Raw genomic sequence first — 125,962 nt, 5'->3', positions numbered from 1 at the left:
GGGGGGGGGGGGGGGGGGGGGGGGGGGGGGGGGGGGGGGGGGGGGGGGGCAAAGCACACACTGCCCTTGCAGGTGACCTGAGTTCTTCTACATGAAGCAACTCTCAATCACTCTAGACCCAGGGGAACGGAGACCTCGGGCCTCTGAAGGCCCTGCCATCATGTGCACATCACATACCCATGAGCAGACACACTCACACACTCACACACATAAAATTAAAAAATAAAATAAATCTTAAAAGGAAGCATGAAGGTGCCTGGAGGGATGGCTCAGACATGAAGAGCACTGGCTGCTCTTGCACAGGACCTGGGTTCAATTCCTAGCACCCACGTGGTGGCTAAAACTCTATAACTCCGGTCCCAGAGGATCCAACACCCTCTTCTGGCCTCTATGGGTACCAGGCACACAAATGATACACAGACATATATGCAGGTAGAATACCCATACACGGAAACTTAACACAGAGAGATGAATCCACGTGTGGTTTTTGCTGAGAAAAAGAGACAAAGTAATGGGAAGCTGAGACCTAGACGGCATATAATACTATACCCTCTTTTTTTTTAATTTCTTTATTATGTATATAGTGTTCTGGGCACCAGATCTAATTATAGATGGGTGTGAGCCATCATGTGGTTGCTGGGAATTGAACTCAGGACCTTCAGAACAGCAGTTAGTTCTTTTAACCTCTGAGCCATCCCTCCAGCCCAATACTATACCCTCTTGACTATACAGAAAAGAGAGGGAGAGTAGTGCGCTCAGGGCTTATAAAAACGGCTCTCTGCTAAGTCAGCAAACCTGCCATCCTAGGCCGATGCCAGGCTTTGCAGGCTTTTCACCCAGACTGCTTCAATGTCACTTCTTTGAGTGTCCAGTGAGAACTCGTGACCCAGACAGGACAGGGTAAGACTGTATGAGATTTCAACCTGCTATTCAGAATATTGTACAATTTCAAACCTATACGATTTTTGTTTCTGGAATATTCCACTTAATATTTTCAGTCTATAGTAGAATACAAGCGACCGAAACGAATTCTGTATTCATTTCTTCAATTTTTATTTATTTGTTTTTATTTTAGTTGTATGGAGTGTTTTGCTTGCATGTAAGTGCACCGCATGCATACGACGCCCAGGAGGCCAGAAGAACAAGCTGGATCTCCTGGAACTGTAGCTACAGATGGTTGGGAGCCACCACATGAGGCCCGGGAACTGAACTCTGGTCCTCTGGAAGCAGAGCCAGTGCTCTTAACTGCTGAGCCGTCTCTCTCCAGCCCCTATAGTCTTTGGTTCTGTCTGCGGTTCAGTTTTCCCCTAGAAAACCTTCAAAGAAATAACAAAATACTCGGCCTCTTATCCATCTGTTCCAAGAGAGCTCAGAGTGCCAACAGCAGCTATGCCTCAGCTCTTTCTTTCAGAGAGAATTTACAGATTTGGTCTTAGCACGTTCACGGTTCTTTTTCTTGACCTAATCCTAAGTACTTCAGTCACTTGGGGACCTTCAGTCTCCTTTCCATGAGCCGTTTTGGTTCTTGGAAGGATTAACCAGGTGCCTCCCTAATCCGCCAGAGAAAGCCTGCAGAGACTTAGCCATGGGTGTGCTTGCTGCCTGCCTCTGGTTTGATCTTGATTTAGGGCTAGGATACAACAGGCTGCTGTCACTCAACACATTTGGGCCTGGGAATGAGACACGGCTTTCTCTTCCAAGTTTATGCCACTGACGTTATGTACTGACGCCCTCCTGGTTTCAGCACCCAACCAGCCCATTCTCGCCCGAGGGCCCTCGCTCTTTCTCGTTCTCCTTCCCCCGCTCCTGCTCTCCATATATCATGCAAGCCATCCTTTTAAAGTGTACCGCTCCATGGTTTTTGTACAATCACAAGGTTGTGCAATGATACCACTATCTAATTTCAAAACACTTCCATTGCCCAAAAAGAAACCCTATACCTTTGTTTTTTGGAATGGGTCTTGCTGAGCTGCCCTGGCCGGCTTCACCTGAGCCTCCTACTTCAGCCACCAGAGGCTATAAATGGGGCCGCTGTGCCCAACACCTGCATACCTTTGAACAGTAATTCTCTACCCCCCAAAACCAGAGATCTATGTCCTGTCCTCACAGCTCAGCTCTGCCCTCTCTGAACATTCCATATTAATGGTATCATATACACACAGCTGTTTATGTTTGGTTTCTGTTTGGTTGGTTGGTTGGTTGGGTGGGTGGGTGGTTAGTTTTTTGAAGCAGGGTCTCACGTAACCCAGGCCGGCCTCAAACTCATTATATAGCCAAGAATAACCCTGGACTCTTTATCTTCCTGCCTCCACCTCCAAGTGCTGGGATCACAGGCATGTTCCACCAAGCTTAGCACTCCTGTGTGTGTGTGCATGTGCATGTGTGTGTGCATATGTGCATGCGCGTGCATGTGCATGCATGTGTGTGTGCATGTGCGTGCATGCATGTGTGCGTGCATGTGCATGTGTGTGTCCACGTGCGTTTGTGCATGTGCATGTGTGTGTGCATGTGTGTGTGTGCATGTGTGTATGTGCTGCTGGAGGACGGAACCCAGGGCTTTGCATAGTCTAGGTAAATGCTCTAACATCAAGCTCCATCCCAGCCCTCCTTTTTTACGAGTTATTTTCTTATTAGTTGCCATGGGATTTACAGTTAGCACCTTAAATGACAATTCACTTCAGATTATTATTTGAGTGCACTTAAACCACATACAGAATTTCCCTCATACGCAGCTGATGTTTCCACCTCTTTGGTGTTATTATTGTCACGAATCCTACGCACATTGTATTGCCATCAGCATAGCTTTATAATTACTGTTTATGCAATTGTCTTTGAAACGAAATAGGCAGTAGACACCTTGACCCCAGCTAGGCAGAACATCATGTTTATGCAAAGATATGATTCTGAAGATAAAGAGTCAGAGCTTCCAGGCATGGTGGCTTATTCCTGTAAGCCCAGCACTCAGGAGATAGGGGCATGACAAGCAGGAAGAAGTTCAAGATCATCTTGGCCTACATACCAGTTTTTGCATCCAGCCTAGGATGCATGGGAGTTCATTTTAGAACACCAAGCATTTACCACAAGTCTGAGGACCTGAGTTCAATCACCAGAACCCACACAAAAGCAGAAGTGAGGACCCAGCTCCACAAAGCTGAACTCTGACCTCACACACCTGGAATGGTTCGTGTGTACCTCCCCACAATAATAACTAACTTTCTTTGTTTGGTTCGGTTTTTTTGTTTGTTTTGTTTTGGGGTTTTGGAGAAAGGGTTTTTCTGTGTAGCCTTGGAGCTTGTCCTGGAACTCACTCTGTAGACCAGGCTGGCCTCGAACTCACAGAGATCCGCCTGCCTCTGCCTCCCGAGTGCTGGGATGAAAGGCGTGCACTGCTGACACTGCTGCCTTTGCCAGCGCAGCCAGCCACGGCCACCACTACCTCTACTGCCGCCCAGCTATAATAAGCATTTTTAAATAGCAAAAGCAAACAAAAAAGATGAACTATTTTATTTATTTCTTTGCTTGCTTGTTTTTTTTTTTGTTTTTTTTTTTTTTTTTTTTTTTTTTTTTTTTTTTTTTTTTTTTTTTTTTTTTTGCTTTGTTTCTAAGATAGGGTCTCACCACGTCACTCAGGCTGACCTGACCTGGATGAAACTCACTCTGTCCACCAGGCTGGCCTGGAACTCACAAAGCTCTGCTTACCTCTGCCTCCCCCAGTACTGGGATTAAAGATGTGTGCCACACGTCCAACCTGTTTTCTTAAATCAAGTAGGGAAACGGGGGTTATAATAAAAAAGAAAAGTCTCACACGTTTTCAGTGTCTTTTTTAAGATTTATTTTTCATTTGTGTGGGTGGGTGGGTGCACACTCATGCACATCTGTGAACGCCATACGTGCGTAGGTGCCTTCAGGGGCCAGAAGAGTGAAAAGCAGATGTTGGATTTCTTGGAGCTGGAGTTATAGGTGGTTGTGGGACACCAGGCATGGATGCTGGGAACCAAACCCAGGTCCTCCAATAGAGCAGCAAGTACTCTTAGCCATTGGTCTCTGGCCCTACCAGAGATATTTACTTAAATATTTTACCGGGAAGTATGTAAGTCAACATAAAAGACAACTATCTATTGCTTCAAGAGGATTTGAATTATTTCCTAATATCCTTCCACTTCAGCCTGAGAGATTCCTTTCAGCATTTCTTACAGCTCAGACACAAACCCTGCAGAGCTGTTCTAGTCAGGGTAGCATTGCTGTGAAGAAGCACAACACAGCCTCGCTGGGGAGGGAAGGGTCTGTTTGGCTTACACGTCCATGCCATAGTCCCTCATCAAAGGAAGACAGGGCAGAAACTCAAATAGGGCTGGAACCTGGAGACAGGAGCTGATGCAGAGACCGTGGGAGAGAGCTGCGTACTGGCTTGTTCCCCCTGACTTGCTCAGCCTGCTTTCCCATAGAAACCAGGACCGCTGGCCCAGGGATGGCATCACCCACAATGGGCTGGGCCCTCCCCCATCAGTCACTAATTAAGAAAATGCCCTACAGGCTTGTCTACAGCCCAATCGTACAAAGCAGTGGTTCTCAACCTGTGGGTCCAAACCCCTTTCAGGGTCAAATGACCCTTTCACAAGGCTCACAGAAGACCATCAAAAAAACAAAAAACAAAAAAACAACCCACTGATATTTGCATTATGATTCAGAACAGTAGCAGAATTACTACTGTTTTGAGAAGCACTGGAAATAATTTTACGGTTGAGGGTCACCACAGCATGGGGAACTCTAATAAAGGTCACAGCGTTAGGAAGGCTGAGAACCGCTGATATAGGGGTATTTTTCTCACCTGATGCTCCCTCCTCTCAGATGACCCAGCTTTGTCAAATTGACATAAAACTAGCCAGCATGTATATCGTCAAGCAACTCTTCATTTTCGTTGTCTAAGAATCACTGAAATTTTTCTTTGGTTTTTGAAAGATAGTTTTTGCTGGGGACAGAATTCTTGGCTACCTTTTGTTGTTGTTGTTGTTTATTTTTCCTTCCCATATTTTGAGAATGTTACCTCATGCTGCCTCTCTGGCCAGTCTGGTGTCTGATGGGAAACCAGCTGCTCACCTCACGGATGCGCCCCCGCATTGGAATTGCTTCCAGCTGGCTGCCTTCAAGACCGAGAATCTCGTCTTCATCCACGTGATTAAGATGTATTGCTGGTGATTATCTTGGTTGCAATGGTCTTTGAATGTATCCCATTTGGAGTCGATGTTCTCAGATGTGTGGATTAACACCATCTATCTGATGTGAGGCTTTTCTGTTTGTTGCTTTGTCCGGTGCCCTTCCCATCACTGTCCTCCTGTGGCCCCCACTGTGAACACGGTGTGTGTATAGGTGTAGCACAGGTCTGGGAGGCTCCGTTCACTCACATTGTTTTGTTCTTCTTCATACAGAGTATTTCAGTATTTTTCCTGCCAATTCCACACTACAAGTTTTCCTAAAGGGTGGAGCAGGGGATCCCCATAACTGAGGGCCCCCAATCAACCTAAAATGGGACTCAAAGGGAACGTCATTAAACGACCATTAGATGATGGGCCCAAGCATTTAGCAGAGGCGCTCCCACAGCTCAGGAGCTACCTTTGTAATGAGAACATAAGGAAATGATCTCCTACCAGGTATGCTCGCAGCAAGGGATGGGGCAGGCGATGGCATTTATATGAAGGTTTAAGAACCCAACTCGGGACAGGGCTGATTCTTTCATGGTCCTGGGCCATGGCTTGGATAATTTTGTTAGTGCCTAGGAATGTTCAAGGCCCAGGCTTGGCCCCAAATCTAAAAAAAAAAAAAAAAAAAGCCTGCAGCTGCCCTTTCCTGGAAGGCTCAAGACACTGTGATTTTCAGTCAGGACACAAAGAGGTGGAAGGTGGGGACAGGGACAAGGGAAAGGGTTTATTCCGCCTACATTTCCACAACACAGTTCATCACGAGAGGAAATCAGGGCAGGAATTTAAGTAGGCTGGGAATCTGGAGGCAGGAGCTGATACAGAGGCCACGGAGGAGTGTTGTTTAGGCTTACCCCTCATGCTCAGCCTGATCCTAATAACACCCAGGACCATCAGCCAATTGGTGGCACCACCTCCAAAGGGCTGGGCCCTCCCACATCAATCATCAATCAAGAAAATGCCCTGCAGGCTTACCTACAAGTCAGTTCTATGGAGGCATTTTTCTCATTCAAGAGTCCTTCTACTCATATGATCCTAGCGTATGTCAAGCTGACATAAAAACTGGTCAGAACACTAAGTAATTACACAGTAAGACCATGTCCCAAAATGTGCATGTTTGCGGTGTGTATGTGTGTTCCCATGTATGTGGGTACATGTGCACGTGTGGAGGCCAGACACTGACAGCGGGTATCTTCCTCACTGTCTACCTTATATACCCGATACACTTACATCTGTCCCCAGAACTCACAGATATGGCTAGTCAATCTAGACGGCTTCTTCTGGGCATGCCCATGTCTATCTCCCAGGCAACTAGGATTACAGGTGAGTGGATACACCTTCCTGGTGTTTAGACAGGTGCCGGGAGTTCAAATGCAAGGCACAATGCTCATGCAGCAAGTGCTTTGCCATCTTTTGGGCCATCTCCCCAGGCCCCGAACTCGATATTTAACATAATAGGGTGCAGTGGTTTTAACCATGAGACTTCGCTGACCGAAGGCTTCTCACGGCTGGCACTTGCTGTAGTTGAGCACAGCTCTCCTTGCAAGTGCCTAGCAAATCAACACAGACTCTCTTTGTGCCCTCCTTCCTGGGCCATAAGGTCATGCGATATCCGGCCTGCTTCCTTGCTATCTTACCAATAGTTTTGCATAACATGGATCCCCTCCCTCTAACCGCTGAAGACAGGCGCCTGACAATGAGCCCTGGTGTCAAAGTCATCGGCGGTGCTGGTTGTTGAAGAGCCACATGTGTGGCTCCGAGCTCTACCATACTGGCACAGGCTTGGCTGCGCCACACTTGCCAACAATCCCAGTACTGTCGTTTCCTTTCTGTTGCGGTTATAAAATACTCTGACAAAAAGCATCTTAGGAGAGGGCAGCTTTATTTTTAGTTCATGGTTCCAGGTCACAGTCCATTACCCTGGGCAAGTCAAGGTGGCAGGAGCTGGAAGCAGGTAGCCCCTTATATTCACAGCCGAAAGCAGAGAGAAACGAACACGTGTGTGCTTGTTAGTGCTCATACCACTCTACTTTGTATAGTAGATCCCCTGCCTAAGGAATAGTGCCACTCACAGTGGGCTGTGCCTTCCCACACCAAGTATGAATCTAGACAATTGTGCATAGACAATTCACAGGCCAAACAGATAGAGACAACTCCTCATTGAGCCTTTCTTCCCCAGTGAGTCCATATTGTGTCAAGTTGACAGACCTAACCATCACGCTAGCATCCCGGAGACTGAAGAGTTACCTGCAGGGGTTGGCTGAGGCTCAGTTCTGCCATCTTTACCCCAGGACCTAGCCAACCATCTAGAACATCATGGTTCTTCCTGGCTGAATGTGGGGTGGGGGAACTTAAACCATGACATATTCTGGCACTAAATGCCACTTCCTTTGTACCTCACTGGCTAATACTGGTTACACAGCCTAGTGGACCACAAGACAACAAGGCAATGGTCCCTCTGCCATGGGCCTGGGAATGCAGGGGCATTGGTGAGCAGTCCCCTCACCTCATGCCAGGTCAACGGTCAATTATCGGTCTGGTGAAGTGTGCTTAAGTAGGAAGTTTAAGACGTGGTGTGGACAATGGTTCTGCTTACATGACACGGTACCATGTTGTTGAATTCTACCATATTTCTGCCAAGTGAAAAGTACTCTCTCTACACCACAAGTCTGGTTGTTTGGGTGGCCTTTTGAATTCCGAATATCAGGCCCCAGCCAGAGTCCCTTCAAGAGAGTTCTCCTCACTGGAATGTCAGTAAAACGTGTGCATCTCTCCGTACACGTCTTAGCAGAATTTCCATAGCGACATTTTATTTCTATATTTCCACAGATCAATAAAATAATTTTAATAAGACCATGTGGGAAAAGCCCTCCGTTTCCTTCCAAAAACAATGAGTGCATTGTCAGAATAGCACAGGGCAGCTTTGCATAGCCAGAGGGCAAGCGAGGAGCGCTTGGTGAGCAGGGCAGAGGCTGAGGCTAGGTGCTCAGAGGCAGCACAGGTAATTCTACGATTCACATTCAAGCGTTTTCCTGGGCCAAGCCACATGAATTCCCTCATCTGAAATATTCTCAGCAGATGACAGCAGAGTGCAGCGGTTCTCAGCATGTGGGACAACCCTTTCACAGGGGTCGCCTAAGACCATCAGAAAACACAGGGATTTACATTACAATTCATAACAGTAACAAAATTACAGTCATGAAGTAGCAACAAAACAATTTTAGGGTTGGGGGGTCACCACAAGATATGAAAGGGTTGTGGCGTTAGGGAAGGTTGAGAGCCACTAGCCTAGGGAAATGTCTGGTCCTCAAGAGGCAGGGTCTGACGCTGGAATTCAGGCGTGAGAAGAGCGTTGAACAGCAAGGCACCAGCCCTGCTTTGAGTGTGGTCTACACTACAGGCTGCCATCTCTCGCCGCCTATGTTCTCCCACTTCCTGTTCAGTCTCACTACGACATGTGAATCTGGCCTGCAGGTTCATGGGCTGAGACTTGGAGGCACCCACGGATGCTGCCAGGATTTGGTTTTCACCCATCTTCTCTCACCATCTGGTCCCTGCCCCCACCATGTCCAAAGAGACTGGAACCAAAACAAAATAAATAATCCTTTCTTTTATATGTTTTGTAACCATATCTACGCTTTCAAAGTAACCAGGATCTACATTTTCAAAAAAATCTCCACTGTGGGAGAGAAGGCTCAGTGATTAAGGGCACTGACTGCTCCCCCAAAGGACCTGGGCTTGATCCTCAGCATCCAGACAGAGGCTCACTCACTGTAACTGTTACAGGACTCAACAACCCTCCTCTGGCCACCACAGGCGTCAGAGGCACATGGATGCACAGACGTACATTCAGGAAAAACACACACACAAAATAAAAATAAATCTAAAAAATCATTTTAAAAGAGGTGTCTTTGTGGCAGTGGGGCACTATGGCGCACGCCTTTAATTCTAGCACTAGGGAGGCAGAGGCAGGTGAGTTCAAGGCCAGTCTTGTCTCCATAGTGAGATCCTGTCTTAAAAAAGAAAAATCTTCAATTTGAAGTACTCATATTCAGTGAGTTTCCTAAATCTTTCGTGCTCTTGGCCGCAGTTTTGGAGATCGTGAATCTATATCTGAGGCGGGTAAGTTTCTGTTTGCTGTCCCCAGACAGCGATGTCTCTTCAGAGGCCCTGGTCAGCTGTGTGCTCAAGTGTCAAGGGCACGGGTTGTTTGAGATGATGTCAGGCTGCCCAGGCCTTTGGTCTGGTAGGGGCTGAGGTGGCTGCTCTCAGATCCCACACAATACCCTCTTTCTTCTCCTGCAACAGGAATAAGCGCCGATTTTGTTAGAACAAGGCCCTTTGCTGCCATCTGCTGGAAGAATCTCAAAACAGCCTATTGCTGCTTTGTTAAAAGACACACATGAACTTAATGAACTAAGTGAACCGACAGCGCCTCTTAGAAGTGGCTCTGCAGCCCAGCGCTCCTTGCTGGAGTGAAATTTGAAGGGCCCTAACATAGTTCCTGATTGGCCCATGCAGTCCAATCCTCAAAAAGGGCCAGGCAAGCCGGGCGGTGGTGGCGCACGCCTTTAATCCCAGCACTCGGGAGGCAGAGGCAGGCGGATCTCTGTGAGTTCAAGACCAGCCTGGTCTACAAGAGCTAATTCCAGGACAGGCTCCAAAGCCACAGAGAAACCCTGTCTCAAAAAACAAAAACAAAAACAAACAAACAAACAAAAATGGCCAGGCAGTGCCTCAGCTGGGGGAAAATGAGGGTAAAGCCAGGGGCACAGACTGCAGCCCTGGTCATCCACTGTCCCTTACTGTCCTACAGCCCAGCATCTTCTGCCCAAGTCTGGAAGAGCAGCCCAGAGAGGGAAAGAAGGGCCTAGGGTCTTTAATGACTCCCGTCCGTCATCATTCTTTGACTATATCTGGCTCATAGCCCTTTAAACGGGGGCCCCATTACCATCCCTACAGCAAATACCTACTCTTGATGGTGTTCCACCCTCCTGGACATCCTACTGACTTTTGTCATGGTGGGACAGGGTTCAGACTTTCCCTGACAGCCTTTGGAATGTGTGAGAATCAGGGCTGGTGAATTCAGCAGGCAGGGTTCCTACAGCAGCAGAGATCATCCATTGTGTCTGAAATATATGGCTGATATTCCCAATCTGTCCCCTTCTCCCGGAGAGAAATATCCCCGTTAGAGCATTTGGCTCCCTAGAGGCCCAGTTCGTGAAGGGAAAATGGAGTATGAACCAGGCACGAGGGCACCTGCCTATAATCCCAGCACCGCAGAAGGATCAAGTTCAAGATCAGCCTGGGCTACACAGTGAGTCCAAGTCCAGCTTGTACGCACTAAAAACCTTCTCAGAGAGAAAGAAGAAAATAAAAGGAGGATAAATGATTCGTTCTCTTCCTGTCTGTCAGCTTGTAGATTCAGGTTGACTTCCAGGAGCGCCTGAAGATGAGCGCCTGTCTTTGTACCTCAGAGATTTAAGCAGTCGGCTTGAGGAATGTTCAAGTCCCATCTTGCAGATGCCTTCCACGCTGTAAAGCTTCCATTCTGAGAGACGACAGGAACAACCAACCCCATCCTCCTGAGGAGAGGGCCATGAAAACTAGGCCTTTAATTCCAGAACTCCAGATGCAGAGGCAAGCAGATCTCTATAAGTTCAAAGTCAGCCTGGTCTACATAGTGAGCTCTAGGACACAGTCAGGGCTATAAGGGGAGAGAGACCCTGCCTCAAAAAAAAAAAAAAAAAAGGAGAAACTAGCTGTTAATTGACACTCCAATGAGGCCCTAGACATAGAATTGGGGAGCTCCCTGAGTCACACTGGGTCCTTTTCCCTCCAGGAGATGGGGGACGACACGTGGGCTGTCCATGAGGAGCCTGAGGAGGGACTGTAAGCTTGCTTGACTGCATGCAGGCCAATCCTCCAAGGGCGGGTGCTGAGCAGGCATCAGAAGCTGCCTTCTACCCATGGGAGACACGGAGGGTAATAGGCCTCAGAGCAGGACAGGAGGCTCAGTCGCACACCAGCAGACTGTCCCTGAACCATGGACACTTGCCTAGCCCGGAGCACAGTACATCTCTCTGCAGCCCTAAACATCACCTCCTTCACAGCCCAGAACACGCAGAAGCCCTGGAGCCACAGACTGAGGAAGACAGGCCTCCTGAACTTCAGGCACCACGCTCCCAAGTTGGGGCTAGTCGTTTGGGCGATCAAGTTTGAAATATTAAGTTGTCACCCGAGGCCTTTATATAACCAGGAAAATAAAGAGCAGATAAAACACCCTTGGAAAGAGAGAAAAGAGAAAGGTGCCCCACCCTGGCACGGATGGGCATTTCCCACTCCGTCTGCCTGATGTAACAATTGCAAGTGCTGGCAGGTCTGGGACGCCACCCGCCCCAGCGCTTGCCTTCCCTGCCCACGGCTTTATAATGCCGCCTTTGTTTGGGCTTCGCGAGCAGCTTCCTGGCCCGACAGGCACATTGTCCTTTCGCTGTCTTCAAGGTTACTTTCATATTTCTCGCAGGAACATTTGACAAAGTCCAGAGTCGACCAGAAACTTTCTGTCCCTGAAAAATAAATGCACAAACCTTCGTGTGCTCACCCCAGATCCCGGCTTCTGATCAGAGGTTCCGCTCTGGCGCTGTCTCTCATCAGAATGGCTGCCTAGCCCTGTGGGAACAGCTCTCCTGCTGGAAGCCACCGGGCTGCACAGGCTCCAGGAGCCGTTCCAGCTTTACTCCACGTACCAGGAATGTGGCAAGTGCGGGCACATCTCACGTACGTCTGTAAGGCTTCTCGAGAGGAGATACGACTGTGCCAAACCCAGCTCCCATGGGCTGTTTTAAAATACGGGTTTGTTGTGGGTTTTCCTCAGTAAGTTTTGTTTCAACAAAACTTCCAACAAATGAATATCAAATGGTATAAGCCATACTTAGTAAAGATCAAATACACATTTTCTCGGTATTAGCCACAGGAATAATGACATTTACAGAAGCGTTTCCATCCTGCCCACCTTCCACCTTAAAAAAAAAGTCAACCTTTTAGTCGCTACAATTTTTAGCACTAGATTCTCAAAGTATGTATGTAATCTAATGCAATCTAAATCTAAATGTGTAAATATGTATAAAATTCTTTGTCCCATTAAAATAAGGTGTATTTAATGTATAAATTAATATGCAATGATCATGTCACATATTTTCCTTTCTCTTTTAAAAAATTTAAAAGAATTTATTTTTATTCTGCACACAGCCTTCTGCCTGCATGGATGCCTGCAGGCCTGAAGAGGGCGCCAGATCTCATTACAGATGGCTGTGAGCCACCAGGTAGTTGCTGGGCATTGAACTCAGGACCTCTGGGAGAGGACCAGTGCTTTTAACCTCTGAACCATTTCTCCAGTCCCCTTTTTAATTTTTTAAAATTTATCTTTATTTTGGTTGCTGCTGTTGCTATTGTTTTCAAAGTTGCGTGTGTCTTAGGCTGGTCTCAAACTCCCTGTGTAGCTGAGGATGACCTTGAACGTCCTTTTCTATTTCTGCTTCCACCTTCAAGTGTTAGGACTACAGGAGTCTTCCACCACGCTTGCTTTGTGCTTTGCTAGGGATCAGACCCTACATGTTAGGCAAGTCCTCTACCAACTGAGCTACACCTCCAGAATGGTGAATTTACTTTTTCTTTTTTCTGGGGTCGGGTGGTGGGGGTTCAAGACAGGGTCTCAGTATGTACCTTTGACTGTCCTGGAACTCACTATGTAAACCAAGCTGGCTTCAAACTCAAAGAGCTCTGCCAGCTTTGGCTTCCCAGGTGGTGACATTAAAGGCATGTGCCACCATGCCCTGCCCCCAAGAGCTTTCCTAAAAGACAACAAAACTCTAATATCTTGACGATGTTGCAGAAGAGACTCATGTAAAGATATGGGTGACCAAATTTGGCCAATTTACATCTACTTGTTTCGCGACAGTAATGTTTGAGCAACGAAGACAATTCGAATCCATTTGTTTTACTAAAATTAACCTCCAGGGGATGCCTAAAGAGCTTCGCAAATATTCTCTCCTGCACTAGAGAGTAAGCCCAGGGCTTTGCACAGGTTAGGTAATCTCTCAACCACTGAGCCACATCCCTGACCTTTCTTTCATTTTTAGGGGACAGAAGGATATTGGTCTTAAACTTGAGATCTTTTTGCCTCGGCCTCTCAAGTAACTGAGATTATAGGCCTGTGCCACCAGTGCTCAATTGAATATTCTTTTCCTTCATATTTATTTATGGATGTACATATGCATGAGTGCACACAGGCCACACCTGCAAACAGATCCATATCTCTCGCCCTGCGTAAAACTCAAGCCCAAGTGGATCAAAAACCTCAACCTAAATCCAGTTACACTGAATCTGATAGAAGAGAAAGTGGGAAATAGCCTTGAAGGCACTGGCACAGAAAACAACCTCCTGAATAAAACACCAGTATTACAGACACTGAGATGGAAAATTACCAAATGAGACCTCATGAAACTGAAAAGCTTCTGTAAGGCAAAGGGCACTGTAAATAAGACAAAATGGCACCCTAAAGAATGGGAAAAGTTTTTCACCAACCCCACATCTGACAGAGGGCTGATCTCCAAAATATAAAAAGAACTCAAGAAACTAGACATCAAAATACCAAATAATCCAATTTAAAAATGGGGGCATATATCTATACAGAGAATTCTCAACAAAAGAATCTGCAGTAACCAAGATATTCAACATCCTTAGCCATCCGGGAAATGCAAATCAAAACAACTCTGAGATTCTGTCTTATACCAATCAGACTGGCTAAAATAAAAAACACTAACGACAGTTCATGCTGGCAAGGATGTGGAGCAAGGGGAACGCTCCTCCACTGCTGGTGGAGTGCAAACTTTTACAGCCACTTTGGAAATCAGTATGGCGGTTTCTCAGACAATTGGGAATCAATCTACCTCAAGACCCAGCTATACCACTCTTGGGCGTATACCCAAAGGATGTTCAATCCTACCACAAGGACATTTGCTCAACTATGTTCATAGCAGCTTTATTTGTAATAGCCAGAACCTGGAAACAGCTTAGATGCCTCTCAACCAAAGAATGAATAAAGAAAATGTGGTATATTTACACAATGGAGTATCACTCAGCTTTTAAAAACAATGACATCAGTAAGTTTGGAAGCAAATGAAGCAGATTTAGAGATCCAGAGCCAAGCCCTGGGCAGAGTCCGGGGAATTCTGTTGCGGAGGGGGAGGAAGGATTGTTATGAGCCAGGGCAGTCAGGATCATCACCAGGGAACCCACAGAAGCAACTGGCCTGCTCACAGGAGCTCACAGACTGTGGACCCATGACTAGCCTGCATGGGACAGGCCTATGCCCTCTGCATATGTGTGACAGTTGTGTAGCTTGGTCTACTTGTGGGACTCCTAGCACTGGGAATGGGGCCTGTCCCTAACACTTTGGTTGGTCTTTTGGAACCTGTTCTAAATGTTGGGTTGTTTGTCCAGCCTTAATATAAGAAGAGGAGCTTAGGCCTACCTCAACTTGGTAAGCCATGCTTTGTTGGCACCCAAGGGAGGCCTGCCACTTTCTGAACAGAGGTGGAGAGGGGGTGGATTGAGGAGGGCAACAGAGGGAAGGTGGGGGGAGGAAATGGGAGGGGGAGGAGAGGAAGCTGTGGTCGGAATGTAAAGTAAATGAAAATTTAATTAATAAAAAAATTAAATTTAAAGATTTATTTTAAATAGCGTTTTTGTCATATCTTATAAAGACTATCTGCTTTTATTTGTTTATTTGTTTTTTCGAGACAGGGTTTCTCTGTAGCTTTGGTGCCTGTCCTGGAACTAGCTCTTGTAGATCAGGCTGGCCTCGAACTCACAGAGATCTGCCTGCCTCTGCCTCCCGAGTGCTGAGATTAAAGGCATGCGCCACCACCGCCCGGCTTAAAGGCTATTTGCAGACACACTAAATGTTTACAGAATCATCATCAAAATCACAAAGTGGATTTGAGGCTTCCATTTTTGTGTTTTCTCACCTACCTAGTAGGTCATCAGGTACGGAGCTAAAAGAGCGCAAGGACAGCGTGCAGCATCTGGGGGAACAAACTGTGCAAAGAACGTGAGGTCTCTAAAACACAGGGTGGTCTTTTGTTTGGTTGGTTTCATTCTGTTTTGTTGTTAGCTGTTGTTTTGGATCTAAAAGTTTCCTTAAATTTCAAAGCCAATTTAAAACTAAGGGGTAAGTAAGTTTTTAAGATTCTGTGAGCAAAGATGGTTAAACTGCAGAGTAGTTTCTTAAACGAGAGGTCATCAAGCTGCCTCAAGTGAAAATCCAGTGACCCAACAGTTTGGGCCTCCAGAAGATCACACAGTAGAAGGCATCGTCCCTCCAAGTCCCAGTTGTGGAGGTCTCACTCTAAAAACCATGAACCTAGAGAGTGGATTGAGGCTGAGTGAACCCCACTCCCAGCGGTGGCATTTGTTGGTAATTTTTAAAATAGTTTTTGAGAAGGAGGCAGTGTCACCCTGTAGCCCAGGCTGGCCCCAGGCCAGTGGGCAGAGATCCTTCTACATTACCTTCCCAAGGGGTGGGGTTACAAGAGTGAGCCACCATTCCCAACCTTATTTATTTTTAAGTCTGCAGAAAACCTATACAAAAAGAAAACCATTCTCATAGTAGAAATGCCACCTGCAAGCAGCCGGCCACAGCCAGGCAGCGTATCACACACCACCCTGCAGGTGTCCCCTGAGCACCCAACCATCTCGAGTCTTCCTTCTTTAGAGGCTCCCCTGTTGTCTCTTTGGGTTCCTTGAAACACGACGGTGACACGTGCTGAATTAACAGTTTTGCTCTCCAGACGCAAAGTCTTCCACAGGTCCTCCTTGGTCTCGTAGCACAGCCTTGAGTCATTCATTCCGGTAGCTACACCACCTGTTCTTGAGAAAGTGCAAAGGCGTGGCTCATTTTCATACTCAAATTTGAAGCCTTGTAAGTTCATTCTCCAAGAGAGCTTTGACAACTTCAACCCACCACCCAGCTTTCCGCTTCTCTGTATCCCCCCAAAAAGGGAAAGATTCTCGGGTGTCATCTCTTGAGTTTGTGTGCTGCCTCCCCTGCCTCACTACACCCAGGCTGCCTGGCACATTCCTGATAGTGCCAAACTCATTTCCAAAGTTACAGTCAAATGTTATCTCCAAACGGATTCCGGGGAGAAGGGACCTTGGGTTCACTGGCTAACTACAGATCTGCTGACTCTTTGTGGCTTTTGGCCACTGCCCATTTCAAGAGCCAGAAGGAAGCATCTTCGTGGCTGCTTCAGGCCACACAAGAGAATGGAGAAGCGGTGGTAGCCACGGTTCCTGGGCCTCTCTAGGGTCCTTAAACATGCCGTGACACACACAGATCAAAAGCTATGCTCGCTGGGCGATGGTGGCGCACGCCTTTAATCCCAGTACTCGGGAGGCAGAGGCAGGTGGATCTCTGTGAGTTCGAGACCAGCCTGGTCTACAGAGCTAGTTCCAGGACAGGCTCCAAAGCCACAGAGAAACCCTGTCTCGGGAAAAAAAAAAAAAAAAAAGCTATGCTCAAAGTTCAAAGTGCCCCTATGTTTCCCTTCAATAACTACCGGCTGGCCCCCAGGGCCTATCATAGACTTGTTCACTTTTTCCATAATCTCAATATAAATGGAACCAAGCAGAACTTATGTTGTCTGTGTGTGTACATGTGTGAGGATGCATGTTTGTGTCCATGTTTTTTGTTTTTTGTGTTTTTTACTTTAGATGGGGTTCTCATATACTGGAGCTTGCTGGATTGGTCTAGATCGGCTGGCCTGGCCAGTGAGCCCTGGGATGTCTGTCTCCATATCCCCACGCTGGGATTAGAAGAGAACACTACCATGCCCTTCTCTGATGCTGGTCCTCATGCCTCCTGAGCAGACACGGTGCCAACAGAGCCATCACTCCAGCCCATTCTGTCGCTGTCTGGCTAGTAGACTGGTTACAGGATGCAGTCTGGGCGGTCCAGGAATGGCTGTCAGTCCAAATGCGTTGTCTCACTGAATGTTGACTTCTGTTGGCTTTAGCTACACATTTTATATTCACCGAAGGACTTAAAAGTACGTTCCCCAATCTGTGGCTTCTTTTTATTTTTCTTGGCATACATTTTGTTTTACTTTTTTAAAAAAAGAAAACAAACTATCTTTTTTTCATTTTTCATACCAATCCCAGTTCCCACTCCCTCCCCTCCTCTCCACCTGCCCCCCACCCCCATCCAGTACTCAGATAGGGTAAGGCACATTGCTTTGGGGAAGCTCCATGACCCCCCCATTATATCTAGGCTGAGCAAGGTATCCATCCAAAGAGAATAGGTTCCCCAAAACCCAGTACAAGCAGTAGGGATAAATCCTGGTGCCACTGCCAGTGGCCCCGTAGTCCACCCCATCCATACAACTGTCACCCACATTCAGAGGGACTAGTTTGGTCCTATGCTAGTTCCTTCCCTGTCTGGCTGGAGTTGGTGAGCTCCCATTAACTCAGGTAAACTGTTTTAGTGTGTGCACCCATCATGGTCTTTGCTCTTATTCTCATTCCTCCCACTCTTCAACTGAACTTTGGGAGCTGGTAAAGAACATTAAGTTTCTAATTTTGATGAAGTTTGATTTAGCAGGATTTTCCCCCATGGACTACTTACTCCCTCAATGTTACGTCTCGAGAATCTTTGCCTAGCTCAAAAGCACGGATCTTCTGTCTTCCTTCACATGCTTTGGTCTTAGGTTATGATTATGATCCAGTCTGAGCTCCTCTGTGTGTTGCACAAAACTCATTTTTTTTTGCATCTACATAGCCAGCCACCACAGCATCATCTGTTGAAACGGCCACCATCACTCCTTTGTAGCTTTATTCAGAAGGAAACAGAAGTGACGCACAGTTTGTCCCCATCTGCCTCATGTGAGAGCCGGCCCGTCTACCCCCATCGCTATAGCTTTATAGGACTCCAGTTCAGGCACAAGGCCTCTAAGTTTATTTTCTTCAAGGTTGCTTTGGGTTTTTTTTTTAATCCATTCGATTTTAAAATCAGCTTTTAAATTTTAAATTTAAAATCTATCCACTCCCCTTCCTTTAAAACAATCAAATGTTCAAGGATTCTGACTGGTTTGCATGGAACTGAAAGCTCAATTTGAACGAAATACCTTTTTTAAGGATATAAAGATGTGATTGTGGTGTGAGCAATTGGTGTGGATATAAAGATGTGATTGTGGTGTGAGCAATTGGTGTGCACACAACCTGACAGTAACTTTTGGGGCCGGTTCTCTCCTCCCACCTCATTTTTGAGACTATGGTCATCCATTCCAGTTGTTTCTTCGTTTATTTTAGTATATTCTGCACATTACTCTCTAAGTACTATGTTAGCCACATCTCTTAACTTTTGATTTATTTTTATTGTAATTCAGTGTGAAATACTCTTCAGTGTCCCTCTTGATTTCTTCTTTGGCTCAAGAGTGACACAGAAACATGATATTTAGCTTCTGAATACGTGAAGATTTTCCAGATATTTTCTAGTCATCTCTAATTTATTTTATTATTTATTTGTTTGTTGTTTTGTTTTGCTCTTTTTTGAGACAGGATCTCACTATGTAGCTCTGGCTGTCCTGGAACTCACAAATAGACCAAACTGGCCAGAAACTTAGAGATCTACCTGCCTCTGCTTCTGGCTTCTAAGTACTGAATTAGAGGCGTGAGTCATCACACCTGGAAATTTACTGGTTTTTGAGGCAGGGTCTCACTGTGTAGCTCTGGTGGTCCTGGAACTCATAGAGATCTGTGCGAGCCTCTGCCTGAGCTGGTATTAAAGGTGTTTGCCACTACACCGGCCACTCATTTCTAATTTACTTGCAGTGTATCAAATAACATTATTTCTTCTTCCATTTTCATGTGTGTATGTGGGGGGGTATGTGTATGTATATAGGTGTGTACATGTGTGGACACACATATGTATGGGGTGCACATGTGTGCACATGTGTGGAGGCTTCGAGTTGACATCTGGAACCGTTCTCCATTGCTCTTCCACCTTACACGCTGAGACAGCATTTCTCTGTCAAAGTTAGAACTCACCAGTATAGCTAGTCTTGCAAGCCAGTTTGCTCTGGGGATCTCCTGTCTCCAGCTTCCAAGGTTAGAATTACGACGGGCCACTACAACAATCTGGTGTTTACATTTGTTCTCGTGATCTAAACTCGGGTTTTCAAGCTTGCAGAGCAAGCTCTTTTAATTCCTCAACAATTCATCTCCCTGGCACCAACAAGACATATTTTTGTGGCCTGCATCTTTTAAAGTTGCTGAGCCTTATTTTATAGCTTGGACTCTGGCCTGGCTTAGGAGGTATTCTGTGAGCTTTCAGGTAGTATATTCTGCAGTCATTATTAAACCCAGAACAAGAATCCACAGCAAGCCGGGCGGTGGTGGTGCACGCCTTTCATCCCAGCACTTGGGAGGCACAGACACGTGGATCTCTGTGAGTTCCAGACCAGCCAGGTCTGTTACACAGAGAAACCCTGCCTCGGGAAAAAGGGAAAAGAAATCCACAGCAAACACTGAAGACTTTGACATCCCTCCTGGGTTTTGGCTTTTAAGATAGGGTTGCACTATTAGGAACTCTCTATGGAGACCAGGCTGCCTTTGACTCCCAAGTGCTGGGATTAAAGAGATATGCGTTTAGCTCTGTGTATCTGTAATTGAAGGGTGTGGAAACCTTCCACTTAGCTGTGTTCTATTTCCTCTTACAGTTATATTGCTTTTGGCTTATGTCTGGCTTCCTGAAGCATTGTTTTAAATGCAAAAAAAAAAAGTTTCATTTGGTTTCCTGGCTGATGATTAAGCTCCAAGCGATCCACCTGCCTCCATTTCTCGATGATAGGCGACACACTTAACCACACCTGTTTATGTGGGCGCCAGAGATTTGAGCCTGGATTCTCTCGCTTTCCTAGGAAGTGCTCTTACCCCTGTGCCGTCTTCCCATCTCCCTAGCATTTTATATTTGGTTGGTTTTTGAGACAGGTGTTCTTTGTGCTTTCGACAGTCACTATAAACCCAGAGGAAGAACCCTGCAGCTCCAGGCTGCCTTACTCTGTGGTGGTTTGGTTCTGAGCTCCTGATCTTCCTGCCGCTACTTCCCAGGTACTGCGATTGCAGATGTGGGCTACAGTAGCCAGTGTGCTTATATTTACTGTAATATCTCCACTGTCTGTGTGACGTCAATCCTACCGTACCAGGAGTCAGCTGACTCATAGGATGAATGCCAGGGGCAGAAGGAGGCATAGAAGAGGAGAGGGCAGAGCAAGGACACTAGGGTTGGTATCTTGGACATTCTGCAACAGGTCAAGGGGACCCATCTGGAGAGAAAGCTCAATTTGCTCAATTCTCCTGGAGCAGTGGAGCCAGGGGCCAGGAAATAAAATCCAGGCTGATAAAAGGCTAGGCAGAATTTTATACACACCCATAGGATATATGTGTGTGTGTGTGTGTGTGAAAACACACACACACACATATATAGTGCATTAGTGTATATGAAGCTCACTCTGCCCACCTTGCTTCAAGGCAGGGTCTCTCCTGTGTCTGCAGCTGTGATGTGTATCACTATCAGCTTCGGGCTGATTCATGTCTCCACCTCTGATCTCCCTGTAGGAGTGCTGTGATTAGATGCACACCGGGGCATTGGGGTTTTTATGGGTGTGGGGGATGGAATTCAGCCTATCAGACTCACACGTGGCCTCTCCCCAGGTCCTACTGCTTCTTAAACCCTTGGTTTTTGCTTCTGCTTTTCCGACTTGTGCTTTCATGTGTGTGATCGTCCTGGGTTGAGGGATCGTACTAGAAAGCCTGGATTTTATCTGAGAAGCCTGTGAAGCCTGAGTTGGGAGCGAGACCTCCAGATCACGTGACACGGATTTACACCGAGTTCTGCACCAAAGCCAGTACAGGACCGTGGGGACTAACCTCTCCGAATGGGGTGTTCCAGACTGTCACAGGGTGGGCCAAGTGACAGGTCATCACCCGGATGAGATGGGCCACTATGCCTTCCGTACACGGCAGCCTAGCTACCACGTGGGTTTTCCTGGCTGTGAGGTCAGGCCTCAGCCTCATGTCTCTACCCTGACCAGGACACATTTGCTGGGTCCAGAGCCTGGGACCACAGCCTCCACCCTCGCACGGATACACAGATGGCCTAGGACCAAAGGACAAGGCGAGACCCAAAGGAAGGTTGGAATTGCTTTTATTGAGGGGCGGACACCGCAGGGCCCCGCCCATGGTCAGGTTAGTGTTCTGCCTGGCATCTCCACCTGCCACCAGCTCAAGGTTAGTGAAACATGCAAAAGCTCACTCAGAGGGTGGAGGCAGGGGCAGGCGCCACCAAGGCCAGGGGCTGGCTGGACAGGAAGAGAAGGCGGCATTGGCCAGGTGCTTACAGCACAGATGGGCCAGCCAGTGTCTCTGGGCCATGGAGGGGCCAGGACTCCCTGGGACAGAGGTGGGCAGCAGCACCCAGAGAGGATTTCCACAGGTTGAGGAGTCACTGGGCCTCTGGGGTAGGAGAACCCTTCAGCCTGCCCAGCCAGAAAGTCCATCTCCTACCCTGTGTCTGGGTCTTTAGGGCCTGGGTACAAGAAGGACACAGAAGGCACTTACAAGGGGAGCTGAGGCCGGGAGGCTGAAGCAGAGGCTCAGGTCTCGGGGTGGGGGATAAGTATGGGTGGGTGAGCTACAAAGCATAGTAGCTCCAATGGCAGCTGCAGGAGCCAGGCGGGAGGCTGGGGCCACGTCCAGGCCTTATCTTCCCATGGGGAAGGGGCTTCTCTGGGCAGGCTGGAAGAGATGGCTGACCTGGGACCTTTCCTTCGCCAGCAAGACCCACTGAATAGGCAGGTAATTCAGACACACACTGGGGAGAGGCAGCTGGCTCGGGACAGAGGCCTCAAGAGGCCCGAGAGCTGTCTGCTCATAGGATCATCCCCGGCTTCCCCAGCAGCTAGGACCAGCAGGTGGACATCCAGTGGGGTGGGCTTAGAGGTCTGGGGGCCTTTCCCAGATAGAATCCTCCCAGGAGAGACAGGAGTGGTAGGCTGAGTGTCCAGCTCTGGATTCTCCAAGGCACCTAGCTGTGGTGAGTGGCAGGTAGAAAGGATTAGAGACCCCAAGAGAGTGAAGTGGTCACTGGGCCTGGGCCAGTCCCATTTCCCGAGACACAGGCTGTCTGGACATCAGATATATATACATATATATTAATGTGTTAGTCTGGTCTTTTTGGTTAAACTTTAGGCACCGCTTGGGAGGAAGACACCTTTACATGTTAAAGACCCCAGCACCTCCACAGGGAGCCTGGCCACATGCAGAGCTGGAGGGCAGGGTGCAGGCAAGGGGTCAGGCCACGGCAGACTCAGGACCCCCTAGAGAGGCTGAAGGCCCTGAGGCATAGCGGCGGCCATAACTGGAGGAAGAGTAAGAGGAAGAAGAGAAGGTCATGGAGAAACCGGAGCCAGTGGCATCAAAGCTGCCGCGGCGGGAACCGGCCCGGGAGCCGGTGCGGGAACCAGTGCGTGAGCCCGTGGTGGAGCCAGAGCCGCTGACGCTGTAGGGGCTATAGTAGCCCTTGCTGGACTGTGCCGCGGCTTCCAACAGCCTCAGCCCTGTGCCCTCCTCCACCATGCTGCGGTCCAGAGCATCCTTGTAGGAGATCTTGAGCTTGGTCTTGGGGCACGTGAGGTACTTGGAGTAGGCACTGACATCACGCAGCTTCTGGGCAGTGCGGGCATCCACCGTGCCACGTTGCAGGGCCTCGTCAAGGGGCACGCGGCCAGGGGTGTCAGGCTCAATCAGACCACCTGTTAGGTACTGCACTTCCAGGAAGCGCTGGCCAGCCTCGTAGTAGAGCCAGCCCTTCTTCAGGGCCTGGGCAGCTGACATCTTGGTCTTGGTGCGTGGGTCCTCAAACCCACAGAAGGCCTTCTGGGCCAGATTGATGCGGTCTACCATGATCTTGTCCACAAGGCCCTTGTTGACAGCCTCGGTGACCGGGAAGCGCTCACCAGTGCTGGGGTCAATGATGCCCCCAGTGCAGGCCTGTGCCTCCAGCAGCCGCTGACCGGTGATGTTGTCGACCAGGTTGCGGTGCATGGCCTCCGTGATGGACACCTTCTCCAGAGTCTCTGTGTCCAGGATGCCGGCCACTGGGCCAGTCTCCTCGGTAGGATCAGACCAGGAGGCTAACTGGGTCCTAGAGACGGCAGGGCTGATGGGATAGGAGGAAGATGAGCCCACGGATGAGGAGCGGGAGCGGAAGCCACCAGCATTGCCGGAGAGCATGTCAGCAAACTCAGTGATGGAAAGTGTACCAGCACGGTACTGGTCCAGTGCTGAGCGGTCAATGAAGTTCTTGGTGATGGCATCGTCGATGTCATACTGTCGGCCCGAGCGGCGGTCAATGATCATAGATTTGACCACGCCGTCTGAGGAGGAAATGGTGATTTCTTCCCATTCGCATTCCTGCTCTGAGAGCTCCAGGTATGTCTGGTGGTCAATGAGGCCCTTGCGGTAGGCCTCGTACACTGACATCTCCTTGCCTGTCTCGGGGTCCACGATCACCACACGGCGCTTGCGCACTGAAGACTTGGAGGACGTCTTCCGCTCGCGCTTCTTCTCCTTCAGCGGCAGGAGACACAGGCCAGTCTGGGGGTCAGTGATGCAGCGCTCCATCAGCTGCAGGTAGGTGAGGTTCTCCTCCGTGTTGGGGTCAAAGAAACCCTTGGTGTCATCTGAGGGATCGGTCAGGATCTCATTCATCTCCTCATCGAAGAGGCCACGCTTATAGGCCACCTCCACAGGTAGCCGGTGGCTCTCCTCAGGGTCGATGATGCCACCGGTGGCAATCTGAGCCTCTAGCAGACGGATGCCGTGGTCCTTCAGGATGAGGCCCTTCTTCATGGCCTGGAAGAGGGAGATGAGTTTTCCAGAGTAGGGATCCTTGTAGCCAGTGACAGCACGCTCAGCTGACAGCAGCTTGTCTTTGAACTCGGGACCCACAATGCCCATACGCACAGCCTCCTCCACAGTCAACTTGAGTCCCTTGATAGGGTCAATGACATAGCCAGTGGCTGCCTGTGCTTCCAGGAGCTCAAAGGCTGTACCTGGGCGAATAATGCCCTTCTTCATGGCCTGGTACACCGAGAGCCGCTCCTTGGTAGCATCAACAAAGACTCCAGCAATGCAGCTGGTACCCTCAAGGAACTTCTGCAGGTTCTTGGTGACCTCCTCAATGGAGGTCAGGCCTTCTTGCAGCTGTAGCGCTGTGGCCTCATCCAGGACCTGGGACCGCACCAGCTCCTCCACGGTGATCTGCTTGCGCAGGCCACGGAAGGTCAGCTTGCGGGCATCAGAGAGTGGCAGGAGCATTTGGCCACTGTTATCATCACGGCGGCACCGCTTGAGCAGCTGTGTGTAACTGAGGCGCTCATCCGTGGAGGGATCCACATAGCTGCGCACCTCACTGGGCTCCGACAGCTGGTCATGCGTGTCTTTATTGAGGTAACCACGTTGGTAAGCCACCTCCAGAGGGAGGTGGAAACCCAGGCGGGGGTCCACTATGCCTCCTGTGGCTAGCTGGGCATCCAGCAGCCTCAAAGCCTCCTCAGCAGGGATCAGCTCCTTCTTCATGGCCTGGAAGAGCGAGATGGTCTGTTCGGTATAGGGGTCACGGTAGCCAGTAACAGCCCGCTCTGCGGAGAGCAGCCGATCATGCAGCTCTGGGCCTACCAGACCCTTCCTCACGGCCTCATCCACAGTCAGCCGCTCACCCTTCACAGGGTCCAGCAGGAAGCCCGTGGCTGCCTGTGCTTCCAGCAACAAGCGGGCCACCTCAGCATTCAGCAGCCCCTTCTTAAGGGCCTGGTAGATGGTTAGGGTCTGCCTGGAGCCAGGCAGGTAGACACCGGCCACAGAGCCTGTGCCATAAAGGTAGCGCCAGGCAGATTCCATCTCCAGAACCTCACGGAGGCTCTTGGTGCCCTCCCGGAAGAGGTTGTAGGTCTCGAGGGAGATGATCCGGGCCTCATACAGGTCTTCGGCAGTGAGGCGGCGGCGCACGTAGTCGTAGGAGGCAAGGTTCTGCTGGCGGATGATCTCAGTCTTCTCGATGATTTCAATGATGATGATGATCATACGCTCCTTGGTCACTCGGCCAGCCTGAAAGTCAGCCATGAGCCGGGTTCGCTGATCCTCCGGGATCATGTCGGACTGCATCACCTCCCACAGGGACATGGAGGAGCCACCGTGGCTGCCACCACCAGGGATGTCAATCTGTGTCTCCTCGAACGCCCTCCTAGTCTCCTCCTCTGTATACACCTGTGTGGTCTCCACCACCTCGGTCTTCTCGGCCCCTCTGAGTGGCAGGAGGCGCAGGCCTGTCTCGGGGTCCTCCACACAGCGCTTCAGCAGCTGCAGGTAGGTGAGGTTCTCACGCGTGTTGGGGTCGAAGAAGCCCTTGGTGTCGTCACTTGGATCTGCCAGCACACGGTTCATCTCCTCATCCAAGTAGCCACGCTGGTAGGCCACGTCCACGGGCAGGCGGTGGCTGTGCACAGGGTCAATGATGCCACCCGTGGCGATCTGAGCCTCCAGCAGGCGGATGGCATGTTCCCTGAGGACCAAGCCCTTCTTCATAGCCTGGAACAGTGAGATGGTGGTGCCTGAGTAAGGATCCTTATAGCCAGTGACCGCCTTCTCAGCCGACAGTAGCTTCTCATGGAGCTCAGGGCCCACGACTCCCGCCTTGACAGCCTCATGGACGTACAGACGTTGGTTCCGCACAGGGTCCACTAGAAAGCCAGTGGCTGCCTGGGCCTCCAGCAGGAGTGTGGCTGTGCCGGCTGTGAGGAGACCACGGCGCATAGCCTCATAGATGGTGACTTTCTCCTTCGAGTCCTCCAGGTAGATGCCAGCCAGGCAGCCGCTGCCTTGCAGCAGGGTCCGCACGGAGTCCACCTCCGACAGATCTTTGACTGTTGTCTTGCCATCCTTAAGCTGGTCAAACTGAGCTCTGTTGAGGATCTTGGCAGCAAGGAGCTCACTGGCTGGCACAGGGGCACGGAGGCCACTGAAGGACAATCGCTCCTGCCGCTTGGTCTCCACCTCCTCCACAATAGTGATAAGAATTTTGATGACCTTCTCAACGGTGACCTTGCCTGTGCGGAACTGCCGGAGCAGCTCCTGCCGCTGCTCCTCAGTGAAGTACTCAGAGCTTATGAGTTCCCACACTGTCATTGTCCTGCCCTTGAAGCTGCCCACGGGAACCTCAACTGTGGCCTTCTCCAGTGTCTCACGGGCCTGGAGCTCAGAGTAGACCTCCTCCTGCCTGGCCCGGACAGCCTTCTCTGAGAGTGGCAGCAAGCTCAACCCGGTTAGCTGGTCAGACCGGCACCGCTGCTGGAGCTGGCTGTAGGTTACTGGCTCCCGGGTACTGGGGTCAAGGTAGACTCTGGCATCGTCCCTGGGTGACAGCAGGGCCTTGTTGGTCTCTTTGTCCAGGTAGCCCCGGGTGTAGGCAACATCCAGGGGCACACGATGGCTCTTGCTGGGGTCTACAATGCCACCAGTGGATAACTGGGCATCTAGCAGGCGCAGTCCCTGTTCCCGGGGGATGAGACCCTTCTTCAGGGCCTGGAACAGTGAGACACTCTGTCCTGAGTAAGGATCCCTATAGCCTGTCACAGCCTTCTCAGCCGACAAGAGCTTCTCGTGCAGCTCAGGACCCACTAGGCCAGCGCGCACCGCCTCATCCACCGTCAGCCGGGCACTAGTGGCAGGGTCGATGATGTGCCCAGTGCCAGCCTGGGCCTCCAGCAAGGCCACAGCCACATCTGGCTGCAGCAAGTCTTTCTTCAAGGCCTCGTAGATGCTCAGCTTCTGCCCTGCTTCTTCCAGCCACACACCGGCAATGACATTGGTACCCCGCAGGGCCCGCCTCACGCTGTCTGCCTCGGCCACCTCCCGCACAGAACGCTCACCCCGTTGCAGCTGCTGGTAGAGTTCTTGGTTGATGACCCCACTGTCCAGCAGCTCCGCAGCAGGCACGAGGGCACGGAGCCCCTCGAAGCAGAGCTGGCTCTTCCGCTCGTGTTCCTCCACCACCGTGATGACAATCTTGATGATCTTCTCCACTGTGATGCGGCCCGTGCGGAACTGTCGCAGCAGGTCGCGCCGCTGCTCCGCGGTAAAGTACTCGGAGTTGATGATCTCCCAGATGGTCACAGTCTTACCCTGGAACTTGCCGAACGGTGCAGACACAGTGGCCTTCTCAAAGACGTCACGGGCCTCTGTATCAGTGTACACCAGCTCGCCACCTTTGGCGGCCTTATCTGTGAGTGGCAGGAGGCGCAGGCCTGTCTCGGGGTCCTCCACACAGCGCTCCAGCAGCTGCAGGTAGGTGAGGTTCTCATGCGTGTTGGGGTCGAAGAAGCCCTTGGTGTCGTCATTCGGGTCAGCCAAGATGCGGTTCATCTCTTCATCGAAGTAGCCACGCTGGTAGGCCACATCCACAGGCACGCGATGGCTGTGTACAGGGTCGATGATGCCACCCGTGGCGATCTGAGCCTCCAGCAGGCGGATGCCATGGTCCCTGACGATGAGGTCCTTCTTCATGGCCTGGAAGAGGGAGATCTGCTCACCCGTGTAGGGGTCCTTGTAGCCTGTGACAGCACGCTCGGCCGACAGGAGCTTGTGGTGCAGTTCAGGACCCACAACCCCCTCCTTCACAGCCTCATTGACAGTCAGCCGCCGGTTCCGCACAGGGTCCAGCAGGAAGCCTGAAGCCGCCTGGGCCTCCAAAAGGATAAGAGCTGTTCCAGGGCTAAGCAGCTGCCTCTGTAGAGCTGTGTAGACACTCAGTTTCTCATTGGTGGGCTTCAGCAGCAGTCCTGCAATGCTGCTGCGGCCCCTCAGGTACTGGCGCACATCTTCCCGCTGCATGAGCTCAGTCACTGTGGTGTGGCCCTGCGCCAACCGCTGCAGTTCCTCCATGCTGAGAATGCCTGCTTCCTGTAGCTGCTGAGCTGGCACCTTCTGACGTAATCCCTCGAAGGTGTGCTCAGGTTCCACCTCCACGGATGGGCCGTCGAGGGCATCGCGGCCATTGGGCAGGGCTTTTGCGGCAGCAGCCTGAGTGGCGGCGATCTCCTCAGAGTGTGCCAGTGCAGCTCGGTGCTCTTCCTCCAGGCGCTGCAGCCGCTCGCGCAGCCTCTGGTTCTCCTCAGCCAGCAGCTTCTCCTGCTGCTGCCGCTGCTGCTCCAAATGTTGCAGCTCCTCTTGCTTACGCCGCACACCCTCCTCTGCCTCGTGCTGCCGCCTCCTGGCTTCCTCCATGCTGGCCATCAACTCCTGCTTCTCCTGCTCCATCTGCTGCTGCTGCCGCTGCTGCTCCAAATGTTGCAGCTCCTCTTGCTTACGCCGCACACCCTCCTCTGCCTCGTGCTGCCGCCTCCTGGCTTCCTCCATGCTGGCCATCAACTCCTGCTTCTCCTGCTCCATCTGCTGCTGCTGCCGCTGCTGCTCCTCACGGAGCTGTTTTGCTTTTGCCACTTCATCCTGGAAAAGCTGTTCCAGCTTGGCCTTCTCCTCCTCGATGAAGCGTTCCCGTTGCAGCAGGCTATCCTTCTCAGAGAGAAAGCTCTTCTGCAAGGCCTGTGTCTCCTGCAGTATCTGTTCCTGCTGCACCGTCTGCATCTGTTGGGGATGGGAAAAGGGTCAGCTCTCGGGGAGGATGGAGACCCAGAAGCACTCACCACCAAGGGTAGGCCCTCCCTGCCACCCAGCCCGCCCTTCCGCCTGTGAGGAAGGAGGGCGATACCTCCTCAGACTTGAGCTGCAGCAACTTGGCCTCTTGCTTGAGCTTTTCCTTCTCACGCTCCAGCTCAGCAATGGCGTCCCTCAGACGCTCGGCATCATGATCACTCTGCTGTCGCTGGATCTCCAGCGTCTGCACCAATGTCACCTTCTCCTGTGTAGCTAGCTCAGTGCGGTGCAGCTTTTCACCGATCTCTTCAGCCTGCTTCCGGAAGCGCTGGGCATCCTCCTCTGCCCGGGCCTGAGCTCGGCTCATCTCAGCCATGCGCAGCTTGAGGCGCTCAGCCTCTGCACTCATTTCCAGCTGCCGCTGCCGCTCTGCCTCCAGAGTCCGCTGGAAACCCTGAGTCTCCTCTACCAACTGCTGCGCCATCTGCTCCTTGTCCTCCTGCAGCCGCCGGGCCTGCTCCTGCGCAAGCTCCTTCTGCTGCTGTAGCAGTTCGGCCTCAGCCTTCAGCCTCGTGGCTTCCTGCACTGCCTGCATCTTTTCCTTGAGCATCTTCTCTGCCAGGGCCCGCTGCTGTGCCAGGTCCTCCTCCGCTAGCTGCCGCAGCCGTGCTGCCTCCTGGGCAGCCACACTCAGCCGAGCGGCCTCCTCCGCCACCTGTTTCATCTTCTCAGCCTCCTCCTCCAGGAAGCGCTGGGTGTTGTCCTTGTCGCGCAGGATGAGTGCCCGGTTTTCAGCTTCAATGCGAGCCTTGAGCTTGCCCAGCTCCTCCATCTGCACGCGGACAGAGAAGAGCTCCTCCTCTACCTGGCTCCGCTGCCGGGCTGCCTCTGTTACCTCGGCCTTTAGCCGCTGCAGCTCCTCATCCAGGATGCTCTTCTGGTGGTCCGTTTCCTCTAGTTGCAGTCTTAGAGTCGTCAGCTCCTGCTCAACCTGGGCCTTCTGCCGCAGGGTCTGCTCCGCAAACTTCTTATGCTTCTCCATCTCTGCGTCAGCTGCTTGCTTCTGTTTCAATGCCGCCTGCTCTGCCTGAGCCCGACGTGCTGCCTCCTGCTCGGCTTCCTTGCGCAGCTTCTCTGCGGCTGCCTGTGCCTGAGCCCGTGCCTGTGCCTGCTCCTCGGCTGACTGTTTCAGCCGCTCTGCCTCTTCTACTTGTTTCCGTGACTGTGCGGCCTCCCGTTCTGCCTGCTCCCGGGCCTCCTCTGCCTCTTCAGCAGCTCGCCGGGCTGCCTCGGCCTCACTGCGCAGCCGTTCCAGCATGTTCTGCTCCTGCTGAAGTGTCTGCTGCAGCTCCTCTTCTCGCTGTTGCACCACAAAGGCATGCGCCTTCTCTTCTGCCTGCAGTCGTTTCTGGGCAGCCTCCTGGGCCAGCTGCAGTTGTCTTGCTGACTCCTGCTCTGCTCTTTCTCGCTGGCGCCTGGCTTCTTCCACCTTGGCCTTGAGCCGCTCGACTTCCTCCAGTGCAACCTTGCGCTGGCGTGCAGCTTCCTCCTCAGCTGCCAGACTCTTCTGCACACGTTCCTCAGCCTCCCGGCGCTTCTGCTCCTCCTCAGCTGCCAACTGCCGCTGCCTAGCTGCCTCCTGCTCCGCCTGCTCCTTGCTGCGCATTGTGTCCTCAGCATTGCTACGAATGCGCCCTAGCTCCAGCTCCAGCTCTGCCTTGCCAGCGGTAGCTTTCTCAAAGCTCACCTTCAGCGCCATGATCTCCTCCTCCACTTGTCGCCGCTGCCGCAGCGTGTCCTCCACCAACCCCTTTTGCCTCTCTAGCTCACTCTCTGATGCCTTGCGCAGCTGGGCCAAGCGCTCCTCTATGTCAGCCTTGTGCTGCGCAGCCTGCTCCTCCAGACGCCGCCGCTGGAAGGCCTCATCTTCAGCCAGGCGCCGCAGGCGCTCATTCTCAGCCTCCTTCTCTTTAAGGGCAATCTCTGCCTCGGTCTTGAGCCTGGTGGCCTCACTGATGGCAGCCAGCTTCTCAGTAAGCACTCGCTCTGCCTCAGCCCGCTGGCGAGTTGCATCCTCCTCGGCCAGCTGCCTCTGCCGCTTGGCCTCCTCAGCCAGGGCACGCAGACGAGCAGCCTCCTCGGCCAGCTCTCGAAACCTGTCCGCCTCGGCCTCTAGCCTCTGCTTAGACTTCTCGTTGGTCGAACGAGACTCTTCCTCGGCTCGTGCCTTGCTGGCCAGCAGCACCTCCATCTCCGCTCGCACCTTGGCCAACTCGGCCTCCAGTTCCTGGCGCTTCTGCGTGGCTGCGGTTGCTTCCCGCTGTAGCCGGGCCAGCTCCTCTTCTAGCAGCTGCCGCTGCTGTTCACCCTGCTCTGTCTCAGCCCGTAGGCGGATCAGCTCCTGCTCTGCAGCCAGGCGCTGCTGCGCAGTGCCCTCTGCCAGCTGTCGCTGCTTCTCCAGCTCCTGTTCCGCCAGCTCTCGCTGCCGCACTGCCTGTTCCTCTGCCTTGCCACGTCGCCGTGCTTCGCGCTCTGCCTCTTCTTTCTGCTTCTCTGCATCAGCCTGTGCCAGGCTCTTCTGCTGGGCCACCTCTTCCGCCTGTAGCCGCAGCCTCAGCGCTTCATTGGCTTTCAGCTGCCAGCGCTCCAGTTCCCGCTCAGCCTCCTCCCGGGCTCGTTCGGCCTCAGCTTGTTGCTGTGCCCGCCGCTCGGCCTCCTCCCGCAGCTGTGTCACGGTCACATGCTCCTCCTGCAGGGTGCGCTCCAGCTGTGCTGTCTTCTCTGCAAAGGATGCACGCTTGCTCTGCAGTTCTGCCTCTGCACTGCGCTGTGCCGTCTCCAGAGCCACCTGCACTTGGCGTGCCCTCTCTGCCTCAGCTTGGCGCAGTCGCCGTTCAGCCTCCTCAGCTTGCAGTCGCAGTTCCTCCAGGGCCTGCAGGGCCCGCTGCTTCTCTCGAGCCGCCTCGGCTTCAGCCTTCACACGCAGGGCCAGCTCTGCCTCTGCTTGCCTTTTGCGCTGGCTCTCATCTTGCACCTGCCTTCGCAAGCGCTCAGCTTCCTCCTGAGCCTGCCGTTTCTGTGCTTCGGCCTCCTCGGCTCGTGCGCGCAGAGCTTGTAGCTCACCCTCTGCCCCCCCACGTTGGCGCTCAGTTGTTTCCAGCTGCAGGCGCACTACACGGATCTCTTCCTCAATGCGCATCCGGCTGCGTTCTGCAGCCTCCACCTGTTGGGCCTTGGCCTGGATCTCTGCCTCTGAGCTCTGCCGAAGATGCTGCAGCTCCTCTTGGATGCTGCGCTTCTGCTGCTGTGCGTCCACCGCTGCCTCCTCACGTCGCGCCACCTCCTCCTTCATGCGCCGCTGCAGTTCTTGTGCTTCCAGCTCCGCCTGAGCCTTAGCCTTGGCATGTGCCTCAGCTAGCTGTCGCTGCTTCTCCAGCGCAGCCTCTACCTCAGCCAGTCGCTCTCGTTCCTCTGCCCGCTGTTGCTCAGCCAGCCTCTGCGGCAGCAGCAGAGAGAGGAAGAGCATGAGTGTAGGGAGGGTGCCAGGCGCTCACATTACATGGAAGGTACCACCACAGTTCACTTGGACAGCACAATTTGGGGGGAAGAGGGAGGACAGAGGTTCCAACCCAGCCAAGGAGACAGCGTGCACCCGCCCAGGGTACTTGGGCAGCGAGCATAGCGGCCCCACCATGCTCACCAGCCTGGGGAAGGAGGCCCAGGCGTCCTCCCCTCTTCCCGCAGACAGGCGACGGAGACAGATGGACAGGGAGAGAGAAAGAGAGCAAAGCAGGAGGCTTGCAGAGCCTGCAAGCCGTACCCACCATACCACAGTCCTGCCTGAATCCTAGCAGACCCTCTCAGGCCTGGTTCCCACAAAAGGACCCTCTCCCTTCACAGGGAGTGGGGCTGTTCCCAAAGCCCAGTGGGGCGGGGGCATGGTGAGGCAGCAAAGTAGGGACAGCCGTGCAGACCAGATCCAGCACAGAAGGGCTTTTAAGCCGGCAAACCAGGAGCAAAGAGTAGGTAGGGCTATAAGCAGGCCCACAAGGCCACCTGGGATGTAGGGAACTAGACAGATGGCACCATGCCTGGCCAAGTTACTCTGAGACGCCCCTCTCCAAACCCCACAACAGCATACACCAACTCTTCCTAGGGCAAGAGCCCCAGTGACATCAACACAGAATCCCCAGGAAGAGCATGTATGTGAGCCAGAAGGATGCATGTAAAACAAAAAGAAAGGGCGCACTAGCCACCAGGCAAGAGCCGAGCCGAGCCAGATTAAGTAGGGGCCATAAGGAAGGGAGACCTGGGGAGCCGTGCTGGGATGGGGTACTGGGCAGCACTGGGCATGGGGCTTGGAGTTAACTCTAACAAGTGGACTCAGACAGTTGTCTAGGGACTGCATTTGTAGTCAGAAAAAGGGACTTCCCCCACCCTGCCCACACGGCCTGAGGCATACATACCTCTTCCTCTTCCATGCGGCGCAGCGTCTCACTGATGAACTTGATGTACTGACTTGTGAGTGTGGTCAGCTCACTGTAGCGTGTACGCAAATCCACATACTGGGAGAGAGGAGAACACCCATCAATAACTGAGAGCCCCCTGAGCCCCTGGTAGCCCCCTGCTCAGCTGAGGCCTGGCCCACCTCCATCCTACCTCTTGGATGACACTCTCCGATCCAGACTGAACCTTGGGCTTCTTGGCTGGGGAGGCCACAGGCTCAAGCTGCGCCTTGTAGGTGACCAGCTGGAGTTCATAGTCCTATAGACACACAAGGCAGTCAGCTGCCAGCTCTACAGTCTGGTTGCCCAGGCTGTCTCACAAGCTTTCTCTGGCGCAGAACAGGCTTACGAGGGCCCCAGGTTTGAGTTTTGGAGCCGGCAGCGGGGAGGCCTCACCTTGATTGCGTTGATGTACTGCTTGGCGAACCTCTGGCACTCCTCCACCTTCTCGCCGTGCCGCTCAATCTCCTCCAGCAGGGCCTGAGGGAGGGAGGGGTTAGCGTCGAGCTACAGGCTGCGCCCTGCCACATGCCACCCTATCGGGGCCTACCTTCTCCTGGCGCAGTTGTTCTCGGGCAGCCTGGCTGTTGGGTATTGGCACGGCCTGGATCTGTTCTTGCCGCTTCTTGGCATCCTGCAGCCAGGAGCTCAGTGGGTCTGCGCTCTCACGGTAGTAGCGAAGTTGGCGACCCAGCTGTTCCAGCTCCCGCTGTCGCACATCAGTCTGGGCTAGTACAGCCTGCCAGCGCTCCAGCAGCTGAGTGACGCGCTCTCTCCAACGTTCCACTTCCACGTCCCGTTCGCCGTGCCGCTGCTGTAGCCGTTCACCCACTTCCTGTGCCCCCCGCAACTCATCTCTTAGGGTGTCGAATACAGGCTGCTGTGCTTCCGCCTGGGCCCGCAGTTTCTATTGGGTAAGGCAGGGCGGGTATCATTTATTTTAACACAGACTCCAATTGGCCCTGTCCCAGGGAAGCACAAGTTCCCAAATGTTACCTTCAGTGAGGCCTTGGTGGCTTCAAGCTCTTGGAGAGTGGCAGGCACAGCCTGGGCCTCCTTGAGCTGCTCCTCATGGGCTTTAAGCACCTCCTCGGCCCCCTGGGTACTGCGAATTACCAAGCTGATGGTCTTAAGTCTAGGTAGGAGAGAACAAGACTCAGTCAGGAAATAGACGAGCTCAAGCAACACACCCTAGACGAAGGAACTGGAGCCGCTAGGTACCTCCTGCTATGCCATACCCTACCTGGCCAGACAGAACAGTGGTCACATAAGCTAGGAGACCTGGAGGGAGGATGCTCCAGCTAGGAGCAGCAGATTCTACAGTCCTGGGGCAGGTGATAGCACCTGCAGCACAGTCCTCAACCTCCAGCTCAAGACTGGCTGAGCACACAGGAAGTAGAACAGAGCCGATCCTAACCTAACACTGTGGATGCAGGGCCTGGCGAGATGCCTCAGTGGTTAAGAGACTGACTGCTCTTCCAGAGGACCGGGGTTCAATTCTCAGCACGCATGTGACAGCTCACACCTCTCTTTAATTCCAGTTCCAGGGGATCTGAAACCCTCATATAGGCACACATGCAGGTAAAATGCCAATGCACATAAAATAAAAATAAATTATCTAAAAATAAAAGTAAAGGCTGGATGCACTATGTAATACAGGAAGCAATGCATGCCAAGGCTTCTGAAAGCCAGGCCCTACGGATGTGCCTACTGTGCCTCTGAATCAAAATATGCTGGAAAAAAAAAAAAAAGCACAGAAACTCTGCAGCTAGGCAGAGGGGCTGGGCTCCAGGAAGGCTCTCGTGCCACCAAGAGCTCAAGCAAGGAACGATCCTGAAAGGATGAGGTCAAGAGGCCTGGGAGCATCTTGCTGCCCTGCCCCTCTGATGTCTCAAGCATTGCTCCAGTCTTAATGATGCTCCTCTTAGGTCTCCTCCATGTTTCTGCACCAAGAAGCTCATCCATCGCTCAAACTCACAGATGCCCTCCATGTAGCAGATTGGTCCTTCCTCGTGAGCCACCAGCCTGGCTACACCTCATGGCATCTCTCCCTTCCTCCTCCCTCCTTCCTTCCCTCCTTCCTCTCTCCTTCCCTCTCCCTTCTACTCACAACGTGGAGCAACCTCTGCTCCAACCCATCCTCTCCCCTCACTCTTCACTGAGCTGGCTCCCACACCTTTATTCCACACCTCACATGCCATCATCAAGAAGATCTGTGGCTATGATCTTCAGACTGCATCAGGCTTTGAGCATTCCTTACCACCTCAAGCTTCTGTGTAGGTCCAAACCCACGCCCACCATCCCCTAGCCAGACTGTCCAACGGCCCTCGCTGCCGCTTCACACCCCCACCCTCATCTTTCCTCTGCTCAGAACGTGTCTGCAGTCACTGCCCTCACGGGAGGAGGCCGTCCGGACCCCAAAACCTGCACAGAGATACTCACTTCTCCAAGTAGATGGCAGATAAGCTTCGGACCTGTTCTAGCTTGCCCAGGGTCAATTCCAACTCCGAGCGCAGGGTGGGAGCAGCAGGTGACGGCTCTGGCAAGGCTAGAACTTTCTCAGCCTCAGCAGAGAGGCGGGCGACTCCCTTGCCCAGCCCCTCCACCTCAGCCTGGGCTTTCTGCAGAGAGACCAGATAGGAACACACTGACCAGCAGAGCCTAACAACCAGCTTCCCTTGAGGGTGAGAGAGGTTGTGGGGGGGGGGGGGAGAGTGAGATATAAATGGGGACTGCGCCTGCCTGTTGCTCAGCGATGCGCTGGGCACACTCCCGTGCAGGCTCTTTGTCCAGTGGTAGCCGCAGACGGTGTACGGTCCGGGTCTCACAGGCCTCCAGTTGCAGCCGAATGTCCTTGAGCTCCGAGATGCATCGCTGACAGCGAGACTCCTCTTGCTCGCCTGGGGAAGCAACCAGATTAGTCAGAAATGACCTGCCTACAGCCCGCCTCCCTGCCTCCCCACAAGGCCTTGCCCATCACATACCCTGCTCCAGGCTTTGTAGTAGCTGCTGGTAGTGGCGGCTGCAAGATCCATACTCGCGTTCTGCCACTAGCCGGTCCTCAGGCCCGAAGCCGCCAGCATCCTGGCTGTCTCGAAGGAAGGCCTGGTAGTGCGACTCCAGGCTGCGCAGAGCTTGGCGCTGCTCCTCCGGCTTCAGTGTACGAAACTAGAGGTGGCACACGTTGTTGGGAATGGTGCCGGGACAAATGGTGCCCACAAAACACTATCATCCATCCTCCCTGGTACCCATGGCCAGTGTGCAGTCCTACCGTGACGAGTGACCAGGACCGGATGAGCTGTATGTCCCGATTGAGGCTCTGCCATGCCAGAAGGCTCTTCATGTTCACGTGCAGCTGGTGCCACAGTGTGACCAGGGCCTGATGCTGGGCCTCCAGTCTAGGAGACAAGGACCATGTTCAGGAGCGTCCAGAACCCTCCTCATGGCAAACAACCTGCCTACAGCCATGAACTTTGAGGTTACCCACCTAGTGACAGCTTCTTGGGCCTCCTGGTTCGGTGGTGGAACAAGAAAGCACACTGAAGGCACAGCAGCCTCACTACTGGAACTGCTGAGTACCTTCCAGTGGGATGGCTGGGCAGGACCCACCAGCTGGCATTGGTCACCCTTGTGTACAGTCACCTAAGATAGTCAGAGTAGTAAAGAATGTAAGCAAAGTAAACTATGCCCTGGCCAACCCATCCCATCTGGCTTGAGCACAGCCTAGCCCAGCTCTCACCTCCACCTGCTTGTAGTCACACACAGCCAGCAGAGGCACGTGGCCCCGCACAGGGTAGGCAGGGTTACGTGGCTTCAACTGCACAATGGCCTTGGCCCGCTTGGCCAAGCCTGAGAGGTGCCCCTTGTACTCATTCAGCTGCTCCTTCTCGTCCTGTAAGGAGGGGAGGCTCAGGGTTAATCCATCTCACTTCAGATGCAGAGATGCCCGGCCCAGGAAGCAGCAGACACCCCCAGTACCCTGTCTGGGGAGACTTTTGATGCTAGGAATGAGAGCACTTAAAGGCAGTTAAGAGGGTACAGGCTTCCACAGGTTGATTCCACTGACCTCCTTCCTTCCAACCAAGACTAGGTACCCCACCCCTACCCTACCCTACCCAAGGCCACTCCTGCATCCTCTAAAGAAGGAAGCCGGTCTACTTACAAACCAGTCCCTGCAATGACCTCAGCCCTGCTCTCTCCCCTTCTAACTGTAAAAGAAGGTCATCCTCCTCCCGCATCTAACCTGAAGAGAGCGGAGGAAGAAGAAACCTCATCAAGTTCTCCCATCCTCTCAGGTAAGTACTGTAAGTAGTCCAGTCTCTGCAGATCATAGAACCAGCTTCCTCCTCTCCCCTCTGCCTCTAGGACTCCCTGTCCTGAGTACTGAGACTACTGGAGATACCCCCAACCATGCCCTAGTGTATATGGGCACCACGCCAGCTGCCCAGCTGCCCCCCACAGCACTGTAGCTATGCCTGCTCGGGTCATCGATGCCTATCCACCACAGGGCTGCTGACAGCTCCACTCAGGTAGAGGGGGGTGATTCATGCCAGCCCACCAGCCTGGCACCCATCTTTCTGTTTGCTGCACAGCCGCAACCCCTGTGTGTCTCCTTGGCCTTGCTGGCCTTCCACCCCATCCACAGGTACCCACAGAGCCCACATTCCATCCAGTCTGTCCCTCTGTTTCTTGTTCACATCCACCTCACCTGGGCATCCTGCAGCAGGTCCTCCAGCCTGGTGACGGTGATGGAGCGGTCACAGGTGTACTTCCTGCGCAATGTGTCCTGTAGTTTCTGCAACTGTTCCTCGGCCTCTCGTACATCTGAGAAGAACTGGGGCAGCAGGAAGGGTCACACAAGGCTGACAAGCCCAAACCCCAGGCAAGCAAAGGCCAAGAAGCCAGGGACGAGGGATGAGGTGCTGGAAACCCCCAAGGTGGACTGGCAGTCAGGGCTACACATATGTCAGGGGCTATGGGGACTCTTCCAGGGCACTGCAGCTGAGCCACAGGAGACAGAGGCGCTCTGGTCCTCACCTGGAAGTAGGCTGTGTTCTCTTTCAAGTGTGCTTCAATGCAGCAACACAGCTGTAGCATCCAGCTCCACTGGGTCTGCAAGGCAGCCTGGAAGGACTGTAGACGACACGGTCCTTAGACCCCACCCCGACGCCATCAGTCCCATCACCCCCACCGAAGCTTATAAGCCCTGCAGCCGTGCCCCCACCTCCACTGTGGGCCGGGCAGGATGGTCCTCCCGCAGCAGCCGGTCCCCGGTATTCTGGATCTCCTTGATTTTCTTTTCCTTCATTTCCAGTTCACGCATCAGGGCCTGACAAAAAAAGGGAAAGGGTCTCAGGGACAATTTCAGGAAGGCTGTAAATGTAAAGTGTTCCACGCCCATCTCCACAGAGCCCTGAAGCTGAACCATGGGAGACAATAGGGATGTGAGTGGGAAGGGAGAGGGTGGACACAGCGGTACTGTGAAGAAAAAGCCGCCTCACCGAGTAACTCTCCTTCTTAGCAGCCATGTTGGTGTTGCGGTCACTCCAGTCAAAGCCCACTTCCTCCTCTTCCTTCTCATTCAGCCACATCAGCTCCTTGGTAGCTGCAGCCACAAACCCGTGCAGGCTCTCCAGGGACCGGAGGCGGGCCTTGGAGGAGTTCTTGAAGTAGGAAGGAATGAGTCAGCTGACTGCTGCTGCCCACCCCTCCCAGCCACCTGCAGTCCCCCCACTCACCAGCAGCTTTGCATACTGCAGGTCCAGGCGACCCAGGCAGTCTCGGTAGGCACCCCGGGTGGCAGGGGAGAGCTGGCTCTGCAAAAGAGAGGAGCGGAAGGTCTGCAGTGGCCCAGGCCTGGCCCACAACCATCGCCTACCCCAAGTGTCCTGCTTACCTCATCATTCCGTGCCCGCTCGATCTTGGCCCGGAATTCCTCAATAGACTGATGCATGCCTCGGTGGCTGCCCAGCTGGGCCTCTACACTAGGCAAGTCCACGCCCCACTCAGCACTGTCTATTCGACGCTGGTTCTCCTCTACCCACGCCAGCAGGTCTTGTAGGTAGCGCAGTGTAGAGTCCTCTAGGTCTGGGCGCCTCTGGGTACTCTGCAGGGTCACTTGGGTCACAGGGGCAGACACTCCTGCCTTCAGCCGGAGGTTGTACTCAGTGCGGATGGCTACCAGGCGCTCGTGCAGACGATACACCCTGAGAAGGCACGGGAGTTGGCAAGAGGGTCAGGTGGGTCTCAGGCCACCTAACCCACCCTTCCTAGGTACGGCACGGCACGTACCTCCGATACATCTGTTCGCCCTGTGGGTGCCGCCCATCTTTAAGGGTCTGCACATCGTTGAAGAGCAGCCGGATCATGCCATCAGCCTTGTCCAGGTCTCGCTCCACCTCTCCCGCCCGCTGAGCCGCCTTGCCTGAGGCCAGCAGCCGAATGTCCTGCAAGATGGTCCTGTGTGACTTGGTCTGGCTGACTCTCCTACTCACTGCCTAAGGTTCTCAACCAAGGCTGCCCCTTCACCCACTTCTCCAGCCGAAGATCAAGGTCCTGTCTGGCTCGCAGCCAGATCCTCATTCTTTCCTCTCCCTCCTGGCAATCCCCTGTATCTTCCTATTATGGTTCTAGACAAATCTCTATCAGCTCTTCTCTGGGGAATCAGGATCCGCCCAAAAGATTCCCCGCTAGACCCAAGGGCAGAGACCGGCACAGCTCTGTCCACGGAGTTCCCCTGCCTCACCTCTATCATCTACTACACAACAGCTCCCACCCAGGCCCACACAGCCTGGGCCCTCTGGGTCCCATGGCACTTATCCAGCAATGAGGCTGGGGTCTCCCCACTTACTATTTCCTGAAAGGGGAGAGGATGAAGGAAAGAGGGCTATACTGGAATGAGTCAAGGAGGCTGAGAGTCCTGCCTAGTGGCCAGAAGCCAGTTCTGCTCTCAAAAGGAGGTCAGAGTTGGCAGCAAACCAGAAGGGCCTGGTTTTCCCGCCCTAGTGCCACACCCTGCGCCTGTAGCCCAGCAGGCCACAGCCCTGGCTGCAGAGTAAGCAACTCAGGGCTCCTCCCACCTCCCTCAGGCCTGGAGGGGTGCCCACTCTACCCTTACCCTGCCTCCCCGCCCCCTCGCCCCACCTCTCCTCTCCTCTTCCCCCCCCCCCTCACCGACTGCAGCAGGGAGTCGGCCTGGTTCAGCTGCTCCTCACACAACCCAGCCTCCATCTGCAGTTTGCTCACGATGCGCTGAAGACACTCCAGCCTATGAACCAGACAACCCCAGAGGCCCACAGTGAGTCACTGGGCCCACCACACTCCGGGGGCCAGAGAGTGGCTCCCCTCTGCTCTGGCCTCACTGCCTGCCTGGGGTGTACTGCCCTACTGGCCCTGAGTAAGGGAGTTTGGTTGGGTTTCCCAGCCTAAGGGGGGGGGATTTCCTCCTCAGGCAGTGACTCACCCTGGGGTGGCTCCCCTGCCACCGCAGGGCCCCACCCGTGCCTGCTGCCTCCCACACTGCCCGCCGCACTCCACATGGCCCACCTCTCAAACTCGCTCCGGAGTTGCTTCTCCCGCTCCAGAATGGCCACATGCAGCTTGCCCCATTCCTTTTCCACGTCTAGCGGGTGGTAGCCTGGAGGAATCTTGAGCTGGCCTGCTTGTACTGCCCCCTGTGAACAGGGACAAACTTAGGCCTGAACGGACATAAGGCTTCCTGGATGCTCATCTCTACCCCCGGCTAGGCTAGCCTACAAGCCAGGAGACACCCCGCTCACTTCCCTCAGGCATGCCTCACTTTACCTCCAAGGACTGATAGATGCCTTTGGACCGGTTCTTGTCTGCCTCCTTGGCAGGAAGCTCCGTCTCCTTGAACTTCAGAAACTGGCACCACAGAATCTGTGGAAACGAGGGGGTGTCAGCAGCTACACCGAGACAACCAAAGGACACCAGCCCAAGTAGGCAGGCCCACCTCGATCTCTTCAAAGCTGGAGGGGAACTTGCGTTCCTCAAAGGCAGCAGTATGGTGTCGGATCCACTGCAGAAGCAGCAACACAAGCTCCCGGTACTCCTGCCAGCGAAGCTGCAGCTCCTGAAGGCAAGGGAGTGGACAAGTGGGCATCAGGGTCTTGGGTTCTGGGCTGAGGACCACCTTTCACCCATTGTGGGCTACACTCACATTGGCCCTCACTCCATCCTGTGCGCCGGGCACGCGGGGCATGGCGTCATACAGGGATGAAACATAGGTGATGATAGACTTCTCATCAGGCTGAGGGACATCCACATCTGCAGGGGAAGGCTGGCTCAGTGGGGCCCAAGCCACAAGGGTGAAGATGGGGAAAGCCAGTGAGTGGTTCATACCTTCTGGGTCCAGGAGCCTTGTAACTCCCAGGTCCCGCTCTGCCACGGAGAAGGCCTGGTCTAGGTTCTCCAGGTTGGTCTGACGATACACTTTATTCATATCAATGAGCATGGGCCTGCGGACAAGTGGGAAGGGGTGGGGACAAGGCTACATAGACACATTCCTTCAGACATCCTAGCAAACAGAGCCCCACTCCATACCCTCTTAAAGCCACACCACCTGCTTCACTAACAGCTCTAATCTACAATGGGGAAGATGATTCTTCTTTGGGGTTGGTGGGTTGTTGGTGCTTTGAGGCAGGTCTCACTGTGTAACCCTGGCTGACTGGTCTGTAACTCCTACATAGAGCAGATTCACAGAACCACCTGTCTCTATGTCTGCCACCAGAGCGCTGGCATTAAAGGCATGCACCACCACACCCAACAACGGGGCCCAAGAAGCCTCTGCTGGGCACCAGTACAGAAACAGTACACTAGCTAGATATCATCAACTTGGGTTCCTACAGTCTCCCTGCCCAGCAAGTTCAGAGAGTCCATGTGGACATGACCAGACCGGAAGAACAGAGGTGTTTGGGAAAGGCCCTGGTGGAGACAGCAGGGCCCTGCTCCAGGCACCTCCCAAAGGAAGTTGCAGGAATTCAATACACCCTGCAGCACCAGCTTCCAACAGTGGAAGATAACTCCTCCGGCTGCCTCTCTGCCCTGACTTGTTTGGAAGTCACCAGCTTGAAGTGCTCCCAAACCTCCAGTTCCCTGGGAGCACATACTTGTGCCGGTGGATGATAGCGTTGAAGAGACGGCCATCACGCCAACTGGTGGTGAAGTTGTCACAACGCAGGCCTTGGTAGCCCTCTACCATCCGCTGTGACCACAGCAGCAGCTTTTCCTTCGCGGTCATGTCCTCCGACTGCCCGCTCACCTGAATGTCTGAGATCTGCCACACACAGCAGACAAGAGGCAGGAGTTCAGTCCTGGCCATCTGGCCCGCCTCACCACCCACACCACCAGATGCTTTGACTGCCCGCATGGAAGCAGAGCAGCTCAGCATGCAACTGCAATACCCCGCGCTCCCAGGCTACCTGGGGCACATTGGGGTTCCTGGGATTAAAGCCTACCACATTTATCTCAAGACCAGGCCACTCCAACAGGCAGCTTCCACAGAAGACAATGGAGTAATGTCTACTGTCAAATGATTTGCGCTTTGGGGCTCCCCTTAGCTGGGGGAGGCTGGAGTATACCCTGAACCCCCAGAGGCTAGCAGGCAACACAGATGAAGGGTAATGGACACAAGAAGGGCAACCCTCAAAGTTGGTCCAGCTGTTGAGGGTGAAGGGGCAGGTCAAGGCACCTCTCTAGTTGCAGGCCCAGGTGGAGGGAGAAGTGTCTGGAAACTAGATATGATGTGTGGGGCTGGCATCCTGACCCTAAGTCCAATGGCGGGTCAGGGTCTAGCGGCCTGCCTGTTGTCAGTATGCATGCCAGCCTGTCCCTAGCTGTCTGTTTGCTGCCCAACCCATGTGACTCAGCTGCCATGCCAGCCTAGCTTTTAGGACCGAGATCTTAGATTTGTGGCTTCCTGTGAGGCCAGCACAGGCAATAGATGAGTCACTCAGGGTATCCCTGCAGCTCCAGAAACTTCTCTAAGCAGCCAGCAGAAAATGCATTCCTCTACAAGGAGGTTCTACCAGCCCTATCTAGCCAGGGCCCGAGGGCACAGAATAGGCAGATCTTGGCGAGAGAGGATTACACCCTGGAGCCACAGAGCTAGCAAGCATATGTTCAGACTGGCAGGAAGGCTCAAAGGCACCACCTCCTGGGCCACACCTTAGCCAGAAATAGGGCCAGCCAACTAGCCATATTCCTAGGGGAAGGTGGATGGTAGGCAGATAGCCACTTACCTGGAAGTGCAGGATGATGGTCCAGATCAGGCCCAGGGTCAGCTTGGGGTTGCCGTCAGCAATGTCATCATTTCTGATGTTCACTAACTTCACCTGAGAACAAATGGTTCAGTCACAACCCACAGCAGAGCAAGGTGGCTGGGTTTGGGGTTTATGATCTAGAGCCTGGGGCCAGGTAGAAAGAAGGCTTACTTACCTGGCGATGTCGGAGATAGTCCAGGGCAATCTGAACATTCTGCAGCTTGTGGAAGCGCATCCTCCCCTTCTCTCGGGGCTGAGAGGAGGCAAGACACAGTTACAGTCCACAGGGCAACAGTCACGTCAAGGCCCCCCACCCTTCAGCCACCCCCAAAGCAGCAGCAGCCCCTCCATCATCCCAGGTTCACCCTCCTCAGCTGGACGACCATCAGTCCAGGGGCAGGCTCGGAAAGCCAGCAACCCCAGCTGTGGGAAGGAAGGAAGGGAGTGGGGAGGAGACAATAGCCAGGAAGCCACAGGCAGAGGGCAGTGGCATTGAAGGGGGGGTCCTCAGTGGTGCCCACTGCAGCTTCTGGTGAGTCTCTGGCCCAGCCCCGGGCAGGCAGCAGGGAGGGCAGCAGGCAGCTTGACACACAGCCATCAGCCCGCCCAGGAGCCAGATGTGGGCCAGGCTGGAGTGGCCGCCATCCCCAGGTGAGTTGGGTGGGCTCCACGGTCTTGGGAAGCCCAGGTGCCGCCATGCCAGCAGGCACAACCACTCACCAGGCGCAAACTCCTGATTACGTCCCGCTCCCTCGGCTGCCCAGCCAGAGCAGGGCAAAGGGTAAAGGGCAGAGGTCAAGATTCAGAGTCCAAGCAGCAGAGAAACCAAAGCAGAGCAGAGCATGAGGTTACTGTGTTAGAGCTCAAAGGCAGAGAACAGCGGGGGGCCATGGCCATTCACTGGCCTGGCCTTTGGTTGTAATGCCAACACCCTGGCCAGGGGAAGCCGTTGGGGCTGGAGAAGGTGAGAGACCAAGCTAGACACTGAGTGGGCAGTAGGAAAAGGCCCCAAGGAAGGCAGGCAGGCAGGGACACACATACCAGGCTGTCCCCTGAGAGGACTTCCAGCAGGGAGATAAGGTTGTGGCCATCGCGGAGGTCTTCATACAGGTCACTGATGTGCCTCTGAGCCTGTGGAAACAGCAGGGACCAAGATGGCCACAGATGAGAATCCCCATAGGCACTCGGGCACTGGGCACTGCACTGGGTGTAAAGAAGCAGGGGCGTGGAGCACACCCCTGCCCCATGCAGGCACCTACCTCTGCCCTCCAGTGCTACAGCAGAGACCATGAGAGACCAGAAAGAAGAGGAAGAAAGAGACAGGAGTGAGTGTGGGAGGAAAGGACAGAAAATAACAGGTTTCAGAGATGAAAGGGGAGCTTAGGAAGTGTGAGAACGTCCTGGGGGGATGTGGGCTGGGGAACCCTCCCAACTCACAAGCAGACACCACTAACCTTGATAAGGTGTTTGTTGACCCACTTGGTGAAGGTTTTCTTCTGCACGCGGTCCCGTTCATCTGGAGGAGACAAAACCCGTTTACCTTGAGCCTGGGAGAAGCCTAGAAAGGCCCCCAGAGGTGAGCATCACGCAGACACAGAGGCCTGCTAGGCCAAATCTTGTCTGACGAGGTTCCACCAGGACAACCCCACACCTTTCCCAAATCAGAAAGGCTCAGGTCCCCCAAGAAACCTCCCCATACAGACACCAGAGATCAAGGCAGCCAGGTCTACCCTGCCCTAGTCCACAAAAGGGACCGGTCCTAGCAGGGTGGTGCTGTTCAAAACTTCCTTTGTTTCTGAAAGAGAGGAGGTCTACAGCCTCTGTGCCCAGAGCCCACAGCATACAAGTCCCAGCCTGCCCCACCCCACATGCCGCCTCCCAGGCTGAGCAAGAGCAAGAGCATGGGACCAGCATGGCTTTTGGAGGGAAAGTCAAGTGTCCCTGACAGGAAAGCAAGCCTTCCCAGAGACATAGAGAGCCCTAGACACCCTGGTCCCTGGCTTAAAGCTCAAGGACCAATCACTGATGGGCATGGATCACTGGCCCCCATCTTGGAGCCTGTGCCCGAAATCCATACCCTTATAACAAGGCCCTACCACCCCCAATCTGTGCCAAGGCTTCCTGATACAGGAAGGACCCTTCCTGTCACCAAGGCCCTGCCCAGAAGGAATGCCAGCTACCTTTCTTGCCCTCGGAGGCCCTGAGTACAGCCAGGTAGAGGTTGTCCTCTGAGCTGGTTCTCTTGCTACCCAGGCCCTCGAGCTCAGGCACACGGAGCCGGTGCTGAGACATGGTGCTGCCCCCGCCCCTTCGTCACCCTGCACTCTGTCTAGGCAGCCTCGTGTGGCACACAGGCTGCTGAAGGTTGCCGCGAGCTGCTCTGGACACTAACTCAATGGAGGCTCAGCTCAGACTGGAGTCCTGGCGGCCACTCCCTTGCCTGCTGTACTCCCAGCAAGGCCGTCCCACCCCAGGAGCCTAACCCCGCCTTGCCCGCCCCCCAGAGGGGAGTGTCCCTGCGGGAAAGGAGGAAGGCAGCCCCTCCCCCATGGCCACACCCTCAGCCCACCAGAAACAGGAAACCCGGGTTTCCTCACCCACCCTACCCACAGCAGTAGAACCTGGGTACAGAGATGGGGGAGGGAGGGCTGGCCCCAGGATCACAAAGGAGCACATACTATCCCCATGGCCATCCAGAAGGATCTTGTATTACACACGGTGAGCAGAGGCTCCCTGCCATTCATGGGTGTTATTGTGTAGATATAACAGGTTATTTCCCTGTAGAATGACTGCAGAAGAAACTCCTAGGGTGGGAACCAGCTGCCTGTCTACTTCTGGAAATTCCCCTAAAGCATACCTCCTCAAGCCTGCACTGGGCATGGACTATGCCCTATCCAAGTAGCCCCCACAACTGCTAGGTTTCCAGACCCTACGGAAGGACTTCCTGGCTTTGGCAGCGTCTCCCACGGGATCCCAGAAGTCCAGCCCAAGCCAGCCCAGCCAGGCAAAGCACACCTCAGGCAAGAACCGCTCATAGCTCAGCGGTGACTCATCCCAGCAGGGCAGACCAGCCCAAGCTGCAGGGACACCTCCCCAGTTAGGGTGGGAGAAAGGGCTTCTGGGGCAGCAGGCAGCACACCAAGGGGGTACAGCCAGTGAGTCAGACCTGGGGAGGGGGCCTGGGTGCTGTGACTCACTAGAAAAGAAGCTGTACCTTGGGGCAGGATGGGGCTCTTTGCAGCAGGGTAGGGCAGGCAGATAACAGCTGTTACGTGCTGTAAAGGTGGAGGACCCGGGCAAAGGGCACAGGGGCACCTGTGACTAGACCTGTCTATTGTAGCCTCTGGCTCCCTTGGGTCAGGAGATGGAGCCACCTACGGCTAGCAACTGGAACTGCCCAACCTACCCGACCCACTCTAGGAAAAAATGTACCACCCAAACCACAAGAATTTTCCAGTCCAGGCATCAGCCTTGATGTGATCCAGCTGTGAGTTGCTAAGGACCAGCCCCCTTCCCAGTGTCGAAGGCCTCACCATTCCAGGAAAAGTTTGCCCTATGCTGCCCTTGCTGCTGCCCTTATGGCCACAAGAGGGCATCAAAACTCTGTAGGGCGGAGTAGGAGCCAGTGCCTGAGTTAGGCCTGCGATTAACCCAGCGCACGAGGCTCTGCCGAGTGTCAAACACTACCCCTCCTATGAGGGTTCTCTTCGGCCTCCAATACAAGACCATCTACCTCTTTCTCCTCTAGCCTGACAACCACCACAACCCACCAGAGATGACTCCTCCCACTCCAGAGTTCTTCTGAACCTCAAATCTGACTCTACACTGGTCAGTGCTCTGGAAGCTTCTCAGAGACCAGGCCAGCAACCTCCCAGTCAGAAAGCTAACCCTTCAGAGAAGTGGAGGTGTGTTGGAGCTGGAGAGATGGCTCCGTGGCTAAGAGTACTGGCTGCGCTTCCAGTCCTGAGTTCAATTCCCAGCTACCACATGGTGGCTCACAGCCATCTCTAACAGGGTCTGGTGCCCTCTTCTCTCTGATGGTCATGTATATATAAAAAACTGGATCGGTGTCTGCGCTGCAGATGTGCTGCAGAAGTGAACCGTCGCTCTGCTGAGAGCTCAGGCTCCTGGAAAGGGGACAGCAGTCGAGTGCAGGAACCCAAGAAACCACTAGGACATGGAGGTGGGATAGGGAGGGGAGGGGGAGACAGGATCTGACATCTAAGATATACACTGACCCTAACCCAACCTCCAGCCAAACTGCTTTTCCAGCGTCTTTGTCTTTGCCACTACGATGTTCCAAGGATGCTGCCTGGAAAGTGGATTCCGCTCCAGGTAGCAGTTTCCACCTCGCCTAGTGACCTCTGAGCACCCTTTCCCTGAACAGCAGTCTATTTCTAGGGGCCTCCTTCCTTAAAGGTCTTTCGGGGCCTCAGAGCTTACGCTTGCCCTCACCTCTCCAGCTCTGCCCTGCCCCTTGCCGGAGATGTCCCCTTCCCTGCTCATCCTACGCAGACTCTCAAACTCACAGGTTCCCAAGCTGCCCAGCTCCCACCTGACCAGAACCCAGCCATGCCCTCAAATGCTACTGCACACCTCATGGGGCTCTCCCCATGAGCTATCCAATCAGCCCCAGGGACACTCCTCACCCCAATACCGTATTGCACATGTGTAAAACGCAGCTGACCCTCAGCAGCAAGTCAGTCTCCCTAGGAAGGGAGGTAAGTATGCTCCTACAAAGAATGTCTTTTCCTGCTTCCAGCGAAGTGGTAACAAAATAGCTAAAGAATCCCTCCCCACCTAAGACGATGCACGTGCACACTGCAAGAGAACCTCGAAGGCCATCGACAGCACAAGTGGGACGGCCCAGAGCCCCACCCTCAACGCCAGCTCCGCTCCGGGGATCTTCCCAACAGCTAAAGCACCGGACCCGGAAAACCCTCTGACCCCGCCCACTTACCGTCCCCCTCCTCCAGAGGAAAACCTATCCCTGAGCGAGACAACCCTGCCTTCCTCCCCAGGTGTTTCCGGACCTTGGAGGCGGGGCTGTACCTGGGCCAAGTACCACCCCCATCACAAACTCAGGACCTGCCCACCAACCTGAGCGGCCGCACCCACCTATGCAACACAGTTGCCCGTAGAGGTACCCCCGGCGGACCTGCTCGCAGCCTCCGTCCAGCCAGCAGGGAGGCTCCAGCAGGACCTCCCTCTGCGAAGTGAAGACGCCCTTCGCCGCCCACGCCCACGTCCCTGCCATGGCCAGGAACCCCGGGTGCCCCGGATTGCTCAAAGAGACACGAGAGCCGTGCTCCCTGCTTGTGTTCAAGGCTGAAGGCCCTGGCTTGGCTTTCCACGTTCGCCCCCGCCCACCGGACGCAATGCCCAGACCCGGAGAACCTGCCCCTGCTGCAAGCGCCCCGCCCCGCCCAGTGTGGGCCAGGAAGCCGCGCCCCAACCCATAGGGAGCAAACTGTCTCGCCGGAACTCGAGGGAACAGGGGTGAAGGTACCCTCTAGGTCAAAAGAGTCTGGGAACTCTCCTCCCCCGCCCATGGTAACTCTCAGACGCCTGGCCACTGTGGGAGTGTCACTCCTAGCAGGGTGTGCAAGTGTCACCCGCTCCAAGAGGCCGGATCAGCTGAGGCGACGGGCAGAGTACAGAACTTCGGGCGACCACGCCCACACCTTGCACTACAAAGCATCAAGTGAACCAAGGGGGGGACACAGGGAACCCCTTCCCTCCAGTGGTGACAAGAAACAAAACTGAGTTAGCTCAGGGAGGAGGGCCCAGCGTCCTCAGAGGGGAAGAAGCTCTTGGACCTGAGCCTGTGCATTCGGTCGGATGCCACTGTTTACAGCTGACTCACCGGCTTCTGGGAACCCTAGAGCCACGTCTGGAAAACCCGTTCTAAGACCCACTCCGGGCAATCTTCCACTGGACGCTAAGACCTAGCAGGCCCGCTAGGGGGCAAGAGACCATAAACGCAATCCCATCAGGCCTGGCCTGAGGTGCATCTCAAGAGGGCAGTCCCTCTCTGGCCTGAAGCCCTGGTGCAGAACTGCCAATCCCCAGGGACTGTCCCAGGCTCCATTCACTTCAGCCCCACCCCGTTCTGCGGTGAGCATGGCCACCTCGGACCATAGCCCAAGAGCTGGTGACTTTGAAGAGAGGGCAGAACAGAGCCTAACTGCTTGCCCCACAACTGGTCCAGGGTCCTATGCCATGTTGGAGGACACTCAGACAAACTGCCTTTGTGTAATTCAGCCTACACTCTGTGGGCAGGAAGGCCACTAAGCAGGCATTGTGTCCTGCCCAGATCAGCCTGTGAACCTGTCACTCTGGTTTCTCACTGCTGTGGCAAAGGAGAGTGGCCTTTCTTTAAAAGGCAGGCATTCCCACAGGCTTGTGCCTTCAACCAGAGCTCACCGCCCCCCCCCCCCGCCTCTTTCCATTCACCTACCCAGGACCTGCTGCAGGTTAGACAGCCTCAAAACTCTCCCCCTCCCCAGCACACCCCAGGAAGTGGAAGGATCTTCAATGTAGAGTGGGCACAGGGTAGGCAACCCGCTTTGACAAACACCGGTATTTCACTCAGGAGCAGGAAGAGGAGGGTTCAGAGAAGGCAAGGGGGCGGGAGGAAGGCGGACCCTCCACCCCCTGCCCCGCCCCAGTCTCCTGGCAGGGGCAGTGGCCCCATGACAGTGGCAGAGGTAAGGGTGCTTACCTTGCTCATCCTGTGCCTGCCGATGCCCTTTGCGCCAGTGCCATACGGCAGCCAAAGTGACAACATGCCCCACGACTACCAGGGAGGGAAACAGGCTGCCCGACGACTCCATGGCTGCCACACTGAATGGGCAGAGCTGTCCTCACCAGGGACCAGCTGCTGCGAAGTCAGACAACACCTCCCTGCATGGAGGGTGGGCGAAGGGGTCCCCCAGGACCAGAGCCCAGCCTGTCTGCTGCTGACCTGCCTTCCGAGGCAGCCCTACTGTACGTACTCTCTGCACTCAGCTGGGGGACAATGTACCAACCGGCGGCACCAACTGCGCTCTTACCCAGCCTCCTCCCAGCCTCCTCCCTCCCGCGGCTCTTGGCCGCTCCCCACTCGCACTCCCCACAGGGCCCAGCTCAGCTGTCTCTACGCAGAGCCCAGAGCCGCTGCCACCGACGCTCAAGGTTAACCGGAGCCTTAACTCTTGCCTACCCGCAGCCACACCCGCCAGGAGGAGGGGCCTGTAGCTCTTCTCCCCGGGCCTCAGCCCCCCAGCCTAGCCTGGGCAGACTCAACACTGATCCTCTCTCCCAAGTCAAGCCTAACCAGCACTCCTCGTCCCCATCAGGAGGAGGACCCAAACTCTTAGTCTACTTCCAAGGGTGCCCTCTGGAAACAGCCACCAAGCATAGAGGGTGAATGGATGTCAGTGCCCAGTCCCTCACTGCCCTTCCCCAGGCCTACAGCTGACCCCCACCACGCTGAAAGACGGGTGGGCTCCTCACAAGCCCCAAGCTCCCATGTGCGATCTTGGACAGGGTCTGAGGGAGAGGCCAGTGAGGCTAGGCAGCCCGGTGTATACAGAGGGAGACAGAGGCCATGGCCTCCAGCCTAGCGGGGTTCCCAAAAGACTCTGAAGGGTTGCCCCACCTACCGGGCACGATCTTCATTGGGGACAGCGACAGGAGCCCACGGGGCGAACAGGGAGCGGGCAAGGGGCGTGGGGAGGGTCACAGGCCCCTCTGAGGCAGAAGCCTGCAGCGGCAGTGCTGAGGCTGGAGGAGGGCACAGCTTTCCAGCCCTGTCAGCAGAAGTTGGGGGAGGGGAGAGGAGCTATGGGCAGGGGGCCCAGGGGGATATAAATATCCAAGGAGGGCAAGCAACGCCCGTCACTTGTCCAGACTTAGTACATGACGTATGGAGCCCAGGCTCACTGGAGTCCCATCTGGCTCGGTGGCCCCACAACACGTAGCTCCCCCACCTCATTGTCCTCCCCTCCCCAGCACCCCCATGGGTGATACTATAATAAGGAGGTCCCTGGCACCAGGATCTACCATGGATAGAGGCAGAAGTGGACTCAGGCTCATGTTCCCTTGGGAGAGGGTGCTGCCCTGTCTAATTTATAGGGTGCTCTTGGGAAATGCCACATGGGCCAAAGAGGCACAGCCCCTTTCCTCCCAGAGAGCTCTGTGCTCCGAGTCACTCAACACAACACCTGGCCCCAGGGCAGACAGGACTGCTCCTCCAAGGTCACACTACAAGCCAGGCAGCCCAAAACTGGGGCCTAAGTCACAGGAACATTCACTCACCTGCCCCCATCAGGCTGCACCTCCCACCCCAGGCCTCTCCTTCTGGTACCCCTCAGAGTCCCAGCATTGGAGGTCTGTGGAGACACAGTGTCCCCACAGGTCAGCAAGCAGGCCCAGAATACATCCGCCATATGCAATACTGACCTGGACCCCAGTGCTTCCTGAGAAACAAGCAGCCTGTGTGCATGCATCTGTTTGGAGGGGAGACCCTGACTGACAGACGGCTGAGGAACCAGTCTGTCCTCCACGCTGTAACCTTCCCGTGTCGAGCACCACTCTATTATAATCTTGAGGACATCCTATAAAGTCTTAGGCAATGAGAACGCTATTCAGATGAGGAAACTGAGGCACGGAAACAGTGATGAGCTTGGCCTGAGGTTCCACAAGGTCAAGTGACTCTCCATCAACACAGCACAGCACAGCCAGCCGTGGACCCTGACTGCTGAGGTGAGGCCCCCTGCTCACACTGGGCCTACCACAGCCTCCTGCTCCTCTGTACCACATGCCAGAAACTCATTTCTGAAGAAACCTACCCTGTGGTGGCCAGCTCTGGGCAGCCAGGGACTGGACTGACTGGGGCGGGGATAGGACCCCTGGAAGTCCCAAGGGCAGGCCTCTAAAGAGACCCCTGCTGGCCAGTCGTGAGCAGGGACAGAGAGAGGCAGGCGGGGTTCTGCAGGAGCTCAGAAGCCTCTGCAGAGCCTGTGTCTCCACAGCCTCAGTGACAGCCCCCAAAGATAGTCCCTGGCTCTGGGCAGCCCCTCTACCACTCAGCCTGCCCTGGGCACCCTGCCCCATATTCCACACACCCTGGGCTAGCCGTGAGGAGCCATGCCATCCCTAAGTCGTACCTGAGGTCATGAGAGAACTACCAGTAGGGGAAACCACCCCACCCTACTCCACCCAGGGACCTGCCCCCTGCCATGGAGAGCCCAACCTCAGCTAGAGACTTTGGTCCTCACTGTCTATCCTCTACCCGAGCCTCCACTACTGCTGTCCCCTACCTTGGCCCAGCTGGATCAGCTCCTCCATGCAGTACCTATCCATAGCTGCTGTTCTCGGAGCCAGCAGAGAGGAAGGGAAGGCAGGAAGGAGGGGAGGGGTGGGAAGCAAAGCGAGGGCTTGCTCATGCCCCGGCCTCCACACCCAGCAATAGGCTCCTCCTCATGGCTGACTAAAGGGTCCCCATAGTCAGTCAGACCAACAGAGTCCAAGCATGGGGACCGGTACCAGTGGGTAGCCTAGGCAGACCAACCAAGGAATACAGACTAAAGACCTGCCTTTGTCCCTAAACTTGGGGGTCCCAGTTCACTGGTCTTCCCTACTGGTTTTGCCAGGCAAAGTTCAATTTACCCCATAGCCTCTAATTCCCTCCATATCCCCTCAGTCCGCCAGTTGAGCCCTGCCGCCCCACCCACCCACATTTCAATCATTCATATGCTAAGAGGCATATTCCGTGCAGATATGAGGGATGCAGAGCCCTGTATACATGCACACACACCATTTTGATGGTATTAGGGGTCACACTCAAGTACCCACCACTCTGCGCAAGCTGAATTTCTCCACTCAACTTTTTTCTTTTAGCTACATACATATAGTGTGTGTGTGTGTGTGTGCGCGCGCGCGCCACAACAAGAATGCAGAGATCAGAGGATAACTATGAGGAGCCAGTTCCCTTCCTCCACCTTGTAGGTCCAGGGATCAAATTCAGGCCATCAGACTTATCAGCAAGCATCTTTATTTGCTGAGCCATCTTTCTGGCCCCTCTCCACTCCTCCTTGACATTCACATTCCCTCAGACCCCCAAATATGGTCCTTTCCCTTGCCCAAATCCCCCACAACTGGCTCAGTCCCCTAGTCTGAGCAGATATGACATCTCATAACTGTCCCCATTTCCTTCCACCTGCTGTCTATAACCAGGGAAATGCAAACCCGGTGTGTCCACAACCTGTAAAAACCTCCCAGAGTTCTTCAGATTCCTTCCTGCATCCTGGTACCAACTAGCACCTGCCAAGAGTCACAGCCCATCTGAGCAGGGGCTACGTAGCTGTGAGGAAGGCAGGGCAGCAGCCCATGCATGCCACACCCAGTGGAGGATGATAGGGAACGGCTGGGTGCATCAGCCACGTGGAGGCATGCAAAGAGAGGAATTGGTTTCGCTCTCCGATTGCTCCTAAAGTCACCCCCCACCTAGTCTCCTCACCTAGTATTGGGGTGGGGGCTGGGGCGCAGGGGCTTCATGTGAAACTACAAGATAGTGACACCCTCCACATGAATGTGCTCATGAGAGATGGGGGGGCACTCCCAGTTCACCCTGCCCTGTCTCTGGCTCCCTGACCAGGCCTATATGGACAGAGGTAGGGCCATCTAACTGAGGACACGCTGGTGACCATAGACTTCTACATAGCCCACTGAAGGGGCCGTGCTTTAGAAAGTGACAGCCTTGTGGCTCACTGCTTGCTCATTTTTAACCCTAAAAAGCCAGTGGTTTTAGATGGCATCAGATCTGCCCCAGCCTGTATGCGGAGCTATAATGCCTCTGCCACCAGCCACACCCAGCACCTAAGGCCCCAAGCTCAGTCCTGAGGGTGTGGGGAGAATCCGCCCGGGGCCCTGACTCAGTCTGAAGCTGGACCTTATTTCCTGTTGGAAACTCTGAATTGCCACAGGCGGTTGTGGCTGGGAAGACTGAGTCACCTCCATCAGAGACGGGGAGGGAGAGTTGCCCTCCTCTTTGCCCACTACAGCCACACCCAAAACCCCCTCCTAGTCCAGCTGCCAGCTGCTGGCCCAGTCCACACAAGGACGAGGAAGCAAGGCAAGAAAAGCAGGGGAAGGCTCCCCTCCCACTCACCACACCCAAAAGGAAAGAGCTGAGACATAGCCATGGTTACAGCAAAGCTGGAGAGGCCACCAACATGCCTAAGGCCATGGAGAGAACCCAGAGGCCATTCTCAGCCTTCAGCTTCCCTAGCCCTTCCAGGTACTCTCATTCCTCCAACAAGCCAAAGAAGTCTAACCCTGAAAGGCCAGAACTGAGGCTTCTGCCCAGGCAGCTGTGCCCAATGTAAGGTCCTCCCCACATCCTAAGCCACAAAGAGGGAGGTGGACGCCAGGCTGTTCTGGTACCTGCCTACATTACATGGATAATGCTGGAGGTTCTGTGATGCCCTCAGTGGGCACAAAGGACAATGTGTCTCAGGAGATCCTGCACAAGCACGTAAGCCCATCCATGTCCTGATGGCAGAAGGGCGTAAGGACAGAAAGAGTGGTTTCTGGTAGCTCCTGGCTAATGGGGTCTTGTCCCATCCTCTAAGATCTGGTTCCCAAATGGAAAGCAAACAAACAAAACCCTCACCTAGACCACAGGCTAAGCTAGCACCCCATGCTCTGGCCTCTGGCCTCCTAGGCAATGCTCCTCTGCCCTTCTTCCCACCTCACCTAGAGCCACTCTACCGCCAGACCATGGCCAACTCCAAGCAGGAGGCCCAGTCATGGGACCCTCTGTACTAGTCATATAATGCAGACTGTGAGCCACTCGACCATAGAAGACAGACTCAAGTGGTTCGCCTGGGTCAGTCCCATGCCAATGGCTCTTCTACACACACCCACTTCTGAAAAGAGGGGCCTCCAAAGGCCACCGGGGCGGAGAGAGGAGGAGGTGGGGGCGAGGGCAAGGGCAGTGCTGGAGAGGGGTACAAGCAGGGCTATGCCAACAGCTGGTCCTGCCAGTCTTAGGGCCTGCAGGCCCCGCCCCCACCAGGATTTGCCCAGAGGCGTACAAGCCACGTGGGTTCAATGGCTAGAATATCCAGTACCCTCAGGCAGAAAGGGCGCCACCTGCTGATATGAACAGAGCCCATACACACAACCTGTGCAGCCCACCACAGCCCACCAAACTTAAGCCCAGGTACCAAAAACACCCACAGTCCCTTCCCACCCCTCTCGGCCTGGAGCCAGAATGCAGCTGACCTGTGGCTGGAGCAGGCTCCGGGCCTGGCCTGGCCAGGGTCCCCACGGTGGTGGCAGACACCATAGGGGTTTCAGGTGCCCCCTCCTCAGGCTCCTTCCTGCGATAGACCTTCCGCTCCTCACGGACAGGGTCCTCAGCTGGCAGAGGACCCCGCTTTGGTGGGCAGCTCAGGGGACCTTGTACGGCCTGCACATGAGGGGAGCGACGACGTGCAGGCATCACCATGGCGACAGGGCGGCGCACACGCTGCAGAGAGGCAGGCACGATCTCTGGTGGCAGGTGTAGGTACTGGCGCAGGTGGTCAATGCCCTCGTTGGTCAGGTACCAGTAGAAGTGACGCCAGGCAAAGGTCTCCCGCACCAGGCCCCGAGCTCGCAGTGAGGCCATGGCACGCATGACCTGTAGATTGGTGACGCCAGGCACATGGGGATGCAGGCTGCGGGGCCGCCGATCCTTCTTGGCCACCATAACCCCCTCACGAAAGAGCACCTCATAGATGGCCCGGAGCTGGTCCAACGGCATGAGCATGCCTGCCACCATGGCTGCTGGATGCCTGCCGGTCAGCACAGTGTGAGGGCAGCAGGTGGGGCACAGCCAGAGAAGGCTGATGAGGCTCCTTTGGCAAAGGATGTGGCAGGGGCCACTGGCAAGTAGGCAAGCAGGCTCCGGTTCTAAGCACAAGGGCGCAGGCTCAGGGGCAGTGTGGCTCCAGCGCCTGGCTCTGTGAATTCCTGCCGGCAAGGCTGCCTGTCTGAGCCTCCCGCCTGCCCGCCCTCCAGGACGCCTAGGCCGGCCCCCTCTGACTCAGCAGCAGGACCGGCCCCTCCCACTACTGACAGGGCCCCTTGAAGAGTGGGGGGCATCAATAAACTGTTCCTCCCTTCCCGGGCCACATATAGCTCCAATGTTAGAAATTACATCAGTTTCTAAAATACTTCTTCAAGGTTTGCAGACTGTGAAGGACAAGGTGGGGTCTAACATGGATCAAGAATCATCCCCAAAAGATGACAGAATGGACAGAAAAAGGAGAGCAGAAAGCAGGAGGGTCCTCATTGTAAGAACACCCCCCCCCCAAATTGTGATCTCGGAGTCATCAGTTCACAACTATCTGAAAGGAGGGGCTGCCTGAACTGGAAAACTGGAAGAGTCCAAAGGAAGAAGATTAGGGCCTGGAGAGGAATTTGGGGTTTGCGGGGAGACACCGGGGCAGAGACCTGAAGAAGAGCCGGGGCAGCAGCCAGAACACACAGACAGCTGGCTCTAGGTGCCACTGCTGCTGTCATCGGAAAAAGAAAGGGACAGTGCCCCTATCTCCAAATGCCCACAGAAGTTAACACTCCCATGCCAGGCCAGGAACAAAGCCACTTTCCAGCCCAGGAGCTCTGCAGAGAGCTCAGGGCGGAGTGATCTGGGCGAGGCCTCCACCCACCCACACCTCCAGCGCAGCTGTTGGAGACCAGGGACTCCCAGCTGCCGCAGGAAATCAAAGTCACCACGTCCCTGACGCCCCAGGCTTGGTGGCCCTGCCATCTAAAAATTCCCTACCCCCCGAGCAGCCTGAGTGTCCACTTGTGGCCAGAGGGGCAGGTGCTGGGGAGAGGACGCGAGGACACCATTAGGGACCGACGTGAAAGGAAGAGGAACTATCACATGCCCGGAGGACTGCCTGGCACAGCTGTCAATACTGCCGGGTCCTCATAACCGAGGGTCCATCATGGTTAGAGTCTGTGCCGGATGCCACCCAATACCCCAACTCTCCATGTTGTGCCCCCACCAAACCCACATGCCACTAAGGCTCTCCCTAAGCGGACACACCCATTCCCACCAAGCACTGCAAACCCAGGAACTGATTATAAATAGGGCGGGGGTGGGGGATCCTGCGGTGGGAGGTGCTGGCCAGCGGCAGGCAGGCAGCCAACAAAGCAGTGCGTGGGGCGGGTTTATGGGCTGTCACCATGGCGCCCCAGCAGACTCCAAACATACAGACACAGGGCTGGTGGCGGGTGGAAACTCTGAAGGCTCAGCCAACAGTTCCCAAAGCCCTCCCTGAGGCCAACTCAGCCAGCTCACTGCGGCAGGGCTCTCCCTGTACCACGCCCCTAGCCTGGCCAAGGCAGGAAGGGGGCCAGGCCCTCAGAGCCCAGCCCTGGGAGGGCGGGGCAGCACTAACTAAGTCAGGTCTGCAAGACCGAGAGAGTATATAGCCGCTACACATGCCATCCCTGCGGGACCTCAGGATTCTCCACACCAGTATTTTAGCTTTGGGAACAGTGCAAACAGTTCAAACAAGTTCCTACTTGCTTGGCCTGTCCCCAGACACCTCTCCTCACTACCCTATACTTAACCCATCACCACTCAACATTCCCCCCATCTTCCTGACATCATTTCCTAAACTAATTCCATCTAATCTCCAACCCCACACCCCCCAAGCCAATACATATCTCACCACCCCACCATCGCCAAAGGATCTCCAGCCACATCTAAAGTCCTCTGAGCCCTTGGACCTGAAGTCTCTTCTGTTCAGACCCACGTGGGTGCTCTTCCAGTGGCTAACTCCCCCCCCACCATCCCCATCCCACCCCTAGGCAGGAGAGGGCAGTAGTTCCCAGTACCAGAGCAATGGGTTAGGGACTCTCTCCTCCCTCCCGCCAGCCTGAGCACCTGCAGGCCTGAGACCGCAGGGAGGAGCCTAGAACAACATGTCCTCCCACATCTGCTCCCACGTGCACAGGCATACACACAACCCTAGTCTGGGTCTGCTTGTCTCCAGGGTCCCTAGGCTTAGGAGAACTCCCTGTGCCCTACCCTATCTTACGGAAACACCGAGAGCTGCTGATTCAGCACTGAAAGAGACCAGCCACACTAACTGGCCGGCCCCTTTAGGTTTCCAGAGCAACCAGACAGCGCCCTTGGGCAGTCCCCTAGCCCCCCAACCCTGGACAAAAGAGCCACAGTGTGGCCTTTCCCAGGGCCAGCCCGTCTGGCGCCTAGTGCCTTGAGCATGAAGGTCCCTACAGGCCTACACTGCCCGCTCAAACCCCAATCTGTGAGGCATCTGGCCAAGGCGGGGAGTGCAGGCTGATTGCTCAGGGGCCAAGCTCGCTCGCACCCTCCCACTGGTACTGCTGCTGCACTCAGCCCTGCCCAATCCAGTACTCACTGCAGGGCTGCGGGGCTGCTGCAGGAGCTCCTCTCACCCAGTCCTAGGAGGAAACCTGGAAGAGCAGAGCCTAGGTTCCTCCACCTGCAGCTCAGCACCTTTCAATGCTACCAGGAAGACAGCTGACCCTGACGCTCACCCGAGGGATGCTGCACCCAGACAGAGGTCACTGAGTGTCTGAGAGCCAGGCTCCTCAAGACTGTACCTTTGAGGGAGCTGATCTCATGCTGGATGGCTCTCGAGGGGTCCATGTCTTCACTTAGGGGCTGAGGACGGTGTGCTGCAGCCACTGTGTGCAGGACTGCACCGCACCGCACTGTCCAAGGCCAGCACTGCAGCTTGGAGGAGGAGCTGGGAGGTGTGGGGCAGGGCTTGCTAGTCAGGGGCGGGGCTTCTGCTGATCAATGCTCAGGACACTTCTGACCAAAGCGCATGCTCCAGGCCATGCACCACACTGCCCCTCCCCTTCTACACAGCCAGCATGAGCTTCCTAACCAATAAAGTCCTGCCGGACTACCCAGACAACAGACAACAGCCAAGTATGTGTGCACAGCCAGCTCCACAGTCCAGGGCCCCTGCCACCTGAGAGTCCTATGAATGGCCTGCAAGTTGCACCTGCCCAGGGCCTGTCCCTCACATTGAAGCCTCAGTAACCTATCCACTTCTTACAGGGGACACACAGTCTGAACCCCCAGCTTTGTCCCATAGATGGAACTGGAGGGCAACCAGCAGCATGCCCCTTCCCTAGGTCCTGTCCCATTCAATCTTTTCAAGTGTAATACTTGATCACTGCACCGTCCTAGGTTCGAGATGCTTCCATGTCCCAGCCCTTCCTCTCCAGTCAGACTGTTTCTGCCATGCCCTGCCTGTCCAGCTGTGGTACCAGCCGCCGGCATCCCACTCACCACCAACCTCTGTTAACTTTGGGGTCACTATCCCTCACAGCCAGCTCCCCAAAGTTTTCTGACTCTGCCCTTCAGTATGTCCCCTTGTTACCACTTTTACGGCCACCCAGAATGACATGGGATTCGTAGCAGGGTCCAGTCCTCTGGTCCTGTACCACTACCAAGAAGCAGGCCACAGCTGATCTGCTCCAACCAGCACAGGGGTCAGCAGTGCACTGTTGGTAACTACCTGCATCCTAGACAGAATGTCCATCCCAGCAGGAGGTCAGTTCTACCTCCTTCTGTGTCCCACAAAAAGTCATCAGAGAACATGTGGACCCCTGGTCCTCTGTGCTGGGTAAACAATGAGGGACAGAGGTGACCTCCACAGGATGTTTCCAGCCTCCCTCAGTCTCCTGGCACACTCAAGCCTATACTCTGGGTCCTCTCCCAAGACCCTCTGTTGGCTTCTCAGATTCAGAGTACCCATCCTTTTGCAGACAGGCCTACTGCATGGGTCAAGTCAGAGCCAGGGAGGCCATGAAAATAACAGGAATAATGCTGGCAACACCCACAGACATAGACTAAGAATCCAGGTATCGGTTTCATTTGGCTCTTGAACCCCTCAACCCCCATTCTTGCCATCTTGGGGACTCAGTCAGTCTACCAGTTTCCAGACTTGGGGAAATCGGTAAAGAATTAAAACATGATTTTTGCCATGCACACACCTTTAATCCTAGCACTCAGGAGGCAGAGACAGGCTGCTCTCTGTGAATTCAAGGCCAGCCTGGTCTACAAAGAGAGTTCCAGGATAGCCAGGGCTACACAGACCACAGAGAGAAACCCTGACTTCAAGAAAAAAAAGAAAGAAAAAAAGATCCCCACAATTTTCTAAATGCTCCCACTTAAATTTCTACTTCTTACTAAGTTGAACCTGGACAAGCTGTGCGTCTGTGTGTACCTGTGTCTGTGTCTGTGCATGCACACGTGCGTGTGGAGGGTATGCAGACTAGAGGCAAATTCAGGTCGCTGTCCACCTTGTTTTGAACCCGGGTCTTCTGCAAGAACAAGTGGGGTTTTTTTTTTTTTTGGAATTGATATTTATCGAGCTCTACATTTTTCTCTGCTCCCTTCCCTGCCTCTCCCCCCCTCCTCCAATCCTCCCCCAAGGTCCCCATGCTCCCAATTTACTCAGGAGATCTTGTCTTTTTCTACTTTCTACTTCCCATGTAAATTAGATCTATGTAAGTCTCTCTTAGTGTCCGCATTGTTGTCTAAGTTCTCTGGAATTGTGGTTTGTAGGCTGGCTTTCTTTGCTTTATGTTTAAAAACCACCTATGAATGAGTTCATGTGATAACTGTCTTTTTGTGTCTGGGTTACCTCACTCAAAATAATGCTTTCTAGCTCCTTCCATTTTCCTGCAAAATTCAAGCTGTTGTTATTTTTTTCTGCTGTGTAGTACTCCATTGTGTATATGTACTACATTTTTCTTATCCATTCTTCAATTGAGGGGCACTTAGGTTTTTTTCAGGTTCTGGCTATGACAAACAAAGCTGCTATGAATATAGTTGAGCACATGTCCTTGTGGCACGATTGAGCATTCTTTGTATATATACCAAAAAATGGTATTACTGGGTTTTGAGGAAGGTTGTTTCCTAATTTTCTGAGAAATTGCCGTACTGACATCCAAAGGGGTTAAGAACAAGTGTTCTTAACTGCTGAGCCATCCCTCCAGCCCCAAGAACTGGCAAATATCAAGGCTGAAAATGGAGAAAGGCCTGGGGGAAAGAGAGACGTCCTTGGGGAGGAAGCAGGGTGGTGGCACAAAATCAGGATGCCCGTTTCTCCATCTTTGTTTGAGAAAGCAACGTCTGGTCCCTCGCCACAGTGCTCAGCTTTTCCCCTGCCTCACTGCCCACATTCCATGAGTCTAGGCCCCTGGCAATCAACTGTGGATTAGAGACACGTTTTACTGACCAAGCAATAGGACATTCACTGCAGCATCTGGGCTCACCAGCATGGGACACAGCAGAAAGCCACAACCTCCAACTTGTCCTGGCTATCTTCAGAGGACAGGCAGTCTGGCCATGCACCACTCCCATGGTGACTAAGGGTCCAATCATGTCATCTGCCCTAGGGACACACATCCTGGACAAAGACACGTACTCTTGAAGCTTTCTGACAATACCAAGAAAGGAAGGAACACCTAAAGAACTCCAGGATCTGGATCAAGCCAGATCCTCTCCTCTACACATTGAGCAACCCTTCCTCACACATGCCCTGTGACCCTAGCAAGCTCTTCCACATACCCAAACCAAAGGCGAAGCCCTGGTCCAATCCTGTGTACACCCGCCCTACACATCAGATGAGTCACCCCTTGGGGCCCTGGGCCTTCACAAGCTGGTTTCAGACTGGTGCTCCCCTCAAGGTACCCCTCTTCAATCCTGTCTGCCCACAATGGCAGCCTTCCTTTTAGGGCTCACTGATTGTGGATTACGTTAGTGGGGAGTGGCCCAGCTGGTCCTGCACAGGGTGACCTGTGACATCTGTAGATCATGTCAGTAGATACCTTTGGCCCCAGAAGACCAGGCCTCTGCAGAAAGGCCTCCCTCTCTGTTTCACGGCACCCCTCCCTTGTTCACCTCTTAATCTGTCACCACAGCAAACATGGACCTAATGAAGAAGGGAAATCTTGGAGTCCAAGAAAGATATATTTCTGAAGAACTCCCCCACTACTGCTTACTTTACTATTGGGCGAGGGCTTGGCTCAGGGGCTAAGAGCACTTACTGCTCTTGCAGAGGACCTGGATTTGGTTCCCAGCACCCACAGGGCAGCTGGCCACCATCAGTAACTCCAGTTCAAGAGATCCATTGCCCTTCCTGGCTTCCACGGGTGCTGTATGCATATGGTGCACATACATACATGTAAAATAAAATTTTAAAAAAATTAAACAAAAGAATGGGGCTGGAGAGATAGCTCATCAATGAAGAGCATTGGCTGCTCTTCCAGAGAACCCAAGCTGGATTCCCAGTGCCATGCAGTTGCTCCTACCATCTGGAAACCCCATTTCCAGAAGACCTGGCACCCTTTTCTGGCCTCTTCAGGCATCAGGCACACAAATAGTGCACAGACACACATGCAGGCAAAACGCCCATACACACACACACACACACACAAAACCACCAGTTTTGTTCTGTTTTGTTTTTCTTTTTCGAGATGGAGTTTCTCTGTGTAGCCCTGGCTGTCCTAGAGCTTGCTCTGTAGGCCAGGCTGGCCTCGAACTCACAGAGATCCGCCTGTCTCTGCCTCTGAGTGCTAGGATTAAAGATATGTGCCACCACGGCATGGCAAAACAAAATTAAAATTTTAAAATTTTTTTAAAAGCTTACATATCTCTAAAGCACTGTCAGCTCATATGTCTCCTGGCTTGCTTCTGTTGAGAGTTGGATGTGCTGGCGACAGAAGTCAGGGCCTCACGCATTCTGGCCAACAGTTCTACCACAAATGGAGAGAGACAAGTGTGGCTGTCACCCTAGCATCAGAACCCAGCAAAATTTCCTGTACCATCTATTGCTCCTCTTTTTTTTTTTTTTTGCTTTTTTTTAATTAACTTATTTATTTATTAAAGATTTCTGCCTCCTCCCTGCCACTGCCTCCCATTTCCCTCCCCCTCCCCCTGATCAAGTCCCCCTCCCCCAATCAAGTCCCCCTCCTCATCAGCCCAAATATTGCTCCTCTTACCACCCAAACAAACTCAATCTACCACTGGCCAAAGCAAGTCAGAGTTCACTGGACTACTGGCTTTAAATACATTTTCAAAATACCCAAGAATCTGGTGCCGTGACTCATGCCTATATATATAATTCTGGCAACCAGGGGGTCAGAGGTTAAGGTTATGCACAGCTACATCATGAGTTTGAGGCAGCCTGGGTTATGTGAGATTCTGTCTCAGAAACAAAAAAGAAAAGGACCCAAGATATCTAACTATGCCTCACTGTGTATCTTTGACTGCCAGGAACTCACAGAGATCCACCTGCCTCAGCCACCACATCCAGCTAAGTCTGAGTCAATAGGCCCCATACAGACTGCAGCTGCCCAACTTCCCAGATACTTTGCTCAGGAAGTTGACTTAGGCACAAACACTAACTGTGGTTCTGGTCAACCCAGCTGCTGGCGCAGGAGAAGACTCGCTAACATGTCCCTCGCCTGCTCACCTATGTAATGGTAAGGATGTATGATGTCTGTGAAACTGTAACACTGGATGTTGGAGAGGTAAAAGTTCACTCTCCCTGGTACTCCTAGGAAGAATCGATTGCAATACCTGCAAACATCTTAGAAATTATTTTAAAATTTGTTTATTTTTGTAACTATGGAACACTTTCTGAATCTGAATTGTCATATGTGTGCAGGGGTCATGTTAATATTCTCTGTATGGTTCCAGCTTCAGTGTATGTGCTGCCTGAACAAGCCGCTAAAACTTGTTTGGACAGAGGGCTGGGAACACGGCTCAATGGCAGAGCATCTGCCCAGGACACACAGACCCTGGCTGGATTCGCTTCTCAGCAATGGAGGTTGGAAGGGGAGGAGGGTGTTTAAAAAACAAAAACAATGTTGAACAATCAGAAGTTCAAGGTCATCCCCAGTTGCCTGGAGAGTTTGAGGCCAGCCTGGGCTAGAGCCACTGTCACAGCACACACACACACACACACACACACACACACACACACACACAAAGGAAAGTGGTGGGGAGGGGTCACATAACCATTAAAAGTAGAGAATTAACACCCTTCCTCCCATCCTGTTCCTTCATGATCCCAAACACAGTGTAAATACAATCACTTCCTGCTTGTTCCTCCAGTTTCCTTATGGAAAATAACCAAGTAAATCCTAATATGGTCTCGACTTTCCTTCTTCTAACATAAAAGCTGACATCCGACGGACAGGCTTCAACCCTGGCTCTTCCATCAACCCCATCATCACCCTTGATCCCTAAATGGGCACACAGTAGGGCTGCTCCTCTTTCCTGCTGGTATGTCTATTATTTCTGATAGACACTTCCCCTCATCCGTTTGCCATTTTCTCATCAACAAGTCTCAGAACTCAAGACTTTTGGATTTTATCAATATGATAATTGCAATTTGGTGTAAATAGAGTCTAAATTTTGAAAATCAGAAGTTTTAACATTTACTTATTGGTTTGTCTGTTTGTCGTGTGTGTGCAGCAGCGCAATGGGAGGCAGAGGACAGCGTAGGGAAGTCAGTTCTCTCCTCCTACCACGTGGGGCATCACCTTTACCATTGGAACCATTCTGCCTATAGCAGTTTATATATATAATTATAATATATATATATTATATATATAATTATAACCTCAAAGTTCTAGGAGAAGGAAATCTTTACTCGGATGTGTCCACTGCTACGGTTTGAATGTGATTGGTCCCCACCAAAATTCATCTGAGGCTTAACTCCTCAAGGTAAAGGGATTGAAGCAGCAAACCTTAAGAGAAATAATTAGCTGTTTAAGAAGGACTAATGCTGTCTCACAGGGGTGCTGTCTCTCAAGGGACGAGATTAGCGCTTGCCAGAGCAGATTGCTCTCAACGAGCCTGGACCTTCCAGGATTTCTCCTCGGCGGTGATCAGCTCTCCCACGTGAGGCCATTTACCTCATGCAGCCTCATGAGGGGCCAACCAGATGGGGCCGTCTGATATAGACTTTCACCCTCCAACACCTCAAGTTAAAGAAGCCTCTTATCTTTATTAAAATATCCAGTCTCGCCAGGCATTGGAAGACAGAGGCAGGCGGATCTCTGAGTTCGAGGCCAGTCTGTTCTACAGAGCAAGTTCCAGGACAGGCTCCAAAGCCACAGAGAAACCCTGTCTCGAAAAACCAAAAAAAAAAATAAATAAATAAATAAATAAATAATTCACTCTCAATTACTTCTAAGTCTTTTGATAAGATAATGTGTAAAATACTCATTCTCACATATTTTGTTAGCAATGTAGAACGAAGCCATGATGTAACCATAGACAGGAATATGACAGTGTAATTAACGTCACAGAAAGCTATTCATATTCTAGCATTAAAACGCTACAAAGGAGCCAGGCAGTGGTGGCACACACCCTTAATCCCAGCACTCAGGAGGCAGAGGCAGGCGGATCTCTGTGAGTTTGAGGCCAGCCTGGTCTACAAGAGTTAGTTCCAGGACACCAGGACAGGTTCTAAAGTTATAGAGAAATCTCAAAAAAAAAAAAAAAGTTACAAAGATCAGCCAGGAGTACATCAGTCAGGTATAGTAGCTCATGTCTTTAATACCAGCTCTTGGGAGACAGAGGCAGGCAGATCTCTATGAGTTCAAGGCCAGCCTGGTCTACACAATGAGTTCCAGGATAGCCAGGGTTACACAGAGAGACTCCTGTCTCAAAAAAAAAAAAAAAGAAAAAGAAAAGAAAGAAAGATAAAAAGAAAGAAGAAAAGAAAGAAAGTTACAAAGGTCAGTGCTGGAGAGATGGCTCAGCAGTTACAAGCAATTGTTGCTCTTGCATAGAACCCAAATTCAGGTCCCAGAACCCTCATGGTTGCTCACCTGTAACTCCAATTCTAGGAGGTACACATACATATGTGCAAGCAAAACACTCATAAACATAAAATAATCTGGGGGAGGATCTTTTTGAAAAAGCAAAGAAAAACCAGGAGTCAGAGACAGGTAGATCTCTGAGTTTTAGGCTACCTTGTCTGCAAAGTTCCAGGAGAGGTAGGGCTACATAGAGAAACCGTGTCTCAAAACACAAGAGATGACAGATAGATATAGATAGATAGATAGATAGATAGATAGATAGATAGATAGATAGATAGACAGACAGATAGATAGACATAGATAGATAGATAGATAGATAGATAGATAGATAGGAAGGATAGATATACATAGATAGCAAAATAGACAGACAGACAAATAAAACAGCTGCTAAGATTCATTGGGTACCTTCTTTAGATAACGCCCTAGTTGACTGGGTTGCAGAGCTGGTTCAGTAGTTAAACACAGAGAACTCATGTTCTATTCCCAGAACCCACATGGTAGCTCCCAACCATCTGTAACCCCAGTTCAAGAGGAGCTGACACCTTCTTCTAGCCTTCAAGGGCACCAGACACACAAGCAATGCACAGATGATGTACATACATTTGGGCAAAACAAGAATGTTAAAAAAGCAAAACAAAACAAAATTAAAAACCAGGTAAAAAAGAATTCAATTGCTAGAGAACTTATTACAAAAGTCTAAAATACTTCATAACACTACATCATAAAGTCATGAGTAACAAACATGGGGCAGGCATGTTTAAAAAAACAAACACAAAGAAAACATACCTAAGTTTTACATCAGTCAAACACTAGAGGACAATTTGATGTGGGAATGAAACAGCAGACTCCCAACACATACATCTACATCCCAAAAATTCATAACTATAAACTGACTTGGAGACAGATCTAACTAAGACCCAAAACTGAGGTCATCTTGGATTATCCAGGTGGCCCTAGGTCTAAGGACAGTGTCCTCAGGAGACACGGGGAGAAAAAACAGAGAGGCAGAGGCTGGAAGTATGATCCAAGGGAGGGCAGGATTTTCCCAAGTGCCTCCAGAGGAAGCTCCCACCAATGCTTGGATGTTGACTTCTGGCCTGCTGGGGTCCAAAATGACCAAGGAAATTAATGCAGATATTATTTCAAGGTATGGGGTGCTGTGTCACAGATATCTGAAAATGTGGAAATAGAGGCAAATCAAGGTGGTGCATATCTTTGAACCCAGCACTTAGGAAGCAGAGGCAAGCATATCTCTGAGTTTGAAGCCAGCCCAGTCTACATAGCTAGTTCCAGGTCAGCAAGAGACCCTGTCTCAACAACAGCAACAAAACAAAAACAAACCCTGTTAAAATTAGGTAACAGACAGAAACTGGAGAATTTTGAGGCATGTGAGAGAAAAAGCCTAAGACTGACTTGCCTGGTTGCTGCTGGAAACATGGAGGACGAGAGAGAGAGTACCCATGGTATGGCCCCATCCCAGCTAATCTGAAGGCTTGAGCCAAGGAGTTTCAAACTATCCTGGGCAATACAGTGAAACCAACATTTAAGAGAAAGGGGAAGAGGGTAATAGGAAGCTTAAAGACGTTGCTGTGAAACCATGTGAGTTGGAAAAGTGCCTGCCCAGCATGCACAAAACCCAGGGTTTGACCCCAACATCTCATAAACTAGGCACCTTGGCAGTGGTGGCACATGACTACAGTCCACCACTGGGGAATTGGAGGCAGGGGAATCAAAAGTACAAAGTCATCTCTGGCTACATGATGAGCTGAAGTTAAGTCTGAGATACAGGAGACCCCTCCTCAAAAAATATGGAACGAAAAATGTGGAGGTTTGAATGAGAATGGCCCCTAAAGGCTCACACGTTTGTATGTTTACTCCCCAGTTAGTGGAACTGTTTGGGAAGGATTAGAGGGTGTGGCCTCATTGGAGTGTTAAGTCACTGGGGTTGGGTTTTGAGGTTTCTGAAGGCCACAATAGGCCCAATCTAAGCACTTAGCTACTGATCCAGTGACATGCCTGCCTGTCACCATGCCCCCTGTCATAATGGTCATAGACTCTAACCCTCTGAAACTGTAAGCAAGCCCTAAGTTGCCTTAGTTGTGGTGTCTATTCACAGTAATAGAACAGTAACTATGACAGAAAAGGAAGGAAGGAAGGGAGGAAAGGAGGGAGGAAGGAAGAGGCAGATAGATTCCTATGAGTTCAAGGCCATGCTGATCTATATAGCAATACTAGGCCTGCAAGGGATACATAGTAAGATCCTGTCAAGGGGCTGGAGAGATGGCTCAGAGGGTAAGAGTGCTGGCTGCTCTTCCAGAGGTCCAGAGTTCAATTCCCAGCACCCACATGGTGGCTCACAATCATCTGTGAGACCTGGTGCCTTCCTTGCCAGCAATACATTGTATGCTAAATAAATAAATAGACAGATAAATAGATAAATCTTTTTTAAAAAAGGATCCTGTCAAGAAAAGGAGAAAGAGGCAGGTAGACCTTTGAGGTCAAAGCTAGCCTGTTCTATAGAGCCAGGTCCAGGACAACCAAGGCTATACAGAGAAACCCTGTCTCAAAAGAAAGAAAGAAGAAAGAAAGAAAGAAAGAAAGAAAGAAAGAAAGAAAGAAAGAAAGAAAGAAAGAAAGAAAGAAAGAAAAGAAGAGGAGGAGGAGGAGGAGAAGGAAGAATAAATAAATGAGAAATATATATTCTCAGATACTCGAAGTGAGATTATCCTTGTCTTGAAGGAGCCAAAGTTGACCTGGTTATGTTCTACTGCTAGGTGCAGAATTTGTAAGCAACGAACAAGAATTTTTTTAGCTGAAACAATTTCCAAGCAGCTATAGCCCAACTTCTTCTTGTGGCTCATCTTAAAAGTCAGGAAGAAAAAGAAATTGAGGAAGGAATTGTTAAGCAAAAAGAAACCAGCATTGGTGATTTGGGAAATTAACAGACTACTTAGTTTGCAAAAAGATGCCAGCATTGGGAGCGTCTGTCTGGACAGGATGCTCTGGACAGAAAGCCACATGTGTGACTAGATAGCCTTTTGCCTACGTGTGACTCATGAGTCCATTCAACTACCTCTGCAGAGTCAGGAGGAGAGAGATTATCTAGAAAAGCCCTGGGGCTGGCACTCTTGGTCAGTGGCCTGGCTCTTTGTGACACAGAGGGAGGAAGACACAGATTTACGAAAATGCTGTGCCATAGCAACCCTGCCAGCCTGGATTAAAGGGGCAAAGACAGAAGGAAACAGAAGGGCTAGACTTCCAAGATGCTATGAGCAGGAACCTAGTCAGAGCAAGCATGTCTCTGCTCAGAGAAAGGCAGCAGCTGGGTGGTGATGGTGCATGCCTTTAATCCCAGCACTCGGGAGGCAGAGGCAGACTGATCTCAGAGTTTGAGGCCAATCTGATTTACAGAGCAAGTTCCAGGACAGCCAGAGCTACACAGAGAAACCCTACCTTGAAAAACCAAAAGAAAAACAAAAGAAAGAAAAGAAGGAATGGAAGGAGGGAGGGGGGAAGGAGGAAAGAAGAAAGGAAGGAAGCAAGGAAGCAAGCAAGCAGCAAAAATGGCCTCCTTTTTTTTCCTGGATCAGGGTCTCCTTTACCTTGGGAAAACAATAAATGTCCTTTTCAATAGCCAACTGGCCCAACTTAGAGGACCCTCCCACGGCCCAAGCCCTACAGAGAGGTCAGGCATGAAGAGCCCTAAAGGCCGGTATCCCAAGCCCTAAAGGCCGGTATCCCAAGGGAGCACTGTCATCTTCCACCAGCTTCCACTCCCCACCAGCTTCCCACACATCCCTTGGTGCCAGGAAACTGACTGTACCCCTAATAAGAATCTGGCTGAGGTCCCTGTAGTCCCTCGTCCTTTGCTCCCAGGCATTCTTTCCGATTCTGTTTGCTCTCGGGACTTTGTGCTCAAACTGGATGTGGTGGCGCAGGCTTTTATTTCAAGCACTAGGGAGGCAAAGACAGGCCGGCCAGCCTAATCTACATAAAGGAACTCCAGGCTAGCCAAGGTTACATAGAGACCTTGTATCGAAAAACAAAACAAAACACACACACACACACACACACACACACACACACACACACCTCTCATACCCAGGCAGCCCTCTCCTCCTACCCTAGTGTTCTGCATTCTTCCAGTCCCTAGGCTTGGAGGGTCTTAGGGAGCAGATCTGTCCCCAGCCATGCCCAATACATTATTCCTCAGCCACATCCCTGTCTCAGAGCCAGCTGTTGACGCCCAATGCCAACCTACCATTTTACTTTCTCTAGCATGGACGGGGCACCTCCACCCAGTCGCTCTCTATCTCCACTGCCACCTCAGCAGCTTCTCAGAGAACGAAGGAGTCATGGCAGAAGTTGGGGTGCTGTGGGGTCCAGCTCAGAGTCCACCTGCCCCACCCAGAAACTGGGGGGGGTGGAGCTTGGCTCAGGGATGCAGAGATGCAGCAAGTCATGGACCCTGCTCTCAGGAAGCTGAGTTCGATGGGAGAAAAGACATTTAAGATACTCCTTGTTAGAAAAAAAAAAGATACTCCTTGTTGCCTGTGAACACACATCCAGATCCTGAAGCCTCTTCTATATTTCAGGGACCACCAAAATTCCAGACAAGTTAAAGGTACAAAATAAATAGGTGTATGTAGTTTTATTTTCGCTTTTATTTTCTTCCTGTGTGTGTGTGTACGCATGTGCACGTGTGTGTGTATGTGCACATGCGTGTGTGTGTGTCGCTGTGTGTATGTACACATGTGTGCAGGTGAACAGGTGCCAGAAGAGGACACTGGGTTTTGCTGGAGCTGGAGCTACAGGATAATACTGTGAGCCTCCAGATGTGGGTGCTGCACACCAAACTTGGCTCCTCTAGAAAAGTAGTAAGGGCTCTTGACAATGAGTCATGCCTCCAGCCCATGGCTTTGTTTTTTAATAAAAGAAAGCCATTCAAACCGCAGTTTAAAATCCAAAGGTCACAGAATGAAGCTGGCAAACTTGTAAGATAGTTCTGGCCAGAAACTGTGCTGCACATAGCTTCAGTTGAGGCCGATCATTTGGGCACAGGAGTTTGAGACCAACCTGGGAAACACAGCAAAACTCCTTTCAAGTCATCATCATCATCATCATCACCATCATCATCATCATTATTAGGGTTTTTTTGAGACAGGGTTTCTTGTGTCGCCCCAGCTGTCCTGGAACTCACTCTGTAGACCAGCTGGTCTCGAACTCACAGAGATCTGCCTGCTTCTGCCTCCTAGCCCTGGGATTAAAGGTGTGAGCCACCACTCCAGGTTTAATAATAATTATTTTACTATTAAATAGTCAAAACCAATTTGCCCAAAATTTCTATCAACAGACTCAAATAAAGACAGACAGACAGATAGCTGAGAGGCAGAGGTAGGTGGATCTCTGAGTTTGAGGCACCTTGGTCTACAGAGTGAGGTCCAGGACAGCCAGGGCTACATAGAAACCCTGTTTCCAAAATCCAAAAAAGAAAAAAAGACATTGATGATGTCAGATTCAGCAACTGGAATACAAAGGAGTCAAAAACGTTGTCTCATGGTCTGAATGATCACAAGGCAACCTTGAAATTGAAGCTATATGTATAGAATTTGTACATTTTTCTATAGAAAGGCTATAATTCAATAAAACCTTCGCATGCTTACAGAATAACCAGAGAACATTAAATTTACATAATGTTTAAAGATATAAACATTTAAAGAACACTCACAAATGAAAAAGAAGTTTTAAAAAATGGAGCGTTAGCTCAGTCAGTAAAATGGTTGTCACGCAGGCATGAGGAACTGAGTTAGAATCCTAGCAACCACGTTAAAAGCCAGGTGTGGGGGCTGGGGAGACGGCTCTGTCGTTAAGAGCTCTTGCTATTCTTCCAGAGGTCCTGGGTTCAATTCCCAACACCTACATGGAGGCTTACAGCCACCTGTAACTCTAGTACCTGGGGATCTGATAGCTCCTGGAGAGCTGACTCTTCTCTTGCCTCCACAGGCACACACATGGTGCACAGACATGTACAGGAAAATACTTGTACACATAAAGAAAAAAAAGAAAAAAAGCCAGGTGTAGAAGCAAACATTTATAATCCAGATCTGGGGAAGCAGAGAGAGACAGACTCGTGGGGGTCCCTGGCCTGCCAGCCTCTCCTCCTTATTCCAGTTCAGTGAGAGACCCTGTCTCCAGACAGCAACAATAAAGGACGTCGATCAGGAAAGAGGTTGTTCTCTGACCTCCACATACATGCACACATATGTGTACTCACACATACCTTAACACATGCACACACAGCCAGACAAAGGAACAACTCATGTCAAAATTAACAACAACTTTTAAACAGGCAACTCAAAAATAAAAAAAAAGAAAGAAAGAAGGAAAGAAAGAAAGAAACAAACAAAGAAATAAACAAAGAAAGGAAGGAAGGAAGGCAGGCCAATGACTGTGAGATGGTTTAGCAGTAACGGTATTTGCCACCAAGCCTGACAACCCAAGTTCAATCCCCAGAGCCTACGAGGTGGACGCAGCAGAGAGCAGCAGAAAGTTGTCCCCTGCCTCCCACATGCACGCTGTAACATACGTGTGCTAGCTATCTGTCTCCCCACCCGCAACAACATCCCCCCAAATATGCAAAACATAATTTAGAAATGTGAATAAACGTGAACTCTGTGAAACAGATGCTGGTCTTTATTAATAATCAAATAATACAGAGTATATCAGAGTAGAATTTTCTTTTTTTTCGGGGGTGGGGGGGAGTTGTTTTGAGACAGGGTTTCTCTGTGTAGCCCTGGCTGTCCTGAAACTCAGAGATCCGCCTGCCTCTGCCTCCCAGGTCCTGGGCTTAAGGGCAGGAGCCACCACTGGCCAAGCTCAAATTAGAATTTTCTCACCAAGACTGTCAAAAGGTTTGTGTCACATCTGAAGGATTCATCTCAACTGGAGGACAATCTAGAAATACAACATTTTTTAATTTTTATGTGTGTGTGTGTACTTACACACATGTGAGTGTGCACATGTGTTCCAGGAGTGCTTGTGGAAGCCAGAGACCAGCTTTCAGAATTTGTTCTCCCTCCATGGGCTCTGGGGATGGAACGTGGTTATCAAGCCCACGCAGCAAGTGTTTTTTAACTATTGAGCCAGCTCACTGGCCCTGGAAATACAACCTTTTATTTTATTTTATTTTTTAAGATTTTTTTTAGGTCAGGCGGTGGTGGTACATGCCTTTAATCCCAGCACTCGGGATGCAGAGGCAGGAGGATCTCTGAGAGTTCAAGGCCAGCCTGGTCTACAGAGTGAGTTCTCTGGATGCACAGAGAAACCTTGTCTTGAAAAACCATAAAAAATATTTATTTTTACTACATTTTTATTTATGTGCATTTATATGTATATTTATATTTGTGTGTGTGTGTATACCACATGAGTGCAGGTGCCTGTGGAAACCAGAAAAGGATATAGGACTCCCTGGAGCTGAATACTAGAAATAAGGCAACGAGAGTGAGTTCTGGGACTAGAACTCAGGTCTTATGGGAGAGGAATAAGCGCTCTTAACTGCCACGTTCTCTCTCCAGCCCCAATAAGCTTTTTAAAATAAGTCCAATGTCCATCTGAAAGGATCAAGTAAATAAACAGTGATGCTTCCAAGTAATGGAGTATTTTGTAATCATTTAAAAACATGAGACAAACCAGGCGGTGGTGGCGCAGGCCTTTAATCCCAGCACTCGGGAGGCAGAGGCAGGCGGATATCTGTGAGTTCGAGACCAGCCTGGTCTACAGAGTGAGTTCCAGGACAGGCTCCAAAGCCACAGAGAAACCCTGTCTCGAAACAAAACAAAACAAAAAACATGAGACAGTTAATAGCATTCAATGGGGAAAGAATCTCCGTGATAGACTATGCTGGGACAAGAGGATGTTCAGACGCAAATGTGGACATCTACTTCACATCAAGCACAAAATGAACTCAAAACAAACCAAAGATCTCAACATAAGAGCTAAGAATAGGGGCTAGAGATACAGATCGGCCGTGAAGAACACCGGCTCCTCTTTCGGATGATGTGGTTCAGTTCCTAGTACCTACAAGGCAGCTCACAACCATCTGTAACTCCAGTCCTGGGGCATCTGACGCCCTCTTCTGTCCTCTACAGGCACTGCACACACACGGTATACATGCTAGCAGGCACTCTACCCAGGAATTTAATGCAATTTTTTAAAACGAGCTAAATTTATATATATAAATATATATATAAATATATATATATTTATATATATAAATAAATATATATATTTAAATAAGTGTAGCTCAGTGGTGATCATTCAGCTTTCATGTATGAAGCCCTGGGTTCAATCCCAGCACCACAAGGAAAGAAGGGGGAAAAAAACACAAGCACACATCTTTGTAGTTGTGGTTTAAGCAATGGTTTCTTTTTTAAAAAATGATTTATTTGATATGAACAAAATAAATAAACCAGCATATAATAATGAAAACTTAATATCCTTTGTAAGCTGGGGAGATGACTCAGCAGGTAAAGCACTTACCACCACGGCTAGAGACCTGGGTCCAATCCCTGACACCCAGGTGGAAGGAAAGAAGTGGATGCCACAAACTGTCCTTTAACCTCCACACGCTCACCATGTGCTCACCCCACCCAATAATGAGGCTAGTGTCAATTTTTTAAATTAAAAGTATTTTTTAAAAAAAAACTTAAGTATTTCAAAATATACCTCAAGACATTAGAAAGGCAGCTAGCATACTCAAGGTCCTAGGGTCCATTCCCCACTCCACAAGAGGAAAAAAATAAAGAAGAAAATTTATAGATGGAGAAGAGAGAGGAGGGGGGAATTAAAGGGGGTGAAGAAATTAGAAACTTCGCACAGCGATACTAGGAAAGTAGAATACTTCAGCTACGATGGACAACCATCTGGCAGGTCCTCAAATGGTTAAATATAGAATTGCCTCATGACCTAGCAACTCCACTCCTACTCATCTACCCAAGAGAAAGGTACAAGTCCACACATACACGTGGGTGCACATGCTAACAGTACCATTAGTCATAATAATTCAAACATTTATCAGCTGATAAATACACAAACGAACATTGCTATAGCCATAAAATGAAACTTTCTACCATGGTGGCATATGTCTGCAAACTCAACACCCACGAGGCGAAAGAAAGAGTATTACAAATTCAAGACCAATCTGGGCTATGCTCCTGTCACAAAAAAGAGGGTCAGAATAAAAGTGAGGTGGATAAAATACTGGTATGTGTAGAAGAAGGCAGGCTCAAATTGCTGGAGTCCATTTAGATGAAATATTCCATCCAGAGTTCATAAGGGTTGAAAGCAGATCAGTGACAACAAAAATGTCCTGGAATTGACTGTGATGGATGTATGACTCCATTAATATTCTTAAAAAGATCATTAAATTGTACACTTTTTTTTTGGTTTTTTAAAAACAGCGTTTCTCTGTGTAGCCCTGGAACTCGTTCTGTAGACAGGCTGGCCTCGAACTCACAGAGATCTGCCTGCCTCTGCCTCCCAAGTTGCTGGGATTAAAAGCAAGCGCCGCCACCACTTTAACTGTACACTTTAAACAAGTGAATCGTGTTATGGTGTGTGAAGTACATCCGAGCAATAATAAGCATGAGGTCAATAGAATGGGGGCTGGAAAGAAACAGCCAGTGGCTCCAGAGGTCATCAGCTCCAGAGGTCATCGTAGTCTGAAAGTGAGGGAGTAGCTCCCCCCCTCACCTTTTACTACCTTCTTTAAGGTAGTTCCATTCTGTCCGACTGGTTTTTAGGCATGCTTTGCTTTCCACAGTAAAGAGACGTAAGTCCTCTCCGAAGAGCCCCAGACGACTGCCAGCTGAGCTCCACTGCAGAGGATCCCTGCTCAGTCACCATTCATCCATGTAAACACCCTGCAAAGGCTAGCTGGGCCGGGGGGTGCTGGTGCCAGGGACACAAATAACAGAGCTCAGAGTCCAGTGTGGAAAAGGACAGGAATGCGGGAGCGGGTACGACCCATAACAGTACCAGGTAGGCCGCAGTCTGCGGAGGAGTTTGAGCCGCCCCAGGCAGGTCTTGCTGTAGACAGACTGACAGCTCCCAGCCCTCTTCTAGTCCACCGTTTCCCCAGCCCATGTGTGAGTCTCCCGCGTAGACGCTTCTTGCCGATTCCCAACCCCCAGACCTCACCCACTCGTCAATAGTACTCACTCCTGCCTTGTTTCTTATACCCTTTGCCCAGATGACCTCGCAGTCTGGTCAGCACTCCCAAGCCCCACCCTGCCAACCATGCCTCCTATTACTATATGGCTCCCGTGATTGATGGGGTAGCCTTGAAGGGGGCCCTGATTCATGCTTTGGGGGAGTCAGATGTTTTCCTTTTTACCAAACATCCCATCTCCATACACCTAAATAATCTCATCCCCCTTAAAACCTTCCCCACCTTCCTCATGGCCACAAGCTCCCATAGCACAGCAGTGTAGCATAGCTCTACATGGGAACCAGGGGTCAGGATGCCTCTCACAGGTGGACCAGATGGCAGTAAGTTCAGCAGTCCACTGCACCATAACAAGGGTGGTTCCCTCCTGGTTGGGCACCCAGAGCTCTCCAGCCACAAGCCCCAGCACGTTTCAGCTCTGCAGGACTCTCCAAGGATAGAAGGCAGAGTCGATCAGGGAGACAGAAGAGGCTCAAGTAGACCGGAAGCTTGGAAAGTTCTTAGGAAAAGCATTGCCCTGTGGGGAAGGCTGGGAATTTCCAAAGAAGAGCAGCCAGAAATGACTCCAGGGAAGAGGTCTGGGAGGTTGTAAATAGGAGTGAAGGTCAGTAGGATGAGTCAAAAGGAGACGCTAGCATCTCTTTAAAAGGCTAGAACCTTTCCTCAGCTCAGATGTGTGAGGTGGAACTTCCGAGGGCAGGTAAGTTTCCCCCGCCTCCAGTAGAAAAGGTCAGCGGTGAGCTGGACTTAGAAGAGAGGCATAATCACCTTCAAGGCCCTTGCTGACTAATATTAGGTACCAGGTCCTCTGCCTAGCTTGCCAGGGACATGTCCTTGCAATCCAGGAACCTCAGTAGCCCAACGAGATCACTAGGGTCAGACCTCAAAAAGAAGCAGGATAGCTGGGCGGTGGTGGTGCATGCCTTTAATCCCAGCACTCAGAAGGCAGAGGCAGGAGGATCTCTGTGAGTTTGAGGCCAGCCTGGTCTACACAAGCTAGTTCCAGGACATGCTCCAAAGCTACAAGAGAAACCCTGTCTGGGAGAGAGAGAGAGAGAGAGAGAGAGAGAGAGAGAGAGAGAGAGAGAGAGAGAGAGAGAGATCCAGCCCTCAACTATTCCCCGAATGAGTCAGAGTCAAGGAGACTCAGGTGTCTTGGCGTGCCTCTGAAGCATTCTTGATCCTCAGTCACCGCTCCAGGAGCCCCCAGCACCTGCTATCCTGCTTAGCAACTCAGCTACTTTGAGGCTGGTGAGACACACATGCATAGGCAGCTGCACTGTCACATGACAATTCCACCCCAGGCAGCATGCCTGTGCCCACTGTCTTCTCACCAGCCAAGGCCAGGCCAGAAGACAGACGAGGGGCCAGTACCGCCCAGTGAGCCCAATAGGAACTCTGCCGCCAGTGGAACTGAGCTAGGGAAGGCCACAGAGCTCAATCCCAGCAACCTCGGGGGACCGGTCAGTACACTCCTGGATGAGCAGGAAACCCCACCTCAGGAAGAAGAGGTCAGGACGGCTTTAGTGGGATGCTTACACAGGCTTTGGCAACCGACCCTATTGCCCAGCAACCCAACCAGACAAAGGTTTGAGAGGGCGCTACTCTACATAGTCAATACTCGTTTACACAGTACTGCCCTCGGGGTTGCCAGGAAGGTTGTGGCCCGGGGTAGATTGCTATTTCCTTGCCCTGCATCTTTCCAGGTAGACCCTCTAGGGTTGAACATCAGGCCGGTACTCCCAGTGATTCTCTAGGTGTCCAGTGGTCAAGCTCAAGGGCCTCCTGTCCAAGGAACCTCACCACCCGAACCACATGTGCAAACTGGCCAGCCACAGAACTAGCAGATGCCCACACAACACACCCACTGTGCCCACAGCACTGTGGAACCTACCCTGCCTGGGTGAGGTGTGGGCTGGAGTGGCACCACAGGTTCCAGGCAAAGCAGCGGCAGGACTTCTCTCCCTGAGCTGCCCTTGGGGGCAGAGCCAGAAAAACCAGCCATGTGGAGCTGGAACCTGCTTTGCTAGGCTCTGCCTGGGGCCTCCATATGAACCTTTCCAGGGGCACATACCCAGACCGCTAAGTCTTGGAGAGGTACAGAGGGACCCAGAACTTAAAAGACCCCAGCTCAGAGCCAGACATGTGGGCCTTGAGTGGCTGACAGTCTCAGAGCAGGTCGGAGGCTCCAGGAGGGCATGGAGCAGGTAAGGACTGCCAAAGCCACCGGCTGAGCTGGTAGGACACTGTAAAGTCCCTCTAGACAAGAAGAAGGGGCTATTTCCAGAGGACAAAGTCAGGGTGCAATGGAGTTCCCTGCCAAGGGAGGGTGTGGCTCAGTCCTGGCCAGTTTGGGGTGGTGAGGAGAGGCAGCAGCTATGCCATTCACTGCCAGGCAACAGCAGCCACCCCCACCCCACAAAGGCAGTTGCCTCAGAGGGGAGGCAGGGGATGGCTTAGCCTTGACCCACGTGTCTGTTGGCCAAAGACACCGGACACTGGTTTAGACTGCCGGACCCTGACAAGCCCGGCTTCATAGACACACACACACCCGCACACCCGCCCCCACCAGGGCCCACCCCACCCACCCGTGCCTCGAGATGTCCTATTAAGGTCATAGACGCGGGGGTTCAGTGGAGCGCATCCATCCCTTCCCTGGGCCCCAAAGGCTACAGGGGGCGAACGAGGCTGTTGAAACTTGCGGTGACTGATTGGACTCTGTTGGGACAACGGTTGGGGACAGCAGCTGGGGACACGGTCCGCTGTCAGGCTGGCTAACCTGACCTAAAAGGGGCCCGCGCGCTCGGAGGGAGGAACAGGGGCCAGAGGCTCCATACCTTTGTACTTCTCCCGCACCTCCTCGTAGGCCTGGATGAAGTCCTGTTCGTCGGGTGGTGGGCCAGATGTCAGCAGATCGGCCATGCCGGCGGGAGCAGAACGCAATGGGCCGCTGCGCAAGGCCAGCCCTGGCAGCCGCTCTGCCCCCGCCGCCTCCGCGCGCACGGCTTAAAGAGGCCTCCCCCGCCCCGCCCCGCACCCAGGATGCCCCACGGGCGGGGCGGGGCCGGCCAGCCGGGGACCTGGCCGGTAGCTGTACCCGCGGCCCGGCTCCCCTTCGCGGGAATCCGAGCCTTGATCTCACACAGATCCAGTTGCAAACACTTCCTGCCCACTCAGGAACCAGATGCGGCGGACTGACAGGCTAGCCCTCCTCACCCAGAAGTCAGCCCTAGGTGGCCATTTCCCTAGGTCAGCCGCGACTTCTCCAACTCCTTAGCCCCTGACAACTTCACCTGGCCACCTGGGTGAGACCCTTCCTGCCCGGCTCCCTCCTTTCGCGGTCACAACCCTCCTCCGTCGTAACAGTGGAGATAGAGTTGGCATCTCCGAAATTTAAGAAGCCCTTAGGACACAGGAAACGGTCTCACATATGAGAAACAGAGTACACAATTTACAAAAGAAAATACCTTAGTAGTTTAAAAAAAAAAAAAAGTTCCCTTCTATCCATCCGTCTGACACAGACCTGTCCCCCAGCATCGACACACCCTCCTTTTCCAACGGACACTGCACTGTTCCTAGAAACCTTAAACACTGCACACACCACGAAGAGAAGTTCTGCTTCTAGAAATCAGTCCTTAGAAAATTATCAGAGAAGTGAAAGACGGTAACAGGTGGGACTGGGTACAGCATGAAGGACATGAACACGGAAACCAGCCAATCAGCAAAAGGGGCTACTAGGGTCCCCCATCTCTACCTATATGCCTGTCTTTAAGGATCTGAGGTGGAGAAGGGTATTCATGGGAAAATAACCCCTTTTATAAACTCCTTATGGCAGTGTATGTGTGTGTGTGTGCGCGCGCGTGCGTGTGTGTACACGTGTGTGTGCGTGTGGATCACGAATAGTCCTCGAGGCAGGGTGGGGAGCACGTCCATTATCTGTTCCTCCCCACCTCCACAAGCTGCTGCTCTGTTTCCACTAACCACGTTCCTGGACGTTGCACCACCTCCGCACTCAACACCTGACCCTTCCCACCTCCTGCAAGGTCCCTTTCTGCATTTCAAAGGCCTCATCGTCCCCTAGGGGGCCCTGCTGGTGGAATGGGGTCAGCACTCCCTTTCCCAGGACATCCCACCCAATGGCCTCCAGCCTTAGATGACCCATTTCCCAAAGGAACAGGCTGACTTCCAGCTAACTACCCTCCAACTGCCCGCTGCTTCCCATAGTGCCTTTCACCAAGGCCTTTGCCATCCTCAGTCTGACCAGCTCTGGAAATGCACGGCTGGACCCCAGCTCTTAGTTCTAGGACTCTCGCAGATCCAACCTCTTCTGCTTTTAGGCAGCAATGTGTTCCCAACCCTAAGATGGCAGTCAAGACTAGGAGAAGCAGTTTGACCTTAAGAGCCCAAGAAATTACTCCGACTGGAAATGGGCATCCTGACCCTGATCCATGAGATCACAGATGAGCAGCTGCAGCAGGAAGCCAGACCTCAAGACCTCCAACCTTTTGCAGCTACCCACGTAGAGCCAGCAGGTGGAGCTATGCTGCCTGTCAGTGCCAGGACAGGATAAACCTGCCCTCCTAGCTGACTGTCCCCGGCCTCTCACCCAGGCCAACATCTATCTACACGCAGCACATATAACACGCTCAACACCTGTGCTAATGAGGGCGAACAGACCAGACCCTTCCCCATTACCTGCGATGCGGATGACTGCCCGCTCTGCAGGATCCAAGACGCTCCCATTGCCCACAGAACCACCTCCACTTCGCCGGCTTCTCTGTGTTTTCCCAAGGTTCCAAGGCAGTGTGTCCCCGGGGCTGGGTGAGCCACTGCTTCCATTGGAACTACCTTCAGGCACTGCCACCGGCCGTACCTCGGAGTCCTCCCCTGACATGGCCTCCTAGAGGAAGAGTAAGAGGGATTTACAATCTCACCTGCAGGGGAAGTTGATACAGTACTTCGACCCACCACCTCCTTAACCTAAACATTGACACCAAACTCCTTTATGGCCCTATCTTGCTCATACACTGACCCTCTGGTGCTCAGCCCAGAACTGACAAGCTCTCCCCAATTACCATCTATCCTCACCTCCTCCAACTCGCACACTGGCCATCATTCCTGTCTCTTAGCTACCCAAACGCTATTCCCCTCCCCATTCCCATCACAGGACACTGACTCCACCCTCCACCTGTCAAACCGGAGGGGAAGAGGGCAGTACCATCAAGTACACATTAATAGGACCCTGTCACTGTGACAACTAGAGCTATCCCCTGTGTTTCAATCTTGGATTCCCTCTCCTCTGATCCTCCTATAAACTGGCAATGAGGCCATCAACAAACACTGCCTGTGTCCCTAAGGTCCCCACTCTTCAGAAAAGGACCCCAACCCCAGTCCGCGGTCACTATCTTCTACCTCCAGCCTCAGCCTTTAGGATTCCCCATCACTCAACCCCACCTCCAGTCGGCACAGTCCCACCTCTATCGATGTGATCGCTGCAGCAAGGGCCTATAAATAGCTGGAGCCGCAGCGGCGTGGGTTGCGGGAACTCGGATGCGGCAAGGCCCGGTGGAGCCCAGCAGCCGCGCTAGCAACCCACCACCAGCTTACTGCAGGAGCAGCCAAAGCGCACGCATACCCACGCGTGCACACTCCCCAGCTCCTTGCCCCAAGAGCACTGGCGTGCGAAGAGGTGAATGGGGCTCTGTCTCAGCGGGGGTGGCGTAGCGTGGGGGCACAATGTGGGCTCTGTGCCTCCGCCCTCGGGCCAAGGGCTGGGAAAGAGTCAACCGTCCTCGAGCTAGTGCCTCTCCCAACCCCGCTCCACCGCGGGGCCCCTTGGTGGGTTGCCTCTGCTCCAGCCCCCAGCTGAGCCTGCCTTCACCGCTGCCTTTTCTACCCACACTCAAGCACCTCCCGTCCAGTTCCGCAATTTCCTGATCCCAGGGAGGTGTTGTTCTCTGCATAGAGCGAGAGGGGCTGCGAGGCAGCACCTAGTTCCGGGTGGTCTGAGACCATTCCACTCCCCCCCACCCGCTCCCCAAACTCCCGGACATCTCGAGTCTCTCCATACCCTCCCAGTTCTACGCTTCTGGTGGTTCCGCTTGCCTCCTCTCAGCCGCTGCAGCCAGACTCCTGGGGCCAGGAGAACCGCGGAGGCAGCGCAGGCGGGGCGTACCCAGAGCCCCGCCCCGGTCCCACCGAGAGCTGCGCTGCCTGGGCACCTCCGAGAGCAAGCAAACGTTTTATGCGTGACCCGGCTACGTGCCAGGAGTCCTGGTCCGGGGGATGGCAGAACCAGAGCCCACGATATGATTAGATCATGCGGAACCCACCAAGTGCGCACACCTTGGCGGACAGTGCGAGAGGAGAGCAAGATGCTGCTAGCGAGCGTGAGGTCGTAGGAGTGCACCGCGTCCAAACGCCTAGGTCCAGGGCCCACCGCCGCCCCCACCCCTCCGTGAACAGCTGACCTGGCCCCTAGCCACGTGGGTGGCCCCCACGCCCCAAACAGAGGTCGGATTCGGAGTTCCAGCCAGTCTTTATATCTAACTGGTTTTCAAGTACAGGTTTATTCAAAGACAGAGCTGGACTAGGGCGCGGTCCAATCAAGACGGGCGTGCCTGGCAGTGCACCCTCCTGCCGTGTTCTGCTGACCCCTGGCGGTCGTGCAGGCCAAGGAACCGGTTAGGTCTGCCCTCCCTAGTCCACTGTAATCTTGGCTTTCCAGTCAGAGGCAAGAACATCGCCCAGGGGAAGCTCTGTCGCTTAGGGAACCAGACGCTAGCTTCTTAGGTCAAATGTCCACGAAAGAGATTCAAGAGACCAAGGGAGTTATCAGGGGGTACTCCGGAGTACGTTCTTGCAGGTGATTAGGTGAGTAGGCAGAGCCTGAGTGTCGTGAAAGATGACAAAGATATTGGGTTGTTGGAGGCAGTCCACGGCGCTGTCGTAGCGAAGGACCTGATCAGAGGCCCTCAAAGGAGGCGCCTTCAGACCGCGGGAGCCCTGTCCATAGTCACCGGTCAGCACCCGTGCCACAAACACGGCCTTGTGGCCTTCACTGTTGGGAGGTGAGTAGCGATCCAGTACCGACATGGAGGCACGCTTGGCGAAGTACACGCCCTGTCCGTAGAGTGTGCCTACAGGACAAGACAGGTGAGCCAGTAAGGTGAGGGTCAGCAGAGTCAGCATGGCCCGTGTCCCTGCCCTGCACAGGCCTTACCGTTTCGGCCACAAAAGCTGCGGTTGAAACCGTGGGCACAGATGTCAAGCACTGCAGACTCCGATGTGCCGTGGTAGAGGACCTGCTCCACGGGGCGTTGCTGGCAACATTGCATCAGGCGTTCCCGATGCAGCTGGTACTGTTGCTGCAGCAGTGGGTGTGACACACGTTCCACCTGCCAAATGCATGGTAGTTGGGGTGAAGTTATTTGGTATCTATCCCTACACTGGCCAGAAAAGAGCCGAACTCAGCAATCACCAGCTCTCTGGGGGGAGGAAGAATTTAGGATTTGGACGAAAACTGGAAGCCTCCCATCATACTCTGTCCAGAGGAATACACTAACCACTTCTAAGGGACAAAGTGGTATTGGAAAGTTGACTTCCGGGAAAGCCCCTCCAGGGAGCCCTGCAGGTGGGTAGACCCCACCCACTCACTTAGGACCAGCAATCAGGTTCAGCAGTCAAAACCCCAGGGAGGAGCCTATATTGCCTCTCAGTGCTGTTAAGATTGAAACAGTAGCCAGGCGGTGGTAGCCCATGCTTTTCATCCCAGCACTTGGAAGGCAGTAGCAAGTAGATCTGAGTTTGAGGCCAGCCTGGCCTACAGAGTGAGTTCCAGGACAGCCAGGACTACATAGAGAAACCCTGTTTCTCTTCATAAAAGAAAGGAAAAAAAAAAAAGACTCAGACGGCAGAGGAGGCCTCAGCTAACCAAGTCAACTCAGGGATTCACAGCGCTTTTAAAGAAATTCTAATTAGCCTTAGGAAGAAGAAAGCAGACTTGCTCATCATCCGTGAACCAAAACTAGCCTCTCTGAAAGAGAGCCTGCACATCAGAAACAGGACGTTTAGGACGGGATTGCAAGGCTGGAAATGCAGTGCCGGAGCAGAGTGCTTGCTTAGCCAGCGGGTTGGATCCCCTGAGATAAAAAGGAAAGGGGGGAGGAGGGATGGAGGGTGGGAGAAGAGAGGGAGGAGGAGAAAGGGGCTCCAGAGCCAACTCTGTGAATGCGCTAGATAATGAAATGGTTAAAGCTAAAGATTCAACTGCATGGTACTCTAGATGGATTTAAGGAACTGGTTCTGGGAAGAGCTGAAAGGAGAAAGGAACCGTGAGAGGGCAGGCAAGAGCATGAAACAGCAGGAGGCCTCAAAAGAACTCCATAAACCGAGAGATGCAGGTGGTGCACCTGGGGACACAGTGGAAGATGATTCCCTGAGCTGGAGGCCATGTCACCAGATGGAGAGAACCGTGAAATGCCAAGGACACTGGGAAAGACATGCCTCCGGCACCTAACAGAAAACCCATAGCGTTTGAAGTGAAGAAAACTTTGCAAGAATATACATACACACCAAGGTCAGTATACAAATACAAATGGGGGAAAAAATCCCACACTGGGTTTCTCAACACTAATATTGGACGTTAGTAAATCGTCCAGCATGGGGCTGGACAGATAGCTCAGTGGTTACGAGTGTATAATGCTCTTGCAGAGGACCCAAGTTTGATTCCCAGCACCCATGTCAGATGGCTCATAACCACCCATAGTTCCAGCTCCAGAGGGCTCACCTGCACTCATGTACACATGATCGCCCACTCTCGTATACCTCCACCACACAAGACAATTCTTTTTAATCTTTCAAAAATAAATCGGGCTGAGAGATGGCTCAGTGGTTAAGAGCACTGGCTGCTCTTCCAGAGGTCCTGAGTTCAATTCTCAGCAACCACATGGTGACTCAGAATCATCTTCATCTATAATGAGATCTGGTGCCCTCTTCTGGCATGTAGGTATACATGCAGAGCACGCATACATAAAATATAAATAAATTCAAAAAATAAAGCAACTGTACTAGCTCTGAGGAGGGTGGATATCAGCCAACAGGTAAAGGCCCTTGCCCTGTGAGCCTAGAACCTGAATTCAGGCCCCAGAACCCACCTGCATAAAGATGGAAGGAGAGCAATGTCTTCAAATAGCTGAGAAAAAAGTATTTTGAATCTAAACACTATATCCCAATCAGGATAACAATGAAGACAAATAAGGACATATTAGCAAATGAAAGACCATGGAAAGTTTACATCTATATCAAATTAGAGGCAAGTGTGGTGGCTCATGCCTTTAATTCAAATACTCGGTGTATCAAGACTGGGTTTCTCTTTATAGCCTTGGCTGTCCTGAAACTTGCTCTGTAGACCAGGCTGGCCTCAAGCTCAGAGATTCGCCTGCCTCTGCCTCCCAACTGCTGGTATTAAAGGAGTGCACCACCAAAGCCTGGCTAAAATTTTTTGTTTCTGTACCTGTGTTTGTACATTCACTCAGGGGCCAAAAGGCATCCGTGGTCTCCTCGAGGTGGAGTGACAGGCAGTTATGAGCTGCCTAACACGGGTATGTAAACTCAAACTATAGCTCTCTGAAAATACAGCAAGCAGTCCTAACCACTGAGTCATCTCTCCAGCCTCCACACTGCTTTTATTTTTTCCTTAAAAAAATAGATTATTTTTAGGGGCTGGAGAGAGGGCTCTGTAGTCAAAAGCACTGGTTGGTCTTCTAAAGAACATGGGTTCAGTATCCATCACCCACATGGTGCTTTCTTCCGGTATCCCTGGGTACGCATGGTGCAGACATAGATGCAGGCAAAACACTCGTGTACATAAAATAAAATAAATAAAAATTGAAAAAATAGGTGCTACAAATATATTGTGCTAATATGTGTGTTTGCCTGCATGGATGTCTGACTGTGCACAACATACACGCTAGTGCCAGCAGAGTTCGGAAAAGGTTCCCTGGAAACGGAGCTACTGATGGTTCTGAGCCACCATGTGGTTGCTAAGAACTCAGGTCCTGCAGATTTGTTAGTTAGTTTGTTTTGTTTTCTTGGTTTTTTGAGGCAGGATTTCTTTGTGTAGCCCTGGATGTCCTTGAACTCATTCTGTAGACCAGGCTGGCCTCAAACTCACAGAAATCTGCCTGCCTCTGCCTCTTGTGTGCTGGGACTAAAAGTGTGTGCCACCACTGCCCGGTTAGTTCACACATTTTAACAAACTGGTTACATTTACCTGGTTGTGATGCAAGGGGAGGTATTTTTTTTTCCATTATCAACATAGAGCCAAAGCATGCAGACTACAATATGTTTGTGCACCCTAACTACATAGCATAAACACTGTAGATGACTGTATTACTAGATGGGGCAAAGAAGAGGTGGCAGAAAAAGAAAGAAGAGCCATTCTATTCTCCTTTGTATAGCTAGACAAGCAAAAAAAAAAGTATCTCTAATAACAGGGGAAAAAAAAACAAAACTGTGCCATTATAAGTTATAAACCCTCAAATATCAAGTAATCAAATCATCTATATGAAGACAGAAGCTGCCAGCCCTACCCATAACTTTCAGCACCAAGACTGGAGAGCACCTTGCCCAGTATTACCACAAGGTGGCAATTGTCTGTCCTTTCTAATGGTTGACCGCTGTCCCTCTCTGGCCTCATCTGTGAGTATATTCAGTCTTCCCGGCGAGAAAGCTGTGGTTCGTCGCACAATCTCTTCTGGCTCACAATCCATCTCCTTAGCACATTTCCAGAGTGGTCCCTCTCGTTACTGCCTGCATACTGTGTTCCCTCATCGCGTGTAGCGAACTAGCCTGGCAGTCCCTCCCCCTCACTCCTTCATTTAGTTCCTTATTTGTGTTTTTGAGACAGAGTCTCACAATATAATTCGGACTAGACTGGAATTTGCTTGGTAGACCAGGATGGCCTTAAACTCACAGAGATCCCCCTGCCTCTGTTCTTCTTTTCTCATCTGCTTGGACAGTACCTAGTCCTGGGGCTTCATTCTGGCCACCTACTACTTGGTACTAGCTTATTTTTTGTCCATGCTCATAGCTGCCAAATTGAGCAAGGAGCAGCCACTATTTTTAAATGTATACAATACATATATCTATATGCATTTTTCTTCCACTAACCTATATCCCCAGCCCAACAAAAAAAAGTACATTGTTTTATTTACACATAAAGAAGGTAAGACTAGCTCTTTGCCAGACAGGCCTCTCTGTCAGAGATAAAACACCCATAACTACCACAACCGACCAGGAAGAGTGATCCTCACATTGGCCACCAGATGGTATCGCCACTCCACGCTCAGACAAAGGAACTGTGACAAAATCATCTAGTTCCCCATCTAGCCCTGGTAGAAAGCGTCACTCAGGGAGGCCTGGCAGATCCCAAATCCCTGTGCCCTTCTGGGTATCTTCCTCAGACTCTAAGTGTTCTCTGGGAAAAGAAGGGGTACTTATCTACTGTAGGGAGCAGAGAAGCCCTGAGTGAGTGAAGTCCCGAGTGAACGTACGTTGGTGACATGAGCCAGTCATGTCAAGGACCGCAGAACCTTGGCAAAGCCTTCTTCTGGTCCAAATGTGGGTACTGATGGTGTGTGCAGAAAATGTCCATCATAGCTTTCTCCCCTGGGATATGTGCTGCCCGAAGACTGCTCCCAACAGAGACTGCTCCTTGCCCAGCTGTATGCAACAACTTAATTCCTCTTCCTGCTCAACTCCATAACATAAAGACAACCAGTGTCTGCAGTGCTGCAATTTTCCCATCTAAGAGCCCAGAGCCCATCCCAGCTTTCTGTGTATCTGTGTGTTTGTCTTTTCTTCATTCCCTCAATGCCCTCAGTCCCTGGAGCCATGCATGGATGCAGCCAGCCATTCTATCAGCCTTCAGCATATCCACTTTGAGCAGCTTTGGTCAGCTGACCCTAACACACAGAGAAAGTGTACACACAAGGCCAGCAGCACAGGACATGAACTCACTCGAACAATTCTGATCCTGCTGTGGGCAACATCCAGGGAGTCATAAAAGGCCTGCACCACATCCTGGAACTCCTTGGAATTCTCCTCCAGGACCTCCAGCCTGCCCAAAGGTTCTTTCAGGCTCTGCTCTGACACTGACACACGGGAAGAAAGCGCATTAGGCTCATATCTCGAGCACTAGCCCAGAAGCTAATCCGTTCCACCCTCCCAAGTCCAAAGTACAGACTCACAGTTGTTTGACGCCTCCAAGGGAAAGGTCGAATTCTGGTCGTAGGGTCCAACAAGCAGAGCAGCCAAATGGCGAGCTGCGCGAGCAGGCTGGACCCCAAAGCCACGGATGATGACGCGGTCACCATGCAGGGTAACACTCACATCATGGCACCTCTCCAGGCGAGCCCCGAGCTCGGAGGGCAGCACACAGCCCTGAAGACTCACTGTCTCCTCCCGAAGGTGTACCTCCAAGGCAGCCGACAATGCCCGATCCAATTCATCCATATCCTGCTCGAAGGAAGTGTGTACCACCAGCTGTGCCCTGCCTCCACTGCCCTCACCCAGGGGCTCTTCTGCTTCTAACAGGGAGAGGGCCATGGCTCGCCTTAGTGCGCTGGCCTCCTGCTGCTCAACCACTTGGCCTTGAGACTCCAAGGACCGGTGGATAGCCAGCTGCAGGGTGGCCTCTTCTTCTAACTGTCCAGGTGCCCCAGTGCTGAGGGCCACAGGCTCTTTCCTAGCCTCAAGTGTGGACTTTTCCTCCTGCTGCTCAAGGGTGGTCTCCTCTGGCTGCGCTCCAGGTCTCTCCCTCCGCATCTCCATAGGCAGCCAGTTCTCCCCATGAAGGCCTTCCAGGGTAGCCAACAGCTCTTTGACTTCCTCTAAGGGTAGAAAGAGGCCACTGGGTCAGGAGTCACGTCCAGCCAAGGGGCTGATAATAAACAATAGAATGAGTCGTAATGGCTAAAAGATAGAGATTGTATCTGTGGGTACGGAGTATACCACAAAATGGTCAGTAAACCAGTGATAGGGCAGAGACGGGAGAGGATGGTCAAGAAAAGGCCACAGGACATCGTAGGGCCCTTGGGAAGCCCTCCAGTATCTAGGAGAGCATGCCGTACCCAGTCTCACGGTCTCCTGATGGCTGTCTGTACTGTGGCCATAGAGGTCTTGGAGGGCCTCCGTGGGATCCATCTATGGGAGGAGGATGTCAGAGTCAAAGCAGAGGAGGTATCTAGGTCTGAGCTGTGAGAAAAAGGACAGAACTCCATCTTACCCTTTCAGGATCTAGGTCCAGGGTGGCGCCGGCCAGATGTTCTGTCCCAAAGACACACTGGAACTGAGCCTCCAATCCGTGAAGAAGGTGCTGCCCCTCCACAGCCAGCAGGAAACGGGCACTGCCCGGGTGCTTCATGTTCAGAGTGTGGCAGCTAATGCTGCCCAGCAGACTCTGCAGCAACTCTTGGGCAGCCTGGCATGGGGCCCTAGGTCCACAAAGCTGCGAGACCGTAAGAGGACAGTCTACAAGTTAGAGTACAGGAAAGACACCTGGACCTAAGAGAAGAGGCAAAGAGAGGAGATTCTGGGGGTCACTCACCCGAAAGCCAGTCACATCTACTCCTTCAAGTGGGAAAAGAGCGACATCTTCCAGGCTGGCAAGAAGGTCCTCATGGTACAGCTGCAGGAAGCGCACAGCCCCTGGATCCATTGACATTACTATCTCCACTGGTCCCTCTTGCCTCTGCAGCTCCTCATACCCAGGGCTCTCCAGCTCACTCTCTGGAGACTCTGTGGCCATTAGTCCCTCCTGCTCTGGTGAGCCAGTGGCCACTTCCCCCAGGCCCTCCGGCCTCTGAACTTCCATAGAATATGAGGCCACAGATCCTCCGTGCCCTGAGACCCCTATAAAGCCTCCTACTGGATCTACTGGGCTTGTAGACCCCATGATCTCCTCGCTTGTGAAACCAGCCTGCTCTGGAGATCCCATAGCTCCCGGGTTTATAGGCTCCTCTTGCTCCAGAGACCTCACAGGCCCTGAATCAACTGGCATGGCTTGTCCTGGAGCCCCCACAGGACCTGTCCTTAGAGAGGCTCCTAATTGTCCTGGGGACTCCCCAGTGCCCACAGTCATAGCCAGGGTCTCGGCCAGCCCTCCAGGGTCTAAGAGAGCATGCTCAGTGGCTCCAGATTCCTGCACGCCTGGGTGATCCCCTCCACTGGCGCCGTCAGCGAGCTCCTCTGGCTCCAATACATCGTAGTGGGGGACAAGGCTCAACTCAGAGCCCTGCAGCCAGTGTTTCCGCTCCAGCACCCGCTCAGCCACTGGAGGAGGAGACAGAATGCCCATTAGGTTTCTAGCAGAGTGAGTGTCCCCTTAGTGTAGTTTCACCGCCTCTCTCACCCTGCCATTGCTGAAAGTTGACGACAGTGCCCAGTTGCCTGGGCAGGCTGCGCAGGCCCTCCAAGGGTCCCCCACCACTGCGACGCTCATTCTCCAGGTAGAGCTCCAGTAGCAATGGGTCCACTGGGGTGGTGCTGTCCACCACGCGCACTGCTCGGGTCTGGGGCACGCAGGCCAAGGATACTGTGACCCCATTCAGAGGCAGATTCCGGGCCTGCTCCTCCAGGGCACAGACGTCTGTGGGCAGTATGGAAGTCGGCTCAGGCACCTTCCTTAACTTTCAGAAGCTATGCCCCAACCCTGCCTGCCTCTCTTACCTGCCTCAGAAAGGGGCATGGATAACTGGACCAGAGCACAATCCTGCCGAGGACTGGCCAGCGCATGGCAAGCCTGCGCTGGGTGCCCCATGGCACGCAGCAGGGCCTGAACATGTTGCTCCAGGCTCAGAGGTGAAGTGCCCGGCGGCAGTTGGTGCAGAAGCAGACGTTCAGGGGCCCGTGGGGGCGCTGGCCTCAGGCTCAGCCTCGCACCAGCTAGCTGGTGCTCCTCCCGGGTTAAGACCCTCTTCGCGTCTGTAAGCGGAGGCAAGGCGTCAGAGACCTCAAAGTTCAGGGCACCTAGGCAGCCCCTGGACTCAGCCTCCTCACCTGCGGGATCTTGAAAGATGAGGATGCCCCCACAGCCCAATCTCTGCCAGCTCAACAGAGGCCCTCCACCTGAGCGACGGTAGTTCTCAAAGTAGAGGGTGAGCAGCTCATCGGGCACTTCAGGGGACAGTCCCCGGAGCTCCACGGCTGCCCCAGCCTCCACCTCTGCCATCAGAATCCCGGGATGTGACACGTGGGAAGGGAAGAGGCCGCTCCACCTGTTCGGTTCTCTCTCCCCTAGCTGTTCCCCAACAGCTTCATTATTTACATTCTCCCTGCCGGTCAGTCAGGCCTGAAGTCCTTGTCAGGCAGAGGCCTGAGATAGGAAAGCAAAAGTGAAACCAAGTGGAGAAGAGGGAGGAGCTAAGCCAGTGGCTGTAGCTCAGGCACTTCCTGTCCTGGTGAAGCCTTAGCCTCAGTCCACAAAGAACTTCTAAGGGCCCTTCTGCAGCACGTCCATTAGCCTCTGACCAGCAGAGTGGAACACGTCTCGACTTTCTCCACTTTCTTGGCTTCCCTTTGTGACTAATCACCCTCCCCACCGGATACCTGAGTTGCTGTCTGCCCCTCTTGGTACACCCCCCTAAGAGTCTCCAGGCTTCTTCTGTTCTCTGTGTCCTAGACCTGAGCAGCACTGATTCTGTAGACGGGGCCTTTCCTGCACCTGGCTCTAAGAAACCTTCCCAAACAGGTCCTTCATACCCAGAGGGTAACCAGCCTTGCTTCTAAGTGCTAGAGGTGAGCAATTCTGCCCTTGGCCCCCTAAAAGTACATACCCTGAGGCAAGCAAAAGCCCATGCTGCCAAGCCTGTCAAACTGAGTTCTGATTCCTGGGTCCCACAAGATGGAGGGAGAGGGCCGATTCTTGCAAATTGTCTGAATTCCACATGTGCCACAGCATAGCACACACACACACACACACACATACCATATATACATATATATATGCACTACATATATATGTATACACACAAAAAATAGGTATTTTAAAAATGTAAAGCTCACATCACAGCACAGCTCCTTTCCTGTGCCCTTGAGCCCACATCTGCCTAGCCCTTCCATCTGCTTCGTCTTGGCCATCACCATTCCCCCAGATGTGGCCACTATGCTGACAGCCTTTCGGCCACGGATCCTTACCACAGAAGGGGAGCTGGAGGTACAGACAGGATCCAGAGGGCCAGGCCTCCCACCGAAGACACGCCTTTTTTGTTTATTTTTGAAACAGGCTATCCCTTTGTAGCCCAGACTGTCGGGAACTCACTATGCAGGCCAGGTTGGTCTTGAACTAGTGATTCTCTGTCTCACTCTCCTGAAAGCTGGAGCTGTGGGCATTACAACCACGCCCAGATCTGGGGCTGTGCCTTTATAGTTCACTCTCCTACCCACCAACCGTGCCCACCCTCATATCCCATGTGCTCTATTGCCTCCAAAGCTGTGACTACTGGTACTCTCTCCCCACTCCTTCCAGTCATGCCAGCCCTAGCTTTGCCGTTCTTCTGGAGGATCATGGTTTTGCCCAGTCTATGCATCGAACCTGTAGTCCTTGAGTCTCCACTACCTTCCTCTCCCCACAATTAAGACCCTCCAGAACTTCTCAAAGGACCGTGCTACCCTCTCTTCTCTGCCACTCCCACTGTGCTTCCCCCATGAAACTGGCAGGTACTGATGACAGCTACAAACCCCAAGGCCAATGACAGTAAAAACTAAAGTCCGATTGGCCCCAGTTCCCGTTCCTCTAATTCCTTCCCATACCTGGACACACTGATGCTTAGTGGGCTCTGACCTCCCTACCCTCAACTCTCACCAAAACAGTACCCGTGGGCCAGCTTTCCTCTGCGTGACCTGGCCTTCCCCCACAGAGCCACGTGGCCATCCTTTTTCCATGATTTCCCTTACCCAGCCCTTAGAGGCACATAAAATTTGGAGCGAAAAACTCAAAGGGCCTCTGAGTGATCCAGGCTCCTTCTGCGTCCCTAGAGTCAACTTTGTGTTTGTCATTTTATTTCCCTCAGAGGTCCTGCAAATTATATGAGATTCTATTTCTACAAAAGCCTGTCCCGCCTACTCTGTGCTCTCTTATTATGGGTCCTCACCACCTCCCAGGATACTGTAGATAAATGCCAGCTACAGAAGGCCTGTCAGGCAACAGCTCATATTACTGCCATTGTTAACTCTTCAGGAATGTCTGGGAACGGAATGGTAAAATGATAATTTTATTGTTTATTTTATTTTATTTTATTTTATTTTGGATTTTCGAGACAAGGTTTCTCTGTAGCTTTTGGTTCCTGTCCTGGAACTAGCTCTTGTAGACCAGGCTGGCCTCAACTCACAGAGATCTACCTGCCTCTGCCTCCCGAGTGCTGGGATTAAAGGCATGCGCCACCACCGCCCGGCTTGTTTATTATTATTGTTATTGTTAACTGCCAACTTGATCCAATCTAGAAAGATCTGGGAAGAAAGGCTTAGAGTGGAATTATCCAGAATGGGTTGGCCAGTGGGTAAGTCTGCGAGGGATTTTCTTGTTAATTGAGGGCAAAACAACCATTTCTCTGAACTGTATAAGAAAGTTAACCGAGAGCAAGCAAGCAAGTAGCATAGTTTTCTGCTCTTGGCTGTACACATGAAGAGACTTGCAGCTTCCGTTCCTGCGTTGACTTGGGCAAAATGATGGGCTGTGACCTGCAATTGTGAGCCTGATGAGCCGTTCCTCCCCTGTGCCACTTTCTGTCCGGGTGTTCACGGCGACAGAACACAACTAGAATTTGTAATCAACAACGGTGAGCGTGTTTATCTGGAGGATGTGAAAAAGCACAGGGCTTATCCTCACTAGATCCAGCTGTTAGCACTCTCTGGACACAGGCGAGAACTCGTTCCCAACCTCACCGAAAAGCCTCAGAAAGACCAGAAAATAAGAACCAAAGAAGCACAGAATGTCCTAAGCCACAGAGAACCAGGGGGCCACCTAGTGGGATTTTTTTTTCAGAAACCCCCCCCCTCGCACCAGAGTCGAGGCAAGGAGTTTATCACCACCTCAGCCTCCTGATAAGTTTTTTTAATTTATTTTATTTATTATATATAGTGTTCTGTTTACATGTGTGCCTGAATGCCAGAAGAGGGCACCAGATCTCATTAAAGATGGTTGTAAGGCACCACGTGGTTACTGGGAGTTGAACTCATGACCTCTGGAAGAGTAGTCAATGTTTTTAACCTCTGAGCCATCTCTCCAGCCCCTGGATAAGTTTGTTATTTTTTTTTTCAAGACTGGGTTTTTCTGTGTAGCCCTGGCTGTCCTGCAGCTCACTCCATAGACCAGGCTGACCTCAAACTCACAGAGATCCTCTGCCTCTGTCTCCAGAGAGCCGGGTTTACAGGCTTGTGCCACCACCTCCTGGCCTGACAAGCTCCTTTTGAGGATATGAGACACGTGACCAGAGGCTGAGTATGGAAAGAACGGAACAATTAAATGATTATGTCTCTTAGTCTGGAATAGGCGTGGGATGAAAGGGAAAGTGAATTCTGTGTTTTAAAGTGAGTAATGGTCTGGGTGTAGTGAATCATGCCTTTAATCACAGTAGTTGGAAGGCTGAGGCAGGAGGATTGCCACAAGTTTGAAGCCTGTTACATAGTGAGTTCCAAGCCAGCTGTGGTTACAGAGACCTTGTCTCAAAACAGCAAAGCCAAGAAGGGATCTCCGGAGTCCTTGGAAGCTTCAGTAAATCCTGCGTTTAGGAATTAACTCCCTGAACAGAGCCATAGCAGAACCATGCCTCCAGAAGTCGTTAGCCCCCACGCCAGACTCCAACCCCGGTCAGAGAGCGCAGGGTGCAGGACTCTGACCTGGGAAGACTGCGGACAACAGTAAACTACTAGTCAGGCTGGGCAGAGCAGTTTAGGTGGGCGTAAATGCACCCTGACGGGTCACAACATCCGCCCTATCACAAGCCCCCCCCCGCCCCGTCATAAGGCCCCGCCCCATCACAAGGCCCGCCCAGTCACAAGGCCCCGCCCCATCACAAGGCCCGCCCAGTCACAAGGCTCCTCTGCGTCTCCCCGTCGCAGGCGCAGGCCCAAGCAATCCGGCCGCCCAGCGGGTGCAGGTGCGGACGCGCCGGCCATCACCGCGCGCGACTGCGCAGCGGGCACCGTAAGCACCGGCCTCTGGCTCCCCGGCAACGGTAAGTCCCCCTACCGAACCCAAGAGCTTGTCACCGCCGCAGCCCCCTGCCAGTCGGCCATCCCCTCCCTGCGTTGTTACTGAGTGCGGCCGCCTCGGGTCAGTTGGTTCGACCAGGACTCGCTGCCCGCTCGCCTAGACTGGTGGCATCATTGGGGGTGGGGAGCTACGGCGGCCCTGAGCAGGAGGGAGGGGGTGGCACTCTGCAGCCGCCCAGACTCGAGGGCCAGCGATCCCCCCAACCCAGCGGGAGGGCCCATCGGCCCTCCGGACGCGTTCTGTGGCCACCGCCCCTTCCCCCGTCGTCCCCATTCCCCGCTTTGTTCCCTTGAACGCCCTCTGGTCGCTTCCATCCCCCACACACCCCCGCACCCCGCTGTTCCTGGCGTACCCTACTAGCAGACACCTTAGCAGCCAATACAGGCCTGCACTGAGCCCCGGGAGCTAGGGACATTCGGCCCTGTGCTTAGGAGGAGGGTCAGGGTTCCGGCTGGTCACAGATGGCCTGGGGATTTCCTGGGATAGAAATAGCCGCTTGCGCTGGCCCCTTCAAGCTGCTTAATAGGCGGGATAGGAGAGGGAGGGCTAGGGCACACCCCCACGCCTCTCTAGCCACTGCGCCGCACCCCAGACCCTTGGTTGCTGAGTTCTAACCCGAAAGACTCACAGCGGTCAGAAGGCATCTCCCAAGCTCCAAGCCGAGGCTGACAGCCATCACTCTTTCTCCCATCCCCCACCCCTAGATCGGTCTAGAGCAGCCCCTTCCAAAGGGTCCACACCGGTCTCCCCGAGCCCCACCCAACGCTCCCCGCCTCCTTGTTCTGAGGCCTCCTAAAGCCTCGTACAAAGGTCATGGTCCAGCTTTTCTTTTTTCTTCCTGGGTTTTGAGCAGGTGGGGCTGTCACTGGTTCCAGTCTCCCAGAGGTAACTGTTCCTTTTTTCTCCTCTAGGGGCAGCCACAGAACCCGAGGCCATGTCCCATGAAAAGAGTTTCTTGGTATCTGGGGACAGCTATCCTCCCCCAAACCCTGGATATCCTGTGGGGCCCCAACCCCCTATGCCTCCCTATGTTCAGCCTCCCTACCCTGGGGCCCCGTACCCACAGCCTCCTTTCCAGGCCTCTCCCTATGGTCAGCCAGAGTATCCCCATGGGCCCATCCCCTACCCACAAGGTGGCTACCCTCAGGGACCCTACCCTCAAGGAGGCTACCCACAGGGGCCATACCCACAGAGCCCCTTCCCCCCTAACCCCTATGGACAACCACCACCCTTCCAGGACCCTGCCTGTAAGTGTAGGGAAAGGTGGGGCAGGGGCGGGGACTCAGCTACCCTCGTGGGACACTGACCCAGCCTCTGTGCCCCTAGCACCGCAGCACGGGAACTATCAGGGAGAAGGACCTCCATCCTACTATGACAACCAGGACTTCCCCGCTGTCAACTGGGACAAGAACATTCGGCAGGCCTTCATCAGAAAGGTTGTGCCTGGCCGGTGTGTGGGCTGGGAGGCATCTCGGGGAGGCTGCTGAGGTGGGGGGCTCTGACTTGCTCCCTCCCCAGGTGTTTCTGGTGCTGACCCTGCAGCTGTCCGTGACCCTGTCGACCGTGGCCGTTTTCACTTTTGTTGGGGAGGTGAAGGGCTTTGTCCGAGAGAATGTCTGGACCTATTATGTCTCCTACGCCGTCTTCTTCATCTCCCTCATTGTCCTCAGCTGTTGTGGGGACTTCCGGCGAAAGCATCCCTGGAATCTTGTTGCTCTGGTAACTCCCACACCTGAGCCCAGCACCCCTAGGCCTGTGGAACCGGAAAGGGAGGTGCACAGGGGTTGGACCAGGAGCATCTCCACACACCCACCGCCCCTGTGACCCTCTTGTGCAGTTAATCCTGACCGTCAGCTTGTCCTACATGGTGGGCATGATAGCCAGCTTTTACAACACGGAGGCAGTCATCATGGCAGTGGGCATCACCACGGCTGTCTGCTTCACGGTGGTCATCTTCTCCATGCAGGTAAGGGGCACCTGAGACAGGACTGTAGCCTCGGGGGCCCTCCGCGCCCACAGTCTCTCACCTCCTGCCCTCCCTTCTAGACCCGCTATGACTTTACCTCGTGCATGGGTGTGCTCCTGGTAAGTGTGGTGGTGCTCTTCATCTTTGCGATACTCTGCATCTTCATCCGGAACCGCATCCTGGAGATTGTGTATGCCTCACTGGGCGCTCTGCTCTTCACCTGCGTAAGTGGGGGGGTGCTGGGAGGCCTTCGCGGGGCTATTGAGTGAGTAACTATGTGGTTTAATACCAACTGTGTCTTTACCCCCTAGTTCCTGGCAGTGGACACTCAGCTGCTCCTGGGGAACAAGCAGCTCTCCCTGAGCCCAGAGGAGTATGTGTTTGCTGCTCTGAACCTGTACACGGACATCATCAACATCTTCCTATACATTCTCACCATCTTTGGCCGTGCCAAGGAGTAGTAGAAGCCCAGCGCAGGCGGCATGGTTGGCTGAGACCCATGCCCCTGGCATGATAACGCCATCTGTGCTTCCCTCTCTCTGATTCCCCAGGCACAGCCTGGAGCAGAGGGAGCCCCCCTCACCCTCGTGTATGTACACTGCAAATACTTAACATGCGGACCCTGTGTGGCCACAGCATGGCCCGTTTTAGCCCTCTTGCCCTTACCAAGGGGTGACGGGGCTGCATTTCTGTGCCACCTTCTGTCCACTCATTGTTGCATGAGCCCTGTCTGCCAGTCCATCCTAGGGTCTGGGATCAACACCAGGTCCCAGGGGAGAAGGATCACTCTAAGAGGTGAGGGTGCACGTCTTTCCTCCTGTCCCAGCTCTCCTGGCATAGAGTACCCCTGTACCCTCCGCACCTTGCCTTCTGAGGGCCATGCAGGGTGGGGTTTCATTCTTGTGCTGAGCCCTGGGAGCAGGAAGGATGGCATGTTTCAGGGAGGAGCCCTTCTCTCAAGCTGCCATCATTAAAATCCAATAAAGGGTACCTCTTCCTCTCTGCTTCTCCTTGTCTCTCTTCTCTCTGCCGCTTCTTTCTATGGAGGGGCTTCAGCACTGCCCCGCCCTGACTGGTGATAAGTTTGGGACAGGCACTGACCCTTGATACGTCACTCTTCCTCCTCATTTTAAGGTGTCCTGGAATCTGAGCTGAGGACAGGTTCCCGAGGCGTGCAGGATAGTGCCAGGTCACGCAGTTTGGAGTACTGGCTGTGCATGCCACTCTGCTGTCTGAGGATGGCACACTGCAGCAGTGGCTCTGTGAGCACTGATGTCTCTGTCCCGGCGCCAGCAGCGTAGGTCACTCCTTGGCCTCTGGTACCATGGCACTGCCTTTTGGTGCCGGTTCCTCAGGCCTGCCTGTTCTTCCCTCCCTTGCTCTTCTTGCCATTTCATCTTTGGAGCTCTCATCCATCCATCTATCCGAGTCCCTGGAATCTGTATATACACAAGCAGAATGAGCCCTCTCTCCCCACAGAAGGCTCCCTGACACCTACCTGTCAACTCAGCCCAAGCCCCTGGCCTCCTGAAACCCCAAGATCGGGGCAGCCTTGATCCTTCTAAGTACCTTCCCTAGGAGTCTGCATCCTGATTGGCATGAGAGCCTTCCTGGGCCAGTGCTTCCTGGCAGTGTATGGATGTGCTTAGTTAACTGGCATTATTCCTCGTGTATGTGGGGACTGGTACTCCACATGCCACCCAGGGCCCACAGGTACCTCGGCTGTGGCCTATGCTAAGCCACAAGCACCCTCCCCAAAACATGAGGCTTCTGTATTATCTCCTCGGGCCAGAGGTGGCTATCCTCTCTTCCGTTCTGTCTCATTCTTCCCCCACCCAGCCTCCTCAGCTTCGTCTAGACCTTATGTCTACAAACCAGACTGCTAGATGTGAGCCACGGATCCCACAGCCCACCTACCTAAGACCCCTCTACCTGGTTCCATCAGGGTGAAGCCAGTATTCCTCATCCTGGCATCCAGGCTCTGCCAACTGCCACTGGCTGTCCCAGCTGCCTTGCTACTCTTACTGCTAGCCCTGACCTCAGACAAACTGAACTTTCTCCTCGATGGACAGTTTTTATAGCCCTTCTGCTGGGGGTGGAGTCGTTGCTGCTAAGAACCTGTCCTGAAGTCTGCCTTCCTTTAACTGTTAACCTTAGTCATTTGGTACACGCCAAAGTGACAAAACCACTTCTGCCATTCCTTCGAGCAGATCCAGTTCCTCATCTAGAGCACTGTGGCAAGTCCTGTAAACATGTTGACTAGAGGGAACCAGCGAAAGCCCTGGGGTTAACGGCTGAGAACTTGCCCAGTAAGAACTTGCTTAGCATGAGCAAGGGCTGGGATCCCTAGCACTGCAAAAACAAAGCCCCACCCTTGATACCAGCTCACAGATCCAGAGAAAGAGACCATTCACATTGTTAAAACATCCAGCAAGATGAGAGTAGCCCAGGGATCATCACAAAGCAAAGTAAGGGCAGTGTTGCCTCAAAATCCCAGGAAAACTTAGTTGGAGAAGGAGCTTCCTGGGAACAGCTGGTGCCTAAGGGTAAAAGCCAAACGCAGGGCCTTGAAAGTGTCCTATAGTTGAGGGGTACTCCCTGGGCAGTGATGGCAAATGCCTTTAATCTCAGCTCTTGTGAGGTGTGATTATGAGGCCAGGTCTACAAACAAGTTCCAGACTCTTTGTCTCAAACCCGTCCCACAGAGAGAGAGAGAGGGGAGGGGCTCAGCAAGAGCTACTGCGTTTGTAGAAAGCACAAGGGAGCTGTTGAGATACCTTAGAAACTATGAGCAAATAGTGCCTCAAACGTATGGGGCTGAGTGTAAGGGCCAGAAGAGCAGAGGTTTCTACCCACAGGGAAATGAAAGTAAAACGGAACCGAGCTCCTGATGCTGACCTACACACTTAAGTAAGCAGAAGTGTTCATACTGGGCTGTAAAGATGGCTCAGTGGGGAAAAGGCTTGCTATGCATGGTACATACCCCAGGACCCGAGTAAAGTTGGGCGTGGTAGCATGCATCTGTATTTCTAGTGCCCCTACACTGAGATAGGAAACAGAGACAAGAGAATCTGTAGAAGCTTGCGGGCCAGCTAGCCTGGAGTGTAGGGCAGCTAACGAAGAGACCCTGTCTCAAAGGGGAAGATAAAGACTGACACCCAGGTTTGTCCCTTGACCTACATACACACAACATGGCATGGACATGCCTGCACATAAACACGCATAGCACATGAAGTATTTTTCAGAAAGCTCTCAAGTTGGTTCTGCATGTAGTTAAGTGGGATCGTAACTGTGAGATCACCATGGTGATGGTCAAGTGAAAGAGAAGCATATTCCAACACCTGGGATCTGGCCTGTCCTATCTGCAAGGTTTCACTGCCGCTAGGAGCTTTGCTGGCACTCCCAGATAGAGACTAGGAGCTGGTCTGGCTCTCACAGATAGAGGCCTTGATGTTCTGTTTAAACAATTTCACAAAACACTGGCAGCAGACCAAGCCACGCTGTCACCATGATGGGTCAAGAAAAACCAAGACCCCTCTTATTTAAACACAGGTGAAAAAACAAACAAGGTATAAGAAGGACCAAGCTGTGCTCTTCTCTGCGTCTCCAAGAATTGCCCATGCCTCCATAGAGAGTAATCCAACTTGATCAGCCCATAGATGTGCCCAAGGGGGATATATGGGAAAGCATGACAGGGCTAACTGTACTAAGGCCAAAGGAAGTAATTAACTTTCAACCAAAAATACTTAATTTCATAAGTAATAATTAAATCTTCTTGTTTTTTAAGATTAAACAACACCAGCATTTGTGGGGGGAAAATATCCATCCTATGCCTGACCCTCAGAGCAACATTATCATCGGTACCAGTTGCAAAACACAGTGAGGGCTTAGCTCTTGACTCCAGCTCCCTGAGGCCAGCTCAGGTTCCCCATGCACTGCCTCTGGCCCACCAGGGCTACTGCTCTGCATCTCTAGGTTGGAAGCACCATCAGATCAGGAAACTGTGGTCTGAATTTTACACATAACACAGCATGTAGTATAGAACCTGGTACACCACAGTGTCAACCATGGATTGAACGAGTAAGTTAACACAGCATTAGCCTGCCTCGGGACAAGTGACCGACCGTCAGCATCAGTGGGTGGTGTCTCAGGAGTGAGGGGAGTAAAACCAAAGGCCATGGTGAGTTTCACAGAGTCACGTGTGTAGAAAGCATGTGGAGGAAGGAGAGGACGCGTGGGAGAGGAACGGATTGAGCGAAGGAGTCAAAGTTGGGGTAACCTACTGTAGTCCGGAAGCCCAAACGTCTGAAGTATATTGTGCAAGCAGCAATGGCTCTGAAATGGTTTGAGCAGAGGCAGGAAAACTGGTGAGGGCCAAGTAGTGATGTGGGCGAGGAGGACTTGCACTCAGGGACAGGAGGCGATTAGAAGTAAAGAGACTTGGTGGAAATAAGGCATCAGCCCTGCGGGCTCCCAAATTGGCTCCTTCTCTACTGGAGTCCAGATGCTACTCTCCCAGGTCCCTGGTGCCTATTCAGGCACCCAGTCACTCCACAGGTGCTGCAGGCTTCACAGCACATTGGAGACCTTGCTGAATGGCCCAAATGCACAGAACCTTCCCCAACTCCAACTTCTCAACCCCCATCTCTTCTCCTTGAAGGCATCTACCCTCTGGATCTGCTTCATCAGCCACATCTCCGCCCTTGCTACTACCACGTCTAACCTCACGGCTCTTGGGCATCTATTCTCTCATCCTACTCTGGCTAGCTGTTCACTCTCATCCAGCAACTTCCTGGTCCTGAGATAACTCTAACATCAGGGCCAAACCCACTCCTGATCCCAGCTGTCACCAGGACTTCGGGGGAATTAAGTTCTGTCTTTTGAATATGTCTCTGAGCTGGCCCTTCTCTCATGTCATGTGATTGTCACCACAGCAGCCTCCAGTCTATCCTTACACGGCTGAGAAATCTTTCTGAAGAGTGACCAGATAGTTATTACCCATTTAAATCCCTTCAGCGCCCTCACAGATATGGAGAATAAACTGACTTGAGCCCAACTCCCACTCCAAATGCTGTAAAATCCTGTAGCCATGTAAACATGCACAGTGCAGCAGGAATGCACAAAGCATGTGCTGGGAGGGAACAGGTGCATCTGTGTGGTTGTCAGGAGTTGCCTGAGTTGACCAGAATCCCCACTTGGGACTCTCAGGGGAAGAAAGCCCTAGTAAGATGTAGGTTCTTATCTAGAAACCTGAAGGGTTCCTACTAGAAGCAGGTGTGAAGCCAAAACCACAACCCAGGCTCTGCCCATCTCTGCTCCAATGATTACTGGAAATCAGTCCTCACCCTGTGTCTGGCAATGGGTAACGTGAATTCCTTCTAAAAGAAGATAATGCCTAGAACACATTATCTGTAATTTCATTAAAGTTACTAAGTATTTCAAAATATAAGATTGTCTAACAATCAAGAGGGAAAGTCAAACAAAGAAACAGACCTCAAGGTGATTTCATTTCAGAAATGGAGAGAGAAAAACAAGGTCTTTAGTTCAGACATGATTATTAAGGAAAAATACAAGTGGAAGCGGAAGAAAGTAGAACAAATATGAAAAATTCCACCAAGAATTAGATTATGTAACAATAACAAGAATCAGGTGAGTGTGGTGGTCCATGCCTTTAATCCCAGTACTCAGGCAGCAGAGGTAAGTGGACCTATGTGAGTTTGAGTCCAGTCTGGTTACACAGAGAAACCCCTTCTCGAAAAACAAAACAAGAAAAAAACAATAACAAGAACCAAATTTAGCTTTAAATTTTTTTAAGGTACAGTCTCAGGGGTATGGGACAACAGGCTCAGAGGCTAAGAGTATTTGTTGCTCTTGCAGAGGACCTGTATTCAGTTCCCAGCACTTCCACAACAGCTCACAGCCATCAGTAACTCCAGCTCCAGGAAATCAATGCTCTCCTCTGGTATCCAGAAGCATCAGGATTGCAGAATATACATATGCATACATCAGACAAAACACTCATACACATACAATAAAATTTTTTTAAAGAAACCAAAAAAGGGCTTGGAGTACAGGGCAATACTAAAACTCTTGCCAGTGTGTTTCAGGCCCTGAGTGTGAGACCCTGTACACACAAAGTAAAAAAATGAGAAAACAGAAACTAATGATTTGACAAGGATGTGGAAAAACTGGAGTCCTTGTGCACAGACTGTAAAACCTAAAATTGGTACAGTGGAGTGGTGGTGCCACACACCTTTGATCTCAGCATTCGGGAGGCAGAGGCAGACAGATCTCTGTGAGTTCAAGGCCAGCCTGGTCTACAGAGCTAGTTCCAGGACAGCTAGAGTTGTTGCACAGAGAAACTCTGTCTCAAAAAAACCAAACAACAACAACAACAACAAAAAGGTACAGTGCTGGAGAAAACAGGATAGCAGTTTCTAGAATAACTAAAACCAGGATGACCATATGACCTAGTTACAAAATATAATAACAAAGTTCCAAGTGGTAAGAACCTAACACAACTGGGAGCTATTTTATGTGTTAAATGGTAAAGAAATAGATAAATGGTACTAAAATGATAACATTTACCATGGAAAAAGACTTGAAGTTTGCTTGAGGAAGTGGGCTTTTGTGAAGTAAGTTACCTGAAGTCGGGTGGAAAGATCAAACCAGGTGTGGAAGTCTCAGCAGGCTGAGGCATCTGGTAGACGCCCAGGTGTGGAAGTCTCAGCAGGCCAAGGCATCTGGTAGACGCCCAGGGTGCGTTCATTCTGTGTGTCCCTCTGGGGCTGTGGTTTGTTCACAAGATGTTTTCTGTTGTCACAATTTTTTAAAGGATTTATTTTGATTTTATGCATATAAATGTTGCACCTGCATGTGTGTGTGTGTGTGTGTGTGTGTGTGTGTACACCACATGTGTGTGGTGCCCATGGAGTCCAGAAGAGGGTGTCAGATTCTCTGGAACTGGAGTTACAGACCGTTGTAAGCCAGCATGCAGATGCTGAACTGGAGTTCGGCAAAAGCAGACAGGGCTCTTAGCTGCTCAGCTGTTGCTACAGTCCTTCACATAATGTTTCTGGTGGGAAAATTGAAACACAAAATTTACTTCAAGCTCCATTTGGTCCCAAATAAATCAATAAGGCTGCAACTGGTTTGCATTTCAGTGCATAACAGCAACATTGTTTACAGATTTATCCCTTTAATCAGCTTTTCCGAAAACTCAACAGTCCCTGCTGTACCAGACAAGGACACTCGTATTCATCCTTGCCATAAAAGTGTAGCAAAACTGCTCCAAGGAACCAACAGACTCTGGGACCAGAAAACCCTTATCTGAGTGGTAGGGAGGGCAGCTACCCTTAGCGGGAGGGGCCAAGAAGGGACCAGAGCACAGTTTGGGAACTGATTGGTTAAAACAGATATCCATCATTACCTACCAAAGAGCTTAAAGTGTTTGTCAGAGTCCCAAGCTCCTCCCAGAGTTCTAGGCAGTGGTTCTGGGAAGGTCTTTTTGACCTTGCTGAAACCCAGCTGGGATTCATTGTCAGGCCAGGCTGGCCCAAGAGTCCTGCAAGAAGCCAGGCTTCTTCAGGGCAACATCTGCCGCTGGGACCTGGCTGCAGTCTAGCTAGGGACACATGACCTGGAAAGGCTGTCTCCAGCCTAAGATCATGGGCAGAGCAGGCTGGGCAGTACCCACAGGGTGCAGAGCAGGCTGGGCAGTACCCACAGGGTGCAGAGCAGGCTGGGCAGTACCCACAGGGTGGACTTCGACCCTGTGCCAGTCCTCACTGGCCTGGATCAGAATAAACTAGCATGGAATCTGCATTTTCAGAGCATCTCAGCAGTCCTGCCCCACCACCCCAGGGAGGCTGGTGAAGAAGCTGAGACTCAAGAGTCCATATTCATTACTGGGGCTTATTTATTTACACTCACCATTTTTAGCTGGGCTTTAGATAGTCAAGTGTAGGTGCTATGAATTCCACTCTCAGAGAGGGAACCAGTTTGAGGTAACCTCACACTCCCAGATCTACATGGCCAAGAAAATGCTGGGCTGTATGGTCACCACTCCTCAGACTATCTCTCTCTTCATCAGTGTTCTAATGCTGTGAGGGGACACCGAGACCACAGCAACTCTTTTTTTTTAAATATTTATTTATTTATTTATTTATTTATTTATTTATTTATTTATTTATTTATTTATGTATACAATATTCTGTCTGTGTATATGTCTGCAGGCCAGAAGAGGGCATCAGATCTCATTACAGATGGTTGTGAGCCACCATGTGGTTGCCGGGAATTGAACTCAGGACCTTTGGAAGAACAGGCAATGCTCTTACCAACTGAGCCATCTCTCCAGCCCCACAACAACTCTTAAAACATTTAATTGGGACTGGCCTACAGTTTCAGAGGTCTAGTCCATTATCTTCATGGTGGAGAACATAGCAGCATGCAGGCAGACGCGGTCCTGGAGAAGAAGCTAAGAGTTCTACATTCAGATTCGCTGACAACAGGAAGAGAGCTGCTGGGCCTGGCTTAGGCTTTTGAAAACCTCAAAGCCCACCCCGATGATGTTTCCTCCAACAAGGCCACACCTCCTAATCCTTTTCAAGTAGTGCCACTCCTTGATGACTAAGCATTCAAATATAAGGGCCTATGGGGGCATTTTTAGTCAAACCACCACAGTCACCTGCCAATCGCCTCTGTGTTTACAGAGGTTCCTGGTGAAAGCTGCATTTGAAGGATTCGTTACAACTGGGCTGAGCTGAGAGTTGGGGGTAGGGTCAGTTCCCTCAGGAGCAGCTTATCCCAAAAGCACCCTGCATATCTGTCTAGGCATTATGGGTTCAGAGAGGTGTGTCTGAGATGCCAGACCCAGCCTAAGGTCCCAGAGTTGGGGAGGAACAAACTTAAGGGAGGAAAGATTGTGTGATTTGGGGAGGACACACTACCCTGGTCAAAGGAACAGGGTGAGGAGCGGTGAGGACATTCAGGGAAGTGACTAGCACCCAAAGGTGAAATTTCGAGAGGCCTGGACTTCACTCTGGAGCTAGGAGCAAAGACAGTGCTTAGGCAAGGAAGTGTCCCTTTGATACTCCATGGACTCACCAAGAAACTTCGGAAGGGACAGTAATTAATGGAGACCCAACCAAGTGACTCTTGTGCACCCCGATGCCTCCAGTCATAGAGTGCTCCAAATTCTCTGGCCCTTACGCCAGTGTGTAAAATACAAAGTTCTTATCTCAGCCCACAGACACGTAATCCACTTCCCGGAATTGCGTTCCCTCTTCCTGAGGCTACTCCTACTTCATCTCATGGGTATCGTTGAAGATCTTAACAACAAGCCAACCCCAGGGCCTTGCATGGTTACTCCCTTAGTTTGAAATGTTTTGGTCTATTTTTAAATGTTATTTGTTTATATGTATACCATCCCAGTAGCCGTCTGTCCTGGGCTCCCTTTTTCTGGTTTCCTCTCTACTCATGAAACATCATTCCACCTGCCACGTATACACAGTTATCCCTGAAAAGTTTCTGTACCCCGACAGCCTTCCCGCCGACGCAGCAATCCAAATCAGACCAAATCAAACCGAATTAGAAAAAGCCCAGGTTTAATGGATACAACGTTCCCAGATGATTTTCCCAGCCTCCCAGAGAGGAAACGGAAAATAGAGACCAGAAAGTCATGCGTCTGTTTTCTGGTGGGCACTTTAAGTACCCTGTGGGAGTGTCTTGAGCTTCTCTGGGGGAGAGGTCATCATTTGATGGGCTTTTGGAGATGAGGCAGGGTTTGGGGAAGGAAGGGACGGGGAGGGGGATTGAGGTAGAGCTTTTACCAGACTATTCCAGACTCTGGGTAAATGGATGCCAGGGGCTGGGGTGGAACTTCCGCCAGAACAATCCCTACAATCCCTTTGTTTCTTTCTCCTCCTCCTCCTCCTCCTCCTCCTCCTCCTCCTCCTCCTCCTCCTCCTCCTCCTCCTCCTCCTTTCTTCCTTCTCCTTCTTTTTGTTTTGTTTTTCAAGACAAGGTTTTTCTGTGGAGCTTTGAGGCCTGTCCTGGATCTGCCTGCCTCTGCCTCCTGAGGGCTGAGATTAAAGGCATGCACCACCACCACCTGGCTAGTTCCCCCTTGTTCTGACCATCACCCTTCCCTCTGTTAGAAGGCTGCCTCCGTGCAGCAGCAGGGGCTCTGCTGTGCTCACTGTACTGCAGGAGATGGCTCACGAAGCCTGCTGTGGAGAATCACCCAAAGATCATCCTCTCCAAAGCTACAGAACAGCCTACTGCCTGCTTTAGAGGAATACGCTGTGGCGTGGACAAGGTCACATCGGTCACAGTTACTCAGCCATAAGTAGCTTTTAGATCTCAGGCCATGGACTGGAGAGGAGGTCCCATGGGTAAGAAAGCTTACCATGCAAGCTTGGGGACCTGAGTTCAGATTCTGAGAACCCACACAGAAAGCAGGCCATGGTTCCACACAGCTCTGTTTGGAGCAGAGCCCGAAGGATCACTAGAGCGTAGGGTCAGTGAGTGTCTTGCTAGGGTTTCTATGGCTGTGATAAAGCACTAAGAACAAAAAGGCAACTGGGAGAGGAAACGGTTTGTCTGAGCTCATACCTCGTAGTCCACATCCAGGGATGTCAGGGCAGGAACTCAATACAAGAACCTGTGGTAAGTATTTTGAAAATCTCCAGTTGTGGGTTTCTCCATCAATGCAATAAGCCGAATTAATAAGACCAGTTTTTAAAAAAAAAAAAATAATAATTTTTATTTCATGTGCATTTGCGTTTTGGCTGTATGTATGTCTTCATGCGAGTGGCAGTCCCACTGAAACTGGAGTCATGAGATAGTTATGAGCTGCCATGTGGGTGCTGGGAATTGAACCCAGAGTCTCCTGGAAGAGCAGACAGTGTTCTTAACCACTGAGCCATCTCTCCAGCCTCCAAGATCAGGTTCTAATAAACAGAGCAAAGCAACTCCTGGGTGACTCTTGGAAAAGCAGGAGAGAAATCACGTGGCAGATCTGGATCTTAAACACCCTGTAACCACGATCTTGAGCCGTCTCAGGGGGAGGAGCCACCCCTTGGTTTCTGAGGGGCGGGGCTTAGAGAGGGAGGGGTGGGTACTGAGGCAGAGCTTCCACCTACACATTTGTGGCTTCTGCAACAAATCCTAGAAATTGTTGCAGAAGCCATGAAAGAGTGCTGCTTACTGGCTTGATCTTCATGACTTGCTCAGACTGCTTTGTTATACTCCCCTGGGACCACCTACCCTGGGGTGGCACCTCCCACATAGATCAGTAAAATGTACCCCAAGATTGCCCACTAGCAAATCTGGTGGGAGTATTTTCTCAACGAATGCTCTCTTTTCCCAAGTGATTCTAGCTTGTGTTAAGTTACCATAAAAACTAGGTAACACGGTGAGACACCCTGTCTCAAGTGACTAAGGGAAAGAGATAGAGAAGGACACCCAAAATCTTACTCTGTTCTTCATCCTTCTCTCTTCTCTACATGAGCACATGCACACAAACACAACACACACACACAAACAGAGTTAAATAGAAAAGACATCAGCCTGTCTAACGTCTGTGCTCTTCTGTCTCTCCTGCCCAGACAGACAGGGAATGTTCAAACACCCCCATCAGCTTCCAGTGTGGCTCCCTAATCTGTTCCTGCAATACAAACAGAATCAGAGGGAGAACGAGCCCAGGCCTGGCCGCTCACTGATATATCCTCCAGGACACACCATGGGCCTGGCAGCTGGCAGGTTCCAGATCTGCAGTTTAGTGAGAAAATGTGTTTACAGCCGAGAGTGCTTCCTGCTTCCCCCATTACCTTATCTAGTGCGCCCAAGGACAACAAGAGGAAGGACATTATCGTGAAGAGATGGAGGCCTGGAGAGCTTGGGGACCTGCCCAGATCCACAGCACACAGACAGGCATCACATGCAGCTTTGAGCACTGTCGCTGAAGGGAGAGGAACCAGTCTGATGGGAACCGACCGATTTAGAGAAGCAGTACACAGGCTGAGCTGTGAAGGAATAGTTTCAGAAAGACAGAGGAGGACAGCGTGGGTCTGAGGCTGGCGCCCTGGAGTTTGCTATGGACCGACAGTTCGTGTACCCTCAAAATTCATATGTTCAAATCCAAGCCCCCAAAGTAATGATATAGGGAGGTGATTAAGTCTTGAGACACAGACCTAGTGTAAGGACTATGTCTTTATAAAGAGACACTAAAGCTGGGCTTGGTGGCACACACTTACCACGCCAGCACTCAGGAGGCTGAGGCAGGAGGATTGCTTTGGGTTTGTTGCTATTCACTATGACTACATAGTGAGTTCCAAGCCAGCCAGGGCTACAGGAAAAAGCACTGCTGTTAAAAAAATAAAAAGGAGAAGAACATTTAGTTAAAGCTTTGTTTATTCTGCCAGTCGACACATGGTCCTCCCCAGCAGCTGCTGCCATTCTCGCATGCCAGTCTCTCCTCTAGCTTGCCAACCTCCAGCCAAAGAGGGTAAGTAAGGAAGTCTCTGGAGCACAGCTCGTACAGAGCATATCCCCTGTTGTAAAGCCCTCAGGAAACAACTGGTTACAAAGCCACTGGCGCCAAGCCCACTTCTGGGAGGCAGAGGCAGAAGGATCTCTGGGAATTTGAGGCCAGCCTGATACACACAGTGAGTTCCAGCCAGGACTTCAGAGAGAAACCTTGTCTCAGGAAAATAAAATAAAATAAAATAAAATAAAATAAAATAAAATAAAATAAAATAAAATAACAACAACAAGCGAAGCTACTAACAAGAATGTGTCCTAGAGAGGTGAAGAACCCGCTTCGTTATAGACCTGGTACTGCGGCACTCCATGCTGGAAGTCCCCTCAATATCTGAGCTGCCAACTTCCCTGTCAGTATCTCTCTCGTGTAGGAAACTGGTCAGGAATTCAAAAGAGACATGTGCTTTCCAGAGCGTGGTTACTGATGTTTTGCAGGTGGCAAGTGAGGCTGTTTCGGCTGGCGTTTTTGAAAATAACCAACCTGGACGGTATCCATGCCAATATAAAGCAATTATGCCATAAGAGCTCCACCCAGGCAGCACACCACGTATGTAGAGAATGTGGTGCAGAGTCCAGAAAGGCGGGGTATGGTGGCACATGCCTGTAATCCTAGGACTTGGGAGATGGAGGAGGAAGAGCAGGAGTTAAAAGTCTTCCTTGGTAAACTGGAGACTAGTCTGGGGCTTCATGAGAGCCTGTGTCAAACAAACAAGCAAAGGCTGGGGAGAAAGTGCTCTAAGTCAAGAAAGTGTGTTGTGAAATATTATCTTAACTGAGCAAAGATGTGTTACATTGGCTTATGCTGCAGAATACTACTTTAATTGTGTAAAGGTGTGCTACGTTTGTTTATGCTGCATTTGTTTAATGATGTAAAGATGTGCTGCGTTTGTTTCGCCTTGCCTGCCTAAGACACCTGATTGGTCTAATAAAGAGCTGAACTGCCAATAGTTAGGCAGAGAAAGGATAGGCCAGACTGGTGGGCAGAGAGAATAAGTAGGGAAAAAAATCTAGGCTCTAAAGGAAGGAGGAGGCTGGGCGGTGGTGGTGCAAACCTTAAATCCCATCACTCAGGAGGCAGAAGCAGGGGGTGAATGCAGCTCAACAAAGTCATAAACATTCCCGAGAAACTGTGCCTGTCCTGGTCAAAGTGACCCACCAGAGTGTCCAAACATCTGTTTGTTTCAAATGTCCTCATAGGTACAGATTACCACTGTTTTGACTGTTTTGAAATCCCCCTATACCCCAATACTTTTACCCAATCCCAAAAAGCCAAGACTGTACCACCCTGCTTGCGGTTTTCCCCTTTAAAAATCCCCTCACCCTTGGGCTGGAGAGATGGCTCAGACTTTAAAGGCTAGGCTCACAACCAAAAGTATAAAATCCCCTCACCCTGGCTGAACGGCCGGCCGTGGCGCACACCTTTAATCCCAGCACTCAGAAGGCAGAGGCAGGTGGATCTCTCTGAGTCCAAGGCCAGCCTGGTCTACAAGAGCTAGTTCCAGGACAGGATCCAAAGCTACAGAAAAACCCTGTCTCGAAAAAAAAAATCCCCTTACCCTGAGGCCTCGAGTAACACACTGTGGCAGTGTGTTGGATTATGGTCTGAGTTAGCTAACTTGTAATCAGTAAACCCCAGTGTGTTTGCATGGGATGCTGGCTCTGTGTTAGTCTTTGGGGGCCCATGACCTGGGCACAACAGTAGGAGGTCTCTGTGGGTGAGGCAGCAGTCTCAGGCTGTAAACATCCAGAAGGAGGAAGCTGCAGTTGCTAATTTTGTACACTGCCAGCACTCTCACTCTGAGCAGAGGCAAGGCTTGGTCTCTTCTGAGAGGCCCCTCCTGGAGGCTCCATACCAGGAGTCTGAGGCATTGGGCGTGGTCACGAGGTCCTGCCCGTGTCAACAATACACCTGCACTCGGGCTTCCTCCACTCATTCATTTAAGCCTTCCTTAGCTCCCCACACCTAACATGCCCTATGGTCTCCATAGACACACCACATGAAAACACACACATGTACACATGCATGTACATTATACACACAGGTGCATACACACTTGAACACTTACATGTATACAAACACGCACACACAATTTTTTTTTCTAGACAATGTCAGCATTTGGATATTTATTTATTTATTTATGTTGGAGGCAGACTCTAACCATGTAGCCATGGCTGACCTGGAACTCCCTATACAGACCAGGCTAGTCTTGAACTCATAGAGATCTGCGTGCCTTTGCCTCCCAAGTACTGGGATTAAACACATGTTGGATTTTTCTCCTGCTCACTCTGTAGACCAGGCTTGTCTCAAACTCCCAGCGGTCCACCTGTCTCTGCCTCCTAAACGCTGGGATTAAACTAGCATCTGGGTTTTTTAAACATAAAGCTCCTATTGATTGCAGAGAAAGAGAGGGGGGGGGGACTTTTTAGTTCTTTATGATAGTGTTCTCTTAGGGAAAAAAAGAATAACAATTTATTCGTACTTTATTTTAAGCCCCTTCTATGTGCCAGCAAGGCCGCTGCTGGGCTCTGGAACACAAAGTAGATGACGGTGTGATTCTTTTCTTCTGGGATGTCTTTCTAAACCTTTCTTCTGGCAGAGCCTGCTTCTGACGGGGCTCTCAGGGTACCCCCTGTTGGCAGCTGTACAGAGAAAAGCTTCAGTGGAAGAGGGTGCTGGAGGTGAAACTTGGAGCGGGCCAGAGATTAGGGGTGGTGCTTGCAGCAAGCCTTGACCCAGACAGCTGAGAAGATGCTGAAGAGTAGAGAACCGCGTGAGCCCCAGCGCTCTCACCCGGCTCCTGAGGCACTCTGCTGCCTCATCAACGCCCCAGCTGGGCCTGGCATGCGCATAGCACTCAATAACTGTCCCTCCATCAGCCCTTCATCATCTACAGCGTAAGATAAGGGTACCTATGACATTTAGGAGCAGAGCAGCAAAGACCAACTGAAAGCAGGGCATGGCGGCGCACGGCTTTGATCGCAGCAGTGGGGAGACAGAGGTGGGTGGATGTCTGTGAGCTGGCGGTCAGCCCGGTTTACAGATTGAGTACCAGAGGTCAGCCAAGGCTTCAAAGAGAGACCCTGTTTCAAAAAACAACACTACCAAAACCGAAACATGGAGGCAGTGGGCAAACTGAGCGGAGAAGAACAGGCGAATCCAGGAACGACTGCCATCCACGGGATGCGAACACAGGCTGGCAGACCACAGATTTAAAAGCAACTACTTCAGGATCCAAGTGGTCACACGGCCAGCATTGCTAGTGTTGTGTTGACCATGTGCAGTATATGGCAGCTTCCCAGGGGAGGCCTCTCAGCATATCATGGTCCATCCATGCGGGGAGAAGGGGAAGCCAAAGGTGAGAGGGGTATGGACAGGCTCCAAGACAGACCCCAGGTCATTAGCAACTTTGTATTTTGAAAGAAAGAGAAAAAAGAAAGAAAAAACGGTTTAACAAGCTTGCTGAGGCTGCAAAAATTCCAAGCCAAGGCAGGGAGCAGAGCTTCCTGAAGGATCGCCAAGCTGGAACGCTGAACTGAATCTAACATGGCAAATTTCAATGGGGACAAACTGTGCAAACCCAGTAACCGGAAACCAGAGTGAGGGGGTCTGACTCAGCGTTCAAGAAGGGACAACTCTAAGATTTGTTCCCAGGGAGCTCCTAAGAAGCCTGCGAGGAACGAAAAATTTGAGTGGATGTTGGAAGATTCCTGCAGGATCTCCAGCTGTCTGCAGCCAACAACCCTGACCTGTTTGCAGATGGCACTGCCCAGGAGAGCCCAGCCAGACTAGACCAAAGATAGCACAGGGACAATCATCACCCCTGCTCCGCAGACCTCACTTCCTGAATATAAGAGCCAAGTGGATGGATGGAAGTAGATTTTAGATAAATCCTACTCTCCAGACTTCCAACCTGACCAATATGGATACCAAAGGACACTTTGTAAATACTGCAGAATAAAGCTAGGAACAATGCAGTGAGGGGCTGGGGAGATGGCTCAGGGGTAAGAGCACTGACTGCTCTTCCGGAGGATCTGGGTTCAATTCCCAGCACCCACATGGCAGCTCGCAACTGTCTGTAGTTCCAGTTCCAGGGGATTCAACACCCTCATACAGATATACATGCAGGCAAAACATCAATGCACATATAATAAAAATAAGTAAATAGAAAAGAGAAAACTGTAATGAAGAGGAAATAAGAACAGAAAGAGCAGGGCAGGGCTGGAGAGAAAACTCAGCTCTTGCAGAGCATCTGAGTTTGCATTCCAGTGCAACTGCTTGTGATTCCAGCTCCAGGTGAGCTGCCACCAATGTCTGCGGGCACCAACTCTGCCTGCACTCACATGTGCACACACGTGTGCACACACATGCACACACACATGCATGCACACACATGCATAATTATTAAAGTCTTTTTCAAAAAGAATAAATTGGTGGTGATGACACTCGTCTTTAATCCCAGCACTTGGGAGACAGAGACAGGCGGATCTCTGTGAGTTCGAGGCTAGCTTGGTCTACGTAGTGAGTTTCAGAACAGCTCCAAAGCTATACAGAGAAACCCTGCCTTGAGCCCCCTCCCCCAAAAAAGAATAGAAAAAGCAGGTAGGCATAAGTAGAAAACGAAGTGGAGGAAGTAGCTCCATGCCCTGGGAAAGTCTGAGTGTCCTTTGAGGACAATTCCCTCTCTGCGTCTCAGCTCCAGCTCTGCTGAGAGGCTGGAGGCTAGGAGCCAAGGGCCACAGTCAATCCCGACACAGCAGCAAAGACAGCTCTACCCAGCCTCCTTCACGCAGCAAACCCTGAAGAAAGCTACCTGTACTCCCTTCTCTTTGCCCTTCCCACTCCCTTGCCAGACTCGTGAATCTGGAATGAAGCAAACAGCTCCACCCAAGCAAGCAGCCTTCCGCGTAAAGGCTTCCGTGTCAGAACGAATGCACTTTCCCATCTTGTCTCGTCTAACCTCCCAGAAGCCTTAGGTAACATTGCTGCTCCACGGCCTTGAAATGTCCCCTTGTGCTGCGGCTTATCCATCCATCCCTGCCTCCTTGAGTATTCCACCCCTCTCTCTGTCTTTTGCAGACTTGCCCTAGTTCTTTGAGACACAGTGGGCCTCCCATTCATTACCAATTCCTAGCTGAGCTCATCCCCTCACACGCCTGCGCTCGCCACTCCAGAAGCTGATGACTCTAAAATCTGTCTTCCCAGCCCATGCAGCATGTTCTACTCCGAGATTCCAAACAGAGACTCCACCTCACTTAACACATCCTTAGGATCTTGTAGCCCATCTACACTCAACCTGGAATTTCCTCTCTAAACTTGACCTTCCTCTCTGTTGGGTTGGTATAACCAGTGACTATTCCACCACCCATGCCAGAAACTCCAAGGCCATCCCTGCCCCCAACCTTGCCACTATCCCTAAGCCCACTCCCTTTGATACTTCTAACCGTCTCCCAGCCCTGACCACTTTCTTTACCCCTACCTCCAAGCTACTCTCATTGCTTGTTTGGATGGCTGCCGTGACCTCCTTCCTGCACCCCACCCAGCTGTTCTTTCCCCTTCAATGCCTTCCACACTCCCTGTTTGAAAGCCCTTCCAAGGGGCTGGAGAGATGGCTCAGAGGTTAAGAGCACTGATTGGCTCTTCCAGGGGTCCTGAGTTCAATTCCCAGCAACCACATGGTGGCTCACAACCATCTGTAATGAGATCTGGTGCCCTCTTCTGGCATACAAACATACATGGAAGGAATGTTGTATACATAATAAATAAATAAATCTTAAAAAAAAAAAGAAAGAAAGAAAAAAGAAAGCCCTTCCAAGTCCACATCAGTCCATAATGGCCTGGGCCCTCTAGCCTTCTCTAGCAGTTCATAGTGGCTGCTTATGACTGGCACTATATACAACGCCTGCCCAGATGGAGGAAAGAGGCACTGGGACAGAAAGAAGTAGGGATGGTCTTTGCCTTCCAGGTTTTTTTTTTTTAATGATGCAGTTTTTGGCTAGCGAGTCCATCAGCTGAGTGGATGAGGCCCACCGCTAGGATTGGAGGTGATCTCCTTAAAGCGAACAGTTTGTAAATGTTAGCCATACCTACAAAACACCTTGACAGCGATGTCTCTACCAGCTTCTGACCGAAGACACGGGCACCACACCCAAACCGACGCATCAAATGTAACCGTCACAGATGACATCAACTCAAAGACAAGACCGTGATGAGCTTATTGTCACGCGCCGGAGGGACGTTAGAAGGAATAGCGAAGAGAACTCATCCGTGGTCCTCAGGCCCTCTTGTCCTTGAGGCCAGAGTGACTCAGGATTACAGCATGGAGTGTCAGAGGCAGGGGCAGGCCCCCCCATTGTGAGGTCCAGATGGAATACTCAGCTCATGCTGATCCCAGCCCTAGCTCATCTCCTCTTCCCCATCTTTGCTCTCTACCAGAGTCTGCCCACTGGAACCTGGACCGGAACTGGACTTTACCCTCCTCTTCCTGACCTAACCCATAGAGAGGTTTGGGAGAAGATGATCACAGAGCCAGTGGAGGTCCTGAGGATCAGCCTCCGTTGACTTCCAAGATTAGGTCCATGGAGTTCTCTACAGAAAGCACAAAGAGAAAGGAGTGCCAAGAGGACTCAGTCTCTTGAAACCCGTCGAGGAAGTCTTGGGTTCTTGTTTGGAAGTCCTAGCAGAGGAGTGTGGCTACTTGTATATCTTTGACAGAAAACTGGTTCTCCCCTGAGACAAAGTTGGCTTCTACCAAGTGGACAGCTTCTGGAGGAGCACACGTGGAGCAGTGAGAGAGGAACGAGATACTCACCTAGCCAGCCACGTCAGCCACGTCAACCACGTCAACCTGGCGATCATGGAATAACAGAGGGTACTGCTGGACCACGAGCCACGTCAACCCTGGTGATCATGGAGTAACAGAGGGTACTGCCGGGCCACCATCAGGTCTTATTTTAGATTCTTGAAAGAGTGAAACTCAGGAAGATTTAAGGACCCGAGAAACAGAAACCTGGGTGCAAAAGAAGAACCATGACAGATGGGAGTGAGGGGACCCGTGTCAGGAATGGAAACCCTTAAGCTGTGGGGAGCCTCTGCTTGGATAAAAGAGACCCTGGGCCAAGAGCCAGGGAAGGAATGGAGCACTTGTGGCTGGAAGAAATTATGGGCCCATGTCCCGGCATCCAAGACAGAGATTCCTCAGGAGCTAGCTGACAGACGAAACCCAAGCAAGCCCTATATCTAAAGGAAAGGGCACCCTGCCTAGGAAGGCAGAATAATGAGCATTCATCAACAAATAGTCAACAAGGCTGCGCGGTGGTGGTGCACACCTTTAATTCCAGCACTCGGGGAGGTAGAGGCAGGCAGATCTCTGTGAGTTCGAGGCCAGCCTGGTCTACAAGAGTTAGTTCCAGGACAGGCTCCAAAACTACAGCGAAACTCTGTCTCGAAAAACCAAACAAACAAACAAACAAAAACCAATAGTCAACAAATGCCTGTACCAAGATGCGCCCCCTGAGGTGTTCTGAGCACCCTCGGGAAGTACAGCTCTGACACTGTGTGTCCAGTGGAAAGTAGTGAGGACTCATCTCCCAGGCACAAGGGAAGTGACATGACACAGGGCGCATCTGCTGGGGAAGCCGGGGCCAGCAATTAGCTTAAAAAGCAGAGAAACCTTGTAAAAGAGGCAAACTTGAGATCAAAATTGGCCAGACCTTGCCAGGACATTGCAGGCTGAAGGAAGGCAAGGCTCAGGTCTGGAGGCACAGAGAGCTGAACCTGTTAAAGTAGAGGGCAAGGAGGAGGGTACAGTCTCTGACCTCATAATACCCAGTGCCCACTGGGCTAGCTTTGCAGACTCTGACGCCCTTTTCCAACCCGGGCAAGGCCCGGGGCCCTGGGCAGCCTCCAAGTGCAGTGCCCTCCTTTGGGCCGCACCCTCTCTACTGCCCTGGGGCATGTCTCTACTTACAAATTATGAGGGGCTTCGGCATCAGATAGAGAGGTTGGTGCGGGAAAACGAGGAACTGAAGAAGCTGGTACGGCTCATTCGGGAGAATCACGAGCTTAAGTCTGCGATCAAGACTCAGGCAGGTGGTCTCGGCATCAACGGGTTCACCAGCGGGCTTGGTGAGGCAGCCACAGGCCCTTCCCAACACCAGGGTAACTATAAGAGGCCTGGGTAGAAGGACAGTGGGGAGGGGAGGGGAGGGCTGTGCTGAGGGAGGAAGAGCTAGTGTTCCGGGGTCTGAGGAAATTGGGGAGGGAGGGTTTAGATAGAAGCACAGAGGACTTCAGCCTCGACAGATGGAGGAGGGATGAATGCATAGGACCCCAGGAAGAAAGGCCCCATTTCCTGCTCACCTGATCAGAATTCTTCACCACATTCTTCCTCTCAACCTAACTTCCAAGCAGCATCATAGACTGAAAACTGCCCAGCTCTGGGACCCAAATGTTCTTCCCTATGGAGTCCAATATGATATGCTACTGACCCTCTTCCTCTACATCCCCGTCTTCTCTTGCCTTCAACTTTCCCCAACCCTCACCATCAGCCCACAATCTGTTTCTGTATTTCTCTCCAGTCAGAGATAGCCAGAAGGAGACTCATATCCAGAAGCCGAGGAGAGAAACCAGGCCTGAGAGTTGAGATTTGGGATTTCTTAGCGTGTGATGGAAGCTGTGGGGCATATCCAGAGCAGGGTGAGAGAGGAGCAAGCCAAGAAGTAACGAGTATTCAGGGAAATGCAGTCAAACCAGTGACCCATGCTAAGCCCAGGTATAGGGATGGGGGCTAGAGGGAGGTGGCGTTCAGACACCAAGAGATGACAGAGGTCACCGAGCCGAGAATATTAACAGGAAGGAAGGGCTGAAAGAATGGAAAGTTGTGAGCAAGGAGTGGTCAGCATTGAGGATACTAGGAGGAGAACTTATAGGGGTAACGAGCTCCCAGGATGCCCTACAGACGCCATGGCTGATACAGGTTGCCAAGGAAACACTGGTAGTTATTATCCATCTTCCTCCCTACACAGTCTTTCCTCCGCTTTGTGATTTTCTGCCCATGATTTTCTGTGTGTGCTTACAGTTACCCCCACACATACACACACCACACACGCCCCGCGATGACCTGCTCTCTGCCACAGGCCTTCATCTTACCGCCCCTGCTTCCTCTGGTCATGGTCAGGCATGAAGCCCCTCTCGTCGTGGGGAGTGGAGCTTTGCTCCGCCTGTTTGGACCTCTACAGCCTGGCAGTGGACACCAACAAGGCTGTTCTGGAAAGGTTATGAGTAACATCCTAAGTGCCACCCAAGTGCCTTCTCCACCTCTGCACGGCATTTGGGAATAATAACCCTTTGCTGAGTCTCTCTTCCTGAGTTCCCAAGCCAAGTTAGTTATCTACATCCTGACTCACGTTAATCGCTGCGACTCCCAGGCTCAGGCTTCAAGCCCTGCCCCTCCACCCTCAGCCAATCCACCTACAGCACCCAACTACAAGGGAAGCTAGCTTCAGAGGATCCTGAAGGCCTAATTAATCCCTGGAAATAGTCTCACCAGGGGGTGGGGATGTAGCGCAGGTGGTGGAATGCCTACTGAGCTTGCCTGGAGCCCTGGGTTTGCTCCCTGCCCGGAACTAGGTATGACGACACAGGCCAGTAACCGGAAAACCAGAAGTTGAAAGTCATTCTCAGCTACACAGTGATGTCGAGGCCAGCCCGGATTACACATGACACTGTCTCAGAAAGAAAGTTCTGGTATAGAACTCAGACCTTCATACTAAATGGCTGAAGTCCTTTGGACTGTACTCAATTCCCTTAGGTCTTCCTCCCCAGCTCCTTACCCCCCCTGGGCTTCTTACCTTCGAGCCTGGCTGTAATAGACACTCTTTATTTCCCTGGTAGCCGTCACAAGCACACACGCACCTCCAGTTTTAAATGTCCTGTCACTCATGACTGAGATAACAGGCAAAATGACAAAAGTATGCATAGAGGAGGTACAAAGTTTTTAAGAAGTTCCACGGTCTAAGAAGCTGGATTCAGGCTTCCTACTGCAAGCCTTGGGTTTTATTGCTTTCTAAAGTCATCTTTTAAACATGTCTTTGTGTGTGGGTTTGTATGTGAGGACATGCATGCACGTGCCATGGCACATGTGTGGAGGTCAGAGACAACTGCAGACTTTGGTTCTCATCTTTCATCTTCTTTGAGTCAGGGCTCCTCTTATTTCTGCCACTGTAGTGTATACTCTAGGCCACCCAGCCCATGAGCCCATGGGGGATTCTCCAGTTTCTGCTTCTGATCTCATCATGGGAATCTGTACAGTGGACAAATGTCCACCATGTCCAGCTTTTACACAGGTTCTGGTGATCCAAATTGGGTCTTCATGCTTGTATTAAGTGCTTTTATCTATGGAGCCAACTCCCTGGCCCTTGTGATTTTGGGGACAGAATTCTGCTATATAGTCTAGGCTGGTCTTGAACTCAATATGTAGCCCAGGTTGGCCTCAAAGTGGTTATCTCCCTACTTCAGCCTCTAGAGTGCTGGTATCACAGTGCATACAACCATACCTGGCTTTTAGGTTTAAATCTTAAATCCATGGGTGTTGTTTTTCCAGCAGCACAGAGGCTGCACTTTAATCTACTGTTATATTAGTCAGCAAATGTGTCTCCATGGTTACTGGCCTCCTTCTCTGGCTGCAGCCCAATCACTCAGACTGTGGCCTGGTGGGAATTCCATTCCCACAGGCATTGGCTTTATTGCTGCCATCTAATATAGCTTTTAATTAAATCTCTATCCTTCTGTTTATCAATGAGACTCGGGAGAACAAGGCTGGGGTGAAAACTTGCTAGCTCAGAGAAGTTGAGTAGCAATTAGCTGACTTTCTCCCTTTGCTGTCATCTCTGAAAAAAAAACGTCCTTCCACTCTGCCAAAACAAAAGTACCTATGCTATATATACTAAGCCCCTCCCCACTACTACCTGTCCATCTTACAGACATCCTGTAACTCTCTTAATGGGTTCACAGTGTGACTAAACATCCCACAACACTTGGGGCTGGAGAAATGTCTCAATAGTTAAGAGCATTGCGCTCTTGCAGAGGACCTGAGTTCGATTCCCAGAGTTCACAGATAGCTCTTTATGGAGGAGTTCAAACAGCTGGTGATGAAGGCAGAAAGCAACGTTCCAGGGGAAAGTGTAGTGTGGACAAAGACCTGCTCCTAGTGTTACCGGAGTGAGAAGAGGCCAAACGCGATGTGTGTAAGAGAATGTGTGGCACGTAAGTCTGTGAAGTGATGAGTGGGTGTGGAGTACATGGTGTTGGCGTGTGCAACTGAAGCACACCAGGTACACACATAGGCATGTGAGAACATATGGAGCACGTATGCTTTGAGGGTATGTCGTGTGTGAGTAGTTATTTCCATATGACTGTTAGAATATGCGAGTTTCTGTGTTATGCATGAACGTGTGTGGTGTGGGAGCTTGCGTTTATGCTACATCCCTGATTGTGTATGTTGTTCGTGTGTGTGTGGCACTGTTTGTGGATGCTCTTGTTCGGGGCCAGGGAGAAGTGAACAGTCAGCTAGGGAGTTCAGTAAGGGTCAGATCAAAACCGACTGGGGATAGTAAATGACATGCTAAGGACTTGTTCCCTAAAGCAATGAGCAGAAACAGGAAGTAGCCATAGCTGTGCCCAGAACAACTGCAGGGGGAAGCACGAGCGAGGCGGGGAGAGGGTTACCAAGAAGCTTTCAGGCACCCAGATGGGAAACCACAGCAGGAACTGCAAGTGGACAGGAATCCATCAAGTTTAGTAAGAGAGGGAAATCCTAACTGTCAGATGTAAGAGGTGATAAGTAGCCAGCAGTGGTAGCTCACTCCTTTACCTCAGCACTCAGGAGGCAGAGGCGGGAGGATCTCTGAGTTCAAGGCCAGCCTGGTACAGAGTGAGTTCCAGGACAGCCAGGACTGTTACACAGGAGAAACCCTGTCTTGAAAAGAGTGAAGATAAATAAAATAAGGTGTTGATAATGGAGCACCCAGAGTATGTCTGACTGAAGGGACTCAGCGGCAGTTCGCCATCATCAGACCCAGTCAAGGACCCTTTAGTGACCTCAGTGACTCTGCCCACTGCCATCTCTCCTTACTTGTGACAACAACCTATTTCTTTTCCTTTTTTAATTCTTGGCTTTGGGTAGAGAGTTTCATGTAGACCAGGCTAACTTTGAGTTCCTGATCCCCCTGCCTCTGCCTCCCAGTACTGGGATAACAGGATTGGGCCACTGCACCTGGATTCTACAATCTAATACTGTGAATGGCCTCCTCCATGAGGTCAGGCTCTGAACTCTACAGTTTAACTCTGTGAATGGCTGCCTCCATGAGGTCAGGCTCTGGACTCTACAGTTTAACTCTGTGAATGGCTGCCTCCATGAGGTCAGGCTCTGGACTCTACAGTCTAACTCTGTGAATGGCCTCCTCCATGAGGTCAGGCTCTTTATTTGTGCTCATGAACACAAGCTTCAATTTCTCTTCCTAGGGCCACCTTGTTCCTTTAAGCCCTGGTCCAGGGCTCTGGTACAACCAAATTCAGGAGAACACAGAAGGAAAGATAGCTGGGGAGAGAGGAACATATCTTGAACACATGGGCTGTAGGTACAAAATCATGTATCCCAGGCCCACTGCGGTGCAGAGCCAAGGCCAGATGGTGAAAGAATGGGTGTTGGATGGATGGGGCTCGGACCAAGGGGTCATCAATCAGTTCTACCACAGGGACCACATCCCAGGCCAGCACTCCAGCAAGTACAATAATCCTGAATTTAAATTTACTATTCTGGGTCATTACAAAGGTTTGTCAGAGTGAGAAAGAACAGCATTATCTCAGAGTTGGCTTGAATAATAGTTTTCAGCTTCTCTGACACAAAGTGTGTGGGCTTCCATTTGTGCTCCTGCCCACAGCCCTGTGAATGTTAGAGGTGAGCCTGGATAAAGAAAACAGGCAAAGAGTTGAAATTTGGATAAACTGTAAGGTAGCCACAGAAAGGGCTCTGGAGAGAGTGGCAACATGATTCCCGAATGAATCTCAGAGGAGGAGGTCAGGGATAGAAAAAGATTTGAAAGTCATTGATAACTGAGCCACGAGAGGGGGGTTAAGAACATCTGGGAGGACGGGCAGAGGTGGCGCACCCCTCTAATCCCAGCACTCGGGAGGCAGAGGCAGGATCTCTATGAGTTCGAGATCAGCCTGGTCTAGTTCCAGGACAGGCTCCAAAGCTACAGAGAAACCCTGTCTAAAAAAAAAAAAAAAACCACACACAAAAGAGCAAAAAAAAAAAAAAAACCACCACCAACAACAAAAAACGAAAAGCACCTTGTGGGGAGGGTGCACAATTGGAAGAGGCTGAGTGGCAAGTGCAGAGTAAGAACAGGTAGAGAAGTTGGCAGAGGAGCATCCCAAGTCACAAAGGAAATGTCAAACGTTTTATGTCTTGGAGGCCAAGAGGCAATTGCAAAAGAAATGGCACCAGTTAAGGAAAGGCTTGCCCAGCAGTTGAGCAAGGAAAGTGCCCAACATTTCACAGCCTTTACTGAACAGTGACGTTGTATCCATGGCTTTAATAAAAGTGATTTCAGCCTCACTGAGAAAGGCTGGCCAGAGTGAGGTGGAGCATGAAATAAGGAGATAGCAAGAGGTGGGGTGCCTCTGTGGGAAAGGGGGCTTGCCACCAAGCCTGATGACCTGAGTTCAATCCCCAGCTCCCACACTGTGAAAGGAGAGAACTGACTCCCACAAGTTTGACTTCCAAACCCATGCTGTGGTGTGAGTGTATGTGTGTGTACACACACGTAAGTGTAAAAACACTTTAAAAAGAAACCGGAAAGAACAGATGGCCATGGCGTCTTAGTTTGGGAAGCTTGACTTTGAGATTTCATTACTTTTCTCGTTGCTGTGGCCAACCCGAGGAAAGGGCCAATCAAGTTCCGTTTACAGCCTGAGCACATCGCCTGTGATGGCAGGATGAGGGTGTGAGTAGTCCGTCACTTGCATCTGCACAGCGAGAAGAACGCTGATGCTTTTGGTTCCGTCTGGGATAGTGTGACTCGCAGCCAAGTCAGGGTTTATATACTCAGTTAATCACCTTTGGAAAGGCCCTCACAGACAAATTGAAAGCTAGGTTGTCTTTTGTTGTCTGTTTTGTGTTGTATTGAGACAGCTATTGTTTTCCAAGCCAGTGTCAGATTGGCTGTCTAGCTGAGGATAGTTTAACTCCTGACACCCTGCCCCCACTTCCCAAGTGCTAGGGTTACTGATATGAGACACCATGCCCTCTAGGATGTCCTAGGTGTTTCTCAATCTGATCAAGTTGACCACAGAAATTAACCTCACAGAGGGTGTGGGAGCTGGGCAGACAGTGCAGGGGCTGGAGAGAGCAAGAGTCCAGAGTTTCTTTTCAAGATGACAACAACCTGAATTTGTTTACATTCGGAAGGAACTAGGAGAGACTGAAACTGCCCAGAGTGAAAAGGGACCTTTCTGGGAAGTGTCTTCATCTGAAGGGAAGGAGGGGGAGGATGGTAAGCGTGAAGCTGGGTGCGGGGACTTCAGACTTATTGACTCAATTTCCTCTGCAAAAGATTTTCAAGAGCAAGGGTAGAGTCAGGCATGGCGGTGCACACCTTTAATCCCAGCACTCTGGAGGCAGAGGCAGGAGGATCTCTGTAGACTCTCAAACTACAGAGTGACTGCCAAGCCAGCCAAGACTGCAGAGTAAGACCCCGTCTCAAGAACAAGGGTGGGGAAGAGGAGGCCTGAAATAAAGACCTGAGTAGGAACTGAGAAGAGAACCTGAAGATTCTGTTTGACCACATAGTGAGCTAAACGGTACCAGCCATCTGTAAGACCTCCTGGGGCATAAACCTTACACTTCTTCTTGCGGTATTCTGTAACCCCGAGGGCAGGCCCGCATTCCACTGCAGTGGTTTGGAAGCAAAAGTGGAGTCTCAGGATAGACTGTACTGGCTGGGAGGAGGGGTCGACTAGAAAGACTACCAGAAAGAAAACAGCTTTCCCAGGAAGATAGCTGCCAAGAGCTTACAGACCTTAGCTCAGCCATAGGGAGCGGAAATAAAACCAGGACAGCGTTCAGACTGAGGGCCCTCTTGTTACTGTGAACTCCAGGATTTGCTCAGATGCTTGCACTGGGATATCACTGGGAGACAGAGACAAATGGGTGCAGGGCTGTGAGAGTAGCAGAGGAGAACAAGAGAGGGAGAGAGAGAGAGAGAGAGAGAGAGAGAGAGAGAGAGAGAGAGAGAGAGAAGGGGGGGG

General features: G+C 51.8%; 4 protein-coding genes, 1 long non-coding RNA gene and 1 other non-coding gene across 18 annotated transcripts in view; 2 read left to right on the top strand and 4 right to left on the bottom strand.

The window, feature by feature from the left end:
- Window positions 1–21,442: 21,442 nt before the first annotated feature.
- On the bottom strand, window positions 21,443–83,022 carry Plec (plectin). Of its 13 annotated transcripts, XM_050145269.1 has the most exons (34): window positions 82,941–83,022; window positions 81,566–81,770; window positions 45,204–45,265; window positions 44,791–44,880; window positions 43,925–44,002; window positions 43,729–43,821; window positions 42,598–42,764; window positions 41,831–41,946; window positions 41,649–41,755; window positions 41,442–41,561; window positions 41,273–41,368; window positions 41,015–41,142; window positions 40,643–40,736; window positions 39,761–39,915; window positions 39,366–39,675; window positions 39,208–39,285; window positions 38,971–39,132; window positions 38,694–38,798; window positions 38,507–38,602; window positions 38,178–38,303; window positions 37,209–37,361; window positions 36,957–37,111; window positions 36,741–36,867; window positions 36,454–36,637; window positions 36,212–36,369; window positions 35,912–36,090; window positions 34,466–34,604; window positions 34,020–34,376; window positions 33,866–33,949; window positions 33,624–33,728; window positions 33,431–33,529; window positions 29,080–32,460; window positions 28,711–28,955; window positions 21,443–28,578 (listed from the first exon to the last, which is right to left on the bottom strand). In XM_050145269.1, the coding sequence occupies exons 2-34, from the start codon at window positions 81,762–81,764 to the stop codon at window positions 22,605–22,607; spliced, it is 13,722 nt and encodes a 4,573-aa protein (XP_050001226.1). In that variant the 5' UTR covers window positions 81,765–81,770; window positions 82,941–83,022; the 3' UTR covers window positions 21,443–22,604. The 13 variants fall into 13 exon arrangements, with proteins under 13 accessions (XP_050001226.1, XP_050001220.1, XP_050001233.1 ...); XM_050145263.1 differs by having other exon boundaries at window positions 21,443–28,955; XM_050145276.1 differs by lacking the exons at window positions 81,566–81,770; window positions 82,941–83,022 and adding an exon at window positions 79,708–79,870.
- On the bottom strand, window positions 64,433–64,536 carry LOC126503610 (U6 spliceosomal RNA). Its single transcript, XR_007592344.1, has one exon. It is a non-coding gene; the product is annotated as a U6 spliceosomal RNA (small nuclear RNA).
- A 376-nt stretch (window positions 83,023–83,398) lies between the features above and the next one.
- Window positions 83,399–92,271, bottom strand: Parp10 (poly(ADP-ribose) polymerase family member 10). The gene is made up of 10 exons (XM_050145277.1): window positions 91,931–92,271; window positions 91,601–91,855; window positions 91,284–91,520; window positions 90,480–91,204; window positions 90,159–90,380; window positions 90,004–90,076; window positions 89,122–89,763; window positions 88,892–89,025; window positions 84,093–84,267; window positions 83,399–84,009 (listed from the first exon to the last, which is right to left on the bottom strand). The coding sequence occupies exons 1-10, from the start codon at window positions 92,100–92,102 to the stop codon at window positions 83,705–83,707; spliced, it is 2,940 nt and encodes a 979-aa protein (XP_050001234.1). The 5' UTR covers window positions 92,103–92,271; the 3' UTR covers window positions 83,399–83,704.
- Window positions 92,272–95,937: 3,666 nt separating this feature from the next.
- Grina (glutamate ionotropic receptor NMDA type subunit associated protein 1) lies at window positions 95,938–99,113 on the top strand. Its single transcript, XM_050145257.1, has 7 exons — window positions 95,938–96,105; window positions 97,055–97,390; window positions 97,470–97,579; window positions 97,662–97,862; window positions 97,981–98,109; window positions 98,190–98,333; window positions 98,421–99,113. Exons 2-7 carry the CDS (start codon window positions 97,078–97,080, stop codon window positions 98,568–98,570), a joined length of 1,047 nt encoding a protein of 348 aa, XP_050001214.1. The 5' UTR covers window positions 95,938–96,105; window positions 97,055–97,077; the 3' UTR covers window positions 98,571–99,113.
- Window positions 99,114–118,602: 19,489 nt separating this feature from the next.
- The window catches only part of Spatc1 (spermatogenesis and centriole associated 1), a 19,652-nt gene continuing 12,292 nt past the window's right edge, over window positions 118,603–125,962 (top strand). The window contains exon 1 of the mRNA XM_050144884.1: window positions 118,603–118,810. Within this exon, the coding sequence (XP_050000841.1) occupies window positions 118,606–118,810 (205 nt within the window). The 5' untranslated portion in view covers window positions 118,603–118,605. The remainder of the gene's footprint in view (window positions 118,811–125,962) is intronic.
- Window positions 118,696–120,012, bottom strand: LOC126503309 (uncharacterized). The gene is made up of 3 exons (XR_007592250.1): window positions 119,801–120,012; window positions 119,012–119,109; window positions 118,696–118,825 (listed from the first exon to the last, which is right to left on the bottom strand). It is a non-coding gene; the product is annotated as an uncharacterized lncRNA (long non-coding RNA).

Source organism: Alexandromys fortis, unplaced genomic scaffold (assembly GCF_014885135.2).
Source record: "Alexandromys fortis isolate MF-2015 unplaced genomic scaffold, M_Fortis_MF-2015_v1.1 scaffold_2_1_26212458, whole genome shotgun sequence".
NCBI classification, from domain to species: Eukaryota; Metazoa; Chordata; class Mammalia; order Rodentia; family Cricetidae; genus Alexandromys; species Alexandromys fortis.
This window is presented reverse-complemented; position numbering and strand designations above follow the sequence as displayed.

Excerpts from the sequence above, each read along its gene's own strand:
- Plec (XM_050145261.1), bottom strand. The coding sequence starts at position 56,563 with ATGGTGGCAGGCATGCTCATGCCGTTGGACCAGCTCCGGGCCATCTAT. Across the intron at positions 39,916-40,642 it reads CCGACTCCCTGCTGCAGTCG|GACATTCGGCTGCTGGCCTC; the intron begins GTGAGGGGGGGG and ends ACCATCTTGCAG. Across the intron at positions 38,304-38,506 it reads AGAACACAGCCTACTTCCAG|TTCTTCTCAGATGTACGAGA; the intron begins GTGAGGACCAGA and ends CTGCTGCCCCAG.
- Parp10 (XM_050145277.1), bottom strand. The coding sequence starts at position 92,102 with ATGGCAGAGGTGGAGGCTGGGGCAGCCGTGGAGCTCCGGGGACTGTCC. Across the intron at positions 91,205-91,283 it reads CAACTTTCAGCAATGGCAGG|TGGCTGAGCGGGTGCTGGAG; the intron begins GTGAGAGAGGCG and ends CTCCTCCTCCAG. Across the intron at positions 84,268-88,891 it reads GCAGGATCAGAATTGTTCGA|GTGGAACGTGTGTCACACCC; the intron begins GTGAGTTCATGT and ends TGCATTTGGCAG.
- Grina (XM_050145257.1), top strand. The coding sequence starts at position 97,078 with ATGTCCCATGAAAAGAGTTTCTTGGTATCTGGGGACAGCTATCCTCCC. Across the intron at positions 97,580-97,661 it reads GGCAGGCCTTCATCAGAAAG|GTGTTTCTGGTGCTGACCCT; the intron begins GTTGTGCCTGGC and ends CTCCCTCCCCAG. Across the intron at positions 98,334-98,420 it reads GCGCTCTGCTCTTCACCTGC|TTCCTGGCAGTGGACACTCA; the intron begins GTAAGTGGGGGG and ends TTTACCCCCTAG.